General features: G+C 41.3%; 10 protein-coding genes across 23 annotated transcripts; 4 read left to right on the forward strand and 6 right to left on the reverse strand.

Moving 5' to 3' along the window:
* Positions 1–2,354: 2,354 nt before the first annotated feature.
* Positions 2,355–12,128, forward strand: BICDL2 (BICD family like cargo adaptor 2). Its single transcript, XM_003761895.4, has 10 exons — positions 2,355–2,468; positions 4,116–4,426; positions 6,613–6,828; positions 7,058–7,174; positions 7,263–7,409; positions 10,059–10,244; positions 10,955–11,104; positions 11,280–11,410; positions 11,640–11,760; positions 11,848–12,128. Exons 2-10 carry the CDS (start codon positions 4,130–4,132, stop codon positions 12,004–12,006), a joined length of 1,524 nt encoding a protein of 507 aa, XP_003761943.1. The 5' UTR covers positions 2,355–2,468; positions 4,116–4,129; the 3' UTR covers positions 12,007–12,128.
* Positions 12,129–12,417: 289 nt separating this feature from the next.
* THOC6 (THO complex 6) lies at positions 12,418–15,928 on the reverse strand. Of its 5 annotated transcripts, none has more exons than XM_031945636.1 (13): positions 15,860–15,928; positions 15,044–15,159; positions 14,823–14,887; positions 14,600–14,703; positions 14,447–14,484; positions 14,319–14,367; positions 14,114–14,185; positions 13,723–13,825; positions 13,522–13,571; positions 13,127–13,189; positions 12,899–13,009; positions 12,663–12,797; positions 12,418–12,568 (listed from the first exon to the last, which is right to left on the reverse strand). In XM_031945636.1, the coding sequence occupies exons 2-13, from the start codon at positions 15,157–15,159 to the stop codon at positions 12,485–12,487; spliced, it is 990 nt and encodes a 329-aa protein (XP_031801496.1). In that variant the 5' UTR covers positions 15,860–15,928; the 3' UTR covers positions 12,418–12,484. The 5 variants fall into 5 exon arrangements, with proteins under 5 accessions (XP_031801496.1, XP_031801494.1, XP_031801495.1 ...); XM_031945634.1 differs by having other exon boundaries at positions 14,319–14,394; XM_031945635.1 differs by lacking the exon at positions 15,860–15,928 and adding an exon at positions 15,581–15,785 and having other exon boundaries at positions 14,319–14,394.
* A 59-nt stretch (positions 15,929–15,987) lies between these two features.
* On the forward strand, positions 15,988–19,511 carry HCFC1R1 (host cell factor C1 regulator 1). The gene is made up of 5 exons (XM_031945639.1): positions 15,988–16,221; positions 17,456–17,512; positions 17,863–17,997; positions 18,541–18,609; positions 18,693–19,511. The coding sequence occupies exons 1-5, from the start codon at positions 16,127–16,129 to the stop codon at positions 18,826–18,828; spliced, it is 492 nt and encodes a 163-aa protein (XP_031801499.1). The 5' UTR covers positions 15,988–16,126; the 3' UTR covers positions 18,829–19,511.
* Positions 19,512–19,581: 70 nt separating this feature from the next.
* On the reverse strand, positions 19,582–21,979 carry TNFRSF12A (TNF receptor superfamily member 12A). The gene is made up of 5 exons (XM_031945638.1): positions 21,857–21,979; positions 20,944–21,048; positions 20,574–20,708; positions 20,430–20,487; positions 19,582–20,080 (listed from the first exon to the last, which is right to left on the reverse strand). The coding sequence occupies exons 1-4, from the start codon at positions 21,927–21,929 to the stop codon at positions 20,432–20,434; spliced, it is 369 nt and encodes a 122-aa protein (XP_031801498.1). The 5' UTR covers positions 21,930–21,979; the 3' UTR covers positions 19,582–20,080; positions 20,430–20,431.
* Positions 21,980–21,997: 18 nt separating this feature from the next.
* Positions 21,998–28,038, forward strand: CLDN6 (claudin 6). The gene is made up of 2 exons (XM_012543142.3): positions 21,998–22,540; positions 26,688–28,038. Exon 2 carries the CDS (start codon positions 26,709–26,711, stop codon positions 27,375–27,377), a length of 669 nt encoding a protein of 222 aa, XP_012398596.1. The 5' UTR covers positions 21,998–22,540; positions 26,688–26,708; the 3' UTR covers positions 27,378–28,038.
* A 95-nt stretch (positions 28,039–28,133) lies between these two features.
* Positions 28,134–32,892, reverse strand: CLDN9 (claudin 9). The gene is made up of 2 exons (XM_031945637.1): positions 30,168–32,892; positions 28,134–30,084 (listed from the first exon to the last, which is right to left on the reverse strand). The coding sequence occupies exon 2, from the start codon at positions 30,041–30,043 to the stop codon at positions 29,390–29,392; it is 654 nt and encodes a 217-aa protein (XP_031801497.1). The 5' UTR covers positions 30,044–30,084; positions 30,168–32,892; the 3' UTR covers positions 28,134–29,389.
* Positions 32,893–36,750: 3,858 nt separating this feature from the next.
* LOC111719368 (vegetative cell wall protein gp1-like) lies at positions 36,751–42,970 on the reverse strand. Its single transcript, XM_031945820.1, has 4 exons — positions 42,847–42,970; positions 41,819–42,802; positions 37,829–37,908; positions 36,751–37,749 (listed from the first exon to the last, which is right to left on the reverse strand). Exons 1-2 carry the CDS (start codon positions 42,968–42,970, stop codon positions 42,057–42,059), a joined length of 870 nt encoding a protein of 289 aa, XP_031801680.1. The 3' UTR covers positions 36,751–37,749; positions 37,829–37,908; positions 41,819–42,056.
* Positions 42,971–44,439: 1,469 nt separating this feature from the next.
* LOC100914890 (glycine-rich cell wall structural protein 1.8-like) lies at positions 44,440–64,853 on the reverse strand. 6 transcript variants are annotated; one of them, XM_031945640.1, is made up of 31 exons: positions 64,561–64,853; positions 64,295–64,354; positions 62,152–62,208; positions 61,379–61,411; positions 59,475–59,525; positions 58,751–58,804; positions 58,547–58,579; positions 58,184–58,237; positions 57,273–57,305; positions 56,963–57,016; positions 56,721–56,747; positions 56,273–56,326; positions 55,283–55,315; positions 53,760–53,792; positions 53,573–53,626; positions 52,612–52,701; positions 51,805–51,834; positions 51,536–51,580; positions 51,333–51,386; positions 50,514–50,543; positions 50,386–50,415; positions 50,183–50,236; positions 49,376–49,405; positions 49,245–49,274; positions 49,008–49,058; positions 48,856–48,900; positions 48,445–48,495; positions 47,222–47,356; positions 45,306–45,350; positions 44,889–44,942; positions 44,440–44,692 (listed from the first exon to the last, which is right to left on the reverse strand). In XM_031945640.1, the coding sequence occupies exons 1-31, from the start codon at positions 64,625–64,627 to the stop codon at positions 44,667–44,669; spliced, it is 1,497 nt and encodes a 498-aa protein (XP_031801500.1). In that variant the 5' UTR covers positions 64,628–64,853; the 3' UTR covers positions 44,440–44,666. The 6 variants fall into 6 exon arrangements, with proteins under 6 accessions (XP_031801500.1, XP_031801502.1, XP_031801501.1 ...); XM_031945642.1 differs by lacking the exon at positions 59,475–59,525; XM_031945641.1 differs by lacking the exon at positions 49,376–49,405.
* A 35,007-nt stretch (positions 64,854–99,860) lies between these two features.
* Positions 99,861–108,363, forward strand: PKMYT1 (protein kinase, membrane associated tyrosine/threonine 1). Of its 4 annotated transcripts, XM_031945646.1 has the most exons (9): positions 100,115–100,181; positions 101,059–101,108; positions 101,959–102,325; positions 104,021–104,514; positions 105,387–105,493; positions 105,831–106,003; positions 106,107–106,264; positions 107,341–107,439; positions 107,639–108,363. In XM_031945646.1, exons 3-9 carry the CDS (start codon positions 101,975–101,977, stop codon positions 107,742–107,744), a joined length of 1,488 nt encoding a protein of 495 aa, XP_031801506.1. In that variant the 5' UTR covers positions 100,115–100,181; positions 101,059–101,108; positions 101,959–101,974; the 3' UTR covers positions 107,745–108,363. The 4 variants fall into 4 exon arrangements, with proteins under 4 accessions (XP_012398597.1, XP_023353486.1, XP_031801506.1 ...); XM_012543143.3 differs by lacking the exons at positions 100,115–100,181; positions 101,059–101,108 and adding an exon at positions 99,861–100,104; XM_023497718.2 differs by lacking the exon at positions 101,059–101,108 and having other exon boundaries at positions 100,113–100,181.
* A 237-nt stretch (positions 108,364–108,600) lies between these two features.
* PAQR4 (progestin and adipoQ receptor family member 4) lies at positions 108,601–113,192 on the reverse strand. Of its 2 annotated transcripts, XM_031945647.1 has the most exons (3): positions 112,441–113,191; positions 110,008–110,229; positions 108,601–109,793 (listed from the first exon to the last, which is right to left on the reverse strand). In XM_031945647.1, exons 1-3 carry the CDS (start codon positions 112,604–112,606, stop codon positions 109,360–109,362), a joined length of 822 nt encoding a protein of 273 aa, XP_031801507.1. In that variant the 5' UTR covers positions 112,607–113,191; the 3' UTR covers positions 108,601–109,359. The 2 variants fall into 2 exon arrangements, with proteins under 2 accessions (XP_031801507.1, XP_031801508.1); XM_031945648.1 differs by lacking the exon at positions 110,008–110,229 and having other exon boundaries at positions 112,441–113,192.
* Positions 113,193–140,312: the final 27,120 nt, after the last annotated feature.

Consider the following 140,312-nt stretch of genomic DNA (forward strand, 5'->3'; position numbering starts at 1 on the left):
ACAATCACTTTTTTTTTTTTTTTTTTTTTTTTTTTTTACAGACAATGAAATTGAGGCCCCCATAAATTTGTTGGTTTTTTAACTTTTTATTTTCAAAATATATGCATGAATAATTTTCAGCATTCACTCTTGCAAAATCCCGTCCTGGTTCCAATTTTTTTTTCTCCCTCCCTTCTCCCCACTCCCTCCCCTAGATGACAAGTAATCTAATATATGTTAAACATATGCAATTCTTCTATATTCATTTCCACAATTATCCTGCTGCACAAGAAAAATCAGATCAAAAAGAAAAAAATGAGAAAGGAAACAAAAAGCAAGCAAACAACCTAGATAAAAAGTGAAAATATCATGTTGTGATCCATACTCAGGCCCCACAGTCCTCTCTCTGGATGTAGATGGTTCTCTCCAGCATAATCTCTCCATTAGAACTAGCCTGAATCACCTTGTTGTTGAAAAGAGCCACGTCCATCACATTTGATCATCACATAATTTTCTTGTTGCTGTATACAGTGTTCTCTTGGTTCTGCTCATTTCACTCAACATCAGTTCTCTCCATCAAGTCTCTCCAGGTCTCTCTGAAATCATCCTGCTGGTCGTTTCTTACAGAACAATAATATCCACAACTTTCATATACCACAATTTATTCAGCCATTCTCCAACTGATGGGCATCCACTCAATTTCCAGTTCTTTCCACTACAAACAGGGCTAGGGAAGGACTTCGGGATTAGCCCAGGCTCTGAATACTTAATTCTACTCCTGGGAGGATTTTAGGACCAACCTGAACCCTGATATCTGCTGAGGAGTGATGGATGAGGCAGGACTCAGAAGGATGTTCAAGCAGGAGTCTGTTTAAAAAGGCAGCTTTCCACTTTATATGCCCTGTAACCATGGAGTACTGCGCATGCACCAACTTGTTATTATGCACAGGTGTTTCCCACTTCAGTATAACTCTGCTTCAAGCACAACACAGGTTGTCACACACACCCTTGACTTCTCAGGAAGTCTGAGACACCCTTAGGAGAGGATGGAGAGCCAAACCAGATATGTCAGCAAGGTTCCTTATTGGGCTGGAGGGTCTTATACTTCACCCAGGGTTCCCCACTATTTCTGATCCCCAACAGGCTACTACAAAAAATTTGTGACTTGCCCTAGATCACTGAGGTGGGATTTGAACTCAGGCCCTCTGACTCCACAATCTATGTTCTTTCAACTACACAGACTGGATTTGAGATTTTTTTGGAGGCAGAAGGATGGGGAGAAGAGAGAAGGGATGAAGTGAAAAACAGAGTAAAAAAAAAAAATCATCCTAAGGTTTCAAGCTTGGATGACTAAAAGGATGGTGATGTCATCAGATAGAAACAGGAGAGTCAAGGGAAAGGACAGGTTTGGTGGCCGGAGTTAAGATGATGAGTCCAATTTTGCAATTAAATTTGAGATGTAAATTCCAGGTGTAACTATCTGGTAAACATATAAAGTCTGTATCTTGGGAAAGATGAGGGCTAGAGTTTAATTTTGGGAATTCTCTGAAGAGACTATTTAGACTGGCATTTGGAAAGCATTTTTTTATGATTTTAAAAAATTTACTTATCTGAGATGACACAGATAGAAAATTTCTTTTTTTATGAATCATATTGGAAGAGAAAAATCAGAACAAAAGGGGAAAACCACAAAATAAAAAGAAAGAAGGAAAAAAATTAGCATAGCATATTAATGTATATTCAATATACATAGTTCCCTCTCTGGATGAAGATGGCATTTTTTATTCAGAGTTTATTGGAATTGCCTTGGATCACTGAACCTCTGAGAAGAACCAAGTCTTTCATAGTTGATCATCACACAATCTTGCTGTTACAGTATATTTTTTACACTGTATTTTTTTCCTGGTTCCACTTGTTTCAGTCAGCATCAGTTTGTGTAAATCTTTCCAGGTCTTTCTAAAATCGGCCTGTCCATCATTTTTTATGGAACAATACTATTCCATTACTTTCATACACCATAACTTATTCAGCCATCCCCAATTGGTGGGTGTCTACTCACTTTTTGGAAAGCATTTTAATTGTCATTTGGTATTTAATCATGGATCCCTGTTGGTATTTAATTATTTGAAAGAAGATGGATAGTTTCTCCTGGAGCAGGGATGGAGCTCTCTGGCTTGCTTGGAGGCTGAGCCCTTAGGGCCATTAATGACTAAATGTGAACAGTCTGCCAAAGCCTCCTGTAGTTCTGGAGCATGGCACTGTCCCGCTGCACTGGAGTCTGTGGGAGTGATTCTGAATCTGAAAATGTCTTCATTGGACCGAACCGCAAGAGGGCCACCCAGCTCCTCCCAAGGCCACCACCCCTCTCACCTGTGCTCCGGCTTACCTGGCCCCACCCCCCGGAAGAGAAGTTGACGGAGCTTTGGAGAGAGACCTGAGAATGGGAAGCTGGGTCCAATAGGGGGTCTCACACCCCCCCAGCAATACAGGTGGGGCTATGGATGGGGCTCTGGAATTGATTGAATAGTCCGTCTCTGTAGTGAGAGGCTGAAGCTAAGGAGACACACCTGTGGAAGAGAGAGGCTAAAAGGACCGGGACTCCTGGTTTCAGGAAGGGAGCCTAACTAAGCCTGACAGCCAAGATTTCAAGATCTGGGAAAGGAGAAGAAAAGAGCAAGGGGATTGGAGCCTTGAATTGAGGAGGAAAGATTGATCCTGAGGACCTAGACATCCTTGTTTTGGGAAGGAAGGGGAACCTAATGGAAGGGATGCTTCATAAGAACCTAATCAGTGGTAAAAGGGGCAGGGAATAAGACCATAGTCCCTGGAATAGGAAAGCTCTGGGGCAGGGTGAGCACTTTGGAAATAGGGTTTATAGTTCTTAGGTTTGTGAGGAAGGAAAATTAGAAGAAACTGGGCTGATGGGTTCAAGATTAAGGGAAAGAGGACAAGAGATATTTTAGGAGGGAAGGAGGGGGTGTCATAAATGGGACTAGTCCTCCCTCTCCCCTCTCTTCTTACCAAAGGGAAACAGGAACAAGGGCATAAAGAATAAAGAAGGTGAAGGGTGGGGGAGGCAGGATCTGGGAACTGGAAGCCAGGAACAGGTACAAGGTATGGTCCCCAGAGGCGGGGCCCAGGAAGTAAACAGAAACCAAGAGCCATAGCCTAACACAACCAGTTAGCCTGCTTAGGAGCTGAGTAAAGGGTGGAAACAGGGCTAGGAGTCCAAATGCCTAGATTCTGGGAGACAGAAGAGAGAAGTAAGACAAGGGGTGAAGACAGTGTTGGAATGGGAAAGCAGCCTAAGGTGGGGACTAGAATACCTGGACCCTAGGAGAGGGCTTAGGAACAAAATGCTTAGTTCCTGGGAAAAGGGAAAGGGGTTGGGGAGGGGAAGAGCACTTCGAGTTTCTGGATAAAGCAGGCCTGGAGGGATCAAGATATGTAAACCCTGAGAGGGAAGAAAGGGCTAGGGATTGTTTCTTCTAGTAGGGCTAGAGCAATGAGGACATTTAAGTCCAAAGAAGAAAGAAGGGATTGTATGTCTTGGTTCTTAAAATTGGGATTGAAGACCTAACGCTTGGGATCTAGGAAGCTTTGACAGTGAAAGATGTTATTTGGTTCCCTCCATGCCTCAGTTACCCTTTGGGTCAGTAACGGGAACTAGGAAAACATACATATCATTAACCTTTTATAGTATGAAGATTATTTGACTTCAGGGTTAGAAAGAAAGGAAGAAAATAAAAAGTCGGGATGGAAAGTTTCTATTCTGTTGAAGGTGGTTCTGGGGTTTAATCTTGTGATAACTTGAGGGTTCAGAGAAAGGTGTGAGAGAAGGGATACTAGGAGTCAGGAAGCAGGTGGTTGGGAGTTGATGAGTCAGAATGCTTCAATGGGAAGAGAATTAGGAATCAGGATACCTGGGACCAAGGAGAGTAAAGAGTTGAAAATTGGGACTAAGATGCTGGTTGTACATTGCTATGGGTGGGTGAAATAGAGATCAGATTGTCCACATCTTAAGTAGGAGAATAATCTGGGGATCAGGATACTTAGGTTCTGAGGTAGTCAGCTAGGGGCTGGGAAAGCTTCCATTGGCCTCTTTCTCTAGCTAGCCTCTCCCTTCCTCCCTGTAGATGCTTGGGGAAGCATGAACTCCCCCAGTAGTCCCCAGTTCCCTTCAGGGCTGCTCTCAGGAAGCACCTCCCCAAGTGGGGATGATGGGTTCTTCCCCTTTGTGCTGGAGAGGCGTGATTCCTTCCTGGGGGGACCGGGGCCTGGGGATGAGAAGCAAGAGGATGAGCCCGAGGACCTGGCTGTGCTGCTTCAGCGAAAGGAAAAGGACTTACTACTGGCAGCTGAGCTGGGCAAGATGCTTTTAGAGCGGAATGAGGAGCTGAGCCGGAGTCTGGAACTTCTCAAAGCCCAACACGCTGAACGGGAGGAGGTAAATCCGTTTGATCCTCAGAGGACCTGTCTGGGTAGGTAGGGATCCTTAGCTAGGAAGCACATGACTTGGCACCCAGGCTGGCCCCTGCCACCTGTGACCCCGGTCAAGTCACTGTCCTTCACTGAAGATCCAGTCACTCACCTGGAAAGGGATTGGACCAGGTGATTTCTAAGATAGCTTACTGCTAGGAAGCCCAGGATTCCCCAAGTCTCAACTTCCTGATATACGGGATCAGACCAGTAAGGTTCTCACCCCTTCACAGCATATCATTTTCCACCTCTTCCTGAAGGTGGGACACTCTCCCTCCTCATCTCTGCCTCCTGGCTTCTTTCAGGTCCTAGTGAAAAATCTTACCTTAAGGAATTGTTCCCAGTCCCTTTTAAGGAATTCTGTTTTCCTGCATATAGCTTGTTTGTGGGTGATTGTTTACATGTTGTGTCTCCCCTTAGGTTGTGAGCACCTTAAGGACTGGGACTGTCTCTGACCTTTCCTTTTATCCCTAGCACTTAACTTAGTGCCTGACCCATAGGAGTCACTTCATAAATAGAAATGCTTATTCATGACTGCCCCTGCCCCTCCTCCTTCCAAAAACAGAAGGGTGTAATAGAACATGGAACTGAAGGTCAGAAAACCCAGGTTCTAAGAACCAGCTCTGCTCCCAACTGCCTATGTGACCTTGAGCAAGCTGTTTTCCTTCTTCAGGTCTCGATGTCTACATCTGTAGGGACGCGAGACAGGACTATATGGTCCTGGTCTTCTAAACAAAAGTGACTGGCCTAGGGACTCAGAGGACTTGATTATTAAAATTTCATTGTGAGCATTTATACCTTGTTTATTGGCAAAAGTTATATATCAGGTTTATTGTCTAGATTTGAATGATGGAAAAAAATGTCAATAATGCAGATTAAGCTGAAAAGTGTGTTGTGCATACATATTTTCTCCCAGAGAGCATGTTGTGAAATATTTACCAGTACACTCTTGCTTCTGATTCTAAGATTCTAGATAATATGAATCCCATAGGAAGGGATCACTTCTATCTCAAATCTGATCTCTCTACCCACACAGAATTTATTTGGTCAGACTAGATTTTGGGCCTAGCCCTTTGCCGGCCTCTGAGTTAAGGTCTGAAGGGGAGGTCAATATTTTTCAAGAAACAGGCTAGGTTTCAAGAAACAAGAATTCTTGGAGTCTCAAAGAGAGGAAGGAGGGATAGAAAGAATTTGGAACTCAAAACTTAAAAAAAAAAAAAAAAAGTTAGAAAATTGTCTTAACATATAATTGAAGGAAATACACGTTAAAACAACTTTCTAACTTTTTAAAGTACACATGTACTTATGTAAGTATATACATACACGTGTATATATGTGGATATGGATATATATATACATCTATGTATATGTGTGCACATATATATTATATATAAATACTATATATTTTATGTATATGTGTGTATGTGTGTGTGTATATATATATATATATATATATATATAGAGAGAGAGAGAGAGAGAGAGAGAGAGAGAGGTCTACCTCCATCTTGCTCCTAACTTGCTTTACTGTGGGTGAGTCATTTCCTGTCTAAGACTCAGTTTCCCCCACTGTAAAATGGGAAGTTAGTCTTGGTCTCCAAAGTCCTGTCCACTTTTGATATTCATGACTCATAACCTCGAAGAAGATCCGACTGTTAGTGTCCTGGGAGTCTGGGCAGAAGGGAGCAGGCCACGCAGCTGAAGGCCTCTCCTTCCCTCCTCCCAATCTCATACACAGCACAGGGGCACACAGGTTCCCTTCTTTTCCCAGGTCAGCCAAAGGAGTCTGGGTGGGGCAGAGAGCGTCCCCCCACCAGTCAGACAGGTTTGGAGAAGAGACTGAGGCGTGGGGTATAGGGTGGGGCGGGGGCAAAGGAGTAATTAGAGGGAGCCAAAGAATCTGGGAGAGGGGAACCTAAGACCAAGGGAGAACTAGAAGGAGAGAAGGACAGGGGTAGAGTGCAATGGGCAGGGGTATCAACTCAGGGGAACTGAGACGGCGCAGGAGGAGGCTGCGAACCAAAAGCAAGAGGCCCAAGCAGCAGGTGAACCTTTCTGGGGCGTCCTTCCCTCTTCCCAGCCCCCTCCAGAGCTGCAGGATGCTCTCTCTCTCTGGCCCTCTTCTTCATCTTTTCTCTGTCTGCTTTGGTGTCTCAGAGGCTGCAGCAGCAGAACCATGAGCTTCGACAGGGGCTGGCGGCCCGCGGAGCTGAGTGGGAGGCTCGGGCAGGGGAGCTGGAGGTCGATGTGGCTACACTTCGAGCTGAACTTGGGGAGCGGCGCTCAGAGCAGCAGAACAGCGGGCGCCAGCGGGCCCAAGCCCTGAGAGAGCTCAGTGAGCAGAACCTCAGGCTCAGTGAGCAGCTTGCCCAGGTCACTCGAGGCGGGCAGGGCTAGCAGGCTGCACATTTGGATCCTGGGAGGGGAACAGACCTATCATTCTGAGGGTGGTGGGGGCCAGGTCCTAGGGTCACCAGAGAGGAGGCTGGGTCCCTGAAGGGGAGGAGAGGCTGAGTGGTAAGGCCCTGGGAAAGCACGAGGAGTTGAATGAGTTCATCTCCTCCCTCTCCCTATCTTCCTCTCCTAACCATGCGTACGTTAGGCCTCCCAGACAGAACAAGAACTCCAAAAAGAACTGAGCACACTTCGGGGAGACTACCAGACCCAGCTCCTGTTGGGGACCGAGATGCAGGCCCGACTAGAAAGCCTTCAGGGAGAGGTAAGGGCCCAGGCCCGATCCTGGAGCCAGGGGAGAGGGAATCCTGAAGTCCCTGCAGATCCGCTCCAGCTCTCTGGATCCTCCCCAGAACCAGATGCTCCAGAGCCGGAGGCAGGACCTAGAAGGGCAGATCAAGAACCTGCAGGAGGAGGTGGACCAGGGCCAGGGCCGAGTGCAAGCCTTGCATGAGGAGCTGCTGCTGCTGAAAAGGGAGAGAAGGGAGCACAGCCTAGAGGTGAGGAATCAAAGCTAGCATTGGGGGGAGGGGGGGGGGGGGGAGGGGAGGAGGGAAGAGGGGGGAGGCTGTCATGGAAGGGGTGAGAGGAGCGCCCTCCCCACTCTGCTGACCCTGCCGGCCCTTGTGTGCCACTGCTAATAAGACAAGGCCTAGGGCAATGGGAGGACTTGAAACATGAGGAAACTGGGGCCGTTTTCTCCAGGAACACCCAGTCAAAGAACCAGGTTTAACTTCACATGCCCTGCTCCTTCCTTCTCCCCTGCCCTCCTCCAAGGGAAGAGGGTCTTGGTAAAGCAGGAATCTGAGACTGAGCAGTCCCAGAGCGCCTCAGGGTCAGCACGCAGGGGCCCAGGACCCTGCAACTACCCCCTTTCCTGGGCAGTGCTTCTGGTGCCAGCCTCAGACTCACGGCACCATTCTTGGGCAACCACAAGAAACGATGGGAAGGGCCTCATGTCTTTGTTTGATCATTCAACAATCTATCTTATGTAGTCAGGGAGGGCTAATTAAGTACCTGCTATATGCCAGGCGTTAGGTTAAGTTCTGGGATTGCAAAGAAAGGCAAAAACAGTGTCTGCACCCAAAGAGGCAGTAGTCAAATGGGGGAAACCATATGCAAACAACTACGTACAAACAAGAAATATACCAGATAAATTAGAGATAACCGAGGGAAGGTACTAGCATTAAGAGGTATTGGGAAAGGCTTTTAAGAGAAAGGGAGATTTTAGCTGAAATTTGAAGTCAGGAAAGCAAAATCAAGGTATGGAGAATATCTAGTGAAAATACATGGAATGTCCTATGAACAACAAGGAAGTCGGGGTCACCAGATCAGAGAGTTCATGAAGTGTAATGAAAGATAAGAATATCAGAAAGGTAGGAAAGAAAAGGTTTACTAAGGCTTTTTAAGACATGCATGTCATGCAAAATTATATGCATAATTTTCAACATTCACCATTGCAAAACCTTGTGTTCCAAATTTTTTCCTCCCTCCCTTTTCCCCAACCACCTCCCCTAGATAGCAAGTAATCAAATATATATAGAATTGCACATGTTTAATATATATTTCCACAATTCCACAATCCACAAAAATCAGATCAAAAAGGAAAAAGAGAAAGAAAACAAAATGCAAACAACAACAAAAAGTGAAAATACCATTTGTGATCTATACTCGGTATCCATAGTCCTCTCTCTGAATGCAAATGGGATGAAAGGTTTTAAGAACCAAATAGAGAATTCATAATTGATCCTACAAGTGATAGGAAGTCACTGGAGTTCATTAGTGATAAAGTATATCATGGCCTGCGTGGTCAAAACCTAAGCTTTGGAAAGACCACTTTGATACCAAAGTGAAGAATGAACAATTATATGATGAGAATTATATTAATTTAGCATTTTCTACTTTGTTCATAATTGACATGTTTTAAACAAGTATTTTGCTTTTAGAAGCATTTCTCTATTATAGGTTGTTTTTCCATAAGATGAATACTTGTGTGATATAGTTTGGTCAACAACATACATGTTTAAAAACAGCTAATAAGCAATACGTAAACCTTCAATGAACAATCACTAATAAAATTACTTCAACCTATTTTTAAAAAAGGGAGATTGAAAGCTTATCTGTGGGTTAAGAGTGGGGGGGGGGGGAAGGAAGTGGAGACACTTTGTAAAAAAATCTTTTTAAGGAGTTTTACTATAAAAGGAAAAAGAAACATAGGATAACTAGTGGGGATGGACAGATCAAATGAGGGGTTTTTGAGAATGAAGGAGACATGGTCTTGTTTGTAGGCAGTAGGAGCCAGTATACAAGAAGAAACTGAATAGTAATAATAATAGCTAACACTTCTGTAGTGTCCTGTGCCAGGCACCATTCTAAATAATTTACAATAGCTAGTCCTCATGACAACTCTGAGAGGTAGGCACTATTATCAAACCCCATTTTATAGATGAGAAAACTGAGGAAAACAGGATTAAGTGACTTGCTCAGGGTTACACACTAATAACTGAGACAGGATTTGAAGTCAGGTCTTCCTGAATCCATTGGGTTACTTATTTGCTTCCTTGAAGATTAGTGAGTGACTTGGGATGATGGAAGGGGGCAGTCTGTTGGAGAAGACAGGATGTAATCATGTGAAAATACAGAGAACTGTTTTGGCTAGAAGGGCCACTTTTTTTTTTTTTTTTGCTGAGGCAATTGGGGTTAAGTGACTTGCCCAGGGTCACACAGCCAGGAAGTGTTAAGGGTCTGAGATCACATTTGAACTCGGCTCCTCCTGACTTCAGGGCCGGTGATCTAACCACTACGCCACCTAGCTGCCCTTTGGGGCACTTCTTCTTGAGAGATGGGTAGAGATAGTGGCAGAAAGTTTCTAAGAGATGAGATGACTGGAGAATGAGTTCTTGTTGAATAACCAACATTTTTTTTTTTTTTCTTTAAATGAACCACAAATATTCTTAACTGGGAAGGAAAGCCTTCCTCAAAGAATGGGAGGAAGTAGGGTGAAAAAGCTGCTAGAATGAGTGAACCAGTAAATCAATTAGGCAAGAGTAAAAGGAGCAGGTAGAACCCTATGCTAGATTTTGAGAAAGATCAAGATAATTAAGACTTGATTGCTAAAGGACTAAATTGCCCCTTTGCTCTGTCATCAGCTAGAACTGGCCCGCTCAGAGGCCAGGGAAGCACTTGTGTCCCTCAAACGTCTCCAGCAACAAGTCTCTGAACTGGAGGAAGAATCCCGGCTGCAGGATTCAGAAGTCTCTGGAGCCTCCCTGCAATCCGAGATTGCCCACAGCCTAGATGAGGAAGGAAACCCCCAACTTCCAATGGCTCCCCATGTAAGTTCTGATCAGGAGTTGCCCCTTCTAACAATTCCTCAGATCACAAGGTAGGAACAATACTCAACAGAAACTGGTACCACTGAACTGGTTTTGGGTAGTATCTTGCTGAATTAGGTGCATTGGGTACTCTATGCCTAGCCCTCTGAAATTGTAGACTATTTTCATTGTTGTTCAGTCATTTCAGTTATATCTACTCATTTCCCCTTTGGAGGTTATCTTGACAAAGATACTGGAGTGGTTTGCCATTTCCTTCTTCAGCTCATTTTCCAGATGAGGAAACTGAGGCAAAAAAGAGTGAAGTGACATGTCTAGGGTCACATGGCTAGTGTCTGAAGCCAGATTTCAATTTAGGAAGATGACTCTGAACTCCAGGTCTGATGCACTATCCACTGAACCATTTAGTTGTCCTAGGTACTCCACTACCTAGCTGCTCCTATTCAGCTAATGCTTATATTTATCCTTAGAATCAGTTGTCTGAGGAGGCAGGCTATTAGATTTGGTTCCATCAAGATTTTGAGCTATAATCCAAATCTAAATTTAAGTCAAGAGCCCTACCCTGATAAAAAAAACTAATCTTTTTCTTATCAGAGGTTCTAGTAAATAAACTAATGGAAAATCAACCAACCCAAAAAGAAAAATCATGAACTCAAAGACTGAACTAGCTGCCATTCTTAGGCCCAGGACTGTTCTTTCCTCTTGGTTCTCAGGAGATCCACAACCCCAATGTCCTTCATGATTCATCGAAACCTCAGACTCCTCCTGAAGAGGGCTTGGAGCCCCCTAAGAAGCGGGCTTCAATGAGTCCTAGAGAAATAGTAGAAGAGAAGGAGATGGAAATGGAACGGCTACAAAATGAGGTGAGCAGAAATTAGACTGAGATGAATGCTGGGACGTATGAGGAGGTAAGAGGAGCAATCTGTGATGATCAGAATGAGAACTACCTGGATCTTACTATAGAATCAGCAATGGTTATAGCACGCTAAGTGTCTCTCTGACCCCCCCCCCTTCTCTTTCTTCTCCTCCCCTCCCCAGTTATCTTTGCAAGTAGAAGAGTTGCAGTCTCTCCGAGAAGAATTGCAGAGACAAAAGGAACTGAGGGAAGAGAAAGACCCCGAGTCAGCACTGAGTAAGGCCCTGTCTGACCGGGATGAAGCGGTGAACAAGTAAGTCCATCTATTGCCCTACTCTCATGACATCTTGGTGTATTGGAAAAACTCCAAACTCAGTCAGAAACCCTAGGTTTTAATCCTAGAAGTCAATAACTGGCTATATAATTTTGTTCCCCAAACCTTCATTTTGTTTCCATAGCTGCCACTTTTTACTGTCTCTCGCTTTTATCCAAAACCAAATGGGCAATGAGTTCTGTGTGATTCCCCATGTATTTCCACCTAGGTCTTTGGCCCTGTCCCTTGAACTGACTAGGATCTCCTTAGAACGGGACTCTCTTTCCCGGGAACTGCTCAGAACCATTCACCAGAAAGTGGCGTTGTCTCAGGAACTGGAAGCCTGGCAGGTAAGAGGGACAAAACCCGCTGAGGGGCAGGAGTGGTGGCACAGCTGATAGTCCTTCCCCACCTGATCCCTTTTCTTTTTCATCCAGGATGACATGCAGGTAGTGATTGGACAGCAACTTCGTTCTCAACGACTAAAAGAGCTTAATTCGCAGCCAGCAATGCCCCCCCTCGATGCCACAAAATTCTCCTTGGGTAGAGGGACAGGGACTGGTAGCTTCTTCACCAACCTTTTCAAAAGAACCTGAGGGGGTGCTTGGGCTGCGGATGGGAATGGTAGTCTGGAGGTTTTTCTAGAAAGGGCTCAGGATACTAGGGATTAAGAGAGACAATGACATGGGGATACGGGATGGCAGAAGGTAAGACTCCAATTCTTGGAGCACAGTAGAAGGCTTCCAAATCAAGCCGGCTTGGGAGACCAAACTTTTCTCCCTCCATAAGAGCTCTCAGAAGTGTCTATTTTGCATATTCAAAAGCTTATCTTTTCTAAATCACAATAAATTTCCTCTAGCCAGGGGCTGGGGGAGAGGGGAATCTACACAGGGTATTTATGTAACAAGGTCTAACAGAGTAATATATAAATGAATTTGAAATCTTGGGCTTTACTTTCTAAGAGATTAAGTGGACGGAAATTTCACCAAACTGGACTAAGTGGCTTCCTTTTTTTTTTTTTTAATTAACAAAGTAGATCCTAACAAATGGGGAAGGGAAGATTGGAGAGGAGGGTCAGGAGAAAGATAAGGAAAAAGCTCGGTATCCAAGGTTAGTGAAGACATCAACTCTACAGCTATTTCCTGCAGCTGTCAGAACCTGAGAAGAGGAAGGCAGATAGTGAGAACTAGAAATCTGAAGTTCTCCCATAGTCTCCCAGATCCCCCTTCTTTTATGACCAATGGGATCTTACCTTGCACTCTGGTGCAGCAGGCTGCTGATTAAGGCTTAAACTAAGCAGACTGGGAGAGGAACCAGGTACCTGTGCCTTCAGCTCCCCACTCAGCTGCCACTGGTTCACACAAGGTCCTTGTCCTGCTGAGAGGATCTAGGGAAAAGAAAAGAGGGGAAGCCCAAATTTAACAGATAAAAGACTGAAGACAAGGGAATCAAAAGCTAGCTGGGAAAAAATAAAGGGAGAAAGCTCACCAGATCTTGATAGAAGGTTACATGTTTCTGTGGGGCTCTAAGTGGAAACACTGTTGTGGGTGTGGCAGATCGAAGGTGCCAAAGAGTAAGAGCTGGGCCCCCTCCACATACCTGATAAAAATTTTATTCATCATCATCAGACTCTAATTATTAACCATTTGCTTACCTCCCACCCTGCAGAAAACTTAAAAAGCACAAATTCTTTTCCCCAGAGTCTCAGATAATCACCATCCAATCTGAGTCAGTTGCTAAACATCCAATCCACTTCCCATTCTGGGGTCGAGCACACTCCTGGAAAGGGAGGTGGAAAAGAGGAGAGATTAAGCATTTATTAAACACCTACTGCATACCAAGCAGTGTCCTAATCAATTTGCCAACTATCTCATTTGATCCTTACAACAACTCTGGGAGGCAGATACTATTATTATCTCCATTTCTTAATTGAGGACACTGAGAGAAACAAAGTTAGGTAACTTGTCCAGAGTTATACAGCTAATAAGTATCTGAGGCCACATTTGAACTTTCTGACTCAGGCATCGTATCTCCTTTCCCACCTAGCTAATCTAGTTAATTCAACTGGTTAAGAAAGGAAGAAATAAGGAACAGAACAGTGAAAGCCTCACCTCATGCTTGTAAACTTCAATGGTCTGCACCTCCTCACCAGTACGAAGATCTGAGAAGAGACAGTGAAAACCTCAAGATATGTCTCACTGCTTTATTACACTTCTTGTTTCTCTAGACCCTAGTCCTCTCCTGGTTCCATATCCCTCCCTGCCAAATTTTTCTATCTCTAGTCACAACCCTCCAGGCAATTGTTCCCTTACCCCAAAGACGAACACTGCCATCCTCACTCCCAGATAACACTTCAGGACTCCTTTCCCGAAGAGCCAGACAATGAATGTAATCAGTGTGACCTCGAAGTGCACGCTAGGGGAAGATAGTAATGGAAAGGACCAGTTAGAACCCCTAAAGGCTGCCTCCTTCCACCTGGAAGACCAGTTATTCCTCAGAGAGCAATAGTATACGGGTCTGACAAACTGTCTGACAAGCATGGGTTATGGAAGAGAAGAGAGAAGTAGTAAGAAGAGCATCATTAGAATAGGCTAGAGTTAGTTCCCTGGGAATTTGCCCCGGCAGGGAGGGCAAGGGAGGTTTGCCTTGTCTACAACTTTGTTCCTTCTCCTTATCTGACTCGTCATCCTAGCACCAACTTACTGTGAATGTTCCAGTTTCCAGGTCCATAGTATGAAGTTGGCAATCACCCCCTGCCAAGAGGAGGGAATTCTCCTGTAGGGAAATGGAAGCAAGGAAGAAATCAGAAGAGTACAGGGAACTGGAAGGGACTGAGATCAGGACAGGTGCAAGGTTTGGAGAAAAGAACTCTGGGCTAGATTGAAAGCTGACTGAAGGAGAAACATACCTTGGGGTTAAGCAGCAAAGCATTGATTTCAGGAACTTCCAGGCTGCTCCTGTTTAAAAGGGCAAATGGGGTCAGTCTGAGAGGAGGAAAAGGTGCTAGCAGGGTCCCAACCCAATAAGCCTGCTCACCTGTACGGGGGATGTCTGCTCCATACTTCCTTACAGCCCTTTAGGAAAGAGAACACAAAAAAAATTTCCAGAGACTCTTCCTGGTTCTGAAGCATCTTGCTCCTCAGCCTTTCTGAGGGGCATTTTTTCTCCAGATACAGTCCCCACCCTTACCTTCTTGATGATTTCCCCCCAAAGCCAGGCCTTCACTTCACCATCCCCTGCACTGAGCAGATGGCGATCCGTTGAGACCAGGCTGTACACGGGGCCATCGTGGGCTAAAAGAAAAAGTGCCTAGTTGGATAAATTCGTACCAAGCAGAGGGACCCCCCTCCCCCGACTTCCCCACATCACCCAAACTCCTCCCAAATCCAAATCGTCTGATGACCTCACCCACCTACAAAGGTCACCACCGGCTTCTTGCTTTCCTCTTTGGCTTCTGAGCTCAAAGCGGCTGATAAACTTAAGGGGAAGAGAAATTATTAGTGAAATCGAAGAGCACCTGGAAGCTTTAGAAAGGAAGGCCTCCCCACCCCCAGGAGTGGTCTGTTAAGTCAGGGACGAGTGAGCTCTCAGGATGGGGGGAGGGGGAAGGCCTGGCTGCCTGTCTTCCCCTACCTGAAGATGGCAATCTGCCCGTAGTTGTTCCCTGCCGCTAAGAACTTGCCACAGGGGGAAACGCTCTGGGAGAAGATGGTCATGTGCAGCCGCTCCAGGGCGCGCTGTACCTCCATCTAGGGAGGAGCACACGCTCGCGTCACACACAGCCACCCCAACACCCCAGAGCCAGCACTCGCAGGGCAGAGCCTTTTCTGGCCCTCTGCCTGGAGCCCGGGAAACTCCCGGCACCCGCCCGCCCGCCCGCCCGCCACCGAGACAGCGGCCCAGCCCGCCGCCGCCGCCCCCCTTCCCCTCCCCCCCTTCCCGAGAGCAGGGTGGGACGTAGGCAGCGGTGTTCTAGGGGGCGCATATTTTTTGATTTACACCACAACTCAAATCCCTCCGAGTCAGGAAGCTTTTCCTGATATCTAATCTCCTTCCCTCTGGCTGCCATTTTTGTCTGGCCCGTTTCCTCGACCTAGATGCCGGCCCACACCCCACCATGCCGACGGCACCCCTTCCGCGGGATGACGTGCGGCGAGAATGGCGCCCCACCTCTCGGGAGGAGACTACAGCTCCCAGAAGGAAGGGTCTTCGACGCCGACTAATGACGTAAGATCCAATGGCGCGAGCACAGCTCCGCCCTCACACCTCCCCCTCCCCCCACGACGGGTATGGACGGAGCCTCCGGCTTCCGTGAGACCCCACGAGCACCGGGCCGGCTGTGGTGGGTGCTCCCAAGGCCCGCAACAAGTCCCACAACGCCCCAACCCCAACTCCTCGCCGCGCGCGCGCGCGCGCGCACCACTAGCCTCTCTCGCACGCCCGACCCACCGTGCCGACGCACGCCGCTCCCTGCGCTTGCGCGAAGCTTCCGCTCCGCGCGCGCCTGGGCCTGGCGGCCCGCCGCGCTTGCGTAGTAGCGCCCAGCTAACTCCCCGCGTCCCGTGGGGCCCGCCTCCGGCATTCTGTGTCCCCGCCCCACGGAGCTGCGCACGTCCCCGCTCGTGGCCGAGCCGCGGGAGTTTGGAGGCTCCTCCTGCCTCCGTTTATGGGCCGCGGGACCTGAGCCTCTCTTACGCGCAGGTTCCCCGGAACTTGATGATCCTTCAGCCGCCCATGGAGCTGGGCCGCCCAGCGGGGGCCCGGAAGGATCCCAGGGAAGCACAGGGGCCAGACGGGACCCTGGACGCCCGGTGTGTGGCCCTGGGGCTGGGGGGCAGGCGGGGCCTCGGATGCCCGGGTGATGGGGCGCAGATGCGGGGGTCAGGGGCCCGGCCTCAGGGCACAGCTGTGAACGGGGGGCCAAGGCTGCCCGCAGCACGCGCTGCTTTCCGGGAGGCAGGAGACCGGGGCGGCCACCGCAGGGGTCGGGAGCGCTGGGCGTCCATCGTAAACCAGAGCTGAAAAGCTCGGAGCCGGGACCCCGAGGTTCCGGGACACCCAGGAGCCGGGACCCCGAGGTTCCGGGACACCCAGGTTCCGGGACACCCAGGAGCCGGGACCCCGAGGTTCCGGGACACCCAGGAGCCGGGACCCCGAGGTTCCGGGACACCCAGGAGCCGGGACACCCAGGAGCCGGGACCCCGAGGTTCCGGGACACCCAGGAGCCGGGACACCCAGGTTCCGGGACCCCGAGGTTCTGGGACACCCAGGTTCCGGGACACCCAGAAGCCGGGACCCCGAGGTTCCGGGACACCCAGGTTCCGGGACCCGGCTGAGCACTGGCGGCCAGGGTACGGGAGACCCCGGAGTCCTGTGAAGGGCGCCCAGGGGAGGACCGGGAGCCCGGCTCGTTGCCGGAACTACTGTTACAGAGGGCTGGACGTCAGCATCCCTGCGATTAATCGGCAAAGCTGCGTCTGGCGCCTTCGCCTCTGGCTTGGGTCAGACCCAAACGGGGCCGGTTTAGAATTAATGCCTTTGTGGTTGCATTTCCATTTCGTGCCATGTTTCCCACTTAGTCCCGGCCTCACTCGTTTGACACCTCCTTATTGGGGAGCCTGGAACGAGAGTCTTGGGTTACCCGATAAAATCTGAGTTGTAGTTTAGAACAAGGAGTTGGACGCCCGGCTTTCATGGACACGCGCACACTTATTTTTATGATACAGCGGAGGTTGGGGGGCTGATGTGTAGCACCCCAGTGGTACAGGACATAGGACGGGCTCTCGTGGCTAGTCCGCCTGGGTTATAGGGTATAAAGTTGGAAGGCAAGAGCCAGGGTATTTGGATTATGTTGTTCAGGCCAGAGGAATGCGAGTCCTTGAGTTAGGTGAATGGGGCTAATAAAGGGAAGGGGGGTGGGGGTGGCCTGGGTGAGAGAGCCAGACCTGAAGTCTAGCTGCATTAAAGGACAAAGGTCTTAGGCCCAGGAACTCTAATATGAAGGGGGGAAAAGTATTTAGGCTTTTAACTTTGTCTCTTCCACAGCTCCCTTCCCCAAGGAATTCAACCTCAGAGCACCAATCAGTTGCTGGAGGAGCATCAGTGAGTTTAGGGAAAGGGAAGTAGTTCTCCCTATCCTCCCATTCACCAGAATTTTTCTTCTTAGGAACCAATATCTTTTCCCCTATGCCTGAGTTCTCTCTAGGTTCTTCCTTCCCCATTCCCCCCTCCCCTTTCCTTCTATACCCCTGCCCCCCCAGTCTAAAGGATTACATGATTCCATGAAAGATGCTAGATTTGGAGTCCAAGAACCTAGTCATTTAACTTCTATAGGAATCAAAGTTTCTTCCTTTGCAAAATAACTAGACATCTGTAAGACCTTCTAGTTCTGAATCTGTGTTTCTTCCCAAAAGCCTTATTTCCCAGTCCATTTCCCTGGTCTCTTTTTCCAGCAACTCTCTTCAGAAACATTTCCTGTCTGAGGAGAACATGGTCTCCCATTTTTCCCACCTCAGTCTGGACAGTGATCACTCCTACTGCCCATCAGCAGCTTTCTCCATGGGCACTCCAGCCCCACCTGTGATCAGGTAATGACTCTGAATTTCAAAACATTCACTGACTTCCCATTACCACTAAATAAAAATTTTTTGTTCCTTACTTGATCAAAGCTCATTAGGTAGGGCCTTCTTACCTTTTTTATTTCATGTTACCCCTCATTCAGCTCAAACCCTCCACATTTCCTCCATGTTGTCTTTGTTCAAGCCCCATCCATCATTCTAGGCCCAGGACAAATACCCTCTCTTGTGTGATTCTGGCTGGGAATAGGAGGGTTCAATCTCCTTTTGCCTTCTCCCATTTATACACTTACCAAATTCTCTCTTGTTTAGTTTTATCTTCCTTACTAGAATGAAAATAGTATTCATTTTTGTATGCCCCTTTCATTTCTACCACAAGGTCATTCACACTGGATTTGGGATATAGTTTCATCTCCAAGATTCCTGGGATTCCACCCCAAATCAAGAGCTGCCTTAGCTCCAGCTATTCCCTAGGACCAATTACATCTTTTCAGTGTCACGACTACATTTAGCCAGCAATTTTGAACAAGCTCTTATCTCTTTTCTTTCCTCAAGGCCTTTGGAAGACTGTTTTCACTCAACTGAGGATCTGGGGGTTCTCTGCCCCAGCCTTCTTCTGGCTCTGTAAGTGTTGGAGAAGGGAAAGTGGGAAAGTACCAAGATTTGTAATAAGACTGAGTCTCCTTGACTACAATTTTTGCTTTTAGGAATCCCCATTCAGAGCTACTCCTCTGGCAATATCCAGGAAACCAAATCCCAGAAATTCTTCGGCTGCTGAGACTGGGAGGCTCCCAGGTATACCAAAACCACAACCCCCATAGTGGGGAGGCAATGGAGCTCTGAACCTCAAATGACTGCCCTGTCCCTCAGGAATACAAGCCTCTCTCAGTGCCCCCAACTTCAACTCCATGAGTTGGATCCAGAGAGGCAGAATCTGGCCTTCTCTGGAAAACAAGACTCAAAGACCAAAGAGGGTCTAGACACCCATATATTGTACACAGAATAGAGAATAGCACCTTCAGGTTAGAGATAGGTCTATTACATACACATACATTCAAGGGATGGTGGCGAAAATAGAACCACAGGACAAAGGGTGAGGAGGAACATCTTAGGGGATGGGGTGGCTCCCATAGCAGGGGGCCTTTGTTAAAGCAAAATAAAGATTGGTGGGCAATAAAAAGCAAGTAGCTTCATTGGTGGGGGGGAAGGGGAGAGGTGCTGTCTGGGGAGAAGGGCCCAAAGGGACAGATGCCCAGATCCTTTGCAGTCTTCCCTGGAAAGCGAGTCAGGGCTAGACCAGCCCAGACATTGAGAATGTGTGAGTCAGGGCCCCGCCCCCACCCCCGGCTGACTCACAAACTCTTCCCTGCAGTGGCCAGAAACAGTTGGGGATCAAGCCAAAAAGGGGGATGGAGATGCCCATCTCTGTTAGGGGAAGAATGAGTTCAGACTCTTGTACCAAAGGGGAAATGGGAGTCTTACCTCTCCACTCAAATAAAACTAAAAAAAAAAAAAAAAAAAAAAAATCAAACTTGAAATCAAAATAACTTTTATTTATACATATTCTATTCCCTCCCTCCCTCCCCATTTGCTCCCCCAAATAAATATCTCCCTTTGTGGGCAGGTCAAAGGAGGAAGACCCTAGAGCCGGCTTCCCTAGAGGACCAGCCCCTTCTGTAGGAGGATAGAGTACTGTACCCTGTCCCCCCCACAAGATACAGCTGCCTTGTCCCAGCACATGTAAGGGGACTGCAAATCAAGGTCCTGAGTGTTCTATCTGGCCTCCTATTTTTAAGGGGTATTTTCTTGGCTCAGAGCCCCTAGTGCTGCCAGGGGAGGGAGGTGGCAGTGTGATTGTTGGGGAGGGGAAGCACCCCCCCCAACCCCTCCAACTGTGCAAATGTTGCATTCTTCAGCCAGTGAGCAGTCCCAGGATAAGACCCCAGGTTCGAGTCCCTACTTCCCTCCTGGGTATAGGAAAAGAATTGTAGAGTCAAAGAATGTGTGAGGAGGGATAATCTCATCCAAGAACATAATTTATGCCAAGGTGGTGAGATCCACTCAATAACTAGATAAAGTTGGAAACAGGCCAAATCTGTCAGAAAGAGAAAGAAATTGTAAGTTCTTTGCAGGCAGGGATATTTCTGTGCAAACATACCTAATCCTCCCCCTCCTGCCCCCTGGGCTCAAGTGAATTAGTAAATGCATAATCTGTATAAAATGAGTCTTAGCTGTGAATGAATGAATGAGGGTTAAAACCAAAAAAGGTACAAATCAGTATATAGTCCTCCCATTTCCCCCCTAACCAACCCCCCCTCCCCCAAGACCCATGAAAGGAATTGGATTTTGTGTAGCAGTGTTAGTCTAGGATAGCAAGTCTAGAATAGGGTAAATGTGCTGGACTTTGGGTCATTGCCAAGGCTGGTAGAAATGAAAAAGCTCACCATCACTGGATCAAAGCTGTGCCTGGACATCCTTCTCCTCCTGTCTCTTCAATGGGAGCTATAAACCAAGTATATGGGAACATTAGGACCCTTCCAGATAACAACATGAAGCTGAAGGAAACAAGGGAGGTTGTATACACTTACTAGTGAACTTCTCTTTCTGTCGACATTGTCTCCAGACCAAAAGGCCAGAAAAAAGCCCTAAAATGAGTATCAATCCTAGTGTACCTCCCAAGACTGGCCACAACAGAGGAAAAGGGGGTGGAGGTGCTGTGGTGCCTGGGGAAAAGAAAAAGGATGTCACTGAAGGTCCCAAATACAAACCTCTGCTACTAGTTTTCAAACCCTTCCCTTCCCTCCAACTGCCTACCTACCACCTAGTCTATACCCTCTGAAAGTCTGGTCTACACATCCTAAGTGTTATTACCTTTCAAACCTTACTCCATTGTTCCTCACCCCACCCCACCCCCCCAAAAAAAATCGTTGGTCTCCCTCCAGCCCTTTTTTCACTCACAGCCAGGGCAAAAGTCACTGTAGGGTCGAGCTGGACAGGAGGAACAATCCATGCACTTGTCCAAATCTGGGCTCCAAGAACTGCCCTGGGGACAGGGGGAGGGTGCTGGGGAAAAAAGGGGAGAAAGTTGAGGGAAGGAACCTCTTACGCTCTCTTCCCCAGGATGGGCTGGGGGGAGGTGGTAAGGAGAGCGAGAAAGAGAGAGAGAGGTCAGGGCTATTCCGGGGGTTGAGGTCAGGGCTAGAGCTCTGGTTTCTGGTGAGTCAGACCAGCCAGACATCAGAACCCCCAAGCACCCCCCCCACCCCAGACATTCCAGACAGGTGACCGCAGGCCTAGGGGCAGGACTCTTGGGTTCTGAAAGAACTAGATTTGGAAGGGCTGAGAAGGCAGGATGCCTGGGTCCTCAGTGGAGCGGCTTCTGCGGAGACACCATAGTCTGGGGGAGAGGTGGAGGGCACCGGACAGAGGAGATGGGGAGGGAGGGCCGGGGAGGCACCGCGTAGTTGAAAGAGATATCCAACTTTTCTCCCTTCCACCCCCCTCCTTCCAGCAGCCTGTGACTCAGTCCCGGGAGCTGGGCCGACAATCCCCCCCCCCGCTTTCACCCCTCCTCCTCACATTACTGGGGCGTGAAGTCATTGTGAGGCGGGGTGTTCACCGGTCCGGTTCGGAGATGCCCACGTGGAGTGCCCCCCTCCATCCCACCTTCAGCCAAATAGGGTAGAGTCGAGGGGTCTCCTTTCGCCTCCAGCGAAAATTTCAGAACTGCTCTGGGGGAGGCGTGCCCTAAAGTCATCCTCTTCCACCCTGACTATCCCATTTCACCCACAGCAGACTTCCCGGGGAACTCTCCCACCCCCGGCGCTTCCCAGACAGGTGTCAGTATCCCCTAGCCTGGCAACCCCATTACCTGAGGCTGGCTCCCCCCAAGTCAATCTCAGCACCATCAGCGCCAGTATCACTACTAGCGGTCCCAGAGCCATGGTGTACGTCCCGAGGCCGGTCCCGTTCTGAGCCGGGACGCGGATTCAGGGAGGCACGCCCGCCGCCCACCCTATCCGGGGCGGTCCCAGTCCGGACCCCGCCTCCAGGGGCCGCGGCCAGTCCCCCAACTACTTGCCTGTCCACCGCGCTCCAACTCCCGATCCCCGAAAAGAATTCAGGTGTCTTGGTTCTCAATGTCCTTTCCGGAGTATCTCCTCCTCAGACTCATCCCTGCAGCTCAGCCTTTTTAGTTGCTTGCGCTTCTTCCCCCAAAGCTCTGACTCCCCTGCCAAATCCCTTGGGCCTCCCAGAACTCGGGCATCCTGCTCCATCCAAATGCCCGTTGCATCTTTTTCCAGTCCCCAATTCATACCCTGAAATTAAGCGATTTCTCACTCGGAGAAACGCGAAGTTCTGCTTTTTCATCCCCAGGTTCTCTCAGGAAGCCCAGATGCCTGAGTACGGGGCTGGGGTCTCTGCCCCTCCCTGGGGAAGGCGGGGTCGCCAGTGACGTCACGGGGGCATTCGCGGCCTTTAAGACCCCCGCCTCCGCCCCCTTTCCCCATACTCTATCCTGGTCTCTGGCTGCACTCCTTTCTCTTCTAGGCAGGTGAGTCTGGCACTCTGGCCCTTCTTCCACCAGATTGGGAGCTGCCCCCCAGCAAGGCTAGGAGCCGGACGCTAAGGGTTCAGTACGGGGCAACCACTTTATTTGGGTCCAGTGGAGGAGTCCCTGGGTTTAGAGTCCGAGATTTGGTCCTAAGTTAGAAGTGCCAGATGTTTGGGGTTGGGACACGGGTCCTAGTGGAGCCAATGGGTCTTTGGGGCAGGACGGAAGTTCCCCCATCCAATGAAGTAGAGTTCTATACGATTCGAATTCCCAGGTTCCGAAGGAACTGAACTAAAACAGGTCTTCCCGGGTTTACTTGTAGTTCCTAGAACTACAAGGGAGTGGGGGTATTAATCTTTGCTCCAAATTTCCAACTTTCCCCTCCCCCTCTCGGGACAAAAGGCCCGAACCCATCTCCATCCCCCCCCCCCCCCAATACAAACACCCACTACCCTTCGGACTGGGCCACTCTTCCCGCTGAAGAAGATCCTTGTGCTCTGGTCTGGTGTCCGCCCCTTCCGACCCCTGTAGAGTGGGAGGGTCCACGAACTCCCCTAGCTCCTACCTGGACCCCCATTCCCACACCTGACCTCGTAAAACCACCTGACGACTTCACCCCGCGTTAATCTCTTCTGTTTGGGAGTTGGGAGGGGAGAGGAGAAAGAAATTTCCTGGATGTGAGATTTATGTCTCCAGGGGCCATCTCAAGACTAGGACTAGGCTTGGGTGTATTTAGAATAACTGGACTTTAGCGATTGGAATTAGTGATGACCTAGTGCAACTGCCTCATTTACAGAGACCAAACGGAGATCCCATAGAATAAATAACTTCCGAGGCCCAGCGTCTAGGGAATTCCCAGGTTAGAAAAATAATTCAAAAAGAATTTATTAAGTGTATCTGATATTGCTGGTGCGACGACAAAAATAAAAGTTTTTTTTTTCTATGGGAACTTTTTATTTCTATCAGAGAGATTGTACGGGCACTAGGAGCTGAATCGCCAAAAATACCTTTTAGAGTTGATATTTGAGTTGAGCTTGAAAACAATCTAGGAGCTCCTAGGTGTGTGTGGCTGAATTTTGCTTTTCAGGTATCAGTGTATAGTGGGAATCAAGAGGACCCCGGTTCAAATTCTAGGTCTAGGGGTTCCCTCTTTATAAAATCAGGAATATTTATGCTACTCCCCTTAGGATCAACTAAATCAATATATAAATGTAAATTATATGCAAAGAGCTATTAATTTCAGGTCTGGGGGAGTTGGGAAGGAAATAAGGGAAGAACGACCTGAGTTTCAATTCCACACGTGTAAGGGCAACTTTAGGATCTGAGCATTCTTGAAAAGGGGGAGAATCTGTAATTTCATCCAATCTTGCATGTTTTTGTTCCTCTGTCTTAATTTGAGTCTCTGTGCTTAAAGTCTCTTAGAGGGAATTCAATTGGTACATAAGTTAAGCCTAGATAATTTAAGAAGGAGCACTAATAATTAAGGAGGATCAGGAAAAAAAAAAAAGGATTCTCCCTTGAAAGAAACTGAAAGATTGAGAGTTGGAGAAGAAAGTGCATCCCCAGGCATGGGAACTGGTCAGTCAGTGTAAAAATATTTAATGAGGAAATAGACTTTTAATGCAGACGAGGTTTTGTGGCAGTGCTAGAAGCAATGGGGTGGCATTGAAGATTTTTGAAGAAAACATTAGTTTGACAAGAATGGTTGGAGAAGGAAGAGACCATATAAAAAGACATGGCTGGGAATAAAGTTTCAGGAGAAATGGGAAGGCTCGATTTCAGGTATCAAGACTGGCTTCATGGCCAAAGAATTAGCACCTGAAGCTGCCTTCATAGAATATACTGAGATTTCAACCTGGAGGGGATCTTGGAGGTCAGCTAGTACACTACCCCTATTTGTCAAAAAGAAACCCCAAAACTGGAAGGAATCAGAGAAAATGTCTAAGGAGCTTGTTGAGACCATTTGTCTCCAAATTCATCTATTTTCCTACTACCTTATTACAATGCCTCTGCAGGTAGAATTGGGGGAGGGGAATGACACATTCCTGGCGCTGGGAACCTGGTGGGGTGGAGGGGGATTGAGCAGATTTAGAATTCCCTGGAGGCCTGAAACCTAGTATTTAACCTTGTATGTACTCTGCCTAGCACTGGAGATTTTGGCACATAGTAGGAACTTAGTAAATGGATGAAGGAATTGGGCTGGAAGGGAGGGGCTGGGGCAGAGATGGTGGCCCTTGGGTATGGGAATCCAAGACTAAGGCATTTGAGCTTTATCCTAGAGGCTGTAGGGAGCCTTTGAAGTTATTGAGTAGAGAAGTGATTTGATCCGAAACTTCTTTAGGATTGGGGTGGGGGAGGAGGCACTTGTGTGTGAAAGGAGAAACTTGATGGGGGAGGGGGACTTTGAGGGAGGTCTTTCTTGGTAGATAAAGTCCATTAAGCTGCCGACCTGGGAGTGTCCAAGGCCTGCCCTGGGGTGAGTGCAGTGAAAGAGATTTCTAAGAATGTTTTGGTACCCGTTTCTAAATCTAGTTCAGATTAAAAAGTGCTCTTTTGGTATAAATGGAACTGAAAATGCCAAGGATCAGTGAGACCCAGCTAGAATGGAAGGGAAATACCACCTACAGCTAAGATCCAAAACTTAAAATGATTAATATTTACAAGGATAACTGTAAAATCCATATTCAAATAAAATACACCTACACAATATGGGGGATATTGGCCTGGATGGTGGTTAATGTGGGAAGTTACCTGAGCCTGGGGACTCCAAGCTCAGTGTGCATCATAATCTGGCTGTGGTAGGTAGAATCTTGATAGGTAGATAGAAATGACAATGAAGCAAATAAATTTCAAACACTTAGAATGAGGAAGAGTCTGAGAAGCAGTAGCAAGCAGAGTGAACTAAGCAACCTTGTGATTTAGCAATATTGGAGATACAAAGAAGCTGGCTGACTGTCAGGACAATTGTGGAAGAGATTCCAGCATGGGGTGGGAGGTTGAACGAGATGACCTCAGAGGTCCTTTCCAACTGTGAGAATCTATTTTGGGAAAGGATATAGAGGACAATAGGTGGAATTTGATTTTTTTTTTTTTTTTCCTTCTCCACTGGCCATCCCTATCCTAGATCTATTTAGGCACCAAAAAAAAAATCTTGGTGCAACACTTGGTTGATGGATATGTAAAGCAAATTGAGTCTCTTGGAAAGGAAAAGTAATCATAAGTGAGCAAATCTGAGAATGAGGGAGATGCACAACTAAAGTAAAATTTGAGCATATCTCTTCACATTAAGAGATCTTAAGGATTTAACCCCCTCATTCCTCAGAGGAGGAAACTGAAGCCCAGAGAAAAGTGAGTAGTCCAAGAATAAAATTGTAATCTAAACCCAGATTTCACAGTCTCTTTCCACAATGGAGACTAGGGAAATAGTTAATTTGATGAACAATCTTGGGACTCTGCAATGGGAAAGAGGATTATAGATAGTAATAGGCTGGAAGATGAAGTGAGGAGTTTTTGAAAGAGGAATTCATTGACATGGTTGAGGCTAATTTGTCAGAAATTAAGTCATGAATCTGCCTTGATTATCCTGAGATATTTATGCTGAATTTCCAAGGTTGTAGGCCCTATTTAATTTGACTAATTCAACTCAACTAATTCTCTGCTATCCCTTTTACTGAGTTTCCAGTATATGGATTTCCCAGTTTTCAAATATCTAGTAGAGGTATACCTTAAGAGCTCTTACAACCCACCTAAGGGAAATGGTCATTTGCTTAAGGCCATGGTAGATGGAGGACTAAAATTCAAATAATTCTAACATCCAGTTCTGTACTCTTCCCACTACATTTTTTCCCCTGAGGCAATTGGGGTTAAGTGACTTGCCCTCTGTCACACCTAGGAAATGTTAAGTGTCTGAGGCCAGACTTGAATTCCGGTCCTCATGACTTCAGGGGTGGTGCTCTATCTACTGCACCATCTAGCTGGCCTTTCCCACTATAATCTTAAAGTTTTCCACTATTGCACTTGTATATTAGGAGGCTATATCCAATAGATGGGATTACTTTATAAAGGCTCCATTTAATGAAAGAGGTTGAAGCCACTGAATAAATGAAATGGGTTAACTAGTCCAAAATTTGCCTCTTCACCTTTGCAGGTCTTCTTTTAAATTTCATCCATGGCTTCTGCCGGCCTCCAGATCGTGGGCATAGTCCTTTCATTATTGGGCTGGATATCAACGATAGTGGCCTGTGCCATGCCCATATGGAAAATCACAGCCTTCATTGGCAATAACATCGTGGTGTCCCAGGTGACGTGGGAAGGCCTCTGGATGAATTGTGTGGTCCAGAGCACCGGCCAGATGCAGTGCAAGGTGTATGACTCCCTGCTGGCCCTGCCTCAGGATGTGCAAGCAGCTCGAGCCCTCACTGTTGTGGCTCTGCTTCTGGCCTTGGTGGGCCTGCTCATCTACCTTGCTGGGGCCAAGTGCACCACGTGCATAGAAGACGAGGAACCCAAGGCTCGACTAGTTCTGGCTTCAGGGATCATTTTCCTCATCACCGCAGTCCTGGTCCTGATCCCTGTGTGCTGGACTGCCCACGTGATCATCAGGGATTTCTACAACCCTCTGGTGGCTGACTCTCAGAAACGGGAGTTGGGACACAGCCTCTACGTGGGCTGGGCAGCTGCAGCCTTATTTCTACTAGGTGGGGGGCTATTGTGCTGCACTTGCCCCTCTGGCAGCTCAAGGGGCACAAGCCATTATGTGGCCCGATACTCTGCTTCTGCTCCTCCCCCAGGGGGCTCCCGAGGTCATTCAGAATACCCAACCAAGAATTATGTGTGAATCTGGAAGAAAGGAGGTGGAGGAGGATGTACGACAAGTGACTCCCTCACAGAAGGGAGATGATCTTCCCCTGCTTCCCTTCCAAGATGAAACGACAGGTGACCCCTGTCAGTCTTGGAGATTTTTGGCTTTTTTTTTCTACTAAAACCCCTTGGATGACTGAGCCAAAGGATGATTCCACATCCCTTCCTTGTCTTTACTGCTGCTACTGATACTAAAGTCTTCCAGACATCTTTGGATAAGGAGCTACAGATTCTTTCCAAGAACTCCAGCATCTTTTCCTGGATAATGGCACCACAAAGATCTATGCTATTTCTCTGAAAATGGCTAGAATCATCTTTGATTGTGGGACTGAATTTTCTAACTTTGTCAAGGACAAAGTTCTTCAATATGTTTTGACCTTGCTGTCCCCAATTTCCAGGAAAATGGGACCATCGAGATTTTCCTTACCTTTTTTGGTCTTCTGTGGGAACTATGGTAGCTACTATGATCCCCCTGGACTCCCAGAAGACAGGATGTGATCTCCCCACTAGCTCTTGTATCCTAATTTTAACATACTCTTCCTAATCCAGAATCCAACAAACCCCTCCTCTCCCTCTCTTTTTTTGTAGTTTCCATGATTGGAGATTTTTTTTTTAGAGAATAAAATTTGTCTTGCCTGAAAGGTGATGGTCTCTATTTGTGGGAGGCTGCTTGGCTTTGGGGTGGCTAAAGAGGGACATGGAGGCCTGAGATTATTGAAGAGCATTCTGAAGGCATGCAGGTCCAAAGGGCAGTGTCCTGGCATTAGAAATGAAGCAGAGATTATGTAATCCTTGGGTAATATTCTGGGAGTAGGGTATCAGGGCCACCTGTGCAACAGTATGTTACGTCCCATACCCTCTCATCAAAACCCCACTTATAAATCAGATGGAGGCCAATTACAAAACACTTCCTTTATTCCTGTTTATAGGTAGAGTTGGAAGCTGATGCTGCTGGGTCCAGATAATTAGGTGACTGGATAGCTGGGCTCTTAGCCACAGAGGAGAAAAAAGTATTTGGGCAAGGACTTCTCCTTCACCTAAATGCTGGTGGTGGACCTGGGAGCTCAACCTGCGCAGAAGCGAGAACTAGTCCTTAAATGTACTTGAGGGATCCAAGGTTTTGTTCTAAGGAAAGGGTAGGTACTCAACTTTTCATGGGGACTGTGGCTAAAAGTGGTGGTTCCATTGTTAGAACCTGATAAAGAAGAGTGAAGTTAGGAGTATTGACCTAGAGAAAGCAGCAACTTGGAAAACGCAGCTCTTCCCCAGAGCCTAAAGGAGGATCAGGTAAGTCCACTTAACCTCTCTGGATTTGCTTTCTCTAAAAGAAAATAATACTTGCTCTAACGCATGAGGTATATGAGATGTTGTAAGAGAAGCACTTAACTTTCCTCGGAAAATTAAAGCTTTGTAAAGGTCTAAAGGATCAGAAAAAGAAGATTGGGACAGGTTATTGAAACCAAGTAGGACTAAACCCAGTGAATGGGTTTGGGACTTTAGAATTGGGGGAGGAGGGGTTTAGGTACATTTTTGATGGCTGAGATTTAATTTCCTGTTGAATTCTGGGAGGGAGGTGAAGGGTAGTGGTGAAACAAAGGGATTCTTGTCAGGGTGCATTTCTAATTAGATCTCAACTTAAACTTTTTGAGATAAGGTTGGTTTTGTTATGTAGGTAAGAAACCAATATTGGAAGAAAGACAATGATGATACAATGAAACAGGTGTTTCTATTCCAGTTTAGGATGTAGTTACAAATAGGGTTTTATATATATATAAAAGACATAACATTTCCTTCAGAGTTAATGATACACATAGGGAGTTCTTAAAATTGAAATGTTCCATTGACTTAGGATTTTGAGCTAATATTAGGGTAAACCAAGTCCAACACTGGAGCCAGGGTTATTTCTGGCTAATATATTCAGAAAGATGTTCTTGAATGACTTTCAGAGCCTTTGTTCGGACTGAAGTTGGGGATGCTGATTCTTCTGTCTCACACATAATCCCGTTTATCCAGACCAGAGGCCCCTGATCGGGAGGCAGCAGAATATCCCAGCTGGGGTCCCCTAGGCCGGTCAGGCTGAGGTGGGGGACAAGTGCAGCACAACAGTCCTCCCCCTAACATCAGCAGGGCAGCAGCTGCCCAGCCCAGGTAAAGCGAAGCCCCCAACTCCCGCTTCAGAGCTTCAGCCACCAGGGGATTGTAGAAGTCCTGGATGATGGCATGGGCTGTCCAGCACACGGGGATCAGTACCAAGATCCCAGAGATGAGGAAGATGATCCCTGAGGTCAGCACAATCCTTGCTTTGGCTGTTTCGTCGTCCACACATGTGGTACACTGGGCTCCAGTGATAGCCACCAACAGACCCAGCAAAGCAAGCATCAGAGCAATGACAGAGAGGGCCCGAGCTGCCTGTAGGTCCTGGGGCAGAGCCAGCAGGGAGTCATACACCTTGCACTGCATCTGGCCGGTGCTCTGGACCACACACGACATCCACAGGCCTTCCCACACCACCTGGGCCACCACGATGCTGTTGCCAATGAAGGCTGTGACCTTCCACAGGGGCAGGGCGCAGGACACTAGGGTCCCCAGCCAGCCCAACACCACTAGAGTCAGGCCCAGGAGTTCCAGCCCAGCTGAAGCCATCTTCCCTTAGGTCTTCTCAATCTTTATGACCCTTGGTTGAACTTGGGAGAAAAGGATCAGAAAGTTTCAGTACAATCTAGGTTCTTTTAGCACCTAATGGTAAAGGAATAGAGGGCTCACTTACATCAATGATCCCCTTGTCCGAGACTGGGCTACTTCCTTCCTCAATGACAGATCTTGATCGGATCTCTTCTCCAGTTTTGCTGTTCTTTTTCTTTTAAAGTTCAAGAAACATCTCCATTTGAACTGGATTCTTCACAGTTGATTGTTGACCCCTATATCTGATCAATCACCTTTTCCCCTACCTGAAGGATCCTGGTTATTTTCCCCTAAAAAGGTCCTATATAATAAGGTCTTTGTAGTTGCTGCTGTTCCTGTTTGCTTTCCAGGAAGCTGTCGGATGCTCCCCTGCTTAGTCTATGCTTCTGCTCTGGACGAGTCTGGGGAGATTTTTTACATTCGCTTTCTAGTGTGCTGGGAGTGGTCTTGGAGATCTGATAGTTTTTCCTTTGGGTCAGCTCTCAAGCCCTGATGCTCCTTGTCTAGGTGACTTACTCCCCAAGATTTCACAAGTGTCTGAAACTGGAAGGGCAAGGGCAGGAGTGGTTATAGGACTGGAGCTAGGGGAGGAGTGAAGTGGGAGTCTAGGAGCTGGTGATTGGGGGAACCACAGCAACGAGGAGGTGGGGGGGTGGAGCTGGGAAGGTGCCCAGAGGACTCTAATGTGGGTTCTAGGGCCATTTGTGGAGGGGTGGGGGGGCGCTACATGGTGAGTTTGCAATGGCTGTATAGGAAGGAAAAGGGAAAGTAATAAGAGAACGTCCAAATGACAAAGCTATGGAGAAAAAGATATATAGAATAAAAAGTCAGGGATGGTGCTATTACTTTGGGTTCCCTTGAGAAGGGGGGGGGGGGGAGGAGGGGTGACGATATATTGCAATAAGCCAAACAGCTTGAATCGTAAATCTAAATTGACTCCTAAATTTCCCTAAATTTCAGTTCCTTGATGCCTTGTTCCCTCCCTATCTCTCTTGATTCTGCTGACCCCATCCTACCTTCTGTAATAGTCCCTCCATTTCACAGCAGCTCAGCTCTCCTGTCCCAGTATCTCTCTTCAGTCCCTATACCCTTTCCTCCCCCTCCTAGTTTCTGTTTCCCTCCACCCCCAGGATCTAGGGAATCTGATCTGTCTCAGTCTCAGCCCAAGGGCTCTTGCATCTCCCAGGGGAGGGGCCCTGCCTGCCCTGTTCCCTAGGCAACAAGTGTGTGGCGCCAGGCTCAGGTGGCAATTACCAGGGTAACGGCCCAGAAAGCCTGTCCTTCCCCCTCCCCCCCCAACAACCTGCAGCTCAGGTGTGCCGTCCCCTCCTCTCTTCTAGCTGGAACTGTGGAACTGAATTGTGGGAAGCTACTCATTCAGGGTCTCTGGTTTCCCAACCCCCTCCCACCCCAGGGAGACAAAGAGTCTGTTGTAGAGATAGGGGAAGGAGGGGACCGGGACAAAGGGGCCTGTGAAGAAGCCCATGAGGGGGTGGGGCACTTCTCTGATGGAGAAAAGGATGTCGTGGGGGAGGATGGGGGCCCATCTCTGTGGCCCAACCCAACATGGGGTCCCCAGAAGCAGCTCTGCCCTTGCACTGTGTCATGCTCCCCGAAGAGAGGTAAACTCCTCCTCTTCTGTTTTCCCCAGGTGGCCTCAAGTAAACTTGTTTTGTTGCAGAAACCATCGGAAATGTCAACCCGGGAGAAAGGAGTCCAAGAAGCTGAAACTGAGGTGTAAGGAGGATGCTGTAAAAAGTAGCAACTCCAGTGGATTGTCTCAGAGACTCAATGGCAGTTCTAGTCCATAAAAGCCCCGGGGAAGCTTGTCTCTGTTATACCATTCTCAACCAAATTTTTAGAGGGACAACAAGATCTGAGTTCAAATCCTGCCTCTAATAAGTAATGTTTGCATGAAAACAGACAAGTCAATCTCAGAGCTTTATCAATTTGTCTATAAAATGATGATGATGGTACCTGTAATAATAGTTTTGTGAATGTCAAAAGAGATAACACAAACTTTAAAGAGTTATATATGTAGAGAGTTAATTCTCTTTTCTTTTAGCCTTCTTCACTCTTTCTTCTGGTGATACACTGATATGTCACCTTACCATTCCATCTTTCAATTCCCTCCTTGATACCTTGTACCTCAGGGTCCTGTTTCCTTTTTTGGAGAGCTCCTCTGTGGAGGATGATTCATACCTTCATAGCATTTGGAACTGGAAGGGAAGACCTTCATTTAATGGAGAAAGAAAAAGATTTTTATTCTGCTATCAGTTGACTGAGATGGCTTCTGAAGGCCCTGACTTTTCTGAGAGTTTGTGATATTGAGGAGGCCCAGAAGGTCATTGACCTGCCCTAAGATAACACAGGTAGTGAGTAGCAGAGATGGAATTTCTATACAAGTTCTCTGGCTCAAAGCCTCAGCCTTCTCTATTATATCCTATTACCTCCTCCCAAGAGCCAGTCACCTGTGACCTGGCTGAAAGAACCTTCTGATAAAAGTGACAAAAGAGTTAAGAGAAAGGTTGTAGGGAAAAAAAATTTAATCCGGGAATGATGAAGCTGAAGACGACAAAAGAGATGGCAGATTCAGGGATCTGGACTGTTTGCCAAAGAAAGCATTTGTACTAAGAGTCAGAAAAGTGGGTTCTTATCCCAATTTTACCATAAACTAGCTGTGGGATGGTTGAGAAGTTGTGGAATTACTCTTTAAATTTTCTCATTACAAAATAGGGATTAGAATACAGAGCTCAACAGGACCAGGAGATCATTATATACTTCAACAACAATACTATATGATGACCAGTTCTGATGGACCAGGCCATCCTCAGCTACGAGATCAACCAAATCATTTCTAATGGAGCAGTAATGAACTGAACTAGCTATGCCCAGAAAAAGAACTCTGGGAGATGACTAAAAACCATTACATTGAATTCCCAATCCCTATATTTATGCACACCTGCATTTTTGATTTCCTTCACAAGCTAATTGTACAATATTTCAGAGTCTGATTCTTTTTCTACAGCAAAATAACGTTTTGGTCAGGTATACTTATTGTGTATCTAATTTATATTTTAATATATTTAACATCTACTGGTCATCCTGCCATCTAGGGGAGGGGGTGGGGGGGGTAAGAGGTGAAAAATTGGAACAAGAGGTTTGGCAATTGTTAATGCTGTAAAGTTACCCATGTATATATCCTGTAAATAAAAGGCTATTAAATAAAAAAAAAGAATACAGAGCTCAAGAGAAATTTTAAAATATAGACCCCCTGTAAATGGAAGGGAATCCAGGAGGGATTTAAAACTTCATTTTATAGAGGAAGAAACTAAGGTTGAAGAAATGAAGTGACTTGCCTGGAGCCTGTGAATTCAGGGCTCTATCATACCACATTGCCTCTGTCACAGATGTCAGAGTCGGAAGAAGCCATATACATAGAACAAAGGATGTCATCTCCATAATTCCTTTCTTTTATGCCTGATAGAAATAGGATAAAAATAAGTGACCTATAATACCATTCCAAGACTGCTTTATAGATACCCATCTATCACTCTGTCTTCACTGATAAGCCAAAGGAATGGTGGGTGCAGTTCCGATGACAATGGATCAAAGTAGACAAATGCATCACTTCCTGGGACATAGGATGTAGGACAAAAGAAGCAATAAGAGAAGGCTGTGAAATCTTTGGGATGTCTTTTGAGATAGAGATTAACTCTGGGAAGAACAGGGCCCCATCCAAATGTGCTGAGTGAGAAGCCTGGAGACCAGATAGTGATGATGACCTTTGGAGAGGCCAGCAACGGAATTTTCTAGTTTTCTCCAAGAGGAATCAGGAATCTTGTCCCACTGGTTTGTGCAACTCAAAAGTAAAGGGCTTCATTGCCTGGTTACTCCTGGAGACAGCCTAGTGACCCTTGTAAATATACCCCCCTCCCCTTCCTCCACCCTGCTTCAGTCCTGAAACCTTTACCCAGGAAGCTGCATGCAGGCAATTGGACTCAACCAACTTTTTTGTCTCTCCTGCTAGGTATTTGCTGGGCTAAGTAATTACCATGGAGATCTGAGGTAATGGCCTTCCTTTCCTAAATTATGCCATCTGCTCCACTATAACATCAAAATGTTTTGCCAACTAACTTTCAGGGAAGAAAGATGTCTGTCTGGAGAGCAAGAGTTGAGATGGGAATGAAATTGCCTTTTGGTTTCTGTTTCTTTCAGTTCCCCATGGTCCCCTGATAACCTTGGCATTGCACCTATACGATTCTTTCTTATCCCTGGGCTAATCTGTATGGATATTAATAGTCAAGTGAGTTGTTCAAGATCATAAAAGTAGCAAGCAGCCCAGTCAAATCCGAAGCCAGCTCCTCTAACTCCTAAAATAGTTCACTTCTCCAAATTCAATGATCCTAAGAAATGGTCCTTGGTATCAAAGAATAAAATAGGGCAAAATAAAGTTTGGAGATGAACATATTACAAATTAAAATGTGATATTCCACTAAAGCTTATTCACTGAAGAGTCCTATTATCAAACATATCAGCAGAGCAGACGCTCTTACAGGGCCATCCATGGTAGTAAAGCTTAATGGGAGGGTCCACGCTAAAGAAATTATCTCATACAGTATTAAAGTATAGACTACAATCAATATTCTACACTTTGAAGATAGGGGATCCTTTATTTTCCTTCAAAGATGGTTTTTCATTGAAAATAGTTAGCACTTGTGGTTCAGGTTTCTTCTTTCTATTCCTTTTGGCAAGACAGCTACCTCCCTTCAGTCCAAAGCCCCCTTAAGCAAAAAAAAGAGGTGGCCAGAGGAGAAAAAAGAGCTGCTCTTTATTATGCATTTTATGGTTACTGGGCACTTGGAATACATTACTTCACTACAACACTTTCTTACAACAACCCAATGATTTGAGAACTATTTTATTTCCCTTCCACTAAAAAGTGGAAACGAAAGCCTGGAAGTGACTAAGCTAAATTGGGAAAGGAGTAAGGGTTTGTATAATGCCTATTATGTGCCTAGCACACTACTAAACTCTTTAAACAATGTTTCACCTCATTTGATCTTTAGGACAATCTGTCGAGGTAGCTGCTGTTATTCCTATTTTACAGGGAAATGTATGAAGTTATTTAGCCAGGGTCACAGAACTCATAATCATGTAAGTATCCAAAGCTGGATTTATATAATGATCTTCCCCGACTACAGACTTAGGGTCATATCCACTGTGACTCAGTGCCCTTAGACCAGTACTCTTTTCACTAAACCTCAAGGCTGGTGGAGAGAAAGATGCTAAATTAAGAAGCTGGAAATCTGAAGATTAGACCATTTGGATTGGTGGGATAGGAAGTACATATTTTTGTAGTACATATTTAGTGGTAGGTTATTGTCCTTCATTCTAGAAAAGGACCAAAATGACATCACTAAATTAGTGGTAGGTACAAAGGGAAAGGACAGTATGATGCTAAGGCAATCCAGAGCAGACTGGTCTGGGTTTTTCCTACCCCACCCCAGATTTTATACTAAAATTGTAAAGAAAATAATACAATTTGGGGTGGAATGGGAGTATTTCAGTGTTTCCTTCCTATAAAGGCAAATCACCCGAAGGGATTCTGGGCATGAAAGGGTTAATCCAGAAGCTGGAGTCTGGGGACAGAGGAATGGGACCTAGACAAAGGAGAAGCCCTGAGGATGGAATGCAATTGATATGGTGGGGGTGGGAGCCACCCTCACACCAGTTACCATTTCAATGGCTCATTAACACTTATGCAAAGGATTGTGGAGGCCCCCAACCCCCTATCCGGTCTCTGACTTACCAAAAAGAAGAAATGGGGGAAGGGACTCTTTTGTTTAGTAAATTTTCCTAAGAGAAGAAACTGAGGCACGAGTGAGGCTGAAGTACCTTTCTCTGCCTTCAGGTTAACCAGTTTCCTACACTGACCTATGTTATTTAGAGACAGATTCTTTCCAGTGGGCCTGCCCGGCTCCGGAGTGCTACTAGAAGTCAGACTCTGGCTGGAAAGATAAGGGCTGTGGTTGGGGCTGGGTTCAGAGTTTTGCAAAGGGAGAAAACAAAGGGAGCCATAGGAAGTTGTTGCCAAACTGATTCCCAGGCCCCAAAGTGGAAATGAAACCTGTTGGATCTCAACCTCAATCATTACTCGATGAATAGGCAAGAGTGGATGGGATCTTCTAAGGAAACATTCCCACCTGCAACAAAAAACTATACTCTCCTTCAAAACATCCCAGCTTAGTACTTCCAATAAATCTTCAAGTGATTCTTTCTGACTCAAAGTATTCTATACACCCAAATCCAAAATGCCTCCTCTCCGTTTGGGGTGGCTTTCCCAGTTACTCTTAACTTACTAAGCCTAGAGCAAACAATGGTATGATTAAGAAACACAGCTGGACTTAAGGGGTATTCACTTTGCAGGTGGTGGAGAGACATTTATTATGACATATGAACCCTTTTTGTCACAAACTGTGTCTCATGATTCACCAAGTTGTATTAACAAATAAAATTCAAACGTGTATTAAGTACTTATTTTGTGCATTTTCAGATTGGACAGTATATACTTCAGATCTTACCTCAGGCACAAACATACCTGGTTCCCAAGTCTGTCCTTAGTATTATTTTCACTTCTAAGCAATCTAAAGAAAAGGCTGTCCAAGGACACAAAAACAACAAATACTTTATTCAGTTGTAAATTTCCAACATCAAAACCAGAAATTTTAATAATTTGGGTTATTTCTGGGTGGAAAGGGAAAGAGATATGACCAGAGAAAGAGAACCTATTTGCTGAGCCAGTCTTGATTATAAACTTTTTACAAATAAAATTGTGCCATGTAATAATACTAGGTACCTTAATACTGTAGACTTTTAATAAATACCGTTTAACCTTTAACTTTAAACCTGGATGGAACACTGAGCTCCTTAGGCCAGATATCAGTATTATCAGTTTCAGCTCAATCAAATTTTGGTTTACAGGGAACTGTAATCTAATTATCAAGTTTATGAATTACTACTAAAGACCCCTACTTCCCTTCTTCCTTCTAGCTAAAGTCATCAACATTCCTCGCCTAGGGGGCCTCAGAAAATAAGTAGGCTGATTCCTTCAAATTCTTCACCGAGCAGGCTTTTCTTTTCCTAAAGGGTTTTCGGTTGATCTGACCTCTGACCTTAGTCCTTCCCTTCCTAGTCCCACCTCTTCACCTGGCTTCTGGGTTAACTAGTAAACTCCCCCTCAGTGTTATGCAAACTTGTCCCACACGGCAATTTCTTTCCAAAAGCCTGGGACAATGGCTGGTTTCACAATTGTTAACTGGTGTTAAATGCCACAGAGACAAGAAATGAAACCCCAGTCCCAACTTTCTGGGTCTGTGCATCCGCTGCTCAGAATTTCTGGCTCAAGGTGGAAAAGCTTCACTGAGCTCATTAATCTGAGGGAAAGAAGTCATGAGGAACATTTGCTTAGGAAAAGGAGTATTTTGGAATGGAACAAATAATTCAGGACCACTAGGCAGAGTCAGTTGCCATCCCCAATTAGGGGATGAAAATTAGGAATTCTTGAACTTTTTTCCACTAGATCTTCTGGCTCAGTCACACTAGAGGCAGGACCTTTTTCTTGCAGAAAAGCCAAACACTTGACTGGTCACTTGGTCTGGATTCATCTGAAGAATAAGGAAAATGTGTTTATAATACTTGGGAGAGAAACTGGAAGGGAGAAAAGGAGAAGACTTCTAGACTCACCTTTTGGGACCTAAGGTCCCTATAGCAGTCATCTTCCACACAGCAAAAAAGCAAGATCACCGGTCTTTTATATGTTGCTCCTGTAAATATAAACTTATATCATGCATTCTTTAACACTGCAGTTTTTTGGGGTCATTAGGCCTTCTAAGTCTTTTTCATTCAATATCTAACTTCAAGAATACTGTAATATGGATTATTAAACTAAAAAAATCTTAATGAGAATAAATTGTCATTTGTAAATAATATTTGGCCTTTCTACTCCTTCCTCAAAGTATAAGCTAAAAGCCCTAAGATCTGGGCTTTATCCATTAACTAGTCCCAACTTTCTGGGTTTGTGCATCCGCTGCTCAGAATTTCTGGCTCCATGTGGTGACAATGACATTTATTACAAGACTTCATAATGAACAAAATTGTGATTAACAGAATGAATGGAAATACGATTATAGTAAAAATATCGATTTCAAATAATAATTCCTTTCTTCCATAATGCCTATATCCAGATATAGGTTCTGGCTAGTTTTCACAGAATCACGAATTTCAAAGATAGAATCCCCTAAACCAAAAATACTAGTCATCCAGTCTTTGTTTGAAGATCTCTAATAATAATAGATGTCATTTATATAGCATTTTAAAGTTTTTAAAGTACCTTCCTATTACAATACAAATATTATCTCATTTGATTCTCACCAAAACCTTGGGAAGGAGGTGCTATTAATTGTCCCCATTTTACCGACTAGAAAACCTAGACAGAATCAGAGTAGTGATTTGCACAGGATTACACTCAAGTAAATGTCTTGAGGCCATATTTGAAATAGGTTTTCTAGACTCCTGAGTTCAGCCATTGCTACACCTAGCTGCTACTCTTCCGGTTGGGGGATATAGGTGGGGCAAGTTTGGGGGAAGAGAACAGTATTGAGAGAGGAGACCACAGATTCCACTCTTTTGCTAGAAACTCACCCCTCAAATCAAGCCAATGACTTATACCTACTGCTGTCTAAGTTTCTAGGGCCAAGCCCAAAAAGTCTCATTCTTGCTGCCAGGGAGGAATAAATTCTTTAACTTCTTGAGGAGAGGAATCATGATCTCCCCTAAGTCATTTCCTTCTAGTTTATCAATGTCCTTCCCAAAAAGTAGCACTCTCCTAGCGGTGGATCTGACCAGAGATCTACTAGTTCTGGACAGGACACCCCTTCATACAACTCAAGACACTAGTCACTGTTTTCTCTTCCACAACACAAAACTGACTTCTTGAGAGGCAGTAGTCCAACAAAAATCCTAAATCTTTTTCAGAGTAGCTACCCCTTTTAAATTTTATTATCATAGACTTGGGCCAATCTTGTTGCTTATTGGTAACTTTAATGATTCAGTCTGTGCTGACTTTATGTCATCTCCAAATTTGCTAAGCATGTGATCTATTCCTGTAACATGTTTATCAAAAACTTCAACAGCACAGGGCCAGGCAGTTTCAAGGCCATGTTTGCCATTAGAACTCTCCTAGCAAACTGACTCCTCTGGGTAAAGTCTTTGAACACTTCTGAATGCACCAAATTGAGCTGTCTAGCTCAGTGGTGTCCAATTTAAACAGAAATGGATCCCTAGGGCCAAATATTGATTTAAAAAACCACAAATTAACATTATGTTTTATTTATTTTTTTTTTTTTAGTTACACATTTCCCAATTACATTTTAATCTGGTTCAGGTCCCATTTAGGAGTTTTAGGGGACACAAGTTAGACTCCTGGTCTAGCTCACCTTTTTTGTCCAAAAGAATAGACTATCAGACACTCTTATCAAATACTTTGATAAAATCTGGACAAACTATATCTAAGGTATTCTTTGATCAGTAACGCTACTGAGCAGTGTTGGCTCTTTGTGATCGACTTGTGTTTTTCTAAATAATTCACTAGTTGTTTTTTTTCCCCCTAGAGTTTTTATCAGAAATAAAGATCAAATTCACCAGTGTAGTTTCTCTAACACTCTTCTGAAAATCAGTATGTTTGGGTCAGGTAGATGAGCAGTGGAGCATCACCCCTGATGTCTGAAGGACCTGAATTCAAATCCTGCCTCAGACACTACTTTCTAGCTGTGTGACCCTGGACAGATCACTTAACTCTAATTGCCTCAGCAAAAAACCAAAAAACAAACAACAAAAAAAGAAAATCAGTATTTTTATTCTATGAATTTATAACTTGCTAGATTAGGAAAAAAAAGTTTTAGTCTATACTCCTCCCCTCACAGGCATTTTATGCAGAATCAAAGAATTTTGAGTTGCAAGTTATGTCTGGAGATCACTTGATTCAATTTATCTTTCTTACCCAATTTCCTGTTATTCTTTCCCCTCATATAGGTTCCTTGATGTCAGAGACTGTTTTGTCTATATGTGCCCAGAGGTTAGTACATAGTAAAGGCTTGATAAATACTGGGTTAAAAGAATCAAACCCTTACCTGAAGCATAAATCCCCTTAGGAAACCCACTAAGAATGGTCATCCAGCCTCCCCTTTAAGACTTTCATCAAAGAGTAGTAGCTTAATGTCCATTCTAGTTTTGGACGGTAGCAATCCATTTCTGGGGCGCTAGCTCAAACTCTATGCTCAGGAGCTAAGCAAAACAATTCTATTCCTCTTCCACAAGAAAACCCTCAGAAAACAATAATCACCACCCCTACTACAAGTGTCTTTAAGGCAGGCATTTTGTTTCTTTAACCAATCCTTATATGGAATAGTTTTGAGGTCTCACCATACTGGATGCCCTCTTCAGGACACTCTCTAGAGTGTCCCCATTCCTTTTAAAAGGTGGTAGCCCAAGCTAAACATGATACTCTGAGCTAATTAGGGCCGAAACCACTGAGTCCATAACAACTCATAATTGTACAGCAGTTTAAGAGTACAACATACTCTGCTAATGGGGACAACTGAGAAAACTGAAACTTGTTGAAGGCAAAGAAAGACCCTCGGTCAAGGCTACATATGGCTAAAAAATAAAAAGTTAGAACCAAGATTTAAACCCAGATCCTACAGAGCAAATGTTTCCTTTGAGTAACCTGAGTTTCAATTCTATCTCAGTAACTTATTTCATTTTTTGGACACCATGATTCTATAATGCAGCTGAATGACTTTTCCTCTGGGTGATAATTACAGAGTTTGTGCTCTGCTAAAATTCTTGCATCTTTTTCACATGAGTTATCTAACCACTTCTCTCCCATTCTGTTTTGGTATAGATGAATTTCTTTTTGAACCCAGCAAAACATTTTTCATTGATGTAAAATTCCATTTTATTTTAATAGTTTTGACCCATCTATTTAACATATCGGGCAATTATGTATTTTAATTATATGAGGGACATGTTAAATATCCAAGTTTCTTGCCTTTGGGTCACTGATGAAAATATTAAATAAAACAGGGTTTAGAACAGAACTCCACTCTGATACCCACGGATTTAGAGATGGAAGGACCTCAGATCTAGTTAAGTACCTTCATTTTATAGTGATATTTCAGGCACCTTTTTCAGGGTACAATTATTCACTTCCATTCCGTAATATTCTCTCCTCAAGGACATTGTAACTATCAAAAATTCGCTGAGAAAATGGCTATGCTCTGGCTATTGTGTTGCCGCCATCAATCAGTTTAGTACCTATTCCAAACTGGAGGGAATGCTAATTAGCAACATTATTGTTCATCACTTTCCCAAATGCTCTGAAAAACACCCCTTTAATGGGATATTTTGCCAATCAATTAAAAGGTTCGGAAAAATCAGTGTCACACCCGAAAGGCTCATTAAATCCCCTCATTTTACTTAGAGAGGGGAAAAAAGATAGCACACGGGAGTATGGGTTTGCCGTGAAAGCCATTCACAGCCACCCCGGCAGGGCCAGAATTAGAATCCAGGACTCCTGCTCACTAACAATTCGGGATCATTCCAGATTCCAGGAAACCCACCCGAAGCGAGCCTTTGGAAGAGGCAAAGAGACAAAAGGCCGGAAGGCACACTCACCCGCCTGCTGCGTCTCTTCCCCACAAGTGGGGGTCTACCCCTTGGGGAGACACAGGGGTCGCAGGCAGAGGCAGCGAGGGGCGGCTGGAGGCGAAGACGCAAGCCACCAGTCCGCCACACAGGACGGAGGCTCTTTCGAAGCTCAAAGGGCCACTTAGTGAGCGCCACTCGTCCAGGGTGTCTGCAAGACGAGGTCAACCGTACCCAAGACTCAACCGGAGTGGGGAGCTCCGGGTGTTCAGGGGGTATATTTCTGCAGAGCCACCCGCTCTGTCCAGGAGCCAGGAGGGGTGAGGAAGAAGTGAGGCGGCGGAAGGGCCGGGACGGGGGCACTGGGGAAGGCGGGCAGCGGCCGGTGCTCCACGGGGTGGGCGGCCACGGGGAACGGCTCCTGGGGCAGGCGCGGGAGGGCCGGGCAGGCAGCAGGCGGCGGGGCGAGGAGGCGCAGAAAGGTGGGGCGGGTGGGCAGCGGGGGCAGCGGCGGCGCGGGGGGCTCGGCCCGGGGACCCGGCCGTGAGGGGCGCGCCGCCAACTGGGGGCCCTCGGAACCTAGGGGCAGCGGAGGCAGCGGCAGGTGAGAGGGGGCTGCTAGAGGCCCGCGGGGCAGACGAGGCAGCTCAGAAAGAATGGGCGGCGGAGGCAAGGGAAGGACGGACGCCTCCCCGGGGAGCGGGGGCAGCGCCACGTAGGCCCCGGGAGGGCCGCGGGGGGACAGCGGCGACGGCCGCACCGGCAGCTCGGGCAGCAGCGGCCGCTCAGCCGGAGACGAGGCCGCCGGCGGCCCGGGGGGCAAGCCCGGGGGTAGGCCCGGCAACGGCAGGGGCGGGAGCGGCAGGGGCGGAGGCTGGGGAGACTCGGGAAGGGGCAGGGAGAGCCGGGGCCGGGACAGCCGCGGGCGGGGGCGGGAGCGGGAGCGGGAGCGGGGAAGCAGCGCCGCCAGGGTCTTCGTGCCCGAGACCGGGCGAGGAGAGGCGCGGACCGGGGCTTAGGGAGGCCCAGCGCGCGCGCACTCGCACACGGCCGCGCACTCGTCCGCTGCCCCCCCCCCCGAGTTTCCGCCAATCGAAATGCAAACTTCCCCAAGCCACGTGTCCAGGGACCAATGACGGACGGGCTGTCAAGGACGCCCAGCGGGCGAGCGATCGAAGTCATGGCAACTACCCCAAGCCTGCCTAAACCGCAGCCGTCTGTAAAAAGTAGAGCGCACATATAGCTCCTCCTACTTTCCATTTTGCTCCGCCCCCTTAATCCTCCAGTCATCCGTTTTAGAGCTAGAAAGGGCTTGCGCTTAGACCCGAGAAGCTGAGTGAGAGCTCCCTTCCTAGCTGCCCTTCTTCTTCTCGGGGCTCTTTGCAGGATCGGCTTAAGTTCTGCTGCTTTAGGTGAGAGCTGGGCTCTGTCCTCCATCCAATAACTTGACAAGACAGGTGGAAGAGCCTGGTCCACCCCCAAGACCACCCCCCCGCCCCCCATCTTTGTGCAGGCCATCGTCGCTTCTCATCTGGACTAGAAAAATCTTATAAATGTCTCAGTAAATGTTTGCTGAGCGGTTGCTCAGGAAGCAGTCATAGCAAGACTTGAATCCAAGTCCCCCGATTCTTTCTACTCAAGTCCTAGCATTGCTGTACCTTGAAAAGAAGGGGTGGGTATAAAGATGCAATAATGCACGATCATAAGTGGACAGGATTTATCCAGGGGGTTGAGAGGATAGAGCACTGGTCCTGGCCTGAATTCAGATGAAACCTCAGACCCTTTCTGTGTGATCCTGGGCAAGTCAGTTACTCCTGATTGCCTCAGGGTTTCATCTGTGAGATGAGGTGGAGAAGGAAAGGACATTCCGATATCTTTGACAAGAAAACGCTATAGACAATATTGGTGTGGTGTGGTCCACAGGGGTCACAAACAGGACTGAACAACAACAAGGAAACTTAGAGCTTATCTAGCCCAGCGTCCTCATTGTACAAATTAGGAATTTGTCCTAAAGAAAAGGGAATTTATCTTATCAGGAGAATGTGAGCCCCTTGAGTTCTATTTGGGTGACTGTTTTTCATTTTGTCTTTGGACTCGCTGGACTGCATAGGTGCAGCACCTAACTAGATGTTTGAAGTGAAATAAAGTGACCTTCCTACTCTCAAGAAGTTGCCAACGGGGATAAAACTTACTGTGGGGTTAAGTTCCTCATGGTTATGAAATGAGAAAGTATAATGGTAAATGAGATAATGAACAGAGGGCGATGAAATATTATAAGAAAGATGGGGGTTTCAAGGAAGGATTCTTGAAGGAAGTCATCTAATTGTGTTATCAAAAAGGGTCCTCAATTTAAAGTTAGAAGACCACATTCTCCTTCTGCCATTTACTGTCTGGGTGACGATGGGGAAGGTGTCTGAATTTGTTTCCTCGTCTGTAAAATGAAAATGTAAAGATGATTTCTAAGGCTACTTCCAGAGGTATACCCCAAGGGCTGTTTGGGTTCAAAAGAAGTCAAGGCTAATTCTCATTGTTGGGATGTGGGAAGTCACCTAAGTAGATGCATAGGTATTTGTATGAAAGAGAATTGAGCTATTCCAATAACCTGCTGCCATTCAGTCCCCATATCAACATATTGGACACCAGAGTCAAACTTGTGATTTGAAACCTTTTATTAACAGGCCCAGGATCTCTTCCTCTCTACCTCAAAGCACCATTAAGACCAATGAAAGACTCTCCTAGGGCAGAGGGGAAAGTTCCCTCCCAATGAGCCTGTTGTTGTTTTTTCCAAAAAGCCTGATAGCACTAAGATGGCCAGATCTTAGGCTCCCAGCTCCCCTGAAGTCTTCACATGGGGGATGTTGGGGATGTCCCTTTAGGCTCAACATTTCCCTGGAGGACAACGACCTGCAAAAGTGGAGAAACACTGAGGTAGCGTTAGGCCTTAACCTAGCAATATACAATCCCACAGGATGAATGATGGAATTCCAGGTAAGATATGTGAGGGGAGCTCCACAGCTCCTTTATACAATGATTGGCCTGGTTCTGGTCAGTGGTGCTAAAGGTTAGAGAAAGGAACCTTTTATCCCTGAAGAAGTCTTACCTCTATAACCATTTCCCAAGAAGCCATTGAAGTTGTGCTTCACATCTGGTCCACCTAAGTTGGAGGCAGACAACCTCTAGTCAAGAGAAAATCTCCACAGATTTCTTTCCTTTGTCCAAATACCCTTATTTTCTAAATTCTCACAATTTAAGGATCCTAGAAGAGGATATGGGCCCTGAGAACTCTCCTTACAAGGAGTCAGCAGGTAGCCACCGAATGAGCAGCATCAGTTGTCCCTTAGCCTTTGTGGACCTTAGAGTCCAATCTCTTCTTTGTAGAGAGTGGGGAAGTGAGACTCACAGTCTCTCACAAATAACTTGTGCAGGGTTACATATCCTGATAATTAGCAAAATTAGCAAAGCATCTTTTCTGATACCCAGTTCAATGTTGTCTCTAAAACAAGGTCTCCTCACTTACCATAAGTCCCAGGAACTGGCTCTGGTCTTAATTGACCATAGAGACCTGAAAGGCAGGAAAAAAACAAAAAAAGAGAGGAAGATGGCAGGGAGCACATGCTATATGGGGGAAAAGGGCACCATCTTGCATTCATTCTGGCATTCTTTCAGGAATTTGCTGCCTAGTTGGGGAGATGAGATGGGCACACAAAAGGCCCCACATACAAGCATTAAGTAATGTGGAATAGATAGTAAGTAGCCTAGGAGGCAGCTAGGTATTAAGTACATCGGACAGAGTACTGAACTGGGAATTGGGAAGTCCAGAGTACAAATTCCGTCTCAGCCACTTATATAACTCTAAGTCATTTAACTTATCAGCCTCAGTTTCCTCATCTAATCAATAAAGTAAAACCTACTTCATAGGGTTGTTGTGAAGGTAACTGTAGGGAGAAATTTATGTGGGCTGAGGTGTGATTGGAGAAAGTATAGCTTGAGCTGAGACTTGCAGTGTTTAGAGAGGGAATTGGAGAAGAAATTTCAAGTAAGAAAGATGATGTTAGCTTAGCACATATTACTAATATTATTACCATTAATATTATTATTCACATTAGCACACTTAATAAATGCTTGTTAACTGGCTGATTGACAAAGGCAGTAATTGATATATTTGGGAGCCATGAGAAGATCAGCAAGAAACTCAGATATTCTGAGCTGGGTTACCCAATAGTATGATCCTCTTTATCTGGTATTTGGAGAATCCAAGATCCAGATCTCAGAAGCCAAAATGGACTTGCTGAAGGAGAATCAGTGGTACAAAGGTACCCAAGTGTCCTGTTGTACACAATGATAGGGTAGGAGAGCTGGAAGGAACCAGATCCTCTTGTCCAAATCCCCTTATTTAACTGGATTATTTAACAGACCTAAAGAAGTGATGTGACTGGGTCATACAGTAGAAAAGTGACAGAGCTGAAACTTGAATCCAGAAGTTCTATTTTTAATATCAGAAGTCCAGTGTTAACTACTATATATACCACAATGCTTCCTAAAGTCCAATATCATTGTCTCCCTCTAGTGGGAGATAGTTAAAGAGCTAGAGAAGAGCCAATTGATGAGTTTAGATGGGAAGCTTTGGGTTTGGATCCATTCATCCAACAGGGAACCCAGAAAGCATAGAATATTCCCTCCAAATAGGACCTTGAAAATCATCAGTTCCTAGACTGGAGAGAGAAAACGAGCTGAGATGTAGGAAGTTGAGGTTGATAGTATGTAGAGTACTAATTGAAGAGGATACAGTCTATCTTTATTCCCCATGGCTAGACACAAGGCTCTTGCTAGCCCTATCATCATAGGAGACAGAGACAAACAGAAAGGAGGACAAGATGTCACCCCTGAGGGAGGGATCTTTTGTCTTTGATTTCCTCACATCTCCAGAGGATGGGGAATGGGTTCATCCCTGGGCCAGCAGAGCCACTTAGCTGAACATTGAATGAGATCTGCAGAAGATGGGAAATACAGAATTTAAGAGGTAATCCCCAGGGACATAATCTGGTAACCCTATTTTCTAGCCTCTGTTCCTCTCCAGGAATCAGGCATTTAAGTTTTTATGCTAAGCAATTAACAAATATGGGCCCAATGGGAAAAGGGTCACTAGATTGTAAACTCCTTGAGCACAGGTACTGCTGGTTGCCTCTTTTAGCACACTACCTGGCACATAGCTAGCACTTAATGTTTATTGACCGGCTCTGCCACCTACTATCTGTGAAATCTAGACTAGACCCCTTAAACTTTCTGGACCTCGATTTTCCTATGTATATAGTGAGAGAGTTAAATTAGAAGGCATCAGAAGTCCTTGATAGTTCTAAATCTATAATCTTGTAAAACACACACACACACACAATCTGCAATCTTTCCCAGAATCCAGCCAAATATGTATGTTACCTGGTGGGCTTTCATCTGCAGGGTAGGAGCCTGTGCCTACTCCATTTCCAAAGTCATGTTTAGCAGTCTTGGCCCCAGTCTCTGAACCTCCAGAGAGAAAGGGGACCCCCTGAGCACCAAAGGAGCTGGCCCCACCTGTGAGAGAAGAGAAGGGCTCAGTGAACCCTGCCTAAGATCCCCACTTCCTGCTGCAGCCAGGAATCCCTGCTGTATTACAGTGGAAATAGCACTGAAAAGCAGTCAGGAGACCTGGATTCTTTTCTTAAAGTGCTGTTTGATCTTGCAAATTGCTCTCCCTTCTAGGACTCCCTTTTTTCTTCTGGCTGTTTGCTGGGAATCCAAGCAATTCAGTTGCCTGAAGAGAACTGGTAGGACTGTCCCCTTCTGTGAGCAAGATACCAAATACAAGGGGCCCCTGAGCCCAAAGTCAAGACTCAGAGCTGTACAAGAAGCTTAGGACAGCTCCCCCTGAATTCCAGAAGCAGAGTTTGACTTTTAAAAATCACAAATTAGAAAAAGAAAACGAGCAAGAAACAGAAAAGAATCTTAACTATAGAAAACTACTATGATGGCAGGGAAGACCAAAACACCAACTCAGAGGACGACAAACTCCCACGGAGAAATATCAAAGGGTAATATGAATTGGTCTCAAGTCTAAAGAGACTTTTGGAAGGAGCTCATAAAAAATTTTAAAAGGCAAATAAGAGAAATGGAAGAAAAATTGGGAAAAGAAATGCGAGGTATGCAAGAGAAAGTCAACAGCTTGGAAAAGGAAAACAATTCCTGAAAAGATACCATTGATCAAATGCAAAAAACAAAAACAAATTCCACTGAAGAAATCAATTCCTTAAAAAACACAGTGGGTCAAATGCAAAACAAACAAAAGAATCCACTGAAGAAAATCAACACTTTGAAAAGTATAATTAATCAAATGGAAAAAGAGATACAAAAGCTAACTGAAGAAAAGTATACATTAAAAACTGGAACCAGGCAAATGGAAGTCTATGACTCTATGAGACATCAAGAATCAGTCAAACTAAAATGAATGAAAAAATAGAAAATTTCCTCATGCTACAGGACTATTTCTAGATCCAAATCCAATAAGATAATGGATCTGAAAGAGCTTCATTAAAGTGTTATACAAAGAAGTGCATCTCTCAGGCACCACCAACTTCTTCACCTTATCTTGCTAGGAGCTGCCTCACTGGGCCTTTGTCTCTTACCATTTTCATATAGGGAAGGTTTAGGGTATCCAGGCCCCCCAGCTCCATATCCTGTAAGAAAATGGTATTAACTTCTTCTACATCATTACCTTGGAAATCTTTTACTTTTGCTTATTCCTACCCTTATTGTCCCCTAGGAAATATGTGCCCCATCTGGCACTAACTAGCCCAATTCTTCAGAGAATATCTTCTCCCCTTTTATATTACTCCCAAGTTCCTCTATTACACTCTCACTCTTTTTTTTTAAAATAGTATTTTATTTTTCCAAATACATGCAAAGATATCTTTCAGTATTAACCTTTGCAAAATCTTGTGTTTCAATTTTTTCTCCCTTTTCCTTCCTCCCTCCCCAAGACAGCAAGCAATCCATTATTGGTTAAATAAAAATTCTCATTCTTATTCAAGAATTACCATTGCTATAGCCATTAGCTGCATAACTTCCAGCCCCAGGGAACCCTAAAGAGGAAAAAGGAAGATCAGTCTAGGGGGCAGGAGAGAAGTTAGGGAAAGTGTTCTAGAGTTCAGTGCCCAAATTACTCCAACTCCTCTCCCCCTTTCCTCACCTGTTTGCTGGACCTCAGGAAAAGTTCCAGCTCCTAGTCCATTGCTATAAACTGTGGGAAGAAAAATTTAAAAGGAGATGGAGTTGTTACTTATACATGTATATAATTCATTCCTTCTGGAGAGAGGGAGATAGGAAGATATGGTAGAAATAAAGAGAAAGATCAGAAGAGAGTGAGACAACAGAGAGAAAACAGTAGATAGAAACAGATCAAAGAGAGATGCTAAGAGAACCTTACTTGCTTTTCGAGGCTTCACACCACCTGGGCCTGGAAGAGAGAGAGAGAGGATAATTCAGGACTCATAATTTTAAACTCTTCAATCCCTTTGGGAATCCATTCCTTAATCTGCACCCCTAATTCCTCCTCACCTCCTCCAAAACCATTTAGGGTCCCAAACCCTGCAAGGAGAGAACAGGTTAGATAATTAACAGGCATTTGTTAAGCACATACTATGTGCTAGGCTCTGGAGATATAAACACAAAGAATAAAATAATCCCTCCTCTCAAAGATCTTATATTCTCTCTGAAGATACATGCACATGTATAGATATATTCAGGATAAATGTAAGAGAATTAGGAAGGGGAGGCACTAGCAGTTGAAGGGGAAAGATCAGAAAATATCAGAGAAATAAATGTCTTTGTGAAGGGATTCTGAGAAAAGGCCAAAGGAAAATGAAATTAGGTTTGCTTGGATGAAGTTGGGTTTGAGACTGAAGAAGGGACAGATGAGCCTGGAAGAATATGTAGTAAGCCCTGCAATATATCCCTTATCTTTTCCCTTACCTGTTTTTTTCTCATACAAAGAGATCCATAGATCTTAAGTTTACAAGGGAATTTAGGGATCACGTCATCTCCTCCCCCACTACCCTTCCACTCCACTTTACAATGAAGGAAGTAGAAAGAACGTGCCCTTGGTTATTATGCAACTAGTTAGTGGCAGAGCTGGTTCTAGAATTCTGGCCTGGGCCCTTTTTCTTGTGCTATAGCCACCTTTTAAATGTGAAGAAGTATTGGGATCCCTGCTCTGAACCCTGACCTGAGTTTTATTGAACTCCATCTTTCAGAGCTCTGAAGCTCCACCTAGTCCTATCCCCACCCCATCCCAGGACAATTCCTAGGTGGATTTACATATCTGGAATCTGGCCCTACCCTTTTTTACAGGTTTTCTGTCCTCACCTGGTTGTGGCCCAGTCTCTGGGAAAGCTCCTGCTCCAAATCCATTCCCATAACCTGAGAGGACAAATTTGTTGATGGGAGGGTGGGGAAGCCCTGGGATTCCAGGATCTCCCCACTCTACACCATTCTCTTCCTGGAGGGAACATAACCAAGCAATGGAGGAGTGGGGTAAACAACTGGAAAGCCAGTGAGAAAGGTCTTACCTGTGTTCTGTGATTTGACTCCTCCAAGACCTAGGAGGTGGGAGAAAAGAGATTGGAAAGAGAATGAATAGGACTTGGACTCTGGTCCCTCCCTAGAAGTTAGGCATCCCTTTTTCCCATTCCCTTACCTGTCCCATATCCATTCATGGCACCATAACCTGCAATGGAAAGAGTAAGGGAGTCAAGGACGGGTGACAGTATGAAGGGATGAATGGCGCTATTGAAAATGTGTGTATGAATGAAGACAAATGGATATCATTGCTGTGGTTTCATTGGGGTGAATGAATCCTTTTCATCTTCAATATAGTTTCTAAGCCCAGTCCCTACCCAAGCTTTCAACCAGCCTTCACTTAAAATCATCTTTTACTGGAAACCCAGAACTCATCAAAATAGTGACTTGACCAATCATCAGCTAGTAAGTGTTAAGTATCTGAAGCTGGATTGGAACTCAGCCCCTTCTGACTTCAGGATTGATACTTGGTCCACGTGCCATCTAGCTGCCTCTGTTTTCAGATTTTCTTTGGGCTCTGACACTATGTGTTTCAGTGTCTCTTTCAACTCTAACATTCTATATTATAAGGTCATTTTCATGAGGCTAATAGAGAAAGAACAAAAAAGAACCAACTCAAATCAGTTCCTTTTTTTTCCAGTCCTAGCCCAACTTCCCTTCTAAATTTCAAGAATATCACTTTGAAAATTTCAGTTTTCCCTATGAAAGTTTGTTCTTTCCCAAATCCAAATTTGTGGTCCTCTTCTTTCTAATCCCAGGGTTCTTCTAGCCTTCCCATCATCATCAACAACAACCAAAACAACAACAAAAGATTAAGAGAAATAATGTTATATAGGAAGAAAATTAGTATTGACTCCTTTCCTCCTCCACTCTGGATCCATGGTCTGTCCCAAGTACTTTTCCTCAGTGTAGGCTTTTGGTCGCCATTTCCCCTCACCTGGCTGAATCCTGGCCCCTGGGAAGGATCCAGCTCCAAGTATATTTCTGAGTCCTGAGGGGAGACAATTTGGTGAGGTTAGGACATGCAAAAGTCATCTCTTGATGAAGAATGGGGAATTCCAGGAGAGAAAAGAGGAGGGGAGAGAAGGAAGGCAGGAGAGGCAAGTTGGGAGAAGCAGAAGTGGAGAAAGGAATCATTACCTGTTTTTTGAGTCTTCAATCCATTTTCAAGGCCTGGGGGAGAAACTAGGAAGAAAACCAAGGGACCCTGAGTGAGATCCAATTGTCTATCTAAGTAAAAGCTTAGAGCTGAAGGTATGCCTGCCATAAAAAGCTGCCTCTAGACCTCAATCATATCTTAGCCATAGTGTCCTTTCTTCACTTAAGCAATTTCCAGCCTTCTCTCAGGAAGCTGGCTGACTTCCCTTACCCACCATTATCCACCTTACCCCTTTCCTCTATGCCCTTACCTGGTCCATAGCCATTCTGAGTCCTGAATCCTGTAGGGGAAAATAAATTCAAACATGTTTGTAATTAGAAGAAAAGGGGATCCAAGGAGAAAAACAGACAGGAGCTAGAACAGGAATCATAGCTCATGAGAGAAGGAGTAGGAAAGGGAAGTAGAATCAGAAAACCTAAAACAGAATGTTATGTGGCTAATATAGAAATATGCTTTGTAGGACTTCATATGTATAATTGATACCACATTGCTTGTCTTCTCAAGGGGCAGGGGAGAGTTGAGAGGGAAAGAATTTGGAAATTTAAATTTAAAAAAAGAATGTTAAAAATTTTTACCTGTAATTGGAAAGAATTAAGTAAAATTTATTAATTTTTAAAGATGAAAATATCAGAGCAAGAAGTGTTCTTAGAACATAGAATGATACACCTGGAAGTGAACTTAAACCAAATACATCCACATGTCAGAGCTGGAAAGAATATAGAACACAGAATACTGATCACAAAAATATGTCAGAGGTAGGAGGGGTTTTAGAATATATAAGATATGAAAGGTGCTTACAGAAGGGCTTTTTAAAGAGAAGAAAAGCTGGGAAAAGGGAAGTGACTTGTCCAAAACCACAAAACAAGTTAGGGATAAGATCACAATTTCAATCTCCAGGCTCCTAGCCCAGTTACCTGAGAAGTGTGCCTTAGGGAATGAGAGAGATTAAGGTATGTGGTTATAAGGAAAGCTATAGATATAGATGATGATGTAAAATTTATGGCAGGGAAAGAACATGATTCTTCCCTACTCCTCCACTCCCAGATTCCACACCCACCTCCTTTCTCTGAGGGACTCCCTGTTGCAGGCCCTACTCCATTGGGAGGCCTAGGAGGAAGAGCTGGAATGGAGCCCCCATTACAGGGACCTGGAGGAGAAGGGGAAAAAAAAAAAAAAAAAATAGGAGCAAAGTTAGCTCCTAGTCCTATAACCATCCCAGTTTCAGCTCTGGAACCTGGAAGCAAGAAATCTTGCTTCCTAAGTCCAAATTCTTTTATCCCATGCTATCACATCCTAATCAAAATCAGATGGTATATTCCTTAATAAATTGCTTTCTCAAGGCATGATATCTTTGCCCATGAGTTTTGGATTTTTCCTTTTTTCTTCATGGATAATGAAAAGAAGTTAAGAACTAAAAGAAGTTAGACAATATCATTTGGTGAATGATATTCTGTCTAATGCCATCTAGATCTGAGCTAGGATTAAGATCAAGATAAAGGTTGGAACTAGAATGGAAATCAGCACCAGAAATAGAGCTAAATTTGCCATAGAGGTTGAGATCTAAGTTGGGGTTGACATCAGTTAGAATCAAGACTGGTATCCAGTTGGATCACAATTGAGAGTGGACCGTCGAGATAAAGTGGGATTAAAGTTGGAGTTAAAATTGCTTAGGTGAGACAGAGAGTTTCTGGAGGCCTCCAGGATTAGACAAAGGAGCTGCATTGTACTGAGGGTTAGGATTCAGAGCCCTAAACTATCATTATGTCCCCTTCTTCCTTGTCTCACTTTCAGGACTACAGATTTTAGACCTTGCTCCTTTAGTTACCCTTGCAGAAGATGTAGGAAAATGTGTCTGGTAGGACCCAGGGAAGACATTAACTTGCTCATGCCCACTTCTTACCATCATCTAGAGCTAAGCTTCGGAGTCCCAAACACTACTCTCTTCTGCTGTGTTTAGGGCATGGTATTTGGGGTTCCTAGCCCCATCTTCCCTCTTCCTAGAACTCAGATTTCCATACCTGGCTGAGCTCTGGCTTCTGGGAATGCCCCAGCTTCTAGACCATTTCCATTTCCTGAAGAGACAGATTTGGACAGTTAAGTTGAGGAGGAAACACCAGAGGGTGGAGGGTGTGGATAGGTGCATACAGAGATAAAGACACACACACACACACACACACACAGACTGCCAAAACTGGGAAGTCTCACCTGCGTTCTGAATTTTGGTCCCTGCTCCAAAGCCTGGAGGAAAGACAGATACAAGGAAGAGGTGAGGGTGATTCATCTGGCAGACAACTCAGTCATCTTTTCTTCTTCCTCAGTTCAACACACCACATCCTAGAATTCCCTTACTCCCCCTAAGCCATCTCTCCTGCCTGGGCCCAACCAGTACAAGGCCCATACAGAAGACAAAAGGAGGGGAAAGAAGAGAAAGAGACACACTGGTTCTGGAGCAAAGAGATTGTGGAGAAGTGCCCTGGAGCAAGAAGCATTTGGAGTGGGTTATGAGGTGTTTGAAGAGATTCTACAAGACCTAACTTTGAGCTCCAAGGAGCTTTATCTTATCTAAACCTGAGTTCTCCCTCAGACCTAGAACAGTGCTCCAAATATAGGGGAAGCTTAATAAATATCTGTTGAATGATTAAATAAATAAAGGTTCTGAGATGGGAAGAAATAGGGAGAAGGGCTTTGGAGAACAGAGGGACTTGAGGAGATCGACTATGGGGGAAAAAGTTTGAGAAGGAAAAAGAAACCAGAAGTAAAGATAAACGGAGACAGAGAGAAAACCTAGGGAGAGACAGAATAGAGCTTCCTGAATATCCCTTCACTTTCCATGCACAGGGTTACCACTCTGATAGACTATTGCAGCCTAATTCACTCTATGTCCAACCTCTTCTCCCTAACCCATCCTCCACAGTTTAAACTGTTTAACAAGAACAGACTTGACCATGACACTTCCCCACTCAACAAACTCTAGAGGCTCCTTATTTCTATATTCAAATTCAAGCTCCTGTTTGGCATTTAAATCCCTTTAGAACTTGAGGCTAAACTACCCTTCTTAGACTTGCTATCTATTACTTCCTTTACAAACCCTTCATTCCATCCAAACTGACCTTCTAGTTGTATCCTACAGAAGATATTGCATCTTTCATTTTCATTTCATCTCTGTCATCTCCCTATTTTTCTGTCTCTATTTCTTTTTTTCTCATCTCCTTTTCTGCCCCTTCTCTCATTTCTCTCTTATCTCTCTTTTCTTTCTCATTTCTCTTGTCTCTCATCTCTTTCATTTCCTTTTCTTTTCTCTCTCTCATCTCATTTTTCCTCACCTCTTTCTTTCTTTCTTATTTCTCTTTCATCTGTCATCTCTTTCTTCCTCTCAGTCTCTTATCGCTCTCATCTCCTTTTCTGTCCCTTCTCTCCTTTCTCTTACTATCTCTCATTTCTCTTATTGTCTCTCATCTCTCTTCTTTCTCTGTCTCTATCCTTTTCGCCCTCTCTCTGTAATATTGCTCCCCTAAGAGAATATAAGCTCCATTGGGGAAGGAACTTTCACTTTTGTCTTTTTGTCCCCAGAACTTAGTCCAATATCAGGAACAAAGTAAGTAATTAATAAATGCTTGATTGATTAATAGAAGCATCAGAAGGAGTCACAAAAAGGTTATAGGAGGCAGAGAAGAAAAGGAGAGATATAGAAAAGGAGATACCAGATTTGGAGAGAAAGTTCTTTTTACCTGCTTTCTGAGGCTTGGCCCCTGCTCCAAATCCTGAAGACACATCAGAGAGAGAAGGAATGGGAGTCAACCCCAGTTCTTGATTCTCAAATCTTTCCCTCACTCCCACCAATAGCATTCCCCCTTAGTTCTTTCCCCACATTCTCCCTGCCTTCTCCAAACACAAAGTCTCAGCCCTTTTTCTCTCTCATTTAAATTTGTGATATCATATCACTCTCCTTTCATTCTGACAAACCAATCCTACTGGAACCCAGTTGTCTTACTCCCACCTCCATCCAGGTCTCTAACCTATTTGGATCCTAGCCATTCTGACTTCTTCAATGGGAAGAAGGGAATAAAGCCAGGTTGCAGCTGAGGCAGGCTGAAAAGGGACCTGAAGGTCTGATGGTCAATATTTCACCTGGGTCTAGAGACCCAGATTGGAGTAGGGGAAGGGAATTGGAAAGTGGATAGAGTTTGGGTCAAGAACTGAGAAATAGGCCTCTGTTAGTGCTAGATGAGATTAAGGGTTAGGATTAACCTGTAGAGTAAAAACTTCTTTATATAAGGACTTTTTCATTTTGTCTTTGTATCATCAGTACCTAGTACTTTTTTGGTACTTAATAAATACATGAAGAAATGAAAGCAAATACAAATAGTGATATTAATTCATTTTTATGGAGCTTCCCTTCCCTTTTCATTGAAGCAATTGGAATTAACTTGCCCAGGGTGACCCAGCTAGTAACTTTCTGAGGTCATATTTGAACTCAGAGTCCTCCCAACTCTAGGGCCAGTAATCTTTCTACTGCATCACATAGTTAATCCAGCCCTTTCCTTCTTAAGCCCAAGTTTCCTATCATCCAGTTCTGCTTTCTGTATTTCTCATCCTCTTGCTCAGTCTCCATTCTCACCACAAGCAACTTGCCTACAAATCATCACGGTTTGTCTGTTCCCCCTTATATCCCATTGGTTTCTGAGAAACCTGACAACCCAGTCCCTAGTTCATATCACCTGGCTGGGCTTCAGGTCCTGGAAAGCCCCCATGTCCTAGCCCATTCCCATATCCTGGAGAGATAGAGAAAAGGATCAGAATGGGACCCTTGAGAACAGGGAGATTGGAATCTACAATTCCCGGTGTGGGAACTGGACTCTTTGGGGGAGTTGTTAGGGACAGGGAGGGGGAAGGAGCTATATAACATATATCCCAGCCCTACTTCTACCTCCTGAAATAAACCAGGTCTTATCATCATAGGAGGTCTGTGGAGCCAACTTTTCAAATATATCCCAAAAGAAAGCACAAGGAAAAAATTTCGGACTACAGTATAGGAGCTGGGGCTTGGGGGCTGGGTGGAAGGGAGGGAAAAGAGGAAACATGGTGATGGGGTAAGAAAGAGATAGCAGTGGAAATAGGGAGAGACCAAAGTTAGAAAGACAGATATGGAAGACTGAGAATTCTTACCTGCTTTCTGAGGCTTCATTCCCCCTCCTAGCCCAGGGAATTAAGGAAAAAGAAAAGACAAGGAAGTTGAAAAGGGACTGACATTGCTCCTTCTTCCTTCTTGGTACTCAGGATGGGTCATTTCCCAATCCTTCTCCTCTCCACCTGAACCCACCAATCTCACCCCCAATCCCTAAATTTTCCCCACCAATCTCCTACTACTCCCTGGTGACTCAGTTATTACAACCCTCAGCTCCCCTTACCTGGCTGAGCTCCAACTCCAGGGAAGATCCCATTTCCCAGCCCATTTCCATATCCTGGAGAGACAAGTTGATAGGAAAGAAAGTAGTGGGATTTAGGGAAAGAAATAAATCCAGGGAGAGACAAATGGAGAAAGGAAGGCAAGAGAAAAACAGAAAAAGGAAGAAAAAGACAAAGTGATACAGAGAGAATCAGGAATAAAGGACAAATTCAGGAGAGAGACTATGGGCCTGGGATTTGCTGAGATGGAGGAAACAGAGGGAGATAACTGAAGGAGATAGAGACAAAGAGAGATCATGGGAGAGGTCTCACCTGGTTTCTGAGGCTTGGTTCCAGCTCCAAGGCCTGAGGAGAAAGGTTGGTAAAACTAAGAGGTAAAGCTGCCTGTAACAGTCTCTAAACCTCTGCCAGAAACCTAAGCATCTGTCCTCCAGCTCCATCCTACTCCTCTCTCTGTTTCATAGTCATTCTGAATTTCATACCTTATAGAAAGAGGGAGAAGTAGGAAGGGGAAAGATAGCAGGGGTTCACATTGATGTTAGAATGAGTTTGAGACATATTAGATCTAAGATTACATCTAAGGTATTAGATCTAGATTATTATTGAGACATACTGATCTAAGAGTGAGTCCAGAGCTTCTCTATCCCAAGGAGGCTCTGAAGCCCCAGCCTAAGTGAGAAGCCAGGGGAAGATACAGAGAATGCCAGACTACCCATGGTGGGGGGGATCCACTTAAATCCACTGCCCCATACCTCCTGGAGCCCCTAGCAGACTCCTTGGTGCAGCATCTCTGTCTGGGAAGAGTCCTGGTCTGGAAGCTAGCTGACTTGGCTCTGACCCTGAATCCTGAGTCAACTGCTTCCCAGTTGTGTGACCTCAGAAAGGCCTTCTCTGGGCCTCAACATCTCCAAATGTTCAGCGACTGTGAGTCACATATGTATTATGGGATTCCTAAGTTTAGACCCTGCTCCAGAAGGAATCCTGAGGACAATGATAAGAGACCCAGAAATGAAAGAGTAAGAGTGGAAAGTACAGAGCTCAGGTCCAACTAAGAATAAACTTCCCTCATTAAATACCAGTTTTTATGCCTCATCCTTTCTAGCTCTGCTCTCCAGATTCTCCACAGTACAAACAACCTACTTTGAGCCCTAATCTTGTCACCTCCTCCTAGCATCCTTCAAAAAACTTAAGCAATTCCAGGCCCCAGACCCATGTTTTCTCACCTGGCTGGGCTCCAGCTCCTGGGAAAGCCCCATTACCCAATCCATTTCTATATGCTGGGGAGACAGAAGGAAGAGGTTGAGTTATGGGACTTAAGAGAGATTTCAAACTAGAGGTTGGTTGTGGGTAGAGCCAAAAGTGCACGGGGATGGAACATGGAACCCCAGGAGAGGGATGGACTAAGAGCTATCCCCCAGAGCCCAGTTGGTTTGACTAAACCCAGCATGGAGAGGTTAGGGAAGAGGGTCAGAGCAGGCAAATGTTGGGATAGTGGGATTATCCTGTGCAAAAATAGACAGAAAGGGACAGATAAGATTAGTCAAAGGGGGAAAAAAAAAAAAAACAGAAAAAGGAGATAGGCTTACCTGCTTTTTGAGGTTTCATCCCCCCACCAAGACCTGTGAAAAGACGAAGAAGCTGAGAAATGGTCTATGGCTTTTCCCCATCTTTTCCAAGAACTCAGGATCCAGTCCCAAACCCCTGGACCATCCTTCTGGAACCCAGCAGATATCTTCCATTTCTCATCCCTAACTGAAAACCCAGGCATCCCAGCTCTTACTCCCTCACACCTGGCTGGGCTCCAGCTCCAGGGAAGATTCCTGCTCCAAGTCCATTCCTGTATCCTAGAAAAACAACATTGTTTAAAGATTGCATTACTGAGGAGAGAGGAAATACTAAAATAGAGGGGGAGCCACTGAAGAGATAGAAGCAGGAGAGACAGAAGAAATATAAAGTAAAAAGGTTCTCACAATTGCCTTTGGAGTTTTCAATCGAACCCTGACCTATCCCCTCCACGCAGGACCACCAGGAAAGACAGGAGAGGCAGAGATGAAGAAAGTAAGCATTTCAACCCTACTCCCACACCCCTGGAAAGCAAGCATTTATCTCTCCTCCAGCAGCACCCTCCAGACATGCATTATGCTCTCTCTCTACCCCTCCAGGCCCTTCTTACATTCTCCATAACCATTCTGAGCTCCAGGCCCTGCATGGGGAGGGGGGTCAAATGACATCAGGCTGGGAATGGGACCATGGGGCAAAATTTGAGGAAGGGTGAGGTCAGAAAGGCCTGAGGATGAGCGCTAGAAGCAGGGCTGGTGATGAAAAGATGGATGGAGAATTTGGAGACTAAGAGATGGGCCTTTTCTTTTTGGAGGTGAAACAGGGGGTGTTGGCTGTTCCATTTGACCTTTGGGCTCCCCCATAACAAGGACACGCACAGATACACAAACACACATCTACACAAACATATGGACTACAGAGAAACTCACAAACATAGAACAGACTCACACTCACCAGCTTTTGTTTCAGGGCCCTGGGGTCCAGCCCCTGCTCCATTGGGAGCCCCTGAACAAGAGATGAGATCCAGTCCTGTCTTGAGGGGACTTGGGAGGAGAACTACCCTAAGAGCTCTTCTCTCTCCAAGAAACCACCAGAATCCTTGTCCTCGCCCCCTTCGAATCTCTCCCTGCCCTCCACTGTGTTTCTCCACTAAAGGCAAAGTATTCTTTTATTTTTCTTTTCTCAGCCTGGTATTCTTTTGGGGTGGGAACATGCAAAGTCCTTAGGGAGGGGGTAAGTTTGATGGAGAAGGCTGGGGATTAGTTATGGGCCTTGGAGTCTAGAAATCAGACTGGCCTGAAAAGGGATTACAGAAACATTTAACAAATGCTTACTGCGTAAAAGTCCTTGTAGTAGGCAATGGGCATACAAATACGAAAGTAAACTAATAACAACTGACACTTTTCATTTTGCAAGGTATTTTGCCAGCTCTCTCATCTGATCCTCACAACCAGCCCTATATGGTTGGTGCCACAGGCATGATTATTCTATTTACAGAAAAGTAAACTGAGATTTATAGGGGCTCAATGATTTATCCATGTTTACCCATAGCAACTGTTTGAAGCAGAAAAGTTTTTGATTACAGAAATGACATGAACAAAATTGTATAGAAGAATTATTCAGACGTGTGTCTAAGTCAGGAGTAAATGGATGGGAGGTGGGGAGGTATCGTTGAATCAACAATACCAGGGTCATAGAATCAGAGATTCAAAAAGTATAAGAATCGAAAGGAAGCTTAGGGATCACCTAAACTATAGAATGGAAGTGATTTACCCAGGAGCATAAAAGTGGCAGCGTCAGGATTAGAACCTGAGTCCCTGACTGACTTTCAGACTACTGTACCATAGTTGGATCCATTGATATTGGAAGGGAAAGGTTTGTGTGTGTGTGTGTGTGTGTGCTGGGGAGCGTGCTGGGGGGAAGAGAAGGGAAGTTTGCGTTGAGATAGAGAATAGATCTAGAAAACTTGTGTGTGTTTTCAACTCCAAGCTTCTGTTCCTCTGTCATCTCTCACTTCCTCATACCAAACCTGTTTATCTTTCAAGGTCCATCCCGAGCTCCACCTCTTATTCATTCATTCAATATTGAGTGCCTACTATATATAGATGAGATTCTTTTTCCAGGAAGCTTTCTTTTTTTTCCTTCTTTCTTTCCTTCCTTCCTTCCTTCTTTCCTTCCTTCCTTCCTTCCTTCCTTCCTTCCTTTCTTTCTTTCTTTCTTCCATCCTTTCTTCCTTCTTTCCTTCTTTTCTTTCTTCCTTTTTTCCTTCCCCTCCCCACTTCGTATTATTCTCTGGATAAATCATCTGGTACTAACTATACACTGTCTAGAGTCCTATCTTTTCAAATGAAGTCATCTCCTCAACCCAGAAGGAAGGGCCCCTTCGTCCTCTTTCCTCAACCCTTTCAACATCCAATAGTAGTAGGGCCAAGCAGATAATAGGTATCAAGTGTAACCTGGGCTGGGCATGTTTTGAACATACACAATTTGCCTATTATGGATTGCATTCTACTACACAGTGGATTTCACTCTCCACAAACTGGGTGTGCTCAAAACATAGCCTAAGCTATACAAATAAAAGCCTCTGTTGATCCACTAAGTCCACTAGTGTAAGGAAATTACTGGGGGCAGGGGTCTATGTAAAGGAAATGTGACATAGTAGATCAGAGGGAATCGGGGCTGGCACTTTCTCACAACTCATCTCCAATACCAATCTTCCTGCTGTTTCTAACATCCTCCACCAGGACTTTAATGCTTCTCTCTGAACCCAGGCACCCAACATTTCTTCCCTCTGAAATGATTCCCCTTCCCCCTTCTTTGAATCCTTCTCTTCATTTCTTTCCTACACATTGCCTTACCTGTTCCATAGCCATTCGACAATGTGCCATAACCTATAGAAAGAGAGGATCAAGATTAGTGTGGTTAGAAAAAGTTCTGGAAGTGGGGAAAACAGGAATTAGGATTCCCTAGGGTTGAAAATTATCTGATAAAGAGATTGAGCTAGAGAGAAGGTTGGGATTGCTGGGCCTTAAGTATGTACCAATAGGAACAAGGTTAGAATTCTGTCTCTGCTTCTTGATGGCTGATGTAGGGCTTCTTAAACTTTTTCCATTCACCCAAGAAATTTTTATGTGACCCCAAGGATATATATGATGCATAAAATAGATGTACAAATCAAATATTTGTTGATAATAAATCATAAAGAAATTTATTTTAAAATAATTCTTTGATATAAACATAATTTTCCATTTAATAAAGATGAAAGCAAATTTGCATATTATTGAGATGAATGTGCTTGTTTATTTTTTCATAAAGAATTCAATCTTGGCAGAATATTTGATACTTTTTACTATTGCCAAATTTTTTGAGATTTCCACATTCAGTTATGTGACCTCATGTGGGATTGAGACCCACAGTTTAAGAGGTTTGGGCTATTGAACATGGGGGAATATGAAGTTCTCAAGCATTTTATGGGAGAGGATGGAGGGGGTAGCAATTCTGGTTTTGAGCCATTTAGGAAACCTTTCTCCTGAAAACCTAGGGTCACCCATCCACATGAATAGAAGAGAAAATGGCCTTGTGGACTCAAAGGTTTCACTGTTCTAAGTCTTTTCCCCTTGACTCTTCTTACCTGCCTTTCCTGGTGGGATCCCAGCCCCAGCTCCAGGCCCTGCTCCTGGGGGAATCCCTGGGGACAAAAACTTTGTCAATTTTGCAGTGAGAAAGAAAAAAGACTCCTTGTTCCCCTTGTTAGCATCCTGGGGACCTATATGTTACTGCCTTCCAGGGTCTGTCTTTCCTTGGGGTCTTATTCTGCCCTTCTAGTCAGCAGTATTTCAAGTTCTTTCTGTAGCTTTCCAAGGAGAGGAGAGATGTTAGGATAACTGGACTGAGAACTAAGTCCGAGTTGGCTGAGTCTATCCCCAAAATTGTGATCTTTAGTCAATTTCTTTTCTCCTCACCTCCATTTCAGTTTCTCCATTTGTCAAATGGGGATGATAATCAGCATGGTATATTAGGCAGCACTGGCTCTGAATCTGGGTTCACATTTTATCTGACAAATTCTTCTTGAATAACTTTGGGTCCCTTCCAGCTCTATGACCATATGAATCCTTGTCTTGCCTTTTTTTTCCCTTACAATTGTATTATGATAAGATAATGGGTGGAAACACAAATGATATCCCAAATTTTCCTCTAAATCTTCTGTAATTTCCCAGATTATTCCGGGGTTCCCCATGGCTTCCCAAAACAAAACCCTTCATTCCAGTTAGCTTTCTCTGCTTCATCTTTGCTCATAAAAATTGCCTTGTCTGGATAGTCCTCCATTATCTTCTTTGTCTAGTCTTTTGCTACCCATTTTTGGAGACCTCAGATCATATTTCCATCTCCAGGAAGCTTCCAACCAGTCCAATTCAAGAAGCATTTATTAAGTTTTAGCACATGCAAAAAGCAAATGATGCTAGGTTTAGGGATGTGAAAGCAAAATGAAAAATAATCTCTATCCTCAAATTGTTTTCTATCTTAGTCCACATTAAGCTCCTTAATGAACTCCCTAAGTAGTTACAATCTGTAGCAAGCCATAATTATGATCTGTCTAGTATTATTTTTTTAATTATTTAGCATATGAATCTTGTTTCCCCAAGGAGATTGTAAATGCTTCAAGGAAAAACCAGAGTTCTTCTATTCTAATTTCTTATCTCCTCTCTTTCTTCCCACTACTCCATGTGTCCACAAAAAACAAGTAATGAGGGTCCACACACCCCAAGGAGTCAGGATGGATTTCAGAGGGTCTGTGACCTTGTTTTTCAAATATTTTGATAAGTTTGTTTCAATATAATAGCTTTCCTTTGTAATCCTCTGTAAAATTTGTAATTTTATTTTCTGTTTAAAAAAATATCCTGAGGTATCCATAAGTTTCACCAAACTGTCAAAGAGGTCTAGGGGCAAAAAAAAAAAAAAGAGATTGAGAACCCCCAGTCTAAATGAACCCCAAGGCTGATGGTCTCCCTAAGACCTATCCCTTCCAGCTCTAATTCTAACCAATTATTCAAACATTTGTTAAGACAATTGTTAAAACAATTTGTTAATATTTGCAAGACACTGCTAACATTCTATGTTCTAAGATTCCCTTTAGTTTTAAGTGTGCTCTGTTTCATAGGTCATGTCTAATGGATAGGAAGGTCCCAGGGGAAAAAAAAAAATGAAAGATACAAGTCCTCTGTCCCCTACTCATCTTTTGGAGAGCTCCTCACTAGCTTCCCTGAACTGCACACCTAGAGACATTTCTAGGAGGTGAGAGCTATCCGAAGATGAGGGGTGGGGGATAGAAGAAGCAGGTAGTGAAAGACTTTATGATGTAATAAAAAGGGACTTGCAAAAGAAGAAGAAACATGAGTTTGAATCCCATCTCTGACATTTGCTACCTGTGTGATGTAACCTCTCAGAGGGTCAGTTTCTTCATCATAAAGTGAGGATATAACTCCTGTAGTGCTTCAAAGAGTTGTTAGAAAGCTCAAATGAGCTAGCAACAGGAAAACCTTAACAAGTACTATAGGGAATATCCCAAATATCTGAGCTAAAACTTTTGTTAGCTATTCTCATTAATTAAGGGCAATTCTGCTTTTACTTCCACATAAATAGGGACTGGGTTTTTCTGTTTATCTAATAAGGGGAAAGAATGGTCTACCCTAAAAAAATAAAGGGCCTGATCCTCAACTCCCCCCAAATCACTATCATCCAGTTCCCTGCAAGTAAATGCTGGGTGAGTCACTCACCTTTCATATGAGTTGAGGAAAAAAACCATCCCATGATGCCGTTCCCCTGAGGGGCCAACCCTGGAGGAGAAAGGAATCTGATGATTCAAGAAAGAAGGACAGCTGAGGCTGCTCAGATGAAAAGAAAGCTAATTCGTGCAACCTTTTGCCTTCTAGGCTAAGGCCCAGGCAGATGACCTTTCTGCTTAAGCCTTCCTTTCTGGGATTCCCATTTCCCTCCCAAGACCCCAGTAGCCTTCTGCTCAGGCCCAGGCCCATTCCCTCACCGCCTTGCTGGCTTCCCTGGATCAGACAGAGCAGGAGCATCGAGGTGGGGAAGACCCAGGAGTCCATGATGCTGACAGGAGATTGAAAGGGGCATGGAGGATCTTGGCCCTTTAAATACTTTTTTGTGGGCTGTGTCCACACAAAGTCACATCCTCAAATCCCTCGACCTTTTTCTGGCTCAGATCGCCTCCCCCTCCCCTTTCCCTTTGGCTTTGGATGTCATTAAACAGTGTTTCTCCCCATGGAAGCTACCACAACCTCTCCCTTCTCTACACACAATCCTGCTGCACAGTTCCACTCCTGAACTAAGACATACTGGCTGCAAGCCCTGACCTGCCCCTAATCTATCAAGGATGTTGACAGGTGGGACAGCCCCTCTCTCCCCCAAGGCTTCATTCCCCCCTGTCAGCCCTGGCCTTGGGCTCCAGTTCTTACTGGCTAGGAACCAGGAGAGCTCAAATGTCCATTCCTCCACCCCCCACCCCAGCATCAAGAAAAGAGCTGGAGGGGAGCTGCAGAGTTGTACAAACTCAGCTGGGACCTGGCTCTGGCCTGAAGACAGACTCCAGAGGGCTGAGTAGGGGGTAGCACAGGGGATGCTAGAGAGCTCCACAGAAAGACAAACAAAAGAGCTTCAGATCGAAACTGTGACAGAATGAGACAGAAACAAAATACAGACAGACTTACTAACAACAAGCTAGAGACAAAGTGTCACATGGGAAACATTGATACAAAGATAAAAAGTGTTCAGAAACAGAAAGAGAAATACATACGAAGACAGAGATGGAGAGAAAAGAAAGAGAGAGATGGGGAAAGAGGAAGCAGATGTGAGCATCCAAAACTGACATAGCAAAGAAAGGCTAAGACAAAAGAGCAGAAATAGAAATAGATACTACAGAGCTAAAAGATAGAGACAGAAGCAAAGAGACAATGAGAGCCATAGGAAGACTGACTCTCATCCTCATTCCATCCCCATCCTCATGGGCAAATAGAAACTGCACTATTGGAGGTAACACCTGGGGAGGAGAATTTACATTTAATACCTATTTGGGAAGTTATCAAACTGTGCATACCCTTTGATCCAGCAGTGTTACTACTGGGCTTATATCCCCAAGAGATTTTAAAGAAGGGAAAGGGACACAGGTACCTTTAATGTGCAAGAATGTTTGTGGTAGCCCTTTTTGGTCTAGAAACTGGAAACTGAGTGGATGCCCATCAATCAGAGAATGGCTGAATAAATTGTGGTATATGAAAGTTATGGAATATTATTGTTCTGTAAGAAATGACCAGCAGGATGAATTCAGAAAGGCCTGGAGAGATTTACATGAACTGATGATGAGTGAAATGAGCAGGACCAGGAGATCATTATATACTTCAACAACAATACTACATGATCAATTCTGATGGACGTGGCTCTCTTCAATAGTGAGATGAACCAAATCAGTTCCAATAGAGCAGTAATGAATTGAAGCAGCTACACCCGTAAAAAGAACTCTGGGAGATGACTATGAACCACTAGATAGAATTCCCAATCCCTCTATTTTTGTCCACCTGCATTTTTGATTTCCTTCATAGGCTAATTGTACACTATTTCAAAGTCCAATTCTTTTTGTACAGCAAAATAACTGTTTGGACATGTATACATATATTGTATTTAACTTATACTATTTAATATTGGTCAACCTGCCATCTGGGGGAAGGGGTGGGGGGGAAGGAGGGGAAAGTTGGAACAAAAGGTCTTGCAGTTGTCAATGCTGAAAAATTACTCATGCATATATCTTGTAAATAAAAAGCTATAATAAAAAAAATAAATAAATGGTCACCCCCCCCCAAAAAAAATAATACCTATTTGGAGAGCCTCCCATGAAATTTAATATAAAAAGTCCTTGAGTAAGCCAAGTCAGGGGAGCCACACCCTAGTTCTGACTTTGTCATGTATAAATTAGTAGTATGACTATGGGAAGTCCTTTTTCCCTTTTGGATCTAGGATATGAAGGAGTTACATTGGATGGTCTACAAGGTCAGCTCTAATATTCTATATTTTAAGCTCCCTTCTAGTTCTAATATCCTACATTCCCTCACTAATATTCTATTGATTGATCATTAGACATTTATTTAGGGCCTGCCATGTTCTGAAGTCCCTTCCCATACAAAATGTCTATATCCTAAAATCTTTAATGACTGCAGTTCTAGGAATTTATGAGTTTTGTAAGGAAGAATTGAAGTTTTGGGCAAAATATGCGGGAAATATTGAAGAGGGAAAGTCCAAAAATTATTTCAAAGTCTAATTTTTCTTGAGTATCATGACAAATGTGGAAATATGTTTAGAATTATATGTGCTTAACCTATATCAACTTTTCTCTCTAGGTGTCTTGCTAGAACCTCCAAATCAACATGTCTAAAATTAAACTCATCATTTCCCCCCATAACTTTGCCCCTTTCCTAAATTCTCCATTTCTGTTGGTGGCATCCCCATCCAATCACACCATCTTGAAATTTGTGTAATTATGAAAGTCTTTTCTTCTCCATTAATTAGTTGTCTAATCCTCTTTTAAGGAACTTTGAAGGTTTTTTTTTTTAAGGTTTTAAACTAGTATTTTATCCTCCAAATACATGCAAAGATAGTTTTCAACATTCATCTTTGCAAAACCTTGTCTTCCAAACTTTTCTTCTTCTCTCCTCCTTCCTTCTCCCCAAGACAGCAAGCAATCAGATATAGGTTAAATATGTGCAATTCTTCTAAAGATAATTCCATATTCATCATATTACACAAGAAAAATTAGATCAAAAGGGAAAAAATGTGAGAAAGAAAAAGAAACAAGCAAACAAACAACAACAACAATAACAATAAAATGTGAAAATATTATGCTTTGATATACATTCGGTCTCCTTGGTTCTCTTTCTGGATGCCAATGGCTCTTTCTATCACAAGTCTATTGGAATATGAAAGAAGTTTTTGACCTGAAGTTAATGGATTTTTAAAAAAATATGTTAATAACAGTATTTTAGAATAGCTTATTTCCCTTTGTAATCTGAATTTTATTTTATGCATTTAGAAACATTATTCTGAGAAAGAGTTCATTGGTTTCATCAGACTGCCAAAGGGATCCCTCGTCCAAAAAAAGATGAAGAACCCCTGTCTTATATATAGCTTCTGCCTTCACTGTATTTCTAACATCCATCCATCCTTTCTTCTCCCTCCTTAGTTTGGGGTCTCCTTGCCTATATTCCGGATTATTATGACATTTTCTTGGTTGGTCTTCCTTTCTCTGTTCTCTCAAATTCATAGAATAATCTGCAGGATAATCACTCTGCTCTGATCACTATTCTGCTCAAAAACCTCTTTTGGTTCCCTACTGTTTCCAGAATAAATCTCTTTAATTTGAAATGCAAGACTTTCCACAGACTGGCTTCAAATGAACTTCTCAAACTTAATTCACTCCATTCCCCTCCATGCTTCATATATCCTGACCAAAACAGGTTACTTATCTGCCTTGTCAACACCTTCTTTCCCAACTCCAATTCCTTTCCCTATCTGCTGAAAACCTTTTCAAGGTCCAACTCAGGGACCCCTTAGCCGACTCCCTTCTCTTTCAGCTAATAGTGATCTTGCCCTTCCTGTGTTTCCCAGGCTACTTTGATCTTTCCTTTGCTTTAGCCCCTCTACCAAATCGTAAACCCCCTGTGTATAGGGGCTGTCTCATTTTATCTTTGTATCTCTAGTACCTAGTATAGAACATTGGCCCTTAGTAAATGTTAATTGAATTGAATTGAATCAATTGAAAATATGAAAGGAAATTCTTGCAATACATATTGTCTGAACTCATCATTCATTCATTTTTTTCAAGAAATATTTATGAAGTATCAGCTACATACATCATGCTGTTGCTTGGTGAATAGAGCTGTGGATCTGGACTCAGGAAGACCTGAATTCAAATCTAACCTTAGATACCAGCTGCATGACCTGAGATAAGTCACTTAATCTCTGCCTCAATTTTCTTGTCTGTAAAATAAGGATAATAACATCTCTGTGTTAGGATTGTTATGAGATGAGATGTTGCAAAGCTTAAAGTGCTATATAACTTACTAGATATAGAGGAGACAAAATTTCAGATAAGACTTGAATTCTTACTTGCATGAAGCTTACAGTTTAGCAGATACTTATGACACAGTGCCTTGGTTTGTACTTTTTAAAAATTGGTTTTGCATGTTATTTTGTCTGCTGAACTAGACTATACTACAATTTGAGGAAAACCTAACATTCACTCCTCTCTTTGCCTATCATGGAGCTGGGCATACAAGGACAGCAAACCCTAGCAGAGGATCCATTGATTGAGGAACAGGAGCCATGGGTATTGGGGCAAGGAGCAGGATGCTTCAGTCTTGAGAGGGACTTAGTGATGAATAAAATGAAGGTCTGGAAGGAAAGGAGCTTGGGAAAAGAAGTGGGGTTGGACACTGGCATCTACCTCCTTTCCCTGGTCCATCAGACATAATCAACCCACTGAGCTGGTTCCCTGCAATCCCACTGAGGAGGGTGTGATTCAGCTCCCCCAGCTCTTGGCCCTCAGTCTGGGATGCTCCACACCCATTTGCGGTTTCCATCCTCTACCCCCCACTATTCTCTCTCAGGCTCCTCTTGTTACCATTGGCTGAAGAATCCAGACAGGCCGGCCCTTGGCCAGCCCTGGGAGGGGAAGACACCTGGGTTCTCTTAAGCAAGGGGAGCTAGAGGAGAGACACTTTGGTTCCAAGAAGGGAGTGGACATAGGGGGGGAAAAACCTGTCTGAGAAAGGATAGAACACTTCAGAGGGGAGAAAGAATTAGTATATTGACAGTCTCTGTAAAAGGAAAGGACATCCTTTGATTCTAAGAAAGAGAATGAAAGATAAAGAAGGGCTGAAATAAAAAAGGGGTTCTTAACCTTTTTTTGTGTTGTGGACCTCTTTGTCAATCTTGTGAAACCCACAGATCCCTTCTCAGAATATGTTTTTTAAATACATAAAATAAAATAGGACTACAAAAGAAGCCAATAATTTTGAAATATATATTAATATAATATTTGGTGCATTTGCTGAATGCCTGTGATGTCATCTCCATTTATCAAAATATTAAAAAAAAAAAAAGTTTATGGATCCCAAGAGAAAACCCTTGGAGGATTCCTGACTTTTGAAAATATGGGGAAAAAACAAGAGTTCCCAAGTTGCAAGATTCTGAATAAAGGTACTCTAGCATACCCCATGGGAATTATCTGGAACAGCATGGCCCTGATCCTGAGGTCAACCTTCCAAGGAGAAGAGAGGTCACTGACAAGAAAAACTGGCTTAAGCTAAAAAAGGAATGTGGCCAGTGTTGGTGAGGGACTAATTTCAAAGCTCCCAATGTGGAGCTGGGTCTCCTTCAGAGATCAAGCTGTCCTGTGCTCTAGGCTCCAATGCCCAACCCCTGCTCAGAATCCATTCCTTATTATTCTTCCCAGATCCTTTTTCCCATTCTAGAATCTAAGCAACAAAAGCATCCAGGCTTCAGGGCTCTCCAGTCTCTCCTTATTCTTTTATCCTACAAATGAATAGGCTAACAAATAGGCCACTTGGACACTGGTATGATTACAAGAAACTCTGCAGACTGCATAGATAATTATCAAACTTCAGTTCGTCCTGCTGATGTGCTGGAAAGGCAGTTGGAATTAATATTAGGAATTCTATGTTTAAATACTTACTAGTTTTGTAACTATGGGCAAGTCACTGAACCATGCTAAGTTTCCGTTTCCTCATCTAAAATGAGGTTAATTGTTCTTACAGGAGGGTTTTGTTTTGTGAGGCAAGTGGAATTGAGCCCTAAGTCACACAGTTCTTAAGGGTCAAGGGTCTGAGATGGGATTTGAACTCAAGATTCCAGGGCTGGGAACCGGTGTTCTATCAACTATGCTACCTACCTGACTTGCAGGGAGTATTTTAAGGAAATTGCTTTGATACCCTTAAGAGGTTATATGACTAACAAACCATAGAATAAGCCTTCTAGTTTGCGGTAAGGAGAATCCATCCGAAGCTAATCTTCAGAACCTAGACACTCCTTAGTATTAATATTATATATAAATCATGAATCTTTGTTTTCATTAATGCAAATTCAAATGCCCCTCCACTTTTTAGTAGCTGATTTCATAAATGATTATGGCTGAAAATAAATTCATCACTTGGTTATCAACCTTCTGAGGATGAACCTCTCTGAATTTACCTAATTTGGGCCTCTCTGAGTCTCAGCTTCCTCATTTATAAATTATGGTTGAACCATAAATATGGTTGAACATACTTATGTTTTATGTTCTAAGGTTCCTTGTTTAACCTTGACATTTTCTATTTTTATCCATTGAACTATTATCTGTCTTTAAAACTCATTTCTTAGGCATTCTTCTTAAACTCTCCTCTAACCTTCACCACATCCTGCTTGAAGAAATTTCTTTTTTCTCTAAATTTAAAAAATGCTTTGTTTCAACCTCTTTCTTATATAGTTACAGCTGTTTCTATGTGTAATCTGCCTTGTGTCTCAGTGCTCTGCAACTTTAGGCAAGTTACTTACTTGAGCCTCAGTTTTCTCATCTGTAAAATAGAAAGGTAAATATGTAATCCATGGTTGTCTAAAGTGATACTTGTAATCTCATAGATGGAGAAATGTTTTGTAAATCCCTGAGTATTATCTGGTTTAATCTTCCTAGACTGAGCTTCTAGAGGATGGGGATTTCTTTCCATCTGTTTCCTTAGCACCCAGCTCAGAGCTCCCCATGTAGTGTAAGTATTCAAAAAATGCTGAATGACTAATAATAACTTTAATTTATGTGGTATTTTAAAATTTTGAATTTTTAAAAAAGTTCTTCAAAAATTATCTTTGTCATATCAACTCAGCGAGAAAAATATAATGCAAATATTATCTCCATTCTATAGATGAAGAATCTGAGGTTCAATTGACTTAATGATTGGATATTCCATTGAGGGATGATATGGAAGGCTCAAAGTTGGCATCTGTTGGTAGGCCAAGGTATTTCTGTTTACCTCCTCTATTCCATGTGCTGGTGCAAAGAAGAAATATGGATGACTGAGGCAGTCATTAAACCTTTAGCCACCAGATGGCACTGACGTGACCCTTATTCCAAATGTGATAAACTAAAGGAAGGATCATTGGCCCATATGATTTAGAATTTGGGATAAACTTAGGGTTATTCCTCTTTTACAATCTCTTTATTTTTTTCAGCTGAGAAAAGATCATCTGGGCCTGAAATATAACAGATGTAGAAGAAATGCTTGTTGATGGATCAAAAGTAGCAGAACTGTGGATTTATCCTTAGGTACTTTGGCTCCAGATCCAAGGGCCTTTAGAACCTGGTACCCCAAGAAGTGAGTGAAGTCCTTAAAACAGACCCCAGAAGAGAGGGGAAATCTCTAAGGACCTAGGCCTTAGTGGTATGTTGGAAAGTCATTGACCACCGAGACTCCATGGCAAATGGAGCCGTGGCTTCCAAAGTAGAATGTAAGCATGAATGCAAGGGGGGTTTCATTCTAAGAAGTATATGATCAATCAATTGGAGATGAATCATATCCTACCCTCCTGAAGATATAAGTCATGGAGCTTTACTCCAACACAATCATACCTACCCATTACAATCCAATACCACTTATATGAAAATTATGGAATATTACTGTTCTGTAAGAAATGACCAACAGGATGATTTCAGAAAGGCCTGGAGAGACTTACACGAACTGATGCTGAGTGAAATGAGCAGGACCAGGAGATCATTATATACTTCAACAACAATACTAGATGATGACTAGTCCTGATGGATCAGGCCATCCTCAGCAACAAGATCAACCAAATCATTTCTAATGGAGCAGTAATGAACTGAACTAACTATACCCAGAAAAAGAACTCTGGGAGATGACTAAAAACCATTACATTGAATTCCCAGTCCCTATATTTATGCACACCTGCATCTTTGATTTCCTTCACAAGCTAATTGTACAATAATTCAGAGTCTGATTCTTTTTGTACAGCAAAATAATGTTATGGTCATGTATACTTATTGTGTATCTAAGTTATATTTTAATATATTTAACATCTACTGGTCATCCTGCCATTTAGGGGAGAGGGTGGGGGGGGGGTAAGAGGTGAAAAATTGGAACAAGAGGTTTGGCAATTGTTAATGCTGTAAAGTTACCCATGTATATATCCTGTAAATTAAAGGCTATTAAATAAAAAAAAAAAACAAAAACAAAAACAAAAACAAAAAAAAAAAAAAAAAAAAAAAACAATCCAATACCACTGTCTCCATCTTTTCCTTCAAATTCACAAGTACTTAATCTTCTGAGCTCAACACCAACTACCTAGAAAAGTTAAAATTTAATGGCTTCCATGGCAGGTGCTTGGGTGCCATTCTGAAAAGTAACCTCTCCTTCCTTCAACATAAACACCACTAAGATTTGTGTTTTACTGATAGAGATGTGTGATCCAAAAAGTTTGGAGATAATTGATATGGATAGTCCTCCAATTCTCTTCCCAGCATTCTCTATATTCCAAATCCATATGAGCCTTATACTCCAAGTGGTATTCATTCTCCCCAGTGCATATCCAAAAGGCATCTAGCACAATGAAAAGATCATTTAGGAAACAGAATACCCTGGGTGTTAATCTCTCTTTTGCCAATTATTATCTGTATGATTTAGGATGTTACTTTCCCTCTTTGGACCTCAGTTTTTCCATTTGTAAAATGAATGGATTAGATTAGATCAAAGGTTCTTAATTCTTTTTGTGTCATAAATTCCAAGTCTGGTGAAGCCCTTCTCAAAAAACTGTTTTTAAATGCATAAGATGCACAGGATTACAAAGGAAATCGATTATATTGAAATATACTTATCAAAATATACACTGTTTTAAATCAAACTTGTGGATTCCCTGTTAGGAATCCCTGGATCAGAGTTCTAATTCTGATAATTCCATGAATTATCATCAGATATAGACTGTTCTTATTCATTCTCTATCACTTCCTAGCAGTGTCCTGGTCTTTCCACTATCCTGCACCCCAAACACACATACAGACACACACACACACATATTGACTCCTTCACATACATATATACTTAAATTAACAAATAAGTGACAAAAATGTCATATATGGATGCATATACATATATACAAATACACATACATACACACAAATTCACACAGGCATGTGCACACATACATACACGCTAAGAGATGTAGTCAGAAACATGGAAATCTTCAGAAGCTTCTAGACACAGATTAGTGTCTGTCCCTCTGTTTCAGGCAGCCAAGCAGGAGGGGAGCTTGGAATGGGTAAGGGGAATAGAGTGTACAGAGATCAGGGTGGGTCTCTCCTCCGGGCTTTGCCCTGGGTGATGCCAGAGCAAGGAGCGGGCCAGCTTGGACAGAGAGGAGGGAAATGTCAGTATCCTTGTCAGTCTTCCCAGGACTGAGTAGACAGAGTTAGGAGAGACTGATGGAAAATCCCCATGAGCTGGCTGACCATGGGGCCTCCTCTCTTTTCTCTAGGCTAGTCCAGCCAGCCTGCTCCAATGTCAGGACTGAATGTCGTCACTCTCCAAGGTGGGGGACTTTGGGGGAGTCAGTTGAGACTCAGATACCCTGGCTGCGCCATGCCAGCATAACTTCAGGGCCCTTTGGTGCCAGAGCTGTTATTATCCTCTCTGACTTGGTGTTCCCATTCAGCCCTTCTTTCTCTATGGGACAAACCCAAGAAATGAGACTGGTATTCCGTACATACATACATTCCCACTGGCAGAAAGGTAAATTCATCCAGAACCCCAGAAATGAAATGATCAGTGTAAAATGAGTTGGATGTGATTAAGCCCAATGAACTCCATTCCAAGGGCATTTCCAAATTAAAACAAACAACAACAACAACAAAAAAAACCCCAAGACATTTCATTTTGAACATTAGTCTAATTAGGGGCAGCTAAGTGGTGCAGTGGATAGAGCACCAGCCCTTAAGTCAGGAGGACCTGGCTCTGTGATCTTGGGCAAGTCACTTAACCCCAATTGCCTCTGGGGAAAAAAAAAAGAATAATTTGTCTAGGACAGAATTAGGGAGACATTCCAAAGTTTCCTCCCCTATTGTCCTTTATTCCAGATTACCCAGCAAACCCAGCAAACAGCCACTAACATGTATGCAGAATTCATCTCACATGGGTTAACATCTGAAGGCATCTTTTTCCTGCTGAGATACAGGGAAATAGTACCTCATTATCTCTGGATCTCACTGGAGGGCACATTGTCTGTTGAATCTTGCAAGTTGCCTATCCTATGCCTATGTTAAATTTTGCCTCTGATACTACCTTGGACTAGTCCCTTAGCTCTTCAGGGCCTCAGTTTTCTCATTTGTAAAAGGAAAAGCTTTGACTGGATGGATTCTGAGAACTCTTTCAGTTCTAGATATCTGATCCTGTGCCTAGATTTAGGGCAATATACTTCTCTGGGAAAGCATCATGGAGTTGAAACAGAGTGAATTGGGAATTGGGAATTTTGGATTTAAGTCCCTATCTTTTATTGTCCCTATAAGTCCTGCAAGGCAAATACCTTCTCTAAAATTCAGTTTTGGGTCTGTAGTCTAATAGCTTAGTGAAGTAAGAATGAATAATAGTCAGTTTGCTACAGAGGTATGAATCCTTTGATCATGACAGCCCCTGAAACAAAGAAAAATGTAAAAATAGTCATCAGTTTTATGTGGTAGACTTCTGCTTCCACAATAACAATGGTGGAATGTCGGAAAGTGATGGGAGAGGAAACAGAAAGGAAAAGGGAAGTGAGAAGATTAGGCAGGAGAATAGGATCAGGGGTATTGACTTCCATGTACAATATTGCATGGAAAGAGTGAGAAAGCAAGGATCTGTGTACCCTGGATCTGGGGCATCATAAAATCTCGTGTTCCATCCAGCTTGTTCTACTTTCTGTCCCTCTGGCCAGTCCCAGGCTCTCTGCATCTGTCTTGTGAAAGGTCAGCATCTTGGATCTGATTTTAATTTTATGTCTCTACCATCCTTTATAACTGTCAGGCAAGGGATGGCCATAGCTCATAACTCTGCTTCCTGCTCTATTGGCCAGCATTGAATCCTAGAAGAGTTCCCATTTGTCTTCAGAGCCACTTGGCTTCTTCTATAGATCTGTCAAGGCCAATGCTAAAAAAAGGGACCTATAGCTTTTCTGGTGAAACCTAAGGACCTCTAGCCCCTTGTTCTTTTAAATCTTGTTCACAACATTTGTGGAAAAGGGATGGGATAGTATACTGGAGCGAACTTTGAAAGCTGATTGTTAAATTTTTGGTGTGAGCATTTACACTTTAGAAATGCTACAAATCAGGTTTTAATTTATTGTTTTGTTGATTTTCTAGATTTAAGAAAGTGAGGGAGGAAATGTTATTACTGTAGATTAAATTTCAAAACATATTATGTATAGCTTTTTTTTTTTAAAGCTAGGGAGCTATTAAACATTTACCAAAACCCTTTATAACATGGTTATTATGTTCAAAATGTGGTTTTGAGGCAAAAAGAAGTTATCTTGACACCTAAGTGGAAGAGGGAAGAGAGATTAGGGAAAACCTAAGAAAGCAGGAACAGAACAATTGAGGCCTCACTTTGGAGCTCTAGAAGGAAGTAGAGCTTCAGGTAGTAACATTGGTCAGGGTGGAAGCACCACATAGGAATAGAGGTACCATTACTTTCTTTCTTTTCATGAAAAAGGGATATCAGGAAGAAGCAACTGAGATGCAATTGAGAGAAATCAAATGAGACTCAAATAGAAAGGTCAGATCCCAGAAGATGGGCTTAAATCTATGTCTATTCCTGAAAGAGGTAGTATAGGCAGTAGGAGGAGGTGGGTATGGGATTAGTCAAGGAATGAATGATAGCCAAGGAATTAGAATTAAATAATTTTATTTATTTTTTTTTTTTTTTGGTTTGGAACTGAGGCTCAATCAATGTGTGGGAGTTTCCCTGTGAGAACACTCCCTCTCCTGATGCAGGTCTGCAACTGTTTTTTCTGCAGTTTGATACTGGAAGAGAATTCGCCTAGGGCACTAAGGGTTATAAATAATAGTATTTGGAATTTTTAGCGTGCAAATAAGCCTTATTTTATAGTCATTTTTTGAAAAAGTAGTTTCAAATTCTTTTCCTCCCTCTAGCTCCTTCCCCACCCATTGAGAAAGTAATGTGCAATGATACACATTATACATGTGAAACATGTCTTTATATTAGCTATATTGCCAAAAAAAAAAAAAAAAAAAAAAAGCAGGTTGAGAAGAGAAAAAATATGCTTCAATCCACAATTAGAGTTCATCAGTTTTCTCTTTAGAAGTGAATAGCATTTTTCTTCACGTGCCGTTTAGAATTATCTTGAATTATTGTATTGGTCAGAATAACTGTCTTTCACAATTGTTTATCCTTACAATATTGCTGTTACTATGTACAAAAGTGTTCCAGTGCTTCTAACTTTACTTTGCATATTTCATATAGGTCTTCCCAGATTTTTCTGAAACCATTCCTCTTGTCATTTCCTAAAGTGAAAGGACAACTAATTGGCACAGTGAATAGACCACTGGTCTTGGGTTCAGGAAGACATCAAGTAACCCTATTTGCCTTAGTTCCTTATCTGTAAAATTTGGGGACATGAAGAGCTAGACATGACTAGAAAAAATGACTGAACTGATTCCATCACAATCATATACCACAACTTGTTCAACCATTTTTCAACTATCCTCTCAATTTCCAATTCTTTGCCATTAATAATAATATTTGAAAAAAGAAACTTTACAAACATTATTTTGTAACAACCCTAGGAGGAAAATGTTATTTTTATTCCTATTTTACAAAATGAGAAAATTGAGGCCCAGAGAAATTAAATGATTGTCCACAGTAACACACCAAGGTCTTCCCATCTATAAGTCCATCCCTCTATGTATTGAACCACCTAGCTGCCTAATTTAAATGATTCGCCTTGACCCACCTAGCTTCAGAGGAGACATTTGAAACCAGGTTGTTTCTGAGGTCTCTACTTCAAGCTGACTCATCAGAAATAGACTCTGAATTGAGGGTGGGAAATTGAATTATTTCTGCTATTTCCTGATTGTCAGACACCAGACTTATTAGGTTTCTGTTAGAACAAGAAAAGAGAAACATGAAGTATAAGGATGGGTTGGATGGTGGTGCTCAGCCCAGAGCATGACATAAGTGAAATAGAGCAGGGGCAGTCTATGACTTCATTCTTTCTTCCATCAACACATTCAAAGACTTGACACCCTACTGGGTCTCTTATTGCCATCCCCCCCAACTCCCTCCACACACCCCTTCCTTCCCTCTCCTCCCCACCCCAACCCACCCCACCCCACCCCGAGCTAGTTGCCCCAATCCAGTTTTGTTTTTAGGAAACACAAAGTCCTCTTGCTTCTCTTTTTTCCTTAGTGATGCTGTCTGTCTGTAGGTGAGGGATGTATGAGAATTGGGAAATTGCTCTTTTTCTTCTTTTTTTTATTAAAGTTTTTATATTATTTATTTATTGTATTATCATATTAAATTATATTATTTATTTATAAAATATTTATTTTATTTTTAAAATATTTATTTTCAAAACACATGCATACATAGTTTTCAACATTCACCCTTGCAAAATTTCCAAATTTTTATGTTCCAAATTTTTTCCCTCCTTCCCCTCACCCCTTCCCCTAGACAGCAAGTAATCCAAAATAAGTTAAACATGCAATTCTTCCAAATTTAGTTCCACATGCTGCACAAGAAAAATCAGATCAAAAAGGGGGGAAAATGAGAAAGAAAACAAAAAGCAAGCAAATAACAAAAAGGTGAAAATACTATGTTGTAATCCATAATCATTCCCCATAGCCCTCTCTCTGGGTGCAGATACATGTAGAGGGTCACAGATAGTGGAGGAATACTGGGTGAGTTGTAAGACCTTTCAGCGCAGCTAAGGAACCTGCTGACAATGTCTGGTTCGGCTCTCATCTCCCCTTGGGAAAGTCTTAGCCTTCCTGAGAAGTCAGGGAGTGTGACAACCTGTGTTCTACTTGAAGCAGAGATACTTGCAGCAAGGAAGCATCTACATAATAATAGCAAGCTGCTTAAGTGGCTGCATATGCAACAGTATTCTATAGTTGGTACATGCCTAGTATAGTTAGCACTTGCTCAGTGTGCTATAGTGATGTAATTGTACTAGGGTATTTAAGGCTGAGAGAACTTGAAATAAATGGACTCCATATATGACCATCCACATGGATCCTACTCCTTTATTCCTCTCCTAAGGTCAAGGACTCGGACTGCTACAGAGATCCTCGAGAGCTAGTCTAGACACTAAAGATGGTTCTTTCCATCACAAGCTCAATGAAACTGGCCTGAATCACCTCATTGTTGAAAAGAGCCACATTCATCAGAATTGATCATCGTATAATTTTGTTGTTGCTGTGTACAATGGTCTCCTGGTTCTGCTCATTTCACTCAGCATCAGTTCCTGTAAGTCTCTCCAAGCCTCTCTGAAATCATCCTGCTGCTTGCTTCTTACAGAACAATAATAATCCATAACGTTCACATACCATAACTTATTCAGCCATTCTCCAACTGATGGGCATCCACTTAGTTTCTTGACACTACAAAAAGGGCTGCCACAAACATTTTTGCACATGTAGGTCCCCTTCCATTCTTCATGATCTCTTTGAGATACAGGCTCTTTAGAGATGCTGAAGGATCAAAGGGTTTGCACAGTTTGATAGCCCTTTGGGCATGGAACTGCTCTTTTCAAACCTTGAGAATCTGAGGAAAAGTTTTCTAGGACTGGGCAGTTAAATGAAATAAAACTAAATCTCAAATTTTGACTTGTTCTTAGAGTTTCTTCCATTTGACTCTCTACACTTAGTATTTCAGATATCCCATCTCTCCAGCTATCTCCCTACTCATGCCACTAGGCCTCAGCTTTTGGATGAATATGACTGAGCAGTCTCTGTGAGAGGTAGTACATAGGAAAAACAGAGGCAGTCATATCGTAGCAGAAGGAGAATTGAATTTGGAGTTAGAACACCTGGTTTGAAATCTGGACTCTGCCACTAGCTATGTAATCTTGGGCAAATCACTTTCCTTTTCTGATCCTTGGTTTCCTTGCCTGTAAAACAAGCCCTAAGAGATCTGTGTTACCTTCCTTGAAGGGTTGTTGTCACAGGTATGCACAGAATATTTTATTAGGGTGTGCCTCCAGGGAATTTTATTTACTTTTAAAGATGAGTATCAATCATAAAGGATATTTTTATTCAAATAAACTAAAATTTTAAAAAATATAATGTTCTATCTTACCCCAATTATGTGTTAAAATACTCTTTTTAATTTTTACAAATTTTTGTTTCAAATTTTATTTCTGCCTTCTTTCCATTCCCCCTTCCTGAGACAGTAAGCAAGCTGATATAGTTATTATATTTGCAATCCTGTAAATCCTTTACATATTAGTCATTTTGTACAAGAAACCTCACACCCCATACCAAAAAAGGTCAAAATGAGTACGTGATTTGGCCATAAAGGATGATAACATAAACAAATTAAGAGAGCAAAGGAGATAATTTACCTATCAGATCTTTGGAGAAGGGAAGAATTTATGACCAAAGAAGAACTAGAAAACATTATGAAAGGCAAAATGGACAACTTTGATTACATTAAATTTAAAAGTTTTTGCATAAACAAAACCAAAAGAAACAAGATTAAAAGGGAACTACAAAGCTGGGAAAAAATCTTTATAGCCAGTGTTTCTGATAAAGGTCTCATTTCTAAAATATATAAAGAACTGTGTCAGATTTATAAGAATACAAGTCATTCCCCAATTGATAAATGCTTAAAGGATATGAACAATTTTCAGATGACTAAATTAAAGCCATCTATAGTCACATGAAAAAATGCTCTAAATCACTATTGATTACAGAAATGCAAATTATAACAACTCTGAGATACCACTTCATACCTATCAAATTGGCTAAAATGACAGGAAAAGATAATGGTAAATGTTCAAGGGAATGTGGAAAAACTGGGACACTAATGCATTGTTGGTGAAATGAACCAACCATTCTGGAGAGCAATCTGAAAATATGCCCAAAGGGCTATCAAACTGTGCATATCTTTGACCCAGCAGTACTTTTACTGGGTCTGTATCCCAAGGAAATCATAAAAGAGGGGAAAATGTTTGTAGCAGTTCTTTTTGTGGTAGCAAAGGATTGGAAAATGAATAGATGTCCATCAGTTGGGGAATGGCTGAATAAGTTATGGTATATGAAAGTAATGGAATATTATTGTTCTATAAAAAGTGATGAACAAGCTGATTTTAGAAAGGCCTGGAAAGATTTACATGAACTAATCTTTTTCTTGAGTAAAAAAAGCAGATGAAGGAATATATTGTACACAGTAATATTATAATAGAAACATAGTTGCTATGATCAACTATGAAAGAATTGGTTTGTCTCAGCAGTTCAACGATTTAAAGCAATTCCAAAAGACTTTGGACAGAAAATTCTATCTGTATTCAGAAAAAGAACTATGGAGATTGAATGTAAATCAACACATACTATGTTCACTTCTTTTTTCTAATCCTTTTTTTCTCTCCCATGTTTTTTCCCTTTTGCTACGATTTTTCTCTCCCAACATGATTCATAAAGCAATGTGTATTAAAAATAAATAAATTTTTAAAAACTTGAATAAAAAAAGAAAGAAAAAGAGGAAAATAGAGGAAAGAAGGGAGGAAGAAAAGAAATAAGGAAGAAAGGAAGGAAAAGAAAATAGCATGCTTCAATCTGCTTTCAGATAGTATCAGTTATTTCTCTTGGAGGCAGATAGCATGCTTCATTATATATTCTTTGGGATTGTTTTGGATCATTGTATTGCTGAGAATAACTAAGTCATTCACAATTCTTCATCTTACAATATTGTTGTTACTGTGTACAACTTTCTCCTGGTTCTTATTTCAGTTTGCATCAGTTCATGTATGTCTTTCCAGACTTTTCTGAAATTATCCTGCTTGTCATTTCTTATAGCATAATAATAATGTTCCATCACAATCATATCAATCAATTAACCATTACTTTATTTTTTTTTTGATTTATTCTTTTTTTATTATAGCTTTTTATTTACAAGATATATGCATGGTTAATTTTTCAGCATTGACAATTGCAACCTTTTGTTCCAACTTTTCCCCTCCTTCTCCCAATCCCTTCCCCCAGATGGCAGGTTGAATACATGTTAAATATGTTAAACTATAAGTTAAATACAATATATGTATACAAGTCCAAACAGTTATTTTGCTGTACAAAAAGAATCGGACTTTGAAATAGTGTACAATTAGCCTGTGAAGGAAATCAAAAATGCAGGTGGACAAAAATAGAAGGATTGGAAATTCTATCTAGTGGTTCATAGTCATCTCCCAGAGTTCTTTCGCTGGGTGTAGCTGGTTCAATTCATCTCATTGTTGAAGAGGGCCATGTCCATCAGAATTGATCATCATATAGTATTGTTGTTGAAGTACATAATGATCTCCTGGTCCTGCTCATTTCACTCAGCATCAGTTCATGTAAGTCTCCCCAGGCCTTTCTAAAATCATCCTGCTGGTCATTTCTTATAGAACAATAATATTCTATAACATTCATATACCACAATTTATTTAGTCATTCTCCAATTGTTAACCATTACTTTAAACAAAAATAATAAGATAAAAATAAAATTATCTTTGAGGTATTAGGCTCTACATGGTCACACATAATACAACCTGCATACGCATTTATAGTTGTAGGAATATTCTGTAATTCAGTAAATACAATAAAAATTTAAATTATTTTATAAATTGATGCTCATGGCTACCAATCCTTTCAGCTCAACAGGGGATTGTAGAGTCATTACCTCACTCTCATTGCATCCTTTCTTTCCTCACGGGGGCTATGTAGGAAATCTGGACCAGTCTTGTACCCATAGCCGCTGACTATATTTTATAACTGGCTTGTAGAACTATATGTATAGTTAAGTTTCCCAACCCTCAGAGAAGTTTCTAGATACTGGATTGGTCTAAATAATATAAGCTATACTTTCCCCCTAAGTCTGACTTGAATATATGAGGAGAGGTTAATTAGAAGAGTTCACAAACATTTGCTACATATTACTACCCTCAGCATACTATTATGACAGGAAAAGAGAATGATAAATGTTGGAGGGTATATGGGAAAACACATTGTTGATGGAACCCTGAAAAGATCTGATCATTTTGGAGAACAATTTGGAACTATGCCCAAAGGACTATAAAACTGTCTATACTCTTTGATCCAGCAATATAGACTCTATTGGGTCTATATCCTGAAGAGATCATTAAAAAAAAGGAAAAGGGCCCACTTGTGAAAAATGTTTGTGGCAGCCCTTTCTGTAGTGGCAAGGAACTGGAAACAGAGTGGATGCTCATCAATTGGAGACTGGCTGAATAAGTTATGGTATATGAATGTTATAAAATATTGTTGTATAAGAAATGATCAGTAGGATGATTTCAGAAAGGCCTGGAGAGGCTTACATGAACTGATGCTGAGTGAAGTGAATAGAACCAAGAGAACATTGAACATAGCAAAAAGAAAATTATGTGAGAATCATTTTTGATAGACTTGGCTCTTTTCAACAATGAGATGATTCAGGCCAATTCCAATAGATTCCTGATGAAGAGAGCCATGTGCATCCAGAAAGAGGACTATGGGGACTGAATGTGGATTACAACATAGTATTCTGACTTTTTTTGTTGTTGTTATTTGTTTGCATTTTGTTTTCTTTTTCATTTTTTCCTTTTTGATCTGATTTTTCTTGTGCAGCATGATAATTGTGGGAAAATGTAGAGAAGAATTGCACATATTTAACATATATTGGTTTATTTGTCATCTAGAGGAGAGGGTGGGAAGGAAGGGAGAAAAAAAAATTGGAGCACAAGGTTTTGCAAGGGTGAATGTTGAAAACTGTGCATATGTTTTGGAAATAAAAAGCTTTAATACAAAATGAATACAAAATAAAAAATCTGTTATTAAATTTTTTTAGAAGAAAAAAAAGTATACCATGTTTATTTCTGAATAGCTCCACTTCTCCTTTTCTCATTCCTAAAGTAAGCTTTTTTTCTTGGCACTAGAATGTAAGCTTCTTGAGCACAGGGGACTTGTGTTTTAGCTTTTCTGTTTAGTCTTCAGTACTTTAGCATGGTACCTGGCACATACTTTATAAATGTGTATGTTGATTTCCACCTCATATCAAATTGGCACAGAAAAAAATAAATGTTAGAGGGGCAGGAGGAAAACAGGTATATTAATACACTATTTAGGGAGCTATGAATTGATCCAACCATTCTGAAAAGCAATTTGGAATTACATGCAAAAGTTGCTAAGCTGTGCCTATCCAAGTGACCCACATGTACACAGCTCTTTTTGTGGTGGCAAAGAACCAGTAACTAAGAAAGTATCCTTTTATTGGGGAATGTCTGAAGAAATTACAATTTACAAATGTAAGGAATACTATTGTGCTATAAGAAATTACAAGGATGGTTTCAAAGAGATCAAGAAAAACCTATAAACTGCTACAGAGTGAAGCAAGAAGAATCAGTAGGACAATTTATAAAATAAAATAATCAACATTGTAAGAAAAACTTTTTTAAAACCCAAATTAAATTTGTTTTTTAGTGTTTATATATATGTATATTTTTTCCTTTTAGAGAGATTCAAATTGGCCTATAGTTGGACCAATGTGTCATTTCTAGAGTTACTGAATTTTCTGAATGACTATTATCACAAAATGCCAGGTCTCAAGAAAGCCAAATCTTTCCAATCTGACTATTGCATAGTACTTTCTATTGTTAGTCCCTCATTATCAAAGACCATGATATAAGAAAGGTGACATCATGGCATGCAAGTAAATTGGATTTAAGTGAGGAAAGGCTATGCAAAATCAACAGCCTCACTTTCTTTTCTATAGCCTTCTAGATCCAGTAGCAAAACATAGATTAGGATGACTGAAGATGGCCATGGATGCATTGAGAGCAGATACTTTTTAATGCTTGGACAAAGAACCACATTTTTTTTCTCCTCTCTTAATTTTCTGTAGATCATTAGCCTTCAATCAAAGAATATTAGAAATAACTAATTTCATTTCTCTGTGTGTGTACAAAATCTCTCAATACATTTATTATTGTTTTACTTTTGTATAGTAGTTTATAAATTTCTAAAACACTTATAGTTTGCAATGGGTTTGCACATGTATAAGTCCTTATGAGAGAGGTTAGTTCCAGTAATGTGAATAATATAACCCCACATTTGAAGCAGTGATATTATTCAAACTGCATATTTCCTTTGAGCTAGAATCAATTACTATATTTTACAAAATCATAACTTCAAATCATGAGAATTCAAATACCTATAACCACTTTAGGGTATTTATTATTCATCCCCCCCCCCCCAGCAAGTCCTGGTTGTATTATTCCCCTATTTGACAGAGAAGGAAACAGACCTTGAAGATGAAAAGTTTAGAAGAGTTCATACATCTAAGAACTAAAAGGACTTCAAAAGTCATTTGGTTCAATCTGCTTATTCTACAGATAAGGAAACTGAGACCAAAAGAGAGTAAGTAACTTATTTAAAGTCACTGCTAACAACAGGAAAAGTCAGGATTTGAACCCTGTTCTTGAAGCAGGGGCATCACAATTACATCCATGATAAATAAAGCTGAGTGATGGTTTTTAAAACTATTCTTTTTATTTTTATTTATTTTTTTTTATTTAATAGCCTTTTATTTACAGGATATATACATGGGTAACTTTACAGCATTAACAATTGCCAAACCTCTTGTTCCAATTTTTCACCTCTTACCCCCCCCACCCCCTCCCCTAAATGGCAGGATGACCAGTAGATGTTAAATATATTAAAATATAACTTAGATACATAATAAGTATACATGACCAAAACATTATTTTGCTGTACAAAAAGAATCAGACTCTGAATTATTGTACAATTAGCTTGTGAAGGAAATCAAAAATGCATGTGTGCATAAATATAGGGATTGGGAATTCAATGTAATGGTTTTTAGTCATCTCCCAGAGTTCTTTTTCTGGGTATAGCTAGTTCAGTTCATTACTGCTCCATTAGAAATGATTTGGTTGATCTCGTTGCTGAGGATGGCTTGATCCATCAGAACTGGTCATCATCTAGTATTGTTGTTGAAGTATATAATGATCTCCTGGTCCTGCTCATTTCACTCAGCATCAGTTCGTGTAAGTCTCTCCAGGCCTTTCTGAAATCATCCTGTTGGTCATAAAACTATTCTTTTTAAAAGAGAAAACTCAAGCTACCAAAAATAAAGAAAGATAAAGAAGAGATGAAAAGAATTAAAAAGAAAGTATTTTAATTATTGGGGAATACATAGTAATAAATTAGAGAGCCTAAATGAAATGGATGGTTATTTATAAAACTTCATAGAAAAAGGCTAACCTAAAAGGAAATAGAAAAATTAGAAAAGATCAATTTTAGAAGAAGAAAATGAAAAATTCAGTAAAACTCCTTTCTTGTTTCTTTTCCCCCCTTTTCACTTCTCCCTCATTATTTATTCATGCAAATAAGGCCCTTGGGATGATATTTCCAAAAACTCTAGGCTTGAAAGGACCCTCAAAAGTAACTACACCAATTATCACCTGAAAAATTATACTTTTATATCCTTTCACACTTTATTCAATAAATGATCATTCAGCCTTTGCTTCATGTCTTCTAGTAATAGAGAACTTATTATCTCAACATGGCAGTGCACTCCATAAGTGGACATTATTTTTCCTCAAACTAGAGCCAAAATCTGCTGCTCTATAACTTCCACCCACCAAGTCTAATTCTCCTAACATGGGATAATTTTTTTTCTCAAAAAACAAATAATCCCTATGTTACACAAATTGTTTCTAAACATAGGAAATGATGGAATGCTGCCTGATTTCTTTTGAAAGGAAAATGTGGTCTTGATTCCAAAATCCGACAAAGACACCACTGAAAAAGAAAATTAGAGGCCAGTCTCTCTTATGAATATACATGCAAAAATGGTAAATAAAATTATAGCAAATAAAGTGCAAGGATGCCTCAAAAGACCTATTCATCATGATGAAGTAAAGTTTTGTCCCAGGCATACAAGAATGATTCAACATAAGGAAAAGGTAACATAACTAAATAAGAATTGTAGCACTTTCAATAAGAAAAAAAAATTTTTTTTGAAATGCATGATCCTTTGAATCCTAAATCAAGACTTTCAGAGTTAGGAGTTCTTCAGAGTCTAACCTTTACCTGAATAGTACTTCTCTCTAAAATATCAGAAACAAATGATTATCCAAACTCTGCTTAAAGACCTACAACAACAAGAAGGTCCCTATCTCACAATGTAATACATTCCACTTTTCGACTGGTTTCATCATTAAGATTTTTCAAATAACGAGCTCAAATGTAACTCTTCTTCAACCTCTTTTCATTATTCCTAGTCCTAATCTCTGGAGCCAATTATATTAATATCAATAGGTAAATGGGCAAAATTCAATATTTATTCATAATTTATTTTTAAAATCCTGAAAAGATCGAAATTATAGGATTTAGAACTGGACAGGATTTCAGAGTTCATTTAGTTCAACTCTGTCATTTAACACATGGGGAAACTCAGGAATTCTTTTTTTTTTTTTTTAAGGAATTCTTAACACTGTGAGATGCTTTCACTCAAAATGAAGAGTAAATATCCACAAAGGAATAACGTTAGAGGTACTCCTAAGTAGGCCATTGTTCTTAGATGAGATGCATTAGTCTATTCCACAATGGCCACACTCAGTTTCCCAATAACCTTCTAAACCAGTGTATACCTTCCTTGCCACCACTACCCTAATTGTGTTGTCTTTCTCATTAGAATGTAACTCCTTGAAAATGATACTTTCTTTGCTTTTGTCTTCAGCTTTAGTACAATGTTTGGCACTTAGCAAGCTTAATGAATGCTTTTTCATTCTTTTGTTGATAGATCAATTGATTGATCTGTTCATACATATCTTAGATCCCTGTTTAGTCTCCTGTATATTAGAAATACCATGAATTTTAATTATTTTAAAAGTAACAATTACAGTTATTTCTTCCATATCATAACTTCAATATCCATAATGTATGGATTTTCCATATATCACCAGTCAGCATAAGAAATTAAATGGGATTTTTTTGGAAATTTTGCAGAAACTGTACATAACACTCAAAGACCAGCAGATGACATAGAAAAAATTCAGAGACTCAGAAATACATAAAATATATGGATAGTATTGTGTAATATTAACATATTTTATCTTTTAACACCCCAACAATTCAGACTTTTTGAATGGTATGAATGGAGGACTGAAAAATTTTACACAAATTTTCCAGATCACAGGGGTGCAAGGTCCCTAACCCCTAGGTTGTGGAAGGAATAACTGTATTTTGTTCTTCTATGACTCTTTCTTTTGATAATCTCCAACCCAGAAACTGAATCTTTCTTTGTAACAAAGAAAAGAATTAAACCAAAACAGAGATTGTGACTTTGTCTAAGAATGTATTCAATATTCTATTGCTATTGCTCCTTGCCTCTATGAAGAGATCTGTATGCTTCTGTCCTATGGGGTTGATTGGTTACTAAAATTTCTCAGAGTTTACCTTTATTTCAGTGTTCTTGTCATTTAATTTATATCTAAAATTACACAGTACGGAAGTAAAAATATCCACACATTCATATATAGGTGATATGTATATATGAGGGTATGTATGTGTTTGTATATGTATTATACAAGTGTAAATATATATCTTTCTTTGGTTTACCTCTCTCTGCTTCAGTTCATACAAACATTCCCTTATTTCTTGAAAATATTTGTTGTTTCTTCCTAGTAACTGCATTAGAAAATATTAAATTATCACTACCTGTAGGTTACATGAGCTAGGAAAACTAAGGACTTAATTAAATAAAAAAATTCATTAATCACATTCCTACATATGTGGATACACTATAAAACTTCATTTATTAGTTATGAGAAAGCAAGCTATTAAGCAAAACTCTATGTTACAATAAAGGAAATTCAAGGGACTTTCCTTGATGAGTTCATTCTCTTGAGTTGACAGAAAAGTAAGTCTTTGGAACTTTGGAAGTCACCTCTTTTCTGATCTGTATGTACACATTTTGTGAGGGGAAAAAGACCTATGTTTAATTCTCAGTTACTCAGTCTACTCCAAGATGACTTGATTGGCTCATATTCTTAGAAAATGGAATCTTTTTGGGGAAGCAAAAAGTGGTAGCCTGTGAAAGGGAGCTGAAATTCTGATTTTGGTCTTTTTTCCTTCCAAAAAAGGAGAGCAGCAGTGTGTATATGCACATGTGTATGCACACACATACATCCTAGTGCACACTCACAAAGAGGTTTTGTTCCATAGATATATATGAGAGGTAATCAAATATATGTGGAAAATAGATAGACTTGGAATTAGGAAAGTTATTAATAAATCCTTGCTATGTTCACTAGCTCTGTGACTGAGAACATGTTATTTAGCCTTTCTATCTATAAACAGTATGATGATATGTGCACCTTATGAGTTGTTATTATTTATGTGTGACTTTTGTGCAAGCAGCCCTGCCAGATACAACAGCAATACCTACTCCTCACTGGAAAGACCAAAGGATCTTGACCAACAATTCTCAAAAAAAGAAACACCTGAAAAATTGTCATCTCGCTAATTAAAACAGCTGTAGTTCTCACTCTTCCTTTCATTGGGCAAAAATGGATTTTTGAAAAAGCAAAGCTAAATAGTGATGGACACTGTATTCATTGTTGTTGGTAAAATTGCAGATGAAAAAACCATGTCCTTGACTTGAGTAAGATATATAGGAAAGAAAATTAGTCTGCAGATTAGGAAAACTATTCATAAACTGAATCTGTCACTGATACACATAGTAAATTTTGCCATGACATGGTCCCTTTTTAGACCCCATTATCAGCTCATCTGTAAAATGGGAATAGTATTGTTTGCAAATTACCTATCTCTCAGGACTATTGTGAGAAAAGTGTTTTATGAATTCTAAAAAATTCAGCTACTTTAATTCTCTTTGATTCTGGTTCTTCCTTCAGCAACATTTCTCAGTGCATCCAAATAAAGTAGCCCTCAGTTACCCAACCCATCTCTTGAACTTATCAAAGTCCACTGAATATTCTATTCATGCCTTTCAGGATCAGCCTATTTCTTTGACACTTACCCATCCAAATGCCCACTCATTCCTTATCTGAAATATTCTAAACCAGAGAATGAACAACAATGATCTTAGATTTGCAAACAACTTTTCTCTAAAATTTCAATATGATCCTTAAAGCAGTTGTGGAGTGGGAAAAAAATCCAGCAAGCTTATTTAGATTTTAAGATGAAAATGTATATGATGGATCTACATATTTCCTAGAAATGGGAAATGTGTTCAGAGAAGGGCAAATCACCTAATCTAATTGGAACATAAACATAACATATGTGAGGGTCAGTGGTATGAGATATAAAACCAAAAAGGTAGGGTGTAGGCAGCTTGTGGAGAGCCACTAAGGCCCTCAGCCCATGCTCATATTCTTCTGGATTTTCTGGCTGTTTGACAAAGCTCTGTCAACCCTCTCTGATTAAAGTAGGGAAATGAACAACACTTGGCTGTCCTCTAGCTTCTATTATAAAAATATATCATGTATAAAATGTAAAAAATAGCTAAATATTATTGCTTGGCACTCTGGCATTCCACCCTCTCTATATTAGTTCTCAGAAGTTTTATCCCAGTTTTTTCTGCCTCTAGTTTGCTCCCACTAAACTTTAAATAGCCTTCCTAATCTCATCCTCTACTTGTTGAAGTCATACTCATTTTCAAAGGTTACCTCTTCCTTGAGGTCTTCCATAATCTGAATTCCTCCTCCCCCATCCTGTCAGCACTTTGCTTAAGACTTGTCCCTGATTTATCCAGTTTTCTGTTTTCTGATAGACTATGAGCTTTGTGAGTCACCTATCTCAAAAGAGCCCAGTGCAGAATTATGGATATAATAGGTATATAAAAATAAGAAAAGAAAAGATTTGTAGAACTGAATGATTTCTTCTCAATCTTCATCATCTGGGTATTTTTATTGCAAACTTAAGCAGTTATCCACCTATGCCTTGCATAAAACAGTCATTAAATAGGCATGGTTTTTGCACTGTGGACTTTGCAATTAAAAGAAGAACATTGATACAAAGAGATGGAAAGCTCCCACACACACTGGAGCTGAACCAAGAGGAAACTCAACAATCCCTCACTGTATAAGTGAAATAAAGGGCCCCTGTCCAGCCAGAGGGATGAAGGGAAGGGAGTGTGCTATTTGGGCAGGGTGGATATCAAGGGAATTTCTCCACTCTGTTAGGGAGGGCTTCATGGAGGAGACGGGATGGGATTTCTGTTAACCCCTGAAGATCTCCCTTCTCCTAGATCTATCCTTCTCTCAACTCTGATTTCTCTAAACATATTCTCTCCCATTTTTTTCCTATTGTTTTCCCATTTCCCTTTATGATTCAGAATAGGAATTCCTAACTCAACGGCATTGGCTTACGATATTAGATGGAGGAAAATTCTGTCCTTTTTACTTATTTTTAACTAAAATCTAGCATTCCTTTCAGTTATGAATGTAGGCAACAATGAATGTAGGCAGCAAACACTCTTAGATTTTACCATATTGGCAAAGGGTTCCATAACATTAAAAAAATGATGAGCTTCTGACCTAGAACTTAGAACAAAGAATGTCAGAGGCAAAAGATATCTTAGTATATAGATCATGGGATATTAGAGCTACAATGTATTACATGATCAGTCCATCCCTCCTAATTTGCAGATGAGGAACCAGACCTTGCTTAAGCTAATCAGTGGCAGAATAGGGAACAGGACCCAAATCTTCTCTAATACTCTTTACTGACAGTAAAACAGTGGCTGGATCTGGAATCAGAAAGGCCCGAGTTTAAATCTTAACTCAGACACTTACTAGCTGTGTGACCTTGAGCAAACCATTTAACTTCTGTCTGACTGTTTCCTTAACTGTAACATGGGGATCAAAGTAGTATCTACCTCACAGGGTTGTTATGAGGATTGATCAGTTGAGATAACCTTTATAAAGTGCTTTGAACAGTGTCTACCTGATTTCAGAGAAGCCTGGAAAGACTTATATGAACTGATGCTAAGTGAAGTGAGCAGAACCTAGAAAATGTTGTACACAACAAGATCATGTGATGATCAACTGTGATAGACTTGGCTCTTCTCAACAATTTGATGATTCAAGGCAATTTCAGTAGACTTGTGATGCAAAGTGCCATCCGTATCCAGAAAAAGAAACTAAGGAGATTAAATGTGGATCAAATGGAGAGAGCCACTTACTGTGGGAACTGACCAGGGATCTGAACATAGCATTTTCACTCTTTGTTGTTAGCTTGCATTTTGTTTTCTTTTTCATTTTTTCCTTTCTGATCTGATTTTTCTTGTGCAGCAAGATAATTATATAAATATATTCATATATTGGTTTAACATATATTGTTTAACATATATATTGGAGTACTTGACATCTAGGGGAAGGGATGGGGGGAAGGAAGGAAAAATTTGGAACACAAGGTTTTGCAGGAGTCAATGTTGAAAAATTATCCATACATATGTTTTGAAAATAAAAAAGTTTTAATAAAATTATGTGGATCAAACCATAGTATTTTCTTTTTTTTTTCTAATTGCATTTTCCAAATGCATACAAAGATGGTTTTCAACATTCATTTTTGTAAAACCTTATATTCCAAATTTTTCTCCCTGCCTTCCCCTCTCCCCAAGACAGTAAGCAATTCGATATAGGTTAAACAAATGCAATTCTTCTAACATATATTCATATTCATTAAAAGCATCATATTTCTACCTTTTTGTTGTTGTTTGCTTGTTTTTTTTCTTTCTCATTTTTTTTCCTTTTGATCTGATTTTTCTTGTACAACATGACAAATATGGAAATATGTCTAGAAGAATTGCACATGTTTAACTCATATTGGATTGTTTGCTGTTCAGGGGAATAGGGAGAGGAGGGAGAAGGAGAAAAATTAGGAGCACAAGAATTTGCAAAGGTGAATGTTGAAAGCTATCTTTGCATGTATTTGGAAAAATAAAATACCTATCCCCTGCAACTTCACCTACAATACACCCTCTAAATTTATGATTTCTGTTGTTGTTGCAGCTGACACTGACATAAAATGACCATGGCATATTCCATTTTATCCAGTTTCCCCCAAAAGGGAGAGGTGCTAATAAGAGGCCAAGAAATTTATTCCTGGAACTCTAGGACACTGTGAAATGAAAGCAGGCTCCAAGTTATGCCATAAGTTCTGAGTAAGGAATATAATGTGACTGGCCAGCTATTAAAACAACAAAAAACATACCTGTTGTTTATGTATATGTAATATAGCATCCCCTCTAAAAGATGACTACAAAGTCAGACCCCCTCTCCCTTAATGTTCCTTACACTCTCAATCCAAGTTGCCTTTGCAATGATTTCACTCATCAAGTGTCCCTGGATGTGCTATTGGACCTGATTCACCAGGTCAAGATGTTCCAGTGGGATATATACACCAAAAGGGTAGAAATTTCACACTTGAGCTTGACTGATTTCTGGAAGAATTCTAGAATATGGTTTGTGAACATATAGACAAGTAGATAGTGATCATTAAGAACCAACATGTCTTCATCAAAATCAGACTATGTCTGATTTTGTTTTCTTTTTTAACATGGAGTTCCTAAGAAAATTTTAATATAGCAAGAGACCTGGGATCTCATAGATGTGGGTGCTTTGGCCAGAACAATTTTCATCCATTCTTCTCTTAAAGGACTCTTAGCCATGTGTTCCCTATAATTCCCTGGAGAGACATTCTCTAATTCCTCATGGCAGTATTGATGTGAACTCTAAACAAGCCTATACAGTATCCATTGTCAGGAATAATGTGAACTTTAAATGAGCCCATCTTGTTCCCATTTTTTTTTTATTTTAAATTTTTATTATTATAACTTTTTATTGACAGAACCCATGCCTGGGTAATTTTTTTACATTATCCCTTGCACTCACTTCTGTTCCGACTTCTCCCCTCCCTCCCTTAAGCCCCTCCCCCAGATGGCAAGCAGTCCTATCAAGTTAAATATGTCACAGTGTATCCTAGATTCCTGTTCCCCTTTTAGAGAAGCCAAATTCCTAGAACTGTTTTGTGAGCATATCTAAAGCATACTCAACTGTTCAACATGCAGATGCTCATATAGACATAACTTTCATCCACGTTTGTTCTAGGATCCTCCCTAACTCCTCTCTAAATTCCTTAGATCCCATCCTTGCTTCCCTTCACCTTCTGACCTTTAAAAAGCCCCCTTCACTCACAGCCCATGGCTAACTAATTTTTAATTTGCTTTTTCACATCAATAAAGGGCACCTTTTGACTATGCTTGTGAAATTTTCACATTTCAAACCACTCTCCCACAACCTATTAATTCTCAATATGGAACTGAATTTTCAAAAACAATGCCAGTGGATAATAAGCTTGGAAAAGAACTTGCTTACTGAAAAAGCTTCAGGTCATTCTTTGCCTCATTTCTTACCTAGTCTTAATCACTGTTCGGATGTTGCCTCAGTCAAACTGAGACATCACCTTCTTGATGTCATGGTACTCTTTGAGAAGGAAGGACAAACATACAACCTGTGCGTAGCAGGTCCAGTTGTTCCACTGAAGACCCAACTTGGAATGAGCCAGGTGGGCAACACAGCTCCTTTCTTCCTCCCTTACTCTTTCTTTCTTTCCTCCCTCCTTCCTTCCTTTCTTCCTTCCTTGCTTCTCTCCTTCTTTTCTTCCTTCCTTTCTCCTTTCCTTTCCTTTTCCTTTAGATCCTTTCCCCTATCCTCTCCTTCCTTCCCCTTCCCTTTTCTCCTTTTCTCTGCCCTTCTTTTTCTCTTTCACTCCACATAGGGTGTACCTGCAAGTGCTCTGCCCAAAGGAATGTAAATTTTGATTTCACCACAAGATACCTTGGAGTTAGATCTACTGTAATCTATTTAACATGTATAGGACTGCTTGCCATCTTGGGGAGAGGGTGGAGGGAGGGAGGGGAAAAATCGGAACAGAAGTGAGTGCAAGGGATAATGTTGTAAAAAATTACCCTGGCATGGGTTCTGTCAATAAAAAGTTATTAAAAAAAAAAAAAGATACCTTGGAGTTTAAGGGCTATATTTCTTTCTTAAGGATCATGTCTTAAATCTAAATCACTCTGTCTCTCATTGATTGGTCAACAATAGCTCTCAAGGCAAGTCCACAGGCTCATTATTTGGGCTCTGACTGCTCAGAGGGAATGGAAATAACAATTGTTTCTGTTTCAGCCAATACTCTGAAGATTTTCCTCTCTCAGATTGATTTAAAAAAAAAAAAAACTAGGTAAAAGAAGTCATCATCACCTTAGTCAAACTGAAATCTGAGAAAGACCTTAGCTTAAAAAGACCAAGGTCTCCCACAGCATCCAGGGCCATCTCCAGTCACACTATACATACATTCTGTAACTGGCCACTGGACCCAGATGGCTCTGAAGAAGAAAGTTAGGCAGGTGATTTTGCACAGCCCTGCATCACTTAAATCTAATTCATTTGCAAGTCAAGGTATCACTTTCCTGATGTCTTGGTTGTCTTCAAGGAAGGACAAACAACAACAACATGTTTTTATATATCTGTCTACTTGTCTCTCCCATTAAATTGTAAGGTTCTAGAGAACAGGACTGCCTTTTGCTTCTTTTAATATACCCAGTTCTTAAAAACCCTGGCACATAACAGGCACTTTGACAAAGTCTCCCTCTTATGTTATCTTTGTGGTCTTAGTAGATAAGACAGTAAGGTGAATACAGAACTAACTGAATAACTGATCTTTAGAATAGTTGTCAATGAAGCTATGTAAATTTAGTGGGGAGCCCTCTAGTGGAGTGCATCTAGAATTAGTCCTTGACCCTGTGCTGTTTTAACAGTTTCATCAAATGACTCAGATGAAGAAATAAATTGAATGCTTATTAAATTTGCAAATGATAGGGAAGCTGACAAGAACTGTTAACACACTAGATAACAGAGTCAGCATCCAAAAAGATTTCAACAGGTTAAAATGTTGAACTGATGACATTAGCATGGAAAATAAAAGTTTTATACTTTAAATTGAAAAATTAGGTACACAAAGGACAGGATGGATGAGATATGGACAAAAGCAAGTTGGTGATCTAGAAGGTTTTATGGATTGCAAGCGCAATATAATCATGATAATAACAACTTTTTGTTGTTGTTTAATTGTGTTTGATGTTTTATGATCATATATGAGGTTTTCTTAGCAAAGATACTGCAGTGGTTTGCCATTTTCTTCTGCTTATCTTACATAGGGAGAAACTGAGGCAAACAGGATTAAGTGACTTGCTGAGGGTCACACAACTAATGAGAGCCTGAGGCCAGATTTCACCTCAGGAATAGGAATCTTTCTAATTCCAGGCCTGATACTCTTTATCAACTTAGACATCTAGCTACTTCAACAATAACAACTAGCATTTACATATTGCTTTAAAAGCTTGCCAAGTCTTTTACATCTGTTATCTTATTTGACCTTCAATACAGCCCTTAGAGGTAGGTGCTACATTCCTTTTGCAGGTGAGAAAACTGGTAAAGAAAGAGGTATGGTAACATGTCACACAGCTAGTAAGTTTCTGAGACAGTATTGGAATTCATGTCTTTCTGATTCCAAGGGCAGCACTCTTTGAATGTGCCAAAGATCTAATGCAATTATAGACTTATTTAGAATTGTAGTGGTCAGAAATAGGGAGATGATAATATCTTTGTACTCTACTTTGATCAGACTGAAATATTGTGTTCAGTTCCCAGCATCACATTTTACTAAAATGAGGGTTTTGATTCTGATGAGTAAGGGTAGGTAAGATAGAGAGTACCCCACCTATAAGACATAAATGGGGTACCGAAACATATCTGGTTCTCATGTGTGAAAAGAGCTTATAGATGCTGCCTGATATAGGAGGCTTCCTCCTCTTTATATTATAGAATATAGAAGTACATGCCCTTCTCCCTCAGTCTAGATTCCTTTAGTTTGATTGAGGGCTTAAGAATGCAAAACTATATGGATATAATGTTTCAAAAATCTCTTTCAGAACTCCAGCTTATATTTGATCTCTACTTGGATGTTAATCTTTGGGAAAATTTCCAAATATATACTTCATGTTTTATTTCTCATTATTAATTTGATCTCTATTCCACTTTATGTGACTAAATATAAAAAATACTCAAATTATAAAATATATTTATTGAAATAAAAAGATGATAAAATACCATAATGAGACTTCCCACATAGCGGCTTCATTTCCCCAATAAAGAATGTACCATTTCTTCAGTAACTTCTGTGCTATGATGCATTAATGATTTGAATTTACCTTGCTCACTGTCAAAGGCTGGAGGGGAAGATGAACAGAATCACCTTAGCAAAATCTGCATCAACTCCCATCACCAATGATCCACAAACTCATGATGCAGGGATGCTACACTGGCCATACCATCATCAGAGTTTCCCCATGCCATTCTCATCACCTTGCCCAAGATGACTACTCTACTTATTTGACCGGGCTCTAGCAGTTCTCTCTCTAAAGTTCTTGGACAAGAAGAGCCCTTCTCAAACTGTTTTATTGACACTCTGGTGTGATTGTCCTTGGAGTTCTTCATGGATATCTTATCAAGCAATTTTTCTTTTTGAAGTGGCCTATTTCATATGACATGTCACTATTTTCTCATTACCTTCTTTGAAGGTAAAAATAATGGGGCTGGGAAAGGGGCGAACTGGGGAAGTGGAAGGGAAGACCCAACCTTATAAACACTGATTACATCCCATAGGGCAACTGATAGCTGGAGAAAAGTAACCAGAATGATGGGAAGAATAGAAATCATGGCACATGACGATTAGTTGAAGAAGATAGGCTTAGTTGGGCTATTTTGTAGAGGAAACTTGTTGGGGTATAAATTAGATTAAATGATCCCTCTCCAGGGTACCTTTCAATCCTGTGTGCTAAAGAAAGATAACACTACTTTAAGGATAATGAATGGGGGTTCGAAGATTAGACTTCTGCTTGGTTCCACAAGGCAGAAATAGGAGCAATGGGATGAGAGTTGAAGAAAGGAAGATTTAAAGTTTGGTATTAGAAAAACTTCTTAACAATTAAAGCTACCCGAAAAGAAGAATGAGCTGCCTTAGGGTGGGTGGGGGAGTAAGAGATCCCACTCTGTGGAAGTCTTCAAGAAGAGTATAAAAATAATAATATAATAAATTATTAAATATTTAATAATTTAAAATTGCATGAGGATGCCCTTTATAATATCTTTGAGGCAGATGGATTGCCCAGTATGCCCAGAGTATCAAGACTTGGAGTCAGACAGACAAATCTTTCTGAGTTGAAATCTGGCCTCAGACGTTTACTAGCTGTGTGAGCCTGGGCATGTCACTTAACTCTGTTTTCCTCCGTTTCCTCATCTATAAAATGAGCTGGAGGAGGAAAAGTCAAATTATTCCACTATCTTTGCCAAGAAACCCCAAGTGGGGTTTACAAAGAGTCAGAATAACTGAAAAATAACTACACTATCCTTAAAGTATACAAATCTCTTGTGTGTGTATACATGTTATATATATAAAATCTCATTTGAATCTCACAATAACACAGTGAGGTTAGTACTGCAGGCATAATAATGTCTGTTTTTACAAACAGAATAATATCCTGTTTTACTGACAGGAAATTAGTCCTTAGAAAAGATAATTTGTTCACGAAGACACAGTGTTAAGCTGAGGTGATAGATTCAAAGCCTTACTTCCTCATACTCTAAATCCATTCTATATCCACTGTGCCAGATCAGATAACTGTTTTTGCTTGCATGTTTCAAAGATATGATTCCACTGGATACAAGTTTGATCAGGTGACTTTTGAGGTCTTTTCTAATTTTGTGATTCTGGGACCAAAGAAAGAAGATAAAAGAAGTAAAAGGCACAAATGCCACCAAAAAGTCCTTTGTTTTTCATTTTCAGTGAGCCCTAAGACCTCTGATTGTCCCATTGGCCTCTCTGGATCCTTCTCTAAGTCTCAATTTCCTCATCCCTAAAATAAGATTGTTGCCTTGTATCATTAAGATAACATCTTGTTGATTATTGATAAACTAGAAAATATGCAGAGGAGGGAAACTAGGGCCATGCAAGGCTTGAATCAATACCTTATTAAGACTGGTTGATGGAATTTAAAAAATATAAACTAAAGAAGACTGCAGGAGAAAAGGATATATGTGTGCAAGTATTAGAAGGTTGTCATGTGGAAGACAAGAGATTAATCCCAGGTCTAAAGTCAAAGGAATAGCACTTATATAGCACCTACAAGTGCTAAGTGCTTTACAAATACTCCTGGGAGGTAGGCGCTATCATTGTGCCCATTTTACAGATGAGGATAGTCAGACAAACAGGTGAAGTGACTTGCCCAGGGTCACACAGCTAGTAAGTGTCTGAGGCCAGATCTGAACTCGGGAAGAGGAAGGTTCCCGTTTCCAGTCCCGCACTCCATTTACTTAAGTTGCCTTCAACCAGGAAGACAGGACTAGGGACAACGGGGTGAAAGATGCAGAGACAGATGTCAGATGACGTCAGAAGCATCTTCTTGAAGATTAGAGAGGTCCCAATGGGGAACGAGCTTCCTAGGGCCTTTCTCTTCATCTTAAATCTCCAAGTAGAGTCTGGATGACCACTAATCAGGTTCCGTGGGGATTTTTTTCCAGGTGTGGGTGCGGACGGGATTAGATTGGGAGTTTGTCGATCCTGCGATTCCTTCCAGCTCAGATTTCCCAGCGTTCGCCCCACGGCAAGCAGAGGGCGGCTAAGCTACCGCCACGTGCAGGAACCCTCCCGGCTAGTTCCATAGTGGGTGGGGCGGAGGGGCGGAGGGGCGGGGCCCCGCAGCTGGACGTTCCGCCCCGTGCCTTCGCTTACGTAGCCCAGGGAGGGAGTGGGCGGGGCTAGAGCCTCGCCAGACTACGTGAGCGGATACATAGTGGGGGCGGGACTAGCGGAGGCGCTGCTCATTGGTCAATCCGTCGTGCGAAGGCGAGGCTGAAGGCATTTCCAGGCGGGGCTCACGAGGCTCATTTGGAATTTTTGGCGCGAGAAGGCGCCGCGCGCGCGTATGGGCCCCTCCCAGTTCCACCGACCCCTCCAAGCGCTCGAGCTCTGGGGACCAGCCGACGTCAGGACCCTCCCTTCCCGTGCCCTGTTTCCCCCCTCCCTTCTCTACTGCGCGTGACCCTGAAGGCTGGCCCCGTGCCGAACTGGCTCATCCGGGGCTCTTGGAGTAGGAGCCCGAGACCCCACCTGGTGGTGAGCATCTGACCCCTGACCTCTACAAGACCCCTGACCCTCGGTAACAGCCCCAGCCCCGGCCTCCCGAGTCCCAGGTACTGCGGGCTCGCTCCTCCCATTAGCCACTCCTCCAGGGTCCCTTCCCCTCCCAGCTCCTCCTGACAGGCTTCTTTCTGTCCCGCCCTCCGAGCCCCTTCCCCTCCTTGACAGCTCTTCATTCCCAGTCTCCCGGCCCGGCCCCGCCCTTCCCTGACTGCTCTTCCTCCTTCAGCCCCTCCTCTTCCCTTCCCTCCCCTCGCTTTTACTACCTTCTTTCGAGACCCCTCAGCCCTTCCCTGGCCCGAGAGCCTCTCCCCTTCCCCTCCTAGTCAGACCTAATCCCCTCAGCCCCTGCCCTGCCCTCCCTCCCTGACAGACCAACCTTTTGTGCTTAGCCCTCCCTTACTCTTCCTCAGCCTAACCTGAGAGCCCCGCTCCTCTCCCTCACTCTTCCCCTCCCCTCCCCCACGTCCCTCCCTGTCCCCCTTCCTTGGCTCCTCTCCCCCGCATCTCTCTCTCCTCCATCCTCTATTCCCCGCCCTCTTGCTGCTTCTTCCTCCTTCTCCTCCCCTGGCAGCGCTTCCCTTTCCAGGATCCTTCACTGACCTCTGGGACACAGCAACCTTGGATGACAAGCAGCCTGTCCCCTCCCTGCTCCTTCTTCCATAAGCGGCGGGCTCTCTTCCTTCATAGGCCCTCTAGGCTTAATCACCTCATTTCTAGTAACAGTTTACTACTCCTAGGTGCTCTTCCTCCCACTAATAACCCCGCAGCCTCCGGTTTCCCCTCACCTAAATGACAGGCATTGCCCTCCTCCTGGAATGGCAGCCTCTTGCACAAAACGCACTCCGTTTTGTCAGCTATTATTGTAGTTGTAGGACTTTCCTTTCTAAGGGAACGTGTCACCCTTTAACCATCTACTTTTGACTGTAGGTTTAAAGCATTTGGTTTGCCAGGATTTCAAAGGTCTAGAAGACAGACAGGTAGGAGTATGGTGGAGTCCGTCTTCAAGGAATCATTACATTTCTAGAATTTGTAGAGGAAAGAAGGGAAAGGATTTTGAAGTTATTAGGCATTGCTTGCTCTGAGCAGGGTTTTGTAGCTTGATTGCAGAAGGTTATCTTGTGGTAGCACCATCATTGGAGGGTGTTTGGGCTTATTTTGTACTGAGTGTGTATGTTTTGGTAGAATCCCTTTCTTCTTCAATACAGGCTTCCCTATACGGTGATCTAGACCTTCTGCTTTCAATTTAGCAAAACACTTACTCTAAGTAGATATTATTTTCAAGTACCTGTGCTTGTCATTGGGAATACAGAAAAGCATCACTGATATTTTTAGTCGCCCCAGCAGTTTACTGCTGGGAAAGAAGATGATACATACACAGATATGTATAATTTGAATGATCAAATAGAGTGACAGGAGAAATGTGGCATAAGTTGCAATCACTTCTAGCTTGAAGTTGGGGGAAAATGTCATGAAGAAAAGGACCTATTGAGTTGGGTCTTGAAAGAATGGAAGAATTTCCACATGCAAATATGTGGAGAGGTCAAATTCTTAGGTACTGAGAACAGCATCAGCAAATGCTCAAGGGTTGGAGAGAATATATTTAAGAATATAATATTGAAGGATGATGAATAATCTTGGGATTGTAGAATGCCAGAAAGATTATATAATGAGAAATGACTAAAATGTAAGTTAGTGCCAAATTGTAGAAAAGTCTTGAATGCTAAAATAATCTTGATTCTGTAAATAATAGGAAAAACTGAAGTTTTTGTGATTTGTAAGCTTTTTCTCATGATGATTTACTGGTTACTATTGCCTTTGTTTTGTAAGGTCTCCTGTGCCAGTCATGCCAGTCCCAACAGAAGGGGCCCCTCCACCTCTAAGTGGCACTCCTGTACCTGTTCCTGCCTACTTTCGTCATGCTGAGCCTGGCTTCTCTCTTAAGAGGCCTGGGGGTTTGAATAGAAGTCTTCCACCACGGCCTCCTGCCAAGGGGAGTGGTTCTGTCAGCCGATTCTTTCCCCCTCGTACCCCAGGCTGGAGCCAACCCAGACCCAGAGGAGTTTCATTCCGGGGTGGGCCCCCAGGAGCATTGCAAAGCCGGGGCTATGACCCAGACCGGCCTGAATCTTTCTTCCAGCAGAGTTTCCAGAGGCTTGGGCGATTGGGACGGGGTTCCTTTGGGGAAGTCTTCAAGGTGAGTGAGGGTATAAGAATTCCTTGGTCCTATAATTAAAACTCCACCTCTTTTCTTTTCACTAAAATCTGAAAACTTTGAAGGAAGACAGTTATATCTGTATTTTGAACCCTATCTCCTAGCAAATGTTCTACCCCTAAGTTGCAGGGTTTAAAAATCAGCTGCTCAGGACTTGCTTTTTCAAATGGAATTGATGGGGTTAGGCCAGTGGTATATTTTCACTGCTCTTGACTTTGTATTTAGAGCTTTTTCCTTTTACTGTGTTCAAAAATTTTATAGTAGCTCAACCCCAACTGAAATTTAGTCCTGAGTTTCTGGAGCTTCCTAATCCCTTCTCCTGTTTGGTTCCCAGAGATCTACTGTATGGAAACAGTCCCTAAATGATATTTCTCTTCTACTCATTCTTTTACCACATTTTGGTGCCCATTTCCGGCACACATTTCTTTTTTTCCCTACTGCCCTTTCTCCATGTACATAAAACACAGAATCATTTTTTTTAGGCATTAAGGATTTAATAGATTAATGTACATGCAAATTCAGAAACTATATCTTAGAAATATATGGAATTCACCTCATTTATGAAGCATAGATTTAAAAGATTAAAAACAGTTCTTGCCATCCAAGATCTGACATTTTACTAGGGGAATGTGACATATACATAGATAAATAAAGTATAAAGAAAGGATCAAAGAAGAAACGAGACAAAATGCTTTAGAAATATTCAAGGAAAAGTATTAATAACTGAGATAATTAAGGAAGGCTTCTTGGAGGAGATAGCCTATGAGTTAAAAGAAAGCTATCTTGTCCTAGATATGTGATGTTTAACTTTCTTTCCAAATTGTTCATTTTATATTTTTAGTCACCAGATTATATAATCTGGTCACTTTATCGTCTCCTGGAGTATTTGCTTTTTCATAGTCCTCAGATGGGGATAGCATTTCAGTCTCAGAAAATATACAAAATTGATTTTCAGAATCATTTAATTTTTGTTTTGTTTTTTTTTTGGTGAGGCAATTTTGGTTAAGTGCTTTGCCTATGGTTGCACAGCTAATGTGTTAAGTGTCTGAGTCTAGATTTGAACTCAGATCCTCCTGACTTCAAGGCCAGTATTCTATCTACTTCACCATCTAGCTGCCTTGAGAATCTCTCATTTAGGCTTAAAGAATTGAATAAAATTCCACTATTGTGCAAAGTCAAATTTATTCTCAGCCAATTAGAAAAATAGTCTAATAACAAGGGTTTCTTGTTGTGTTCTGTTTATATTACTAGAGAATCATTTTGGTTAACTTCTTCCCTAGTCTAAGAGTCATATAAATACAAGTGGGCAAAAAAAATATTTCCATAACATTAAAAAATAGTATTATTTCATCTAATATGATATGTCATCTCCAAAGTTGACAATAAAAAATCTCTTGTACACGTTCCTTGTTTTACTATTGTCCTTACATTTTTCCCCACTAGAGAACCTTAATATCTGATTTCTTTCCTATGCCCAATATTTTCCTTAGATTCTTTTACATAATTTTCTGACCTCCTTTGTCGTAGACACTTCAACACATTAATATTGTGCTGATGTTATTGCCTTCCTTCCTAAAGTTAGTCATATCTTCCCATATGGGTGTTACACTAAGTTGTAAACTCTTCCCTTTCCAGACTTGGCAATATCATTGTTCTACCTGCCACCCCCTTTTCTAGGTTCGCTCCAAGGAAGATGGTCGTCTCTATGCAGTAAAACGTTCAGTCTCCCCATTCCGGGGTCCTCAAGATCGAGCCCTCAAGTTGGCAGAAGTTGGGGGCCATGAAAAAGTTGGGCGGCATCCTCGTTGTGTTCGTCTAGAAAAAGCTTGGGAAGAGGGTGGGCTTCTGTATTTGCAGACAGAGCTATGTGGGCCCAATCTACAACAGCACTGTGAGGCTCGGGGATCTGGCCTACCTGAGGCCCAGGTTTGGGGCTATCTTCGGGACACATTATTGGCCTTGGCACATTTGCACAGCAATGGACTGGCCCACTTGGATGTCAAGCCAGCTAACATTTTCCTGGGGCCCCGAGGCCGCTGTAAGTTGGGAGACTTTGGACTGCTGGTGGAGCTGGGGACAGCTGGGCCTGGTGAGGCCCAAGAGGGTGACCCCCGTTATATGGCTCCAGAACTGCTGCAGGGTTGCTATGGGACTGCTGCAGATGTGTTCAGGTAAGTAGGAAGAGAAAGAAAATGAAGAACCGATCTTTAGGAGTTGAGATAGGAAAGTAGTAGTGGAGGTTGTGTAGAGATAAGCTGAGTAGTTCAAAAACATTTCATTCCATTAGAGTTATCACATTCTTAGGGAACAGGCTAGGGTTTTCTAGGAGAAGGGGTGTTATTCTATTTTTGGAGAATTTTTGGAAGGAATTTCTGACTCTAAATATGATTGAGCTTGGATAGGTTTACTCAGAAGATACTGAGGCCTATGTTTCTAGTTCCTGAAATAAATTTTACTGCAGGTAAGAATCTTAATGAAAATGGAAAATGTCCGTGCATAAGGGACTGTCATGCTATGTATCAGGAATGGCCTAAAGCATTATAATGCTCTATGGGACTCTATAAAAACAAACTCCTAGCCAGGGAGTAGCTACTGCTTCTCTAGGTGACCATTAGGAAAGGTGTACAGCTGAAGGTAGAATTCCCTTCTCCACTCTGTTCAGAGACTTTGCCATTAAAACACAGCAAAAAACCCTGAAAGGTTCTTTAGAATTCTGGGTGAGTCAGTTGCCTTTGATTCCAGATTATGTTAAGAAGTGGTATGCCTAAATTTCTGTGTTTCAAGTTGCTTAGAGAAAGGTTCCAGGGGTAATCACCATTCCCAGGAACTTCAGCAATCCTACTCTATTCTCTTCCCTCCTAGTGCTCTTTAAGATTAATACAAAAAAAAGTTTTTTTTTTTTAATTGACTTTCTGCTACTAGATGCAGTATTTGCAGCTGCCATTTCCCTCTTATGTTTTTGAAAGTGAATAGGAATATTTTATCTTGGGGTATAGACATAAGTAAGTTAGTTTCTGTGGGTTAACATTGCTCTTTTCCCCAGCTTGGGCCTTACCATTCTGGAAGTCGCCTGCAACATGGAGCTGCCTCGTGGTGGGGAGGGCTGGCAGCAACTCCGGAGGGGCTATCTGCCCCCTGAGTTCACTGCTGGTGAGTAGGGGTAGAAGGGAGAGAGTGGCAAGAGACACCAAGGCAAGATACCCTTTTGTAGTTCTGATAAAGGGGTTTGCCCTGCATTCCAGGGTAGACAGAGAAGGCACACCTAGGTTCTTGTGTACCAGAAGGGCTGGGGGAATGCCAAAGAAAATACCAATTATTTATCAATGCTACAAAATTGGACCATGGAGTAACTGAGTTCTAGTTCTGGGAATAAATTGTGGTAGGTACAAAAGGAAAGTCTTCTAGAGTACCTGGGAGAACTACATTTGGGTGCTTGGAGAACAGGTTCCTGAGAAGTAGGACAGTTTATTCCTATTTTCCTCCATAGGCCTGTCCTCTGAGCTGCGCTCTGTCCTCACCATGATGCTAGAACCAGACCCCAAGAAGCGTGCCACGGCTGAAACCCTTTTGGCCCTGGAGGTCATAAGGAAGCTGAGGCACTGGGGACCCTTGGGAGGCTTAGCCAGTGAGATCCTGAGTCGAGGTCGAGCCTTATGGCAAGTAAGTTCCATAGATTGCTCCTTCTACTAACATTTCTAAGTACTCCCATTCCTTTAAAAGTTCTCCTTTGGAGTTTTCACCTCCATTTCAATTTTTTCCATAGGGTTTCCTTTCTCTGCTATGCTGGTTATGGCACAGTCTGGCCAACCCTGCAACCTGGCTCCGCCCCCTGGGTCCTCCAGCCACACCTCCTAGCTCCCCACTTTCTAGCCTCCTTCTAGACAGTAGTATCTCCAGTGACTGGGAAGATGACAGCTTGGGGTAAGTCAACTTAGATAACCAAGCCTCAGTGGGAAAGGATGGGCTTATTATAACTTTTAAGAAAAACCACTTGACTCTTTAACTTTTTACCTTTTTTATTATATCCTTACTGCTTAGCCTAGCCTCTTAATAAATGCTTGTTGACTAGACTATCTCAGATTGGAGTTAATGATATTTCTGACATTCTGTTCTCCCAAGAAGCTTCCATTACCTGACTTTCTGAGTTCATGTGGTGATGACAGTACCCCATCCCAAATTATAGGTTAGGAGCAGCATTTCACAATGTTGTGCCAAGCTCATTAAGTGAAATTCTACTTTGTTTCAAACACATATCTGTTGTTCAGTATAGAAACAGATGTGATCTAGTAGGGATCTGATTTGTTTTACTTTTAGGCTCAACATACGTTGAGGTTTTATCATATTTATTTGATGATACAATGTTATCTAATAGTATCTATCAATAGAAACATGTTAAAACATTCCAAATACCTAGACAAAAGGAAAAACAGAACAAATATTTGTTCAAACTCTCTGGTGTTAGAAGATTCCAGAGTATAAGAGAAATTATTATTTGACTAGTACCAGATTATTCAAGAGGTTTTTAGTTGGGAAAATGCAACAAGAGCAAAGTAAATTGCTAGAGGGAGACAATTCCCCAAATACATAATCTGCAAGTATAGGACAGTTACCCTTTTTATATTTTATATATTATCCTTTTTTTGTGAGTTAATAATTGGATTTTTTTTCTTTAGAAGTATATCACAGATTTTTATTAGTCAGTGGATAAGGTTAAGTTTACAAAATTTACTTAACCTCAAATCTATAAGTTTGTTTTTAAAAGTTTTGATAAATGTACTTTAATAGAATTGAAATCAGTTGTTTCCCTGTGTATTTTATGGATTTAAAAACATTAATTTGATAAAGGGATCATAGACTTCATAAACTGCTAAAAGTTAGGAACCCTTTCTACAGAGTTAGCCTTATGCTTCTCTTCTAGAATGTTAGAACTTTCAGGGAAATAGTGTCTGCTGTACCCCCCTTCCCTTTTTTGGTTCAAATTCTTCTATCCCCTACAGCCCTCCACTGTCTCCAGCGATGATCCTAGCCCGCTCCCCTGGGGGCACTTCCACCCCTCGAAATGGTTCCCCTGATGTCAGAGGTGGACGGAGGATAAGGTGAGCAGAACCTGGGCATGAATAGGGGAAGAGGAAAGTCCAATTTGAGAGAAAGGTGAAGACTAGGAGATGGTAGTGGTCAAAAGAGAACTGAATCCTTAGATTTGGGGTGAGGCATCCTTGTGTGCAAAGTGAGACAAAGAGCATAGTTGGCATAGTGAGTTCTGGCTTCACTCTTTTCTTCTTTCCTTGCCTGCAGGGACCCCCTGGACCTAAGTGGCATCAGCCCGGAGCTGCCCCAGGGTCCCTCCTTTGAGCCCCGGAACCTCCTCAGCCTCTTTGAGGACTCACTTGACCCCAACTGAGCCCAACCAAACCCTAGTCTGTTTTTAATCTTTTTATCCTTGTTCTTCACTCCAGGGCTCTTTACTTTGGGGGCACTTCTGTATATAGGCCTATGCTTTCCATAAGGTGGGGAGGGGTTGGCAGCAGGGAAGGGACAGTTCTTCTAGGATCCCTTCTGTAAATTTTGGAGATGGCATAGTCTAATAATAAAAACTGTTTCAGTCTAGGGACTCTTGGTTGTTCTTGTAATTGAGAATATTAGAAATTGCCTTTATAGTATCTTTAAGGAATGACCCCCCCCCCCAAAAAAAAAACAAAAACAAAAAAACAAACAATTCCCCGATCAGCTCATCCTGCTCCATTTATTGATTTTATCCTTAGTTATTCCAACCCTAGAGATAGGGTCTAGGGTGGGAGACATTTCTGTTCCAAAATGCTAGTCCTCATTCAAGAAGACTGATGATTGGAGCTGCATCTTCGTTGTCAGGGATGGAGAGGTTTCCAAATCTTACAAGACCAACAGTCAAAGAGCACCATCCTCAGGCAAAAAGTGCAGGCATTTAGACCTGGGCAGTTTCAGTCCACAGGTGAGGCTTAAAGTTTGCTTGGGCATTTAAAAAACCCTCTGGATTCGTCTTATGCAGAGTAGAAAAAGCCTGAATTATTGGACCAGAGAACTAGTCTTTTGCCTTAGTTTAGAAGTGGTTGTAAGTCTTTGTGAGAAGCTGGATTTTCCTCTGCAGTACCACCCTGGCCCAATCCTTGTGCAAAGAGGCCTTGTGCAAGAAGCAGACATCTTGGTATTTGGTAATCTTAAATCCATGGTTGGGGGTGGGCAGGGATTTAGGGGCAGAGAAGGTTTTAGGAGTTGGGAGGAAAGGGAATCAAGAGATGGAGCTTTTACAAAGTTAATATAAGGGGCTACCATGCCAAGGAAGGAGACTTCAGTTGTGCAAATGCTGAGAGGTGGTACTTAAAAGCCACCAGACATTGGAGGAGGTGGGGAGTCCCTCACTGCTCCCAATCCAATTTAGTGAAGGACAAAGAAGGTTTAGATAGTAAGGTTATTTACTACTGGCTCTGAAAAAGGGCATATGTGCAAACATCTAGAGTTGGAAACCTAGATGAAATATTAAGTTTCAGAATTATAAAACTTACATCACTCGCTCCTCATTTTACAGATAAGGAACCCAAGGCCCTTGTCTTAAGGTCACAGTACAGAGATAGAATAGTGAAGGGCTATAATCCATTGATTCCTGATGCTGTTAGTCATTCAGTCACGTCATACTACTTCTGGGGGTGAGCTATCATCACTGAAAAAGCTCTAGAAAATATGACAGGCTGTGAGAATGTATTCTGGAGGAGATGAAAAAAATAAGGAATGTTATAGAGTTGGACAACCCTTTACAGACCTGAGGAAGGAAAAGAGTACACATTTAGGAAACTCAAATGAGAGTCTTTGGTACTCTAAAGAAGAGCTCATGATTAGGCAACGTGAGAAAGCTCTATCGACTTGAAAAGGGAGACCTAAGGGAAAAACAAGGCTATAGCTTTTGGGGGGGTCTTGAAGGAAAAAAAAGAACCCTCTACAGCTTCAAGGAATGGGAGCATTTTTTTGCAGATTAAAAAAACAGCTCAGTCCGTAGGACACGCATGGCGGGCAGCCCAGAGCAGATCAGGTACAACACCAGCATGCAGTTGTAGAATGGAGCCAACACTGAGCAGATGCATGATTTGATGGGAATTACCCCAGTAGTCAAAGCGGCCAGGCCCCCAGCGTTCAGGCAGCCGGGCCACATTCACTAGCCCCCCCAGCAACGCTAATGCGTCCATTCGAAGATAGCAGGGCAGGGATCCTGGGGCTCCTGCTCCCAGCCCCATCCCTCGAGCCCCAAACACCAGCAGTCGTGCTCCTGCCTGCCAGCCAAAGGCCCGAAGCCGGGCACTAGTTGAGGGGGCAGTGAGGGCTCGCCAGCCTGCCAACCCAGATAAGAGAGTATAGCCCACCAGGGCTGCTGGACGCAGCCAAGGCCGACACGCCAGGGTGCAATGGATGATGGGCAGGGCTCCTAGAAGGAGAAACAGAACACAAAAAGTGATGAGTGAGAAGTTTTCAGTCTCTGAGCCCTTCCCAAGCCCCACAAAAAGAATCCAGAAATCATCTTTTTTCCTTCCCACCCTCCCCTTTTCTCTGCCCAATTGTCTACTGCTCTAACTCATCTCAAAAGGTGGGACAAAGTCAACCCCACCCCAGCACCCCATTCCCCCCCTTTCCCGGCTCACCGAGGGTGTTGACGAGGCAGACCCCACACATGTCGAGGGCAAGGAGCCGGGCGTAGACAGGGCTACCCCCACGGTGGCACATGAAGAGGTGGTAGAGCACAGAGCCTGCAGGGGGCGCCAGGCAGGCCACACAGTGTGTTCCCCCCAGCCAGCCGCCCCCTCCCAGCTGTCCCCAGGGCATGGTCAGGGGCAGCAGCACCAGGAAACCCAGGAGGGCCAAGCCTGTTGGGATGGGGGGGAAGGGGGAGGTAGAGAGATGTAGGGACAGTATCAGCCAGATTGCTGTGTTATCCAGCTCTTCCCATAATTTCTTCCAAAGCAAAATCTGGAGAAATAAGAAATTTGGGCCTTTCTAATGATTTTTTAGACAAAAGACCAAGCTAAGAATAGAAAGAGTGACAAGAAGATACCTAGTTCTCCATTTCTAGTCCCCTAGCCTCTTGTAATTACTTAGCATCATAAGAATTTCTAGCTTCTGATATCCATACAACCTGGGTATGATACTAGACTGATTTCTTTGTCCTTCCCAACTCCCTTACTCTTTTATTCCAATTCCCCTCTGTGGCCCACCCTCCCATTTGAGGCCTGGTTCAGAGAGAAAACAGAAATGGGACCCTCTGTAGTAGGTAGAGTGGAAAAAGCACCGTCCCTAAAATCACTGAGCCAGTTCCTTGCTGTTTGACCTTAGGTAACAGAACTCAAATTTCTAGAGCATTTTTTAGGTTTACAAAATGGTTTCCTCACAACTCTATACTACATTTTACAGATAAGGACACTGGATGAAATTGGGGTGGGGGGAGTGTTTGACACCTTATCTAAACCTCTTTCTTTCTTTGTATAATTCTGAAATCTCCCTCAGGAAAGTAATATGAATTGTAAAGTCCTACATTAACATCAAATATCATTTTTCTACCCAGTCCTTGACTGGCCCTTGGCCCTTCAGGTATCAGGAAAGAAAGCCTGTGGCAGCTTTCTTGGTCTCAGAGACCATCAGTGGCCCTCAGCCCAGGCTAGGTCAGGGAAATTCTCTCTTTTCTCCCAGGAACAGCTCAAGGACAAGCCTAGTAAGCTCAGCAGCTGTGTCAGCAGAGCTCAGCCCTGACCAAGGTAGAGGGGCCAGAAGAGGGCAATGGGGCGGCAATGGGCAACTTGGACCACCAGGGGGAGCTGTGACACAGAGAAACCTCCAGGCAGACAGCTGGCTCCGGGATGGGAAAGGACACGGGGAGTCTTTAACGGAGAAAGAAGGGCCAGTTAGAGGGCTCCCAGATCTAGATGCGCCACCGACTCCTTCCCTATCCCCTTGCTCCCCACACACTCCCCACCACCAAATATCCTCAGGAAGACAATTGACCCTGAAATGAATGAACACTAATTGAAGAAAACCCGCTGTTTTTTCAAGGCCTCTTGTGGGACCCCCACACAAGGGATTATGGGATTGATAAAGAACCAAGCCAATTCCCTTCAGCTCAAGAGGGATTAGCCTAGGGTCACAGCCTCACTGATACAGCTCCATCTCCCCGCCCCCATGAACGCAGGGAAGTCATGGGGCCCCAAACACTTGGAAGTTCTTTAGGGTGGTGGGGGTGGGGCAGAAGCTGGCCGAGCTTGGGGTCATAAACAATAGGAGCTTTGTCACCCCAGTCCTCCGTGCCAAAGTGAAATCTAGTGTTTTATCCTCTTCCCTCTCTCCCTCTAGCCCAATCTCCATCCCCAGGTACTCTCTTCCCAATGCCATCTTCCTAAAAGACCCTCGTTTCTTCCCGGAAACTACAATCTCCTGTCCCTAGTCGAAAAGCTTTTCCCCAAATCCTAATCCTCTCCCTGCTTTCTGAGTTCCCGCACCCAAGGATAATCCTGCTTTATAATTCGGGAGCAGAAAAGAGGAAGGGGGCAATTGCAGTTAGGGTAACGGGATTAACCCTTCATCTCCCGGTCTTTCCTTCCCCCGACTTTGATCAGCTGGGGACAAGATTGCAGGAAGTCTGAGCTCTGGGAATCCCCTGGCTTTTCCATACTCTCCCCGGGCTCCGCTCATGCTCTCAACCCCCAGTGCAGTAGGCAAAGGAGAGGATGGCTTCAGAGGCCAGGGGCCCGCATAGGACAGAACTGGCACCTGGACGGGCTGCGACCGTGAGACGCGTTGCAGGGGCGAGTGGGGACAATAGGCGAAGGTGAGGGATGCGGGCCAAGAAAGGGGTTTTATTCAGCGTTGGAAACAGGAAGCGACAGTAGTGTGGGGATGGAGTATGCGGTAATCCGCAAGCTAGGCTCCGGACGCGGGGAGGGAAGGGATGTCAGCAAAACAGAATGCCGGTGATGAAGAGCGGGCCAGGAGAGGGGCGCAGAGTGGAAACCGCGCGCTCCTCAGGGACGGAGCAGGGGAGCCGGGGTGCACGGGTGGGGCCTGCCCCACCCGGGGGACGCGCTCACCGTGGGTGTAGATGTTGCCTAACTCGTTGTGCAGGTAGAAGAGGCTGCGCAGGCAGCCAGAGCCGCTACTGGCCGGCCGGTAGCCCGTCAGGACGAACTTGTTGAATTGCAGGTGTGGGGGCGAGCTGGCCCAGTCCAGCAACCGCGGGCCCGAGAGGAACGCCATGGCCCGGGAGCTCGTACGGAGGCGGGGAAGGGGGGCGCGCTCTCAGTAGCACCGGGGCCCCCCAGCAGCTCGCCCTCCCTCCCCCAGCCCCTCAGTCTGCGCACGCGTCCCGCCCCCAGGCCTGGGGTCTTGGACTCTAGCCCACTCCCTTCTCGTGCTGCGCAGGCGCGTCTTCCCTTTCGCGAAGAGGTCGGGGGGCGTCCCGTTACAAAGCTGGGGAAGAGGATTCCACTGGCTGAGGTGCAATTACCCGGAGCGCGGCCGGGGGTCCTGGACTGTGAAGGGGCTCTCCTGAGTCTCCTTTGATTCTTCCAGCAGCCTGTCAGTCTCCGCTGCCTTCTGTGCCGCTACCGCAGCAGCGGATGGGGCAAGAAGTGAGGCCCCGCCCTCATTTTCTCACACACACCCCCCCTCAATCCCTCTGCGGTTTCGCGCGCTGGGCTCCTGACGTCACTGCTCTCAAGGCCAATGGACACCCCGGCTCTCTTCGTTTCTCGAAGCCGAGAGGGGACCTCTGCGACTCCCCAATGTATGCCCGGGGACTGCTGCTCCCCGCAGAATCTCAGTGGTAGCTCCGGATTTCCTTATTAACATAATTTAAGCATGCTCCTCCCGGAGGGTGGGTATGCTTTCTGAAACACGTGCTTAGCCTACCGCCTTGGTTTATTATCATAATTCACTTTCTGCCTGGAGAAGGAGCAGGAAGGACCCCGGGTTTCACTGCACCTCTCTACCCCACTCTCTAAAGCTTCCAAGGCCCAGGCAGGACTTTGCCCCTGCAGAGCTCTTCTTTCCTACCATCTCTAGGAGCGGCCCGGGGCGTGGCTGTCGTCCCTAGGAACAGTGCAGTGCTCAAGACTTCGGTCCCAATTGGTTGCCGCCTTCTGCAAAGATACTCAAACACCCCTTCACTCCCCGTCCCCCCCGGAACTCCCAGTACTGGACAGCCAGGCTGGGGACACTCTCCCAACAAGTCATCACTCATTGATTGTCCCATACTCTGGGATAGGGATGCAGTTGAGAAAGGGGAAATGAGGAAGATGAGACTTTCAGGGGAGGAAGAAGAGATTTGGACCCTGGTCTCAAAGTTCATCCTGATGGGGAAGAGAAGCAGAGATGAAACTATCCTGGTCCCTGGGACAGATGGGCTTCTACCCACTCTAGCTGCCCTGGTGCCTCGAGGTTCTTACCCAGCATGCCCTGCCACACTGCAGACCGCCTCTGGGCCACTCCCTGGTTCCGTCATTGTAGTACCCCTCTCTTGGATTCCCTTTCTTCTCAATCCTATCCCCGTACTGGGGTGTAGGCTGAATTAGCTGAAGGATAGGTTACTGTTAGGACAGTTGGACTGCTTCTGTGCTGCCGCCTCCACCCCTCTTCCTGACAGAACTTGTCCCTGGCCTAAGACTTCCCAGATAAACTTCTATGCAAGGGATCAGAAAAATCAGTGTTCTGGGAACTTAAAACAGGACCCTGAAAAATGAGCAAGTTATTAATATCTGGAGAGGAAGTGGGAAAACTTCCTAGACAGGAGTGGGACCAACAGGAGCTAGCTAGGTACTAGCACTTTGAATCTGCCACGGGCTTCTTGAAAGCTTACCTTGCCTAAGCTTCTCTATTTGGTGCTGTGTGGGAGGTGGAGATGAGTCATATTTGTTTGTGGAGAAGGATTTATTGGTATGGGTATATTGATTCAGAGTAAGTCTTCATAATGAAAAAAAAAAAAAATCCTCACCTCCCCAACCCACCCCCACTTCTGCCAATTCTGAGATATCAAGTCTGTTCAGATTTAAGTTAAGACTGAATGTAGTTTTATAATGATCAACTATGATAGACTTAGCACTTCTCAGAAATATCCAAGACAATTCCAATTGATTTGGGATGGAAAATGGTATCCACATCTAGAGAAAGAATTATGGCATATGCAGATTTAAGCATACTATTTTCACCTTTTTATTGTTTCCTCTTTCTTTCTCATGGTTTTTCTCTTTTGTTCTGATTTTCCTTTCACAACATGATTAATATGGAAATATATTTTTTAAAATTGTACATGAAAGCTGGGAAATTTTTTTTACAGCCAGTGTTTGATAAAGGCCTCATTTCTAAAATATGTAAAGAACTATGTCAAATTTATAACACTGCAAGTCATTCCCCAATTGATAAATGGTCAAAGGATATGAGCAGAATTTTCAAATGATAAAATTAAAGTCTTCTACAGTCATATAAAAAAATGCTCTAAATCACTATTGATTAGAGAACTGCAAATTAAAACAACTCTGAGGTACCACTTCACATCTCTCAGATTGGCTAAGATGACAGGAAAAGTGACAAATGTTTTAGGAGATGTGGGAGAACTGGGACTCAAATGCATTGTTGGTGGAGTTGTGAAATGAACCAACCATTCTGGAGAGCAATTTGGAACTATGCCCAAACGGCTATAAAACTGTGCATATCCTTTGACCTAAAAGTGCCTCTACTGAGTCTGTATCATGAAGAAATCATAAAGGGGAAAGGACACATGTACAAAAATGTTTGTAGCAGCTCTTTTTGTGGTAGCAAAGAATTGGAAAATGAGTAGATACCCATCAATTGGGAATGGCTGAATAAGTTATGATATGTTAAAGTAATGGAATATTATTATTGTTCTATAAAAAGTAATGAGCAAACTGATTTTACAAAGTCCTAGAAAGATTTACACAAACTGGTGCTGAGTGAACAAGCAGAACCAGGAATACATTGTATACAGTAACATTGTAATAGTAACACTACAATGATCAAAAGACTTGCTTCTTTCTTCTCAATAGTTCAGTGATTCAATTGAATAGAAAATACCATCTGTATCCATAAAGAGAAAGGTGGCGATTGAATGTAAATCAGCACATGTTATATTCTCTTTTTTTTTTCCTTTTTTTTTTCTCTCATGATTTTTCCCTTTTGTTCTGATTTTTCTCTTCCAACATGATTTATAAAGAAATGTGTATTTTAAAAGTTAATATATATGTATAATTAGAAAAATAAAACAATAAAAAAGAAATTTTTTAAAAGATTGTACATGTGTGTATATATATGTATATATATATTTTTAAAAATTTTAAACATATATATACACACATGTACAATCTTTTAAAAAATTTCTTTATATAAATATATGTCAGATTGCTTTGATGTCTTGGGGAGGGGGAGGGAACTGAGGGAGAGAAAAATTTAGAGCTCAAAATCTTACTAAATAAATGTTGAACATTATCTTTACATGTAATAGGAAAAAATAAAATACATTAAATGTGGGGGGAATGGGGGGAAGAGACTGAATGTAGGTGCAGGTAACATAAGGAAAATTATCCTCATATTTTAGTAGAGGGAACCAAGATTCACTGAGAGGAAATTATTCCTCCAAGATTATGTGAATTAGTATTATTAGTCCTGAGTCTAAAAAAAAAAAAAAAAAAAAAAAAAAAAAGGGAGTGAGTAGAACCAAGATTGGGAGGCAGCAAGGCAGTGCAATGGATGCTGTACTTGAAGTCAAAAATAACAGCCCAAAATCCTGTCTCAAACATTTATGAGTTGTGTGATCCTGAGTAAGTCACCTAAATTTTCTATAAAATCTTTAAAATAAGGAGAGTTGGATTCTTTGACCTCCAATATCTCTTCCAGCTTTAAATCTAAGACTGTGACGTTTCTTCTCTTGGATCTCCCAACATTCATCAGGTTCATGCGACCTCAGGGACTGGAATTAACTGCTTTTCAGCCCTGATCCCTTCTTTAAATCTCTTTTGGCTCTCCCTAACCTCCTGAAAGCCTGCCTTGGCAGAGACTCTGATTTAATTTTACTTCATTTCAGCAACATTAAGTGCCTACTTAATAACAAAACATAGCTCTTAGTTTGACACCCTGAATGCCAGGGTCCTGTTCTCCCTTTGGTTCCATTGCTCTTTACTTTCTGGCCCTTCTTTTTTAACTCTTCCTTTTCTGACTCTCTCTTTTCACTCCCTGTCCTGATCTCCCTTTAAAAATTCTGGCACAAATATAAGGTCCTAAAACAAGGGAACATTTTCATTCATATTTCTATGCCCAATACCTAGTACAATCAATATCTTGAATGTAGTAGTGGTTTAATAAATACTTATTGAAAAACCTTCATGTTTCCTCTCTGCTTGTAGGATAAAATATAATCCCTGACCCTTGGCATTTAACACTTTCCACAGTTGAGCTCCAGTTTTATTTTGCAGTATTTTTTTTTTAAGTATCATACTTGGGGGCGGGGGCGGGGCTTGAAACTAGGTGGTACAATGGATACAGTGAACAGCAAGACTGAAATCAGGGAAACCTCAGATCAAATCTTGCTTCAGACACTTCCTAGCTGTGGGACCCTAAGCAAGTCATTTAACCCTACTTGCTTCAGTTGCCTCATCTGAAGAATGAAGATAATAATAGCACCTATCTCCCAGAACTGTTGTGAGTATTAAATGAGAAAATAATCATTGTAAAGCACTTAGCATAGTGCTTAGCATGTAATAAACACTATATAAGTGTTAACTAATATCATTACTTTTTTTTTTCCTAAAGCAACTGGGGTTAAGTGACTTGCCCAGGGTGACACAGCCAGGAAGTGTTAAGTGTCTGAGGTCACATTTGAACTCAGGTCTTCCTGACTTCAGAGCTGGTGCTCTATCCACTGCACCACCTAGCTGCCCTTATTATTATTACTTTTAAAGTTTTTTTTTTTCAATTACCAAAAACCTATTTTCTCTCTCTTTTCTCTCCTTCCTCCACTGGAGAAAAGAAGGGAAAACTTCCCGCAAAACCATTGTTTAAAATTGTCAAGCAAAACAAATTCCTGAATTGGTCATGTCTGGAAAATATTTTTGTCATTTTGCACTCAGTCCACTATCCTCTTCAAAAGGAGAACAACATATTTCATAATTAGTCCTCTGGAATCATAATGTATTGATCAGAGTTCTTAAGTTTTTCAAAGTTGTTTGTTGGTGCAATGTTATAGCAGAAATTGTTCTCCTAGTTTTGCTCACTACTCTCTGTTTCAGTTTATAGAAGTCTTCCCAGATTTCCCTGAAATCATATCTTTCATCATTTCTTTTAGCACAGTAATATTTCATTACACACACATACACACACACACACACACACACACGTGCGCGCGCAGATATTTATACACCATAATTTATTCAGCTGTTTACTAAACTGAGAGCAACACTTTAATTTCCAGTTCTTTGCCACCACAAAAAAAAACAAAAACAAAAAAAAAAATTGCTATTTTTTTACATATGTAAGACCTTGGGGTATAGCCCTAAGAGTGGTACTACTGAGTGAAAGAGTATCCATAATTTAGCAACTTTGTGAGTATAGTTCCAAATCACTTTGAAGAATGACTAAAGCAATTAATCCCAGATCCACCAACAGGGAATTAATGTGGCTATTTTCCCTCAACCCTTCCAATATTTGCATTTTCCCTTTTTGTCATCTTTGCCAATCTGATGGGTGTGAGATAGAAACTCAGAGTTATTTTAATTTATGTTTCTCTGACTGTCTGTAAATACTGTCCTTTCCAGTCATACTAGATTACCAGCTATTCATCGAATTTGATATATACTATCTTTCATCTCCATGCATTGCTCTCCTGGGATGCAAGCCTCATCTCTATCTATCAAAATCCTTTTCAGCTCAATTTCTACTATTTCCTTAGGAAAGCCTTTTGAAACGCTTAAAGTGAAAGGTTTCCTTTAATTCAATAAATCAACTAAATATTTATTTAGCATTTACTACACATAAAGCAGGTAGCTATATGTCAAAGTGGAAAGATTCTCAGGGCTAGATTTAGAAAGACTTACTTTCCTGAGTTGAAATTTGACTTAGACATTTACTAGTTATGTGACTCTAGGTAAATCACTTAATCCTTTTTGCCTCAATTTCCTCATCTATAAAATGAGCTAGAGAAGGAAATGGCAAACTACTCCAAAGAGTCATCAAAAAATGGGACATGACTGAACAACAAACATATAAGGCACTGTACTAGGCCCTGAGAAGACAAATCCCTGCTCTTTAGAAGCTTATATTCCACTGGAAGGTCTAGTTAAAGCATGTACATATTTAAATAAATACAGATTAGTTTAAGGCAAGAAAGTACACTAATAACTGGAGGGATCAGAGAAGGTTTCATTTAGAAAGAGACACTTAGATTGGCCCTGAAGGGAGAAGCAGTATAATATAGTGGAAAGAGACTGGACTTGGGAGTCAAGAGTAACCTGGATTCATATTCTACCTCAACACTTATTGGCTGTCTGACCATGGAAAAGTTGTTTAGCCTTTCTAAATTGTATCTTTACCGGTTAAAGGAATCTTGCAATTTCCTGAAGGCAACCTCAACCACATCCTTCGTTCTGTTTAATTCTGAGCCCAAGATATTGTTTATATGTGTCTTTAAGATAATTAATAGTAATAATTTATAGGTAGTCCATCCAATTCCATGTTAGAATCTTAATAACAGTCATTCCTATTCACTTAATTTTTCCCATGTGAATACTTAAATCATACTCTTTTGAAGGACTGTAGATTTCTTCCAGGAGATTCTTAAAAAAAAAAAAAATTAAGTCAACTGCAAACAGAAGCATCTGGGGGAAATACATAGGAATTCACTCTTCAACTTGGACAGTTTGCATTATCTTCATGACAGTGGTGTGAACTAACTGTTTATCTCTGTCTCGAGTCTGATTCTTTTTGTACAGCAAAATAATGTTTTGGTCATGTATACTTATTGTGTATCTAATTTATATTTTAATATATTTAACATCTACTGGTCATCCTGCCATCTAGGGGAGGGGGTGGGGGGGTAAGAGGTGAAAAATTAGAACAAGAGGTTTGGCAATTGTTAATGCTGTAAAGTTACCCATGCATGTATCCTGTAAATAAAAGGCTATTAAATTAAAAAAAAAATGTTATAGGCAATATTCTACATGACATACTATATCCCTGTGTAATAAACTATAAAATAAAACACAAAAAAAAAAACAAACTGTTTATCTCTGTCTCTATCTCTCCCTCTCTGTCTCTATCTCTGTCTATCTCAAAACTGGCCTCTCTAATTTAGTAAATAAAGCTCCCAAATAACACACTCTTCAGCTCATTAAGCTCCTCACCCTGATACAATTTACATATGACTTAGTCTAGAAACTCCCTTTCAGAAGGAGAGAGAATAAAAGAGGTAATCAATATATACTATTAATCAAGTATGGAACAGGTAGTTTATTCCTATACAGAAATGCTAGACATGGATGAATCACACTGTGCTCTAACAGAATTAACGGACTTCAACAATTTAACTTGCAATTATACTTAGAATATATTGGGAAGCCAATATTCAAGTCTTATAATTTATTTTATTGTCTCTAACCTTGTTCTTCGTCCTCACTAAAACTTACATTCTCTGCACCCCTTATTTCTTTCTTATATTATCATCTCTGAACTGGCAAAACTTTTGCCTTTCCTCTATCAACCTCTTGGTAAATCAGTATAACTCTATGTTAGATTAAGATTTATGATTTGCTTCTACAGAATGGCTCACTCTCACAAGACCTAAGATACCAAGTTGTATGAAAATGTTTAATAAAAACGAATAATAACAATGAATTATAAAAAAAGAAAACAAGAATTGACAGTGTAGTTCTTACAATAAAAGCACTTAATGCATCCTATGATTAATATTACTAGTACAATACAAGGAGATATATAGACTACAGGGGAAGAAAAGAAAGAATACATCACCAATTCAGGAAAGCACGGATTCAGGATTGCAGACCTCAGGCTGGGGAATCCTGGATCACAGCCCTATAAGTCCCAATGGGGAAGGTCCCAGTCCCAGACAGAGCATCTTCTCCATGGGTGAAATTCCAATTTGGATATTGATCTATCATGACTTAAATAGCCCAGGGAACAAAGGTGGCTTAATGGCAGCAATACTGGCTTCACTTTCTTGAGTGAATCCAGAAGGGGGGCCCATCCTGCCAGAGTCTGTCAAAGTGGCTAGTTTCAGTATATAGATAATGTGTACTTGATGGATTTGGCCAGATTTCACCAAGGATGGTGTTCTTTAAGCTATATTTGTTCCCAGGGTTATTCAGCAACTGCAAAACAGGGGTGAATAATAATTCACTATACTGTAATTACCCCATGGACATAGAGGGAAACTGAGGGCAGAGGCCTAAAGAATCTAATCCTTATACCTATATCTTTCATTCTATACTATCCTCCACTTAGTAAAACCTTGCCACCTTGTCCTATCACTAGTTATATCTAACCAGGTACCAAGCCTGAGTCATGCAAATCATTGTCATTTGCAATTAGTCACCTATTCTGAACAAACCAAAGAAAATCACATCACTGATTGAGTTCCCTGTGAATGTATGTAATGTCATCTCAACAGGGACCTCATGGCAAAAGACAAATATTCTATTCTTCTCTAATTGATTCTCTCTCCCATTTACTAAAACGACTATTTAATTTTCCTCAAGCCTTCTTCAGTATCCCTTCTATACCCTATATCTATATTCTATATCCTATACCTATACCTATATTCTATTACCTTTTCTATATCCTAACATTGAAGACTTCACCTCTTCACAAAAAAAAAAAAAATTCAAATCATTTGCTGAGAGTTTCTCCCTTTCATCCTCTTCTCACATCATTCAGACATCTTTCTCCACTTTTTCTTTCCTTCTATGGTTACAGTTAAATAGGTAACTCATCTTATCCAAGTCTTCCCCAGCTTATTGTCCCTACTATTATCATCATTTCCTCTTCTTCAGTTTCTACCTACTGATTCCTTCATTGATATTTTTAAACATGCCAATATTATTCTCATTGTTTAAAAAATAATCATTATCTAATCATCCTTGGTAGCTATTATTTTATTTCTCCTTTTCTTTGTGGCTAAACTTTTTGAGAAAATCATCTACACTAGATTCTTCCACTTTCTTTCCTTTGTCTCTTCTAAAAACACTGCAATCTAGCTTCTGACTCCATTATTCAATTGAAATTATCTTCTTTTTCTTAATTCCAAAAATCTAATGGCCTTTTCCCAGTACTAATACTTCTTGGCTTTTCTGCTGCAATTGACACTATTAATTACCTCTTTCTAGATTCTTTCTCCTCACTTTATTCTTATGACACTACTTACTCTTGGTTTTCCTTTTTTGTCTATTCTTTTTCAATATTTTTTTTTTCTGATTCATGTCATGCCCACTAATGTGGGTAAACCTCAAGACTCTTTCCTGGGCTCTCTTCTCTGTAGTATCTCACTTGGTGTCCTCATTAATTTCCAATTATATTGTAAAGGGCCAAGAGGTAAGATCCCATTCTAGGTTTTGAGTCTTACAGTAACTTGACTCACCCAAACTCCCTTATTAAAACAGCATAAAATATAAATTGTCAATATAATAAATTAATAATCTAGTGACTGAAGCAAAATGCAAATACTACTCTTTGGATTAAAAGTTAAACCTTTGAATTTAGGACAGGAAAGAATGTCCACAAGGAGATTAAAAGTATTTGGGAGAAAGATAGATGAGATAATAGTGTAATAAACTTTACTTTGATGCGTATCTCAACTAATTACATCTGTCTAAATAACCAAGATTGAGGTTTAAGGGGTTTAATCATTTACATCATAGTAGAATTTTGTTAGGCTATAGGAATTTTAAAAGAGTGTACTTTGTATTAAACCTATGAGCATTTGAGGTATATATATTTGTGTCTCTGATCAATAAATTTCAAAGAGTCTGTAACCAGGACTTCTCTACCTGGCCCCAGTATATCACATCTTTCATCATTACGGGAGCTGGACTCCAACAAGTTATCACCCCCATGCATTTGATTCCCAGAAATAAATATCCAGCTCTAACTTCTGTCTTGAACTCTAGTTCCTCAATATTAGTTACCTTTTGGACATCCCAAAGTGGATCCTGTAGGCCTTTGACTTTTATTTTGATGTTAAAGTTGAACTCTGCTCTAGGAGTAGGAAGGGTATTATCCAAAATTTCAAGTTTTTTTGAACAGTTGTTTTTAGAGCTAGTTTTAGGAGTCTGTAAGTTTTCAGTTCTTCCAAGGTGGTATGATCTAAACAAAGATGTGTTTTTTACTCTCCTGGTCTATGAACTGATCTGTGACTGACCACAAGCACTTTTTTATCCTGGAACTATGATCCACTCCCCTGCAGTCACAAACTTGGCTGTGCTAGTGCTCCTTGTCATCCTAGGACTGTGACCCAGGATTATGGCCTGGATCCACATATGGACAATGCAACATAGTCCTGCACCCAGTGCCAGCAAAGGGATTTTTGTAATCTGACTAGTTGTCCAACCCCCTTACCATCTGTGGGCTAAGAGCTCCAGAAATCACTACTACCAATTCTGTTGACTCCAAGGCCTGCTGCTGTTTTGCTGGGGTATTGCCTGTGCTGGACTGCACTCCAGTCTCATCCTGATTTGACAAACTTTTTCTGAAAATCCTCTAGCTTGTCTTGGGATAGTTTCACCCCGTCTTTTTTCTTCTTTTTGTTCTTCCACTCCAGAATTAGTTTTAAAGTATTATTTTAAATTTGTTTGGAGACAAATTTGGGAGAGCTCAGGTGAGCTTTTCTCTACCATCCTAAGAAAGATTATTGGCCACAGGTTTTTGAAACTTAGCTTTTACATTAAGCCCTCACTAAAATCCTCCCTATTACTATTCCCTATTATTCCCTATTCCTTACTTACAGTTAAGTGTACCACTATCCTCCCATTCATCCAGGGCCTGAAACCGCAGTGGCATCTTCAAATCCTTGTTGGCCTATTAATTAATTAATTGGATTGTCCAATCCATTGCCACATGCTTCTTCTCCCTTCACTATATTTCCCTTTATGTCCTCTCTTCTCCATTTATTCCCTACTTGAGGCCCTCATCACTTCTCTCCTAAACAATTGCAGTAGTCTTTTAATTGGAATCCCTTTCTGTAGTCTTTTTCCTCTTCAAATCTGTCTTCTATTCAGGTGCTGAAATGATTTTTCTTTTTTAAAAATTTCAATAGTATTTTATTTTTCCAAATACATGTAAAAATAATTTTTAACATTCGTTTTTGTAAGATTTTGAGCTCTAAATTTTTCTTCCCCTTCTTCTTACCTCCTCTCTCCCCAAGACAGCAGATAATTTGATATGTTATATATGTGCAATTCTTTTAAACATATTTCCATATTTGTCATGTTGTACAAGAAAAATCAGACCAAAAGGGGAAAAAAACACGAGAAAGAAAAAAAACCAACAAATAAAAAAAGATAAAAATACTATGCTTTGATCCACATTCAATCTCCATTATTTCTCTCTCTGTGTGCAGATGGCATTTTCCATCCCAAGTCTATCGGAATTGCCTTAGATCAAGAAATAATTTTTCTAAAGAACAGATCTGATCCTTTACTCTGACCCTTCACCTTTATTCAAAATTCCATGAACATGATTCTCTCCCTCATTAAACCTCTGGACTAGATGTCTTCCATGCCTGGAATGCTCTCTTTCTTCATTTCTCCCCCTTGGTTTCCTCAGCTTCCTTCAGGATTCAGCTAATTTCTACTTAACTCTAAGAGACCTTTCCCAGTTCTCTCACATGCTAAAGCACCATCTCAAAGTGGTTTCTATCTACTTTGTATATATCTTGTATCTACCTAGTTGTTTGCATATCCACTTACAGATGCTCTTAAACGCATTTTTTTCTCTTTTGCACATCTGAATCCTACCAAGATATCTTGGGGCTTACTGACTAGATTTCTTTATTAAGGATCAGACCTTAACCCAAAACCAGTGTGATTCTCATTGGCCGCCAATAGATCCTAGACCAAGCCCCATTTGGTCATTATGTGGGTCCTGATTGACTCAGATCGAATATAAATAGCAATCTTTTCTGCTTTGGACAGAAACCCTAAGTATCTCCCCTCCCAGATTCATTCACTCATTCATTTATGTATTTAGATTTTTTTTGGAATAGGTGAAGGAGGAGATTCTTTACTTCAGTTGCTACCTAATCACTGAATGGACGTGGCCTTGTCAAACTGAGATCTGTTGAAGACCTTAGCTTAAAAAGGCCAAGGTCTTCCACTGTATCTAGGGCCATCTCTAATCATCCTGATCCATATCTGATCACTGGACCCAGATGGCTCTGGAGGGGAAACTAGGCAGATGACCTTGCACAGCCCTCCCTCACTGAAATCCAATTCACTTGTGTGTCATGGCAGCACCTCCCTGATGTCATGGTCCTCTTGGAGAACAATGTAGAGGGCTGGGAGGTTAAGACTCCATTCCAGGTTTTGAGTCTTACAGTAACTTGGCTCACCAAAACTCCCTTATTGAAATAGCAGAGACTGCTTGTCAATATAATAAATTAATAAACTAGTGACTGAAGCAAAATGCAAACACTATTCTTTGGATTAAAAATTAAACCTTTGGATTTAGGATGGGAAAGAATGTCCACAAGGAGACTAAAGGTATTTGGGAGAAAGATAGATGAGATAATGACATAATAAACTTTACTCTGATGTGTATTTCAACTATTTATATCTCTGTCTAAGTAACCAAGATCTGGGGTTTAAGGGGTTTAATCATTTACATCATAGCAGAATTTTGTTAGGCTATAGAAATTTTTAAAAATGTACTTTGTCTCAAACCTATGAGCATTTGAAATATACATATATTTGTGTCTCTGATCAATAAACTTTGAAGAGTCCATAACCAGAACTTTTCTGCCTGGCCCCGGTATGTCACATCATTCATCACTACAAGAGCTGGACTCCAACACTGACACCTGAATAGGTACAGAACATGGACAGAGCTTCTGGGGAAGGGTGCTCACTTAGACATATGTATACAATTCAGGTAAGTGGGAAATTAAATAACAAAAAGTGAGGATAAAGAAAAAAGGTGATCACCAATAGGCACTTTATCACTGGAAATAATTTGGCATTAGAAATAGTTTATCACCAGGCTGATATAGGGGAAAGATATCAAATATCAGATATCATATAAAATATATATAATAAGATAAAATTTATAAGATTGGTCATTGTCCAGTTGTATACAATACAGTATACATATTGAATTTGGAATAAGGCAAAATCAGTCAGATAGCAGGGACTGAGAATAGTATCTGAAAGTATTAATTAATTAAAAAGGAAAAGGACTGGGAAATTTTCCAACTTTTGTATTTTCTATTTTGGTGTATTTCTCCAACCTTCAGAGACAGTTCCCTTAGATCCTTAAAGTAAATTCTATTATCAGTACCTTGGAGGAAGACAGGAGGGCAGAGACTGAAATCCGTTGGAAGAGGGAAGAAGAAGTACCTTCTCCCCTCCCCCAGGCTTCCTATTCGAATCTCTCTCATAGACACAGACCTGAAGAAAATTCTTATATCTTGGGAACTAGTTCAGGAAACAATTTAAAAGAGCTAAAAGAAAGAGAAAGGACTATTCCTTTTGAAATATAGTCTTTCTAGCTCCTGATCTAAATAATCCAATTTAAAAGACCCTAGCCAGTTTTTTAAAATAAAGGGAGGCAATTTAAAACTTCATGGAAACAACCTGCCTCTAAAAATGCTAATGCTAATTTAAGGTGGCATTAGTTGTGGAAAAATCAAAATAACTTACTTCCACCTTTCAAGGGACTGCTTAAAAATCAGAAAAACTTAATATGAAATATATTTTCTTCCCACTAGAGACCCACTCAAGTACACTTCCTTCTGATATGCTAGGCCTTATTTTAGGATGCAGTTTACAAACATTGCCAAGGTTTAAGGTTATTTTGAATTTTTAAGAAAATATGTCTTCTTTGTTATATACTACTTCTCACCATGGTACTTTTCCTTAAATACATAGGGGAAGAAAAATAGCACAGTATTATTAATACCTTACAAAAAATTGGAAAAGCACAAAAATAAAATTTTAAAAATATGTATATAAAAATAAAAAATTTTGGGGTGGGGAAAGGTTTTGGGAGCACAGGAAAGGAGGTATTGTAGATGCAAGCTATCACTGATTTTAGGCTAATTCTAAAAGGGAAACTGGAGGGGATAATTTGATTACTCTAAATGATTATCAGGAATTAGTGAAGGATATCAATTGAATAAAACTGTATTTGAAACTGGGAACACATGAATTGACAAAATTATTTCAAATTTTACAAAGATATCCTAATCCAAATTCTAAAAAAAATCTTACCAAGTAAGCTGGAATCAGTTGCAAGCAGTGGAAGGAGCAATAGATTCTTGTTACTTGGACAGCATGGGTGTATTTGCTAACCAGGCTCAGAAGGGCTTTTCTGTTTGCCCTCAGATGGTGGTGAAATATCATCATCAAGGAGCTTTAATGATTGGCAAGTTCTGTTGAATAGGTACTAAGGTCCAATTGATAATATTTTTAGCTACTAATTTTATAATTCATGAATAAACATCAATGGATATTTCCATAACTGACTAACAATAGTTAGCCTCTTTGTATGTGTATTCCATCTATTTAGACTGTAGATTGTGCCTAAAATCCCCTGAAAAAATGGGTTTGAGAAGAAAGACTTGAAAAAAGCCCTAAACTTAAGATGACACATCAATACCAAAACTTTTTTGCTTATCTAAAAAGACGCTTGTCTCTTTTTCTGTAAAAACCCTTCCTCAGCATAAAAATAGCAATGAAAACTTATTCAAGATCTCTGTCTCCCTACCCTTGTCTTTGAACACTACTACTAAATATGTTTTTTAATATTCGCTTGAAAATACTTGAAAACAGTAGGAGTTATATGCAATTATTACTACACTGTATACCACTCAAGATCTTCTTAATATTTTTCAGATAGCAAATTTTCGGTTTTTTGAAACAGCCCAAGTCCTGAATATTCTGCTGGTTAAAAGATTTCTTAATAGTAATTTTTGTATGTGAGTGTGTAAAAGAATGGTTTATGCTTGCACAAGTGATAATAAGGATAATATGTTTTATATTTTTCAAGTTTATGGCATTATACAAAGTTGGGAAAATTCTCTTCCATGTCATTTTTGTTTGTGTCTATGTTTGTTTCTGCGCAGAATGTCCATGTCTTGTGTGTGTGTAAGCTAGATTTTGGAACAAGTCATAGGCCAACTAGCCAGGAAAAAAACCTCTGTGCTATAGTTTGTATGCTGAAAAATTTCCTGAAAGGGGGTTTAAGTTTTTTTTCTGTGAATTTAAAATCTCTGGTCAAAGGTTGAAAAAATGCACAGAAAAAGTGATTAGAAAATATTAAAATAATTATCTTACAAATTCTCAAAAGTTTAGTGGGCCTTAGTAAAAGTATCAAAATTTTGAGAAAATTGATTATGGAATTTGGAAATTAATCAAAAACAACAATTAGGAAAATAGCAGTTTTTTACTAACTTTTCTTTGAATCTTATCTTGTTTGGAATAATCTTCCACTCCAGGTGGGAGTAAGATTCTGGAAGGATTGCTGATGGGATTGTTGTCATTCTTATCATTATTTCCTAACTTCTCTTATATATTAAGAATATTGTAGAAAAAGCCTAAATAGCAGTAGACTCAAAAGTTTGCAAAAAATTCCTGTTCAGCCAAGCTTGGAGGAATGCAGATGGAGTGGAGGGTCAAAATTCACCATTCTCAGAATCCTGTCTCCAGCCACCACAGCTTCATCAACTTCTGTCCATCAATTGCTTGAAAAGAATATGGGTGCCCCTGGTGGCATTCAGCATGGCAGCATAGAGTGTGTAAGACACTCAACATCTTTCTTTTTTGGTAAATTCACCATTCTTTATTTGAATTACAGAAATGGACTAGCTACGTAATCTCTGGCAAATTAATTTATATCTGACCAATTTTCTGATTTGTAAAGACAACTAATGTTGATTGTTGCTTAACAAAAAACAAATAATATATGAATGTTAAATTGCTTCATATTTTGATAACCCTATGGGTTTTTAGATGTGACCAATATGCAATGCTAATGTTGAGAGTTATAATTTTTTGTTGGGGGGGGGTGTAAATTACATTAAGCAAATTCAATTAGGCCCCACTAGGCCTAGGAAGATAATGTATGGAATCTCTTTCTCTTTCCTTTTTCCTTCACTGATCTGAAGAAGGGATAAAAGGAAGAGAAAGAAAATATGCATAGTGCAATATAATTTGTTATTTGAGATATGATAAAAGTGGTTTAAAGGAACTTTAATCAAAGCCCATTATAAGAATATATAAATTATAATCTATTTGCATTAAATTTAGGAAAATAGAAAAGCAGTTCACAGCTTAAAAACTTTAAAACTGTCAAAAAATCAGCCTGCTTTTGAGTTATCTAGAATCAGACTTCACAGGGGTCAGACACAAAAATTACATCTTAACTTTCCTGGCTCACCAAAGAAAAATGATTTGTGTAAAACTGGGAAATATTCAAAATGGATATTCAGTTTGTCCAGAACATTTGATTGATATTTAGGAAATTCCATGAATTAAAGTTATATAAATCTCAAAAATCTGCTTTAGCTCAACAAAAATATATGTATGCATATATATATATATGTATACATGTGTGTGTGTGTGCAGGTGTGTGTCTACATATATATACATACATTGCCTTGCCTTCTCTTTAAACAAAAAAGCAAAATTATTTAAGCAATGAAAATCATCTCTGAGAACTTCTAAGCTCAGCAGTTTGGAGACAGAGTAGATGTGGCAATTATTAAGAAGGTGAAAATTCTATTAGCCTTGTTCATCCTATCTCAAATTATTTTGCAAATGTAAATTAAGATATTAAGTATGTTTCACTGATGCTGGAAAATTAATAGAAAAATTACAACAAAAATTCTCTAAGTTCATTTAATGAACAATCCTTTACACCCAGATTAGTTTAACATATGAAACAAGTTAAACAATCTTTTATGGGTTTAAGTTTGGTAAATTTTTGGTGAATTTTGGTAAAAGAGATAATTTATCTAGCCCTAAGTTGCAGTTAGTAGAATTTGATATGGGATGTGAAACCTTTTGGGACAGCAACTGCTATATTATTTCTGAGTTTTGAATTTGATTGCCTTATCATTAAGATAGTAACCTCCCACTTGAGAGAAATTTCATAAGCTACTTAGAGAAATGTGACTCTGAACAAATAGGAGTCTAATAGAATAAGAGTTGGGAGCTTTTGCTCAAATTGTGATCTTTCTGACTCAATTTCCCAATTCTGTTTCTTTGCTTCATACTTGATCATTCCTGAGTCTGATAAAGTAATACTATTAGAAATGGATATCAATCTAAACTAAAGAAGTTTTATTTTGTCATGTGTATTCTTTCAAGCTGAGACTGAAGAATCAGTTTTGATGGTATTATCATACCTCCATATTTTCCTTTTATAACAAATTCCTATGATAAGAGCAAATGGTCAACACAAATTCAAGTATATAATATCTTGTTGTTTTCAAGATGTAGTCAATATCGATCTATCTATCTATCTATCTATATATCCTAAATAATTTGATGAATATTTCACCTAGTTATCCATTTGTTATAGATACATCTAAATGTTTGGTGAAATAAATTCTTTATAAGTTTCCAAAATAATGTAAGAACAATTAACATGATTGTCCTTAAGAATGAACTGTTATTTTATTGTTCATTTAAACTAAAACTGAAATATCTTTTTTTTATTATAATAACTTTTTATTGACAGAACCCATGCCAGGATAATTTTTTTTCATCATTATCCCTTGCACTCACTTCTGTTCTGATTTTTCCCCTCTCTCCCTCCACCCCCTCCCCTAGATGGCAAGCAGTCCTATATATGTTGAATATGTCGCAGCATATCCTAGATACTGTAATATATGTGTGCAGAACCAAACAGTTCTCTTTGTTGCACAGGGAGAATTGGATTCAGAAGGTAAAAATAACCTGGGAAGAAAAACAAAAATGCAAACAAAAACTGAAATATCTTTAAGATTTTATATACTGTATGTCCTGTGATACAAATATATTTCATTACCTGAACATTGCTGCTCAATATACATTGGTCTCTTTACATCTTATAGAAGTCCTTGTGGACTTGTCTTTTTATCTCAGATTATCCAAACCTGTATTTGTTAGAATTGTTTTGTATTCTAGATTTTGGTCAGTTATAGCTACATTGGCCAGCTTCAAGGAATTAAATCAACCTTTGGACACTTCAGTCAACTCCAACTTGCCACCTCCTCCATAAAAAGATGGGACCCTGCAAGTGACTCAAATCTATGCCCAGTCTCGGTAGGAAGCAGTTTCAGGAGATGAGATCATCCCCCTGGCAGCCAGAGGATTTTGAGTCCCATTTGTTTAAAGGGGGAATTAGAACTGCCTGGTGAATGGACCCCAAATTATCTAGTCTCTGGATGAGTCTCCTGTTACAATGTATTTGCGACTTAGAATGGCACAAATTTTCACATTTCAGATATGGGATTCCATGATGTTTTTCAAACTCCTCAGAGATATACTGTACAACATATTTAAAAATAACCACAGATATTCCTAACTGCAGATACTGTTTTAAGGAATGGCATTAGAATCCAGGTCATGAATGTGTTAGGAGGATATATTGTTAAATGTTACAATTGTATTTTATTCCTATGTCTTACTTCTATTCAAATGTTTGTCAAATTCCATACCTATTGTTGTTATTATGAAACATCCATCTTATGTGATAATGTCTAATAAGATTAATCGCAATTGGTATAATCAGCAGGTGAACAGGTCTGAGACAACATCAAAGAAAATTAGAAAATAGTAGTAGTAGAAGAGATTTATGGGATTACTCACTGATGGAATTTTTTAAAATACCTTTTTATGGACAGAACATATGCATGGGTAATTTTTCAACATTGTCCCTTGCAATCAGTTCTGTTCCATTTTTTCCCTTCCTCCCCCTCCACTCCCCTCCCCTAGATGTCAGGCAGTCTCATACATGTTAAACATATTAAAGTATATTTTAAATACAATATATGTGTACACATCCGTACAGTTCTCTTGTTGCACAATCCACAATCACTGATGGAATTTTAGCAGATATATCAACTATTACAACACTTGCTATTTCAGTTACAGCTCTTATAAAAACTGTTTAGACTGCTCAATTCGCAGATAAATAAGCAAAAAGTATATCAAGCTTTTTAGAACAAATTAATATAGACTATGAGTTAAAACAAGAATTAAACTTAGTGGAACAATCATTAATATGGTTAGGGAATCATGAAAAATTTAGACTCTCAATTACAGCTAACTTTTTAGCAAAAAACATGGCAAAAAGCAATGTCCATGGAATTGATCCTGATAGTGTAGCTAACCAAATATTTGAGGGGTTAAAAAAGATAAATCCTGTACATAATCTGATCTCTATGCTTTTGCATTTTGTTCCTCTTCCATGTTTTATTTTGCTACTGATTGGCTTAGTTCCTTGTGCTGTCAAGTATGTTCTGCAATCATTCTCAACCATGAGAACTGAAGTCCATAGACTTCGTTTTTAATTTTAAAAGGGAAGAATTGTAGAGGGCCAGTACTCCATTCTAGGTTTTGAGTCTTACAGTAACTTGGTTCACCAAAACTCCCTTATTGAAATAGCAGAGACTGCTTGTCAATATAATAAATTAATAATCTAGTGACTGAAGCAAAATACAAACACTACTCTTTGGATTAAAAGTTAAACCTTTTGCATACTATTGCATACCTGCAATACCTGCATATGCTATGTATATTTCACCAAGAAGTGCAAATCTGAGCTTGTTCCTTGCCCCTTTTATGCAGACAGACAAAAATTTAGGATAGGAAAGAATGTCTACAAGGAGACTAAAGGTATTTGGGAGAAAGATACATGAGATAATAGTATAATAAACTTTACTCTGATGGGTATCTTAACTATTTACATCTCTGTGTAAGTACCCAAGGTGCAGGGCTTAATCATTTACATCATAGCAGAATTTTGTTAGGCTATAGGAATTTTAAAAGAGTGTAGTTTGTATCAAACCTATGAGCATTTGAGGTATATATATTTGTGTCTCTGATCAATAAACTTTGAAGAATCCATAACCAGGACTTCTCCACCTGCCCCCAGTATATCACATCCTTTATCACTACAGGAGCTGGACTCCAACAGAACAAAGGACAAACCACAACAAACTCCTTAAGAACAGAGATTGTCTTTCTGCTTCTTTTCAATTCCCATGCTTAATTAACACAGTGCTTAGCACATAGTAAGCACTTAATAAATTCTTGACTTGACTTTATTAATCAGAACATGAAACAGTTTTAAAGCTTGGGCTAATTAGTTTACATTTCACCTTGGCTTAATACTGGCTTAGTTATGCTTGGACCAATTCAGGCGACATTCAATAGTTACTTATAGTCCAATTTCAGCATGGAAACTTTAACCCTAACCTGGGATGTTTCACCCTTCCTTCAGCAACCTGATGGCCCTCCAACTCCAAGGGTTCCCCATAATGGTGCCATATTTAGTTTGGACACATAATAGGTTTTTGTCCTACAGTTCAGAACTCCCAAACTCAATCAATCTACTAACCTCAGCCTCTTCCAGAAGTAGTGATTAGAAGTCTTTTTTTTTTTTTAATATCTGTCACAATGATTCAATATAATTGGCCTTCTTTGTAATCCTATATATTTTATCTTATGCATTTAAAACCATTCTGAGAAGCAAGACTTTCTGCATTACCATATTGCCAAAAGGTCTAAGACACACAAAAATTTACTGTAGAATACTCGTTTACCTAAAGTCAGGAAAGAACAAACATAAAAGGGTACAGATAGGGGCCTCCAGTACATATCCAACCTTGGAAATGGAGGTGGGGCAGGGAACCAACAGACCACTCAGGGTCTATCATCTTATATTAAAATACCAACAACAGGTTACCACCTGGCCAGAAGCAACCCCAAAGCTCCCACTTTTTAGAAGCTTACAAGCAGCTAGAGCATACCTGCAATACCTGCATATCCTCTGTATATCTCACCAAGAAGGGCAAATCTGAGCATGTTTCTTGCCCCTTTTATGCAGACAGAGATAAAGAGAGACAGAGACATAGGGGACGAGAGAGAGAGAGAGAGAGAGAGAGAGAGAGAGAGAGAGAGAGAGAGAGAGATGTCAGTTATTGTCATTATAAGGATTCTGAGAGACAGATGAAAAGCAGTGAATTTCAGGCTTGGGGGATGATGACTTATGCAAAATACAGAAGCAAAATATAGAAAATTGAATTTGGGAACAGCTAATAATCTATTTAGGCTAAAATGTAAAATGCATGAAAAGAAGTACTGTGAAGTAAGGTTTGAAAGGCAAGTTGGAGGCAAGTTGTAAAGGTCTTTAAATGGCAGGCTATCAAAGCATTTTATCCTAGAGTAATTGGGGTGACTGTGAAAGTTTTTGGTTTAAAAAAAAAAGCCATGCTCAGACCTGTGTCCTTGGGAGGATTGTGTTGTTAGATGTGTGGAGGATGAATTGGAGAGTGGAGAGACTGGATTAAGTAAAACGAAATAGGAGGCTATTACAGCAGCTTGTTAAGAGGTGATGACAATATGAACTAGATGCTGGCCTTGTGAATGATATCATATGGAAAAGAACAAGAAAAAGAACCATTGATTACTCGAAGCTAAGAAATGTCTGAAGCCCTTCCCAATAGGGATGGAAGCTAGATTCTTTGAGGAAGAAGCAATAGAGTGTCCTTCAAGGCTGTGTGATGTAGATCCACAGATGTTATCAGGGAGGAAATCATCTAAGGAAAGGCTAGAGGAAAAACAGAAGTTGTGGTAGCTGGTAACTCCTTACAAAAATAACAATTGAGGCAGCAACTGAATGACCTCATAACAATAGAAACATCTCTTTCTTCCCAGGGCAACCATAGAAGATTTAACAGATATGACATCTCCCCAAATTTGTCAAACTTTAAAAAAGTTTTATTGATACCTTTCATTTTTTTATTAATTTCTATAAATATTTTCTACTCTCTCCTCCCCCAAAACAACCCCAGAATTACTGTAACCCACCTTTTTACATAACTAAAAAAAAAACAGCTATGGGAGGAAAAAAAGACACCAACCCCTTCATTGAGAATTTATCTAATGATAACTCTCCCTTTTACTTCCACTCCTCCAAACTGAGAGGGGGTTGGAGAACAAAATTTTGTGATAAATATATATAACCAAGCCAAACAAATTTCTACATTGGCCATGTTTATAATATGTAAGATGTGTCAAACATCATGACTACCATTCACTTTTTGTAATCTACATGCTCAAAGATGATATTGCAGAAGGAAACAAGAAAGCATTGCTAAAAACTACATAAACTAGGATAAGAAACAATATTCTCAAGGAATAGGTGACATTTGCATCCCTCTTACCAAAGAAAATCAAATTTTTCTGAAGAGAAAAGCAGATTAAATCAATTTAGGATAAGAATATGGATAAGAAAGGAATTTCTGTACAACAGAGGAATGACTGGATGTTGATGAGAGATAGGGGGTTCATTAAATAGGGGTAGTTACAAATGTATTTACCAGTAGGTTTGCAAATCTAATCAAAAGGATTTCAAACTGAAAAGATGAGGTAGGGGAAAAAATTGCCTATAAATATTCACAAAACTTGCTACGTGTAGAAAGACCAGTCATTGAGATTTTCAGAAGTTCAGAGATGACAAAATTATAAGAAATAAACTATACCAACATGAAAGTATGGACAGAAAAAATTATGATAAATGTTGTAGGGGATGTGGGAAAACTGGGACACTAATACATTGTTGGTGGAGTTGTGAACTGATCCAACCATTCTGGAGAGCAATATGGAACTGTGCCCAAAGGACACATGTGCAAAATAGTTTGTTTGTAGCAGCACTTTTTGAGTGGCAAGGAACTGGAAACTGAGTGGATGCGCATCAGCTGGAGAATGGCTGAATAAATTATGGTATATGAATGTTATAGATTATTATTGTTCTATGAGAAATGATCAGCAGGATGATTCCAAAAAGACTGGAGAGACTTACATAACTGATGCTAAGTGAAGTGAGTAGAACCAAGAGTACATATACAATGACAAGAATATGGGATTAGCAATTCTGACGGATGTGGTGATTCAGGGCATTCCAATAAACTTGTGATGGAGAGAGCCATCTGCACACAGAGAGAGGACTGTGGGAACTGAATGTGGAACACACATTAGTATTTTCATCTTTTCTGTTATTGTTTGCTTGCTTTTTGTTTTTGTTTTTTTCCCTTTTTGATCTGACTTTTCTTGTGCAGCATGATAATTGTGGAAATATGTATAGAAGAATTCAATATTACATGATTAACATAATTTGGATTACTTGCTATCTAGGGAAGGGATATGAGGAAAGGAGGGAGAAAAATCTGGAAAACAAATTTTTTGCAAGGGTGATGTTAAAAACTATGCATATATTTTTGAAAATAAAAATCTTAAAAAAATTTTTTTAAAGTGTGGGCACAGGGAACTAGAAATCCTAATGCAAGAAGGCATATTTAATCTCTCATAGGTATCACTGAGATTTGGTTGCATGGAAAACTTGTCTGAATTATAGCTCTGAAAGGGCATAGTTTATTAAAAAAAAAAACAGGTAAAAAATTATGGTGCAGAATAGCATACTATGTTTAGAAGATATATTCATATGAAGAAATACTGATATCAAAGTTGAGAAGAGACTAGTGGAGAACATTTAGGTAAAGATCAATGGAAAGAGAAATAGAAGTATTGTTGAAAGTATTTTCAACACAGTATTCTGCATAATGAGGAAATAGATGAATTCCAGAAAAACTAACCTAGCACAGCTGATTTTACATATATATTAAAGACAAACAGAAAAAGGAGCAAGGAGATACAATAAAGAGTGAATAAAAAACAGTCCTCTAAGAATAGTGCCAGGAGTGTTCAGCATGAGTTGAGGATAGTGATGAGAGCTGAGGATGACAAAAATAGTTTATTGTTTTTTTTTAAGCTATAGTTGGGGAAAGAGGAACATCAAAGAAGAGGTGGCTGGGAAATTAACTGGTGACAGAAAGAAGGCAGAGCTGCTTAAATCTTAAATTATTTCTGTCTTATCTCTCAAAGAACATGATCTTTGGACTGGAAAGGACAGAACAATAAAATACAATAAAACTTAGCAGGGGTAAATACAATGTGTTATATCTGGATTAAAAAATGTTACAAATAAGCAAAGAATTGGAAAATGACTAGATGTCCATCGATTGGGGAATGGCTGAACAAGTTGTGGTATAATAATAACAATAATAATATTATATAATAATATAATTATATAATATTATTATTGTTCTATAAAATGATTGACAAGCTGATTTTAGAAAGGCCTGGAAAGATTCATAGGAACTGATGTTGAACAAAACAAGCAGAACCAGAAATACATTGTACATAGTGACAGCAAAATTGTGCAGAGATCAACTAAAAAAGCCTTGTTTCTTCTCAGTGGTTCAGTGATCCAAAGCAAGTCCAATAAACTTTGGACAGAAAATGCCATCTGCATCCAGAAAAAGAACTAAGGAGACTGAATGTAAATCAACACCTGCTATGTTCACTCCTTTTTTCTGTTTTTTTTTTTTTTTTTCTCTCTCCCATGATTTTTCTCTTTTACTCTGATTTTTTTTTCTCACAAAATGATTCATAGAGCAAAAGAAAAGTTACAAATTAAAAAACAGTCATGGCTAGATGACTAGATGAAAAAGATTCAGGGATTTTAGTGGATTTCAAACTCAATATAAGTCAATAGGAAGCTATGGCAGCCAAGAAGGCTTTTGTGATCTTAAAAAAGCCATAGTGTATTGCCCTGGTCAAACTATGTTTGAAATATTGTGTTTAGTCTTAAGTACCATATTTTAGGAAGATTTTGCTAATCTAGGAAGTATCTAGAGGAAAGCAACCAATGAGTGAACTATGGCTGAATCCATAAGAGTCAATTAGAACAAGTTGAAAATGTCGAGAAAAGAAAAGGGCTCAGGATGGAAACTTGGGGAATGTTCATAAAATGATGAACCAGCAAAGCATAAATGATAGAAGATAGGAGAAGAGCAAGGATAAAGAAATGTTATAGAAGCCAAGGTAGGAGAGAATATCTCAGAGAAAAGAGGTGTTCAATGGAGTCAAAAGCTGTCAAGGGGGATAAGGACTTAGCAAGTATTACTGAATGGAGCAATTAAGAGATCATGGGCAATGGAAATGGTTTCCATGGAGCAAGGGCATCAGAAGCCAGAATGTAAGAGATTGAGAAGGGAATGGGTGGTAGAGGCAGAAAGTGGAGGCAGCTCTTTTCTAAAGTGCCTTTGCAGTGAAAATCAGATTTTAGCATTGAGTAGCATGGGAACAGGGATGAAGAAAAGCAATGATGCTGAGGAAAATTGTCAAGAAAGGACTGGCACAGATCTGGGGGAGGGGGTGAAGGGACAGAGGGAAAAAATCGGAACAGAAGTGAATGCAAGGGATAATGTTGTAAAAAATTACTCCAGAATGGGTTCTGTCAATAAAAAGTTATAATTATTTTTTAAAAAAAGAAAGAAAAAGAAAAGCAAGACAAAAAAAAGAAAAACAAAAGAAAGGGCTGGCACAGGAAAGGACAAGGGAGAAAGGATATATCAAGATAGATTCAATAGTATATAAGCAGACAATCATAGGGTCAAAGGAATGTAAGAGATTGAGAAGGGAATGGGTGGTAGAGGCAGCAACTGGAGGTAGCTCTTTTCTAAAGTGACTTTGCAGTGAAAACCAGATTTTAGCATTGAGTAGCATGGGAACAGGAATGAAGAAAAGCAATGATGCTGCAGATGATATGATGGTATACTTAGAGAACCCCAGAGATTCTACTAAAAAACTACTAGAAATAATCCACAAGTTTAGCAAGGTTGCAGGATACAAAATAAATCCACATAAATCATCAGCATTTCTATACATCACTAGCAAAATCCAATAGCAAGAGATATAAAGAGAAATTCCATTTAAAATAACTGTTCATAGTATAAAATATTTGGGAATCTATCTCCCAAGGGAAAGTTAGGAACTATATGAGAAAAACTACAAAACACTTTCCACAAAAATAAACTCAGATCTAAACAATTGGAAAAATGTTACGTTCTCCTGGATAGGTCAAGTGAATATATAATATATATATGTAAACATGTATATATATATATATATATATATATATATATATATATAGATGACAATACTCCCTAAACTAATCTATTTATTTAGTGCAATACCAATCAGACTCCCAAGAAACTATTTTAATGACCTAGAAAAAATAACAACAAAATTCATCTGGAAGAACAAAAGGTCAAGAATTTCAAGGGAACTAATAAAAAAAAAAATCAAATGAAGGTAGCCTAGCTGTATCTGATATAAAATTATATTATAAAGCAGCGGTCACCAAAACCATTTGGTATTGACTAAGAAATAGACTAGTTAATCAGTGGAATAGATTAGGTTCACAGGACAAAATAGTCAATAACTATAGCAATCTAGTATTTGACAATCCCAAAGATGCCAACTTTTGGGATAAGAAGGCACTATTTGACAAAAACTGCTGGGAAAATTGGAAATTAGTATGGCAGAAACTAAGCATTGACCCACACTTAACACCGTACACCAAAATAAGATCAAAATGGGTTCAAAATCTAGGCATAAAAAATGAGATTATAAATAAATTAGAAGAATATAAGATAGTTACCTCTCAGACCTGTAGAAGAGGAAGGAATTTGTGACCAAAGAAGAACTAGAGATCATTATTGATCACAAAATAGAAAATTTTGATTATATCAAGTTAAAAAGCTTTTGTACAAACAAAACTAATGCAGACAAGATTAGAAGGGAAGCAATAAACTGAGAAAACATATTTACAGTTAAAGGTTCTAATAAAGGCCTCATTTCCAAAATATAGAGAATTGACTCAAATTTGTAAGAAATCAAGCCATTCTCCAATTGATAAATAGTCAAAGAATATGAACAGACAATTTTCAGATGATGAAATTGAACTTATTTCTACCCATATGAAAAGGTGTTCCAAATCATTATTGATCAGAGAAATGCAAATTAAGAAAACTCTGAGAAACCACTACACATTGTCAGACTGGCTAAGATAACAGGAAAAGATAACCACAAATGTTGGAGGGGATGTCGGTAAACTTGGACACTGATGCATTTTTGATGGAGTTGTGAATGGATCCAGCCATTCTGGAGAGCAATTTGGAACTATTCTCAAAAAGTTGTCAAACTGTGCATGCCTTTTGATCCAACAATGTTTCTACTGGGCTTACATCCCAAAAAGATCCTAAAGGAGGAAAAGGGACACATATGTGCAAAAAAAAAAAAAAAAAAAAAAAAAAAAGGCAGCCCTTTTTTTTCTTTTTTTTAATTTAATAGCCTTTTATTTACAGGTTATATGTATGGGTAATTTTACAGCATTGACAATTGCCAAACTTCTTGTTCCAATTTTCCCCCTCTTTTCCCCCACCCTCTCTCCCAGATGGCAGGATGACCAGTAGATGTTAAATATATTAAAATATAAATTAGATACACAATAAGTATACATGACCAAACTGTTATTTTGCTGTACAAAAAGAATCGGACTCTGAAATATTGTACAATTAGCCTGTGAAGGAAATCAAAAATGCAGGTGGGCAAAAATATAG

Source organism: Sarcophilus harrisii, chromosome 1 (genome assembly GCF_902635505.1).
Source record: "Sarcophilus harrisii chromosome 1, mSarHar1.11, whole genome shotgun sequence".
NCBI lineage: Eukaryota > Metazoa > Chordata > Mammalia > Dasyuromorphia > Dasyuridae > Sarcophilus > Sarcophilus harrisii.

Excerpts from the sequence above, each read along its gene's own strand:
- BICDL2 (XM_003761895.4), top strand. The coding sequence starts at position 4,130 with ATGAACTCCCCCAGTAGTCCCCAGTTCCCTTCAGGGCTGCTCTCAGGA. Across the intron at positions 4,427-6,612 it reads AACACGCTGAACGGGAGGAG|AGGCTGCAGCAGCAGAACCA; the intron begins GTAAATCCGTTT and ends TTGGTGTCTCAG. Across the intron at positions 11,411-11,639 it reads CGGGATGAAGCGGTGAACAA|GTCTTTGGCCCTGTCCCTTG; the intron begins GTAAGTCCATCT and ends ATTTCCACCTAG.
- CLDN9 (XM_031945637.1), bottom strand. The coding sequence starts at position 30,043 with ATGGCTTCAGCTGGGCTGGAACTCCTGGGCCTGACTCTAGTGGTGTTG.
- LOC100914890 (XM_031945640.1), bottom strand. The coding sequence starts at position 64,627 with ATGGACTCCTGGGTCTTCCCCACCTCGATGCTCCTGCTCTGTCTGATC. Across the intron at positions 57,017-57,272 it reads AACCAAGCCTCAGAAACCAG|GATATGGAAATGGGCTGGGA; the intron begins GTGAGACCTCTC and ends TTGTCTCTCCAG. Across the intron at positions 49,275-49,375 it reads CCTAAATGGTTTTGGAGGAG|GCCCAGGTGGTGTGAAGCCT; the intron begins GTGAGGAGGAAT and ends TCTCTCTTCCAG.
- THOC6 (XM_031945632.1), bottom strand. The coding sequence starts at position 15,529 with ATGGTGGGGTGTGGGCCGGCATCTAGGTCGAGGAAACGGGCCAGACAA. Across the intron at positions 14,186-14,318 it reads CTTTGCTGCTTAACCCCAAG|GAGAATTCCCTCCTCTTGGC; the intron begins GTATGTTTCTCC and ends ATTTCCCTACAG. Across the intron at positions 13,826-14,113 it reads TGGAAACTGGAACATTCACA|CGTGCACTTCGAGGTCACAC; the intron begins GTAAGTTGGTGC and ends ATCTTCCCCTAG.
- TNFRSF12A (XM_031945638.1), bottom strand. The coding sequence starts at position 21,929 with ATGGCTCTGGGACCGCTAGTAGTGATACTGGCGCTGATGGTGCTGAGA. Across the intron at positions 21,049-21,856 it reads TTGGGGGGAGCCAGCCTCAG|CACCCTCCCCCTGTCCCCAG; the intron begins GTAATGGGGTTG and ends TTTTTTCCCCAG. Across the intron at positions 20,488-20,573 it reads ACAGAAAGAGAAGTTCACTA|CTCCCATTGAAGAGACAGGA; the intron begins GTAAGTGTATAC and ends CTTGGTTTATAG.
- CLDN6 (XM_012543142.3), top strand. The coding sequence starts at position 26,709 with ATGGCTTCTGCCGGCCTCCAGATCGTGGGCATAGTCCTTTCATTATTG.
- PAQR4 (XM_031945647.1), bottom strand. The coding sequence starts at position 112,606 with ATGGCGTTCCTCTCGGGCCCGCGGTTGCTGGACTGGGCCAGCTCGCCC. Across the intron at positions 110,230-112,440 it reads AGGCAACATCTACACCCACG|GCTTGGCCCTCCTGGGTTTC; the intron begins GTGAGCGCGTCC and ends CCATCCCAACAG. Across the intron at positions 109,794-110,007 it reads CTGCCTCGTCAACACCCTCG|GAGCCCTGCCCATCATCCAT; the intron begins GTGAGCCGGGAA and ends TTCTCCTTCTAG.
- LOC111719368 (XM_031945820.1), bottom strand. The coding sequence starts at position 42,970 with ATGACTTCGATCGCTCGCCCGCTGGGCGTCCTTGACAGCCCGTCCGTC. Across the intron at positions 42,803-42,846 it reads GGGGGGGGGGCAGCGGACGA|CCCCGGTCCGCGCCTCTCCT; the intron begins GTGCGCGGCCGT and ends GGCCTCCCTAAG.
- HCFC1R1 (XM_031945639.1), top strand. The coding sequence starts at position 16,127 with ATGATCCTTCAGCCGCCCATGGAGCTGGGCCGCCCAGCGGGGGCCCGG. Across the intron at positions 17,513-17,862 it reads CAGTTGCTGGAGGAGCATCA|CAACTCTCTTCAGAAACATT; the intron begins GTGAGTTTAGGG and ends CTCTTTTTCCAG. Across the intron at positions 17,998-18,540 it reads CCAGCCCCACCTGTGATCAG|GCCTTTGGAAGACTGTTTTC; the intron begins GTAATGACTCTG and ends TCTTTCCTCAAG.
- PKMYT1 (XM_012543143.3), top strand. The coding sequence starts at position 101,975 with ATGCCAGTCCCAACAGAAGGGGCCCCTCCACCTCTAAGTGGCACTCCT. Across the intron at positions 102,326-104,020 it reads CCTTTGGGGAAGTCTTCAAG|GTTCGCTCCAAGGAAGATGG; the intron begins GTGAGTGAGGGT and ends CCCCTTTTCTAG. Across the intron at positions 105,494-105,830 it reads GCCCCCTGAGTTCACTGCTG|GCCTGTCCTCTGAGCTGCGC; the intron begins GTGAGTAGGGGT and ends TTTCCTCCATAG.